Here is a 141295-nt window from a genome sequence, read left to right as displayed (position 1 = left end):
CTCATTTCTAAATCATCTGTTTGATTTCCTTTCAAATATCCCTGTTCTTTTTTCACACTGTCCTTTTCCCCAGTACTTCTAGTCTCTATTTTTGCCTTCATTTGAAAATAAATACTCCCCCCCCCCTTATAGTCTCTTCCAGATTGCCTTATTATGTCTAGTTCCTGGGAGTACTAATCCTCCTTTTGCCCATTCACTTTCATGATAGAATGTGTTTTGGAGTGGTTTGTAATTTTTTTTTTTTTTTTTTTTTTACTGTGAGGACTTTTTTTCCGTTCCTCTTGGTGTCCCTGTGAGCCCTGGGTTGTAGAAATAGAGTTGTGGCGCAGTTTGCATTTGCTTCTGCTCAGATCCCTAGAGATATAATTGCTTTGGCTGATCTATTTTTTACTTTAATGTCTTTGCTTAGGGAAATTGTTCAAACACTTAAAACCAACTTACTCAACATTTACTGTATGTATGTCCCCATATTCCCCTATTTGGTGGGGAGGAAGATACAAAACAATGCAAGGCAGCTACATTGTAGACAATGCAACACAATGTAGCTGCCTTTCAGGAGGCACAGACTCAAAGGACCAAACACACAAAAAGTTGGTGACCATGTAAGTGAGACAGAGTAAAAGGCCTAGCAGTGAACACCAGTCAAGTTCAGAAGGAAAAACAGGTGGAGAAAGATGGTGAGGAAAAGCCCCAAAAAGGAGGTTTGTGTTACAGTTTCAGAAGTAAGGTGAGAGGCGCTCCCCTCCCAGCCCACTCTCCCACTTCTTCCCATCTAGAGCCTGACTTCCAGGTGGAGGCTTAGTGTGCTGTTGTGATGTTACCCGAGGCTGTGAATGAGCCTGATTTTAAGGTTTCTGTTAAGAAAGCTAAATCCGAATCCAGGCAAAGGGAAGTCATTTAGAGTGTTCCTGAGAGCTAAAGGTAGTTTTGATGACGGTTGTGTTTGAAGAGGAAAACGTGTAACTTGAAAGGGCTACAAAGCTTTGTAGTGATTGAGACCACAAAGAGCCTGGGTAAGAGAGCCCAAGGAAGGGAGAGAAGAAGGGAGGGACGTAATGGGCAGGATTTGGATGTGGGCAATGTATAGAGTAATAATTGTCAGGAGTGGCAAGTGGGGGGGGGGGGAGATGGCTTTTAGGGGGAAAGATACGAAGAGAGTCAGAGCAGCCCGCAGGAAGCCTGGACCAAGGGGTCAGAAGGCATACCTCTATTCTAAAGAACCTTCCCACGAAGAACACAGAGTAAATACCAGATGCCCCCACTGCGCTGTGTCCTTGCAGACTCTGGGATACTCAATTTTTTCCATATAAACGTTTACTGAGAACCTCCTCTACCAGCAGTGTTGTTGGGGCTGAGAGTGGGCATGATTACAAACAGGGACAGGGTACTTGCTGTAATAAGTACCTTCCTTGCAGGGCTATCACGAGGATTTTTTTTTTTTTTAAGTAGTCTCCACACCCAGCATGGAACCCGTCGGGGCTGGAACTCACGACCCTGAGATCCAAACGTCAGCGGAGATCAAGAGTCAAGAGCTGGAGGCCTAACCGACTGAGGCACCCAAGGGACCCCTCCACGACCGTTCTTCAGTTAACGTGTTGCAAAGCACTTTAACATGCCTGGCATATAGCGAGTGTGAGTTGAAGGCCAGTTATCATTACCCATTTAAATATTAGACTTTCGTTGCCCAACTCCGTGCCTGTGTATCCTCCCATTTAAAGATGGATTAAAACACTCACCCCGTAGTGAGGGAGATACTCAAAGACTTTAGGACAAAATACTTTCCTAACCGTGGGCTCTAAGGAACGTTCTTCAGCTACAAAAGAGGGAGACCAGAGTAGCTAAAGGGCTCCTAAATTTAGCACAGCGGGGAGGATAAAGCGGCAAGACAAGACTGGAGAGCTAGGAGGAGCTCCGACTGGGGAAGGCGGCCTCCCAGGCGTCAGTGCCTGCGCTCCGGCCCGCAAAGGGGCGGGCCTAGAACTGCAGAGAAAACTCACCAAGCCGGGGAGGGGGCTTGGAAGCGCTTCAGACCGGACTGGGGGCGTCTGGCTGGCACAGCCGTCGAGCCCCGCCCCCGCCGCCTTCGGTGGGGTTCCCGGGGGAGCGCCTCGGCAGGCGGCTTGCTTCACACTTCCAGAACCCCCGGCCCGGCCCGCCCGCGACCCCTTGAGCCCCGGCTTGCAACCCAGCGTGGGGTCAGTCACCAACTGCGCCCGAAGGCCACATCCGGCGCGTACCACTCGCCGCGCCACACACCCGCGCTCCCCCGCAATCGTGAGTGGTGCGGCCCCGCCCCGCCCCTTGACGCCTGCTAGGGGCGGGACGCCCTTCCGTCACGTGACGGGGAGTGACCTCGCCGCCCCGCGCCATGGGGGCTTCGGACCCGGAAGTGGCGCCCTGGGCTCGCGGCGGTGCCGCGGGGATGGCGGGAGCCGGAGCAGGAGCTGGAGCTCGCGGTGGAGCGGCGGCGGGGGTCGAGGCTCGGGCTCGCGATCCGCCGCCTGCACACCGTGCACACCCCCGCCACCCTCGGCCTGCGGCACAGCCCTCCGCCCGCAGGATGGACGGCGCGTCCGGGGGCCTGGGCTCCGGGGACAACGCCCCGACCACCGAGGCTCTTTTCGTGGCGCTGGGAGCGGGCGTGACGGCGCTCAGCCACCCGCTGCTCTACGTGAAGCTGCTTATCCAGGTGCGCGGCCAGGGCGCCGCAGGGAGGTGGGGGCTGATGTGAAGGTGACAGGCCGGGATCTGGAAGAGGATGGGGGCAGGGAATCTATGGCGACGGATTTGGGGATGGGGCGATGTCGGCAGGTTTAGTGGGCTGAAGGAGTGAGGAAGAAAGGAAGCGTTGAGGGACTTGGGGGTGCAGGAAAGGGGGCGAAGGCGTAGAAAGGACAGATTTGGGAGAGGATGGAAGGAACAAGGACTTTGGTGTGTGCAGGGGAGGGATCGAAGGAATGGGGAGAGGGATTTGGAGGATGAAGGAACGGAGGCCATGAACTTAGAATAGGAGGGAAGGGGCAGCATTTTAGGGCGAGTAAAGAAGCAACAGAAATGGGGGGAGGGGCGGGAAGTTTTGGCGAATGGGCGGGGAGGAGGATTGGGGGCCAAGACAGAGTATTTAGATGAAGAGCACATACTTAAGGGGGAGGGTAGCAGGAGCTTGGGATTTGATAGAGATGGATTTAAAGCTGTTTGAGGGGACAAAGGACTGGAGGCCAGGGCCAAAAATTTAGGAGAGAAAAAAGGGCATCAGACTCGGGGAAGCGGGGGCGATGGGGAGGAGACGGTGGATTTAATGGTATGGGGATTTAGTGGGAAAGGGCGAAGGCAAAGGATTTAGCAGGGGAGAGCTATGCGTTTGCAGAAGGGGGCTCTGGATTTGATGGCGACGACAGATTTGGTGGGAGGAGGGGTCAGGGTGACGCGTTTTGAGGGAGGGGAACAGATAGGGCGACGCAATGGGGGAGGGGTGTGATGGCGATTTGTCTGGAGAGGAGACCGAGGAGGAGGAGGCTTTTAGGGGGAAAGAGGTGACGCATTTGGAAGAGAAAATGAAAGTCACACCTGCGGTCGGGAGATGGGACTTACAGTCCTTGTATGGGGGGGGAATGGGTTATGGAGTTTTGGAATTGGGCAGAAGGGGCCGGTGGGACATACTGTGGCAGGATAGGTAGAGGCTGGCAGAAACTGAGGCCAAGGAAGGACGACTCTGGAATGGAGCTATGTAGGGGCCCTTGGCCTATGGTGGTGGCGGGCAAGGCCTTGCAGATGAAGTGGGCTGCTTGAGAAAGGGAGAGATTGAGCTGGAAGGAAGCCGGGTGGAAGGAGTGCATTTGGCAGAATTAGGTGGACAAAACTGAGATGGGCACTGTTTAGATAGGGGTGGTTCCAGCCACGACTGATCACTGAAGATTTCACCTAGAATTTTCTAGTGAGGAAGGGAAGAAATCGGGGGGTAAAAATTGACATGGAGGCCAACCAAGATTTGAGGTTGGAGTTGAAGTGAATGGGCACCAGATTTACTGTCTTTGTGACAGGACTGAGAGAGTGGGAGATACAGTTGGCATGGGAGCAGTTGAAATCTGGGGTCCAAGGAGTGGAGCAGTAGATTTTTAGGTGTGACTGGGAACATGACAAGGAATGAGGAGATTCAGTCAGGGACACTAAGATGCCTGACTGGCATCTTAGGGTGACTGAGATTTGAAAATAGCTGGTGGGGGAAGATTGAGACTGGTATTTGGTTATGATCTGGGAGCTGATTTTCTTAAGGAATTAGGGCTGCATTTTCAGCAGTATAGATTACAGGCTTGGGAGAGAAAGTGGGGCTTTGGAACTGATGTTACCTGAGAAGCAAGGGTACCGGGAGCTGAGTTTTTCATCTGACAGAGCAAGATTGGGTGAGGGCTGGGTTTTTAGGGTGGCAGCTAGGAGGGTCTCTGGGATAGAGGATGCTGGAGTACATCAGGAATTGGTGGGAGCGGGGAGGGGGTTTCACAGGAACGGAGTGAGGAGGGGCTTCATGGTGGATTTGGTGTACAGTGAGAAGAGCATTGAAATACGAGTGATTTGAAGAGGGAATTGGGTATGAGGGAGACTAGAGGGTGAAAAGAACTGGATGGGTAGGTAAGGATGGTGCTCCCAGTTGGGGTGACAGAGGTCATCTTTGTGATCTGAATCCAGCTCGTGCTGAATGTAACGTGTTTCAGGGTGAAGTATACCTTGGGAATCAGGCATAGTTTGCAAAACAGCAGCTCTCAGTCTGGGGGCAGGCAAGTGGCAGGATTGGAGTGGCAGATTCAGGGGTTGGCTAGATCAAGTGGACAAGAACATGGAGTCTTGGATCAGGGTTCGTCCAAGTCAAGTTTCAGGAGTTGGAGGTTTGAGGGTAAGGAACTGGCTCTGCCAGTGTCAGGTGCAGAACCGCAGCTCTGGCTCGGGGAGGACTGGCTTAAAAGATCTGGGGATGAACTAGGCTGCATGTGACTTGGGCACAAAGAAGGGAAACTGGGATGAGGGAATGGGGCTGAGATGTGTGCCTTTGATAACCCCAGGTGGAAGCTAAATAGACTTGGCAGATTTGGGGGCTCTAGGGTGAAGGGACACAGCAGATTTAAAGGTGCAGGTGGAATTGCTAGGACCCCCAGATGGTGACTAGACTGAGACAGCAACAGAACAGTAGTAGCTCAGACTTGGAGTTGAGAGTGTAAAGAGAATAGCACCTATGGAAGGAACAAAATCAAAACTAAAGGTTTTCCAATGAGGAGGGGAGGTTCTGACACCTTCGACCATTTGTCCGAGATGGGGAAAGGTCTAGAGGGGGAGGGCTAACAGCTTGGGTCAGCTGGCTCATCCCTTTCCTTCAACTCCCCTGGGCTACAATTTCATTTTTTCGAAAAGAAGGTGGCTATCATGGAAGAGTTTCTTCATGTACAGTCAGTGATCTGTCATGTAGCTCAGAATGACGTCCCCAAGTGACAACCAGAACTTTCAAAACACTTGACTAAGGTAAAGAAGAGACGAAATGGGACCAGGAAAACACTAGAAGCATACCTAGTCCAGTTTTTAAGGCAGAGCTCTCCAGCCTTGCCATTTCTGTTCCCTGCTACATCCAAAAAGAGCTGCTCTGGTCCAGGTGCTTGACTGCCTTCCTGTGAGGGACAGGGCTGTGTTCTGGCCCCCTGCCCAGGAAGGGGACTTCTCGCACCACTCTTAGGTACTGGTCTAACTACCTTGCCTCCTGTCTGGCCATAGAGTCTCTCTCCTCAACAGTTGGCAGCATCATAAATGGCCTCACACCTCAGGAGAGACACCCCCACCCCTAAGGGGTGTGGGTGGCTGTGTCCTCTCCTCTCCCCCATGAGTTTAACGGGTGCTATAATTATAACCAGCGTCTATCCAGCAAGAATTACGATAGCCCTACAGAAATGAAGGGGTCATTGTGTCACAGGGATATGAAGTAATCAAGATTAGAACACAGATGAAGAATTGTTTGAGGAGCATCCGGGACTGGAGGTAACAGTTTGCTGTGCCTGGGAGCCAGAGGGACAGACTTGTCCGCCTCTCCAGTGGGGGCAGTCAGGAACTTGAGTGTGGGGTGCACCCTGGGGTGGCTTACTCGGAGGTGGGCCGTCTGAAGTTCGGGACCGAGATGGGGGTTTAATGTGTTTGGGTGTTGGTGCATTTGGGATTGAGATTGGACTGAAATGTTAGTCCAGAGATGGGAATTACCTGAGATTTATTCTGAGATGAGTGCAGGGTTCAAAGTACATAAAAGGGCCTGGGGGCTTTCTGCACTGGAAATGTCTGGAATCTGAAGGTGAGAATGCTGAGGGACAGGGCAACTTGGATTATGGTAAGGGTGTGGTCTGGGACTAGACGTTTCCATTGGTTGGGAGCTTGTGTGATGCTGATGGTTCTAGACTGCCGATGACATTTCTGGTACGTTTTGCCATGGAGAACACCCAACAGGAGCGCCATTGGAATGTGTGGGTGAAGAGGCAAAGGCCTGGGGGCATGAGCAACCATGAGCCGGATCAACAGTGGAATCTGACCTTCCTTTTTGTGTTTGTTGATTCTGAAGGTGGGTCATGAGCCAATGCCCCCCACCATTGGGACCAATGTGCTGGGGAGGAAGGTCCTCTATCTGCCGAGCTTCTTCACCTATGGTGAGTCTGCTTCCCAGGCTGGAAAGCCCACACAGACAAAACGTCAGCTGGGAGCAGGCCCAGCTGGCCCCAGGGCACACGCAGGGGAGCGTGACCCCGTGTCTGACGGGCAGGCGGCGGAAGGGGTTGAAGTGTGCCCAGTGACAGTGGGTCGCTAGGGTGGGAGCAGGTAAACAAGACAGCTTTGGGAGCAGGTAAACAGGATAGCTTTGGTCCAGCTCCACCGCCTGTAGCTTCTGGACACTGGCCCCTGTCATCCCTGCCACCCCAAGTTGTGCCTGAAAATGGGAGTCCAGGGAGGTTTCCCTTTGCTTTCGTAGCATTCTGGCCCTGTTACCAGTGTTTCTGCTTTGCTGCTACGCCAGCAGGAGGCCTTTTCCAGCAGCTTCCTGGGTTCTTTCCCTTCCTCCTCCTTCCCCTGCATTCCCCAGGTGGGGGGGCCTCCTCGAGCATCTTCCCACACTAGGCACAGAGCAGCCAGTGCCCAGGGCGTTGCGGTTCACCTCCGGCCTGCCCTGAGCGGCCGCTGGAGCTTGGCAGACTGCTTTGCTGGCCCCCGTGCTCCTGGTGTGCGAAGCCGTGGCATCTTCTTTATCCAGACCCTTTGTCAAGCATCCCATAGTTCCTGCTGTGGCTCTGCTGGCTAAGAGGTCTCTCCCCAGAGGCCCACCCCGGGAGAGCTCGGCCCGGGCTGCTGAGCCCACCTGGCTGCCTCTTACTGCTCATGCCCAGGCCTCCAGCCGCCATCTGGCTCAGGCTGTCCCAGCGCACCATCAGTGTCTTCCAGTGCCCACCCTCACTGGACTTCGCTAAGTGTGCCCTCGTTCTCATGTTCACAGTTGGGCTGATGACCTCCCCCCCTGCCCCAGGCTTCCTCCATTTCTGCTCTTCATACCTGTTTGGTCAGTCCAGAATGATCTCTGAAAACCTCTCTGCCAGATAACCTGGGGCTTTGCCTCCTGTCACCTTTCTCTTTTTTTTGAAGTTTTTTTTTTTTTTTTTACTTTGTATTTTTTACTTATTTGAAGGAGAATGAGAGCTGGAGAGAGAGCGTGAGCATGCACACAGGATGAAGGAGAAGCAGGCTCCCTGCTGACTAGAAAACCCTATGCAGGACCCTGGGAACATGACCTGAGCTGAAGACAGACGCCACCCAGGCGCCCCTTCCCCGCCCCCTGCCTTTTTCTTTTTAATTCCACACACTGTTGGCAGAATCTGATGTCATGGCTCTCTTCCATTTTGCCACCATGGTGTTGAGGAGCCCATGGCCAGGCCAGACATGTCATTTTGTGGGAAAGTGTGTTCATATTTGGTTTTATATAGAAACAGTCTGGGAAGGGGAGGGGGAGGTCACAGAAGTGGGCAGGCACGCTGACCGTTGCATGGAGAAGCTATAGGGTAGAGTGAACACGGGTTTTGTGGGAAGCTGGGGCAGCGAGCTGCCAGCCCCTCCTGGTGGCTTCTGTGCGTGCTCTGGCCGTACGAGGGACCAAGGGTCAGAACCCAGACTGCCTCTCCTCGTGTCACAGAGTGCTTCCCGAAAGCACTCAGGGTGAAGGGATCTTGACCCACATCTTGCATCTTGAAGAGATGAGCAGAGTTCTGTGCCCCCACTCACCCTGAGTAGAGAAATGTTGTTTCCATCCAGATGCTGTAAACATACAGCCATTGGGCAGTTGAAGATAACCGTGCCTGCTCTCATGTGAGAGCAAGGGGGCTCAGCTGTCTCCTATCTAGACAACATCTACTCCTCTCCAGGTTGCGATGGAAAGTGCCACAGCTGTCATGATGTTCTTTGGTGTAATAGCCTGGAGAGTTTTTTCCAGGGACTGCAGAGAGACTGTGGAATGACTGAGCCTTGGCTGGGCCGTAGGGATATTTTATACCTTTCTCTGCTCTTACTTATTCCTAAACCACCTCTGAGATGAGGGGGAAAGGGGTCCTTACTCCTTTTTTTTTCTTTAAGATTTTATTAATTTTTTTGACAGCGAGAGACAGAGCCAGAGAGCCCAAGAGAGGGGAACAGCAGAAGGAGCAGAAGCAGACTTCCCGCTGAGCAGGGAGCCCAATGCAAGGCTTGATCACAGGACCCTGGGGATCATGCCCTGAGCTGAAGGCAGATGCTTAACTGATTCAGTCACCCAGGCACCCCATCCTTTCTCCTTTTTTACTGGTGGCCAAATCGGATAGAAAGAGGCTAAGTGACTCACTCTTGATCACACTGAGGCTTTATCCTGCCTGCCTCTCTTGCTGCCTGGAGCTCCCCTCCTCCAAAACAAACCTTCCTCCTGCCTGTTCACTCTGTCAATCAGGGCACCCTGCCATGTCACCCAGTGTCCGGTCCCCTCCTATTCCTCTCTTTCCAGCCCCATGCTCATCTCAGAAAGCCACATATGCAGGGAACAGGTGCTCTCTGGCCCCACTGAAAGCCTATTCTAGCAGTGACATTGAATTTGTTGGGTTGGCAGACATGTTGCCGTGGAGAGAAAGGCGCTTTTGCTGGTTTCTGCCACTGCGTGGTGCTAAGGAGCTGAAGTTGGGTCTGGGAGGGCAGCATGGTATCTGGAAGAAAGTTCTGCTAGCTTCTCTTCTAGGTATGCAGGTTTATAAGAATACATCACTTTGGGGCACCTGGGTGGCTCAGTGGGTTAAAGCCTCTGCCTTCGGCTCAGGTCATGATCTCAGGGTCCTAGGAGCGAGCCCCACATCGGGCTCTCTGCTCAGCAGGGAGCCTGCTTCCTCCTCTCTCTGACTGCCTCTTTGCCTACTTGTGATCTCTTTCTGTCAAATAAATTTAAATAAAATCTTTAAAAAATAAAAAGAATACATCACCTTTTTGAACATAGTTTAAAAGTTTATATTAAAATAATAGAACTTTGGATAGAGCATGTGATTGGCTCAGTTGGTAGAGCACGTGACTCAATTTTGGGGTTAGAAGTTCGAGGCCCACATTGGGTGCAGAAGTTACTTAAAAAAAAATAAAATCTTTAGAGGCATCTGGGTGGCTCAGTTGGTTAAGCTTGGTTTTGGCTCAAGTCATGATCTCCGGTTCTAGGATCAACCTGACGTCGGGCTCTACACTCAGTGCAGAGTCTCCTTGTCCTTCCTCTGCTTGTTGCCCCCATCTGTTCCCCCGACCCCTCACATGCTCTCACTTTCTCTCTCAAATAAATCTTAAAAAGAAAGAAAAAAGCACTGACTCATTCAGGTAGGGTCCAAGTTCCCTGACTGCTTATGTTTTTTTCTATAGAACAGTTCACTGGTGCCTGTTTTGGTTACTTCTCCACTAGCTTTGTCCCATCCCCCCACCCCCACCTACTCTCCCCACCCCCTGCTGTGATTCATAAATGCTAATGTGTACCAGGTGGGAGCCTGGGTGCAACACAGTGACAGTGACAGGATGAGGACCGCCTTCTCCATGGTGTACTCAGGGGATTCTGTTTGTTCCTTTTTCCCTTTCTTCCTCCCTTAGGTTGCAAACTTCATCGTTGCCTGTGGGCACTCTCTGCCTTTTTCTTTTTTCTTGCCCCCAAGGAAAACATTTTTTTAAAAATTAATTTATTTTTCCAGTGTGGGGCTTGAACACATGAAGCCGAGATCAAGCGCTGAATGCTCCCCTGACCAAGCCAGCCAGGCGTCCCAAGAGAAACATTTTTTATGAGCAACAGAAGTGGTTTCTGGGTTGTAGCACTGAAGTTGCTGCGTTAAAATACCATATCCCAGCTAGCCAAATATTTCTTCAAAGTTAAAATATGTGACTTTGTTGGTTGAAAACACATTCTGAAGGTTTTACCCAGAGAAATGGGCTAGAGAAGACTTTGGAGTTGGGGCCCAATTGCTTCTGGAGTTTTGGATAGAAAGCTGTTCCTTCTGTGACCGAGGAATAGGACACATTTGGTCTGGGAGTGAGTGTGACGTGGAGTGAGTTCGTCTGGCCCCAAATCTGATGTGGCCATCTCTGCTTTCTTATAGCCAAGTACATCGTGCAGGTGGATGGGAAGATAGGGCTCTTCCGAGGCCTGAGCCCCCGACTGATGTCCAACGCCCTCTCCACGGTGACCAGGGGCAGTATGAAGAAGGTGAGCCTGAGGTGAAGCCAGGAGCAGTTGCCTGAGGTTCCCCCAAGTTCCCTGCCAACCCCAGAGGTGGCTGTGTGCACCGTAGCCAGGGCTCTACACCCTGGTGGCCCAGGACTGTGTCTCCTTGATTGGGAAGTATCCTGCCCCATAGTCCTCCTGCTTGCCCACAACCGTGACACCATGCTGGCAGGGGCTCTCCCCCAGCCCCTGGAGCTCCAGCCCTGGAGTTATTGGAGGTGGACCCAGCTGCAGGGAAAATTGCAGGAGCTGGTTCCTGCTATCCCTGTCTCTTAAGTATGACATTTAAAAGATATAGCTGTACTTTGCTTTTGGCCCTCCTTTGTTTTATTTTGTTTTGTTTTTAATTAAGTAAGCATGACGCCTATGTGGGGCTTGAGCTCAAACTCACAACCCTGAAATTGAGAGTTGCATGCTATCCGACGGAGCCAGCCACGTGCCCCACTCCTTTGTTTCTTGTATCTCAGGTTTTTCCTCCAGATGAAATCGAGCAGGTTTCCAACAAGGATGACATGAAGACTTCTCTGAAGAAAGTAGTGAAAGAGGTGGGTATCTGGAGCTGGGAGAGGGAGGGGCCCTGGGAGGGCAGTCTCATTATTTCTCATGGCAGAGTGGGCCGGGTCATTGAAGAGACACAGATTTGGCTCCTCGTGTGTGTGTGCGCGCATGCGCGTGCACGCTCACACACATGTGGCTAGGACATGTGGGTAGGACATGGAAGGAACCCTGTCCGCACACCATAAAGGATACCAGAAAGCCTCTTGGCTACCATGGGGTCTAGTGCAAGACCCAGTAGCACTCCTCGGTGGAGGGAAGGGGGGGTTGGCTGATAAGTGGGGTGATCCCAGGTTGGCTGACCCCACCGGGAGCTGTGGGATCCCAGTTTTTCCCTTGGAAGAGCTTGTGGTTCCCCGGGAGTGCCAGGTCCCAAGAGAGGGCAAACCGCGTCCCCACCCTCTGCTTTCTTCCAGACCTCCTACGAGATGATGATGCAGTGTGTGTCCCGCATGCTGGCCCACCCCCTGCATGGTGAGCCACCCCAGGGGAGACGGCTTCACTGTGGGGTAACCCCTCATGGGCCATAGCCAGGCAGGCGGTGGTGGATCACTGGGAAGTACAGTTGTGTGGGGGTCCTTTCCTGGAACCGCACTGAGGAGAGATTGGCAGGGAGTCCTGTCCAGAGGGAGCCAGGGCCCTCCTGGGCAGAAGAAACGGGATGCCATGGTCATGGGGTGTGATGGGAATCCCTGAGGCCCTCCTGCCCTCCTGCACTGACACAGGCCACGCATGGTGGCCACGGCAGTGGGCAACCCCCCCGCCACCACACACACACACTGGGTTGCCCTGGGCTTTGGCCACCATGTCACCCTTGTGTGTTTCTTTTTCCTCAGTCATCTCAATGCGCTGCATGGTCCAATTTGTGGGACGGGAGGCCAAGTACAGGTGGGTGATTCTAAAGAACTGGTAGGAGCGGCCACTCAGAGTCTGCTGGGACAGGCCGCGCTGGGGTCAGGTGCTGTCCCTCTTCTGTCCTCGGTCTCATGCTAGCTTCAGGGGAACATGGCAGGGGCTGCCATGGTCGATGTCCCAGGCCTTTGCTCCTCTCCATTGTGTGTCCAGGGCTGCCCTGGCTGATTCTGGCAGCCCTGCAGAGGGGGTCAGTGGGAGCAGAGCTGGCTCAGATTGTGCCCCTCGGGACTGAGCTAGGGTTCCCTCCTGGATCCTCATTTATGCCCTAAATCATTTAGCTCATTTCATTTTCTGCTAAGAGGCTTTCCCCCTGTGGGCGTGGGCCCAACCTCTCAGTGGTTCACCAGTACTCACCCAGCATCTGTTATGCCTGGCCCTGAGCTGGGAGCTGTGGGGATGTAGCTGTGGGGCCGCAGCCCTCCCCTGTGGCAGTTCTACCCAACCTGGCCCCCCTAAAGCTCAGTGCAGGACAGTGGGAGGAGGCTAGAGGCATATAGCAGGAGGACAGTCTCTGGGACCCTTCCTAAGACTCTCAGTTCCTGGTTTCTGTTGTTTCTACAGCCATCCTGTGGTTCCACTGCCATGGCCCCATTTTGGGTTGACTAGTGGGAAATTGGCCTATTGTCCCAAACTGAAATGTAATGGTGGTCGACAGGAATGGGAGGGGAGGATGCAGCTCAGAGCCCCGGTGGGCCAAGCTGCATTCAGGAAGAAGGGCTGTGGGGCCTGGCAAGGCAGGGGTCCGGGAGCAGCCTAGCACTAGGGCTTTGGCTCCCACCATCTCCAGCTTTCTTTTAGGTTTCCCCTGCTGCCTAGGCTTTGGAGGAGGTCCACATAGGACAGGCTGCTCAGCATCACTAGCCCCAGGTCCCAGAGGCAGCTCTTGAACCTCCTTTGCATTTCATACCTAAGGCAGCAGCCTGTCCTTTGATCTCTGAGCTGCTGGGGGTTGGGGGCGGGGGTGGTGCCTTTTCCCAGGCTGCATCTGGGCTATCTGGTTCCAGGGTCTCCTGCAGGGCCCCCTGTTCCTTCTCTGCCCCATGGGCAAGTGGGTCCCCAATTGCTACCCCTCCTGGTGTCCCGCTGTCGGGCATGCAGGCCTTCTCTGCCAGAATGCTGCTTCAGACAGAAAGGCTGTTGTCTGCAGTAGCCCAGACTGGAAGCCTAATGGCCAAATTCCACCAGATCCCCAGAAAGCAGCAGCAGGGAACCGCTAGGCTTCTCCTGGGGTGAAGGCTTTCCCATCTCTCTGAACTGTAAATACCCCTCTCCCCGAGATAAACACCGTCTGTTTTCGCTGCTTGGGTTCTGCCTGGTAACAGCCTTCCCCCAACCCACCCACGTCCCCATCCAGGCCAGGACTAGCCGGCTCAGTTCTAAGCAGTATGGTGGGCTCCCCACTTCACCAGGGGCTGAACTCCAAGGTGACTGGGGGACCTCATATCCCTGTCTTCCCTTCTTCACAGTGGTGTGCTGAGCTCCATCGGGAAGATTTTCAAAGAGGAGGGTCTGCTGGGATTCTTTGTGTACGTGAGTTTCTGTACCCCATAGCTGGCCTCGTGGCATGGCTCTACTAACAGATACCTTCTCAACCTCTCAGGCTATAGCCGCCAGACTCAGACTAACCACAGGGCTCTGCCCCTCCCGCGCAGCTGCATTCCGGCTCCGTAGAGCTCCGTGGCATGTGTGAGCCACGGATTACCGGGACCAAAGCTGCTCGGCCCTTTGCAGATCACGGCTCGCACAGACATGGTACTGTTTGTCCAGCACACGGGGTTGGGATGGGCGGGGGGCGGGGAGACAGACTGACTGGCCCTCTGCCAGACCCTGTCCCTTGGCACTGGGGATGGGAGCGGGCCGATCTTGCTGAGCTGGGCTACTGTGTTTAACATGGTGGGTGTTGCACGAAATGATCTGGTCTCCGGCTTCTGGAAGGTCAGGACACGTGACTCTGCTGGGCCTGTCTTTGTGCCAAGCAGCCATCAGCAGGGGCCCATCGCCTCCCAAGGCCCACAGACCCTCGCCCTCCTGGGTGTCTCACGCCCACCTCAGGTCACCTGTAAAACAGAAAGCTTATACTGAAAAGAGCATGTCCAGATGGAGCAAACGACAAGCAGATCCCAGAGCCACGCTGGACAGCTGTCTTTTGTTTTTGCCTTGTTAAGGTCTGGGCTGGGACCAACATGCTGTTATGTACATAACATACTGGATAATGGGGTTCCCTGTTCATTCACTGTGGTTTGTAGTTGGTCAGGTATTTCTATATAGGGTCTCACTTAACCAAGAAATGACCATGTAGGTGCACATGTGTGCATATGGTTCTCACCAGGAGGGGGTTTTGCCCCCAGGAGATGCTGGAAATGTCTGGAGATGGCTTTTGGTTTTCACAATTGGCAGTTGGTGGGTAGAGGCCCCAGATGCTGTTAGCCATCCTGCAGTGCAGAGGTCAGCCCCCCACAGCGAGGCACGATCTGGTCCTCCATGTCAGGAGTGCTGGGACCGCCAGGCCTTGATACACACACACACACACACACAGTTTTTTAGAATTTGATTTATTTATTTGACAGACAGAGATCACAAGTAGGCAGAGAGATAGGCGGAGAAAGAGAGGGAGAACCGGTCTCCCTGCTGAGCAGAGAGCTCGATGTGGGGCTCAATCCCTGGACCCTGGGGTCATGACCTAAACCAAAGGCAGAGGCTTTAACCCACTGCGCCACCCAGGCACCCCTACATTCACACTCTTATATTCATACACATATATGTACACATACATATGCATACATATAAGCCTATGTGAATAAGTATATGTGTGCCTAAAGGGTACATCAGAACATAAAATGACATGTCACCACCTCTGGTTGTTTTCACACTCACTGTATAGGGCCCTCTTCCCAGGTATGAAGGGATTCTGACTTGACACATGCCTGCTCATCGGGTTCTGTTGTGCTTCACGTGTGTGTGGTCCAGGTGACACCTGTACATGTTCCCACACTAAGAAGGCCTCAGAACGCCTGTGAGTGGTTAGTCTGAGCACAGGTGGAGGCATCAAGATTGGCCACTGCATTAGAGAAGTTTCAGTTTCTTCATATCCCTTATCACCTCGATGTGTGGCGCATATTCTTTTTTTATTAATTATTTTTATTAACATGTAATGTATTATTTGCCCCAGGGGTGCAGGTCTGTGACTCACCAGGTTTACACACTTCACAGCACTCACGTAGACCATACCTTACCCAGTGTCCATAACCCAACCACCCTCTCCCTACCCCCCACCCCCGGCCACCCTCAGTTTGTTTCCCGAGATTAAGAGTCTCTTATGGTTTGTCTCCCTGCCTGGTCCCATCTTGTTTCGTTTTTTCCTTCCCTACCCCCCAAATCCCCCACCCTGCCTCTCAAATTCCTCCTATCAGAGAGAGCATATCAGAGATAATTGTCTTTCTCTGACATATTTCACTCAGCATAATACCCTCTAGTTCCATCATGGCGCATATCCTTCTGAACTCTTCAAATATTTTGAAACAAGAGTTGCGCATATTCAGAACTCTCTGCCACACCTCCCAAGAGATAGCCATTCTTCTCCTGGAGAGTTTTCCAGGTCACTCTGTATCTAAACAAGCAAATAAACACATTGAAAGAAACAGCAGCAGCACGCAGGACTCATTGATCTCCGTCTGGCCTTTTGCCTGTATTTTCGGGGTCTTTTGTAGCAATTTGAAGGGCTGTTTCTTCTGAAGGCCATCTCTTCTAACAGTCAGCCCTCCTTGCAGAAGCTTGTATAGAATGTCTTCAGTGGAACATTCTAGGGGTGAAGACTACAGATGCATCAAGCCAAGTGCTTTGTGGGAGTGGATTAGGTGAAGAGTCCAGGAGAAAATATAAATGTGTAGACGCTATTTCCTAATCTGCATTTGAAAATCCCAGATTTAGCAACATTCATATCTCTGTGGTTAGAAAACCACGTGTGAGACTTTAAACTAATTTGTGGCCTCAGATGTGGCCTGTGACAACACCCCGCCCCCATGAAGAAAAGAACCCCTCCCTCCTGGTGTGGCTAGCCGCTGGCCCACATGGCCCCTGGAGGCTGTTTTCCTGAGGCTGTACTTTGGATATGCTGATGTTTTGAGCTTGGAACATCCTTGTCTCCTTCCTGGGCATGGAGCCCCCAAGAAATGGCCCCCTCCCTCCCCCAGCTTATCTTTGCTCACCTTGTTTTTTAGCGGCTTAATCCCTCACCTCCTGGGAGATGTGGTATTCTTGTGGGGCTGTAACCTGCTGGCCCACTTCATCAATGCCTACCTGGTGGATGACAGCGTGAGTGACACCCCAGGGGGGCTGGGAAACGACCAGAATCCAGGTTCCCAGGTTGGTTGGAACAAGGACTTGTCAATTTTCCATGTACTGCTGATACCCAGGGTCTGGGGCAGATTCAGGACCCTGCGATCCTTAGCACCAGGCCCTTAGGGCTAGAGAGGGTCTCTGGGGAGTGGTCCAAGAGGACCCCCTTTATTTTTTTTTAAAGACTTATTTATTTGAGAGAGAGAGAGAGAGAGCACGCACGCGCACGAGTTGGGGGAGGGTTAAAGGGGGAAGGAGTCCCAAGCAGATTCCCCACTGAGCTCGGAGCCTGACAGGGGGCTCGATTCCCAGGACACTTGAGATCGTGGCCTGAGCTGAAATAAGAATTGGACACTTAACTGACTGAGCCACCCAAGCGCCCCCTAAAAGGACCTCTTGTGCTGGGGTCAGCTTTGCTTCTGAGGAGAGTGGGCTCAAGAGAGAGGAGATTCAAGATCTGTAACCAGACCTGGAGGAGTTCATGGAGTGCCCCTCCTTGGGCAGCTTTAGAAATAAAACAGACTCCAGCTTTTCCAAGGTGATGACCCAGCAGTGAATCCAGAAATCAGGATACAGACTAGCCCATAACCCTTTAACTTTTGCTTGATGTTTTATGCTTATGTGAATATTACGACATTTGATACCAACAGCACCTCAGTTGTGAAGGGAACAGTACAGGTGTAATGTCCCATTTTACTGGTAAAAAGTTGAGATCCAGAGATTGAAAGGCTCTCCTGAAGCACTTGGCTAGGAATCAACAGGGTTGGGACTAGGTCTTTCCCGGCTTTCTAGGTCGCCTGGGAAGTGTCCCTGCAGATGTACCCCACGATTTCGGTAGCAGTGGTCTATCTATACAGCCTGGTCTGCACAGCAGACTGGGTCAGTCACAGGGAAGCGTTAGTTTTGAGATGCTAAAAGGTGCTTGTTTAAGAAAGGTATCTAGAGACCTGACGGATTGAGTGGCTTGGCCTGAACCAGGACGAGTTGGGAGCAGATGGGCAGGAGATTCCTGGGAGCTAGACATTCTAACAGCACGATTGCAAGCCCCAGGAGGATAAGCAAGCTGGGGACCTGTCTATCAGAGTCACCTCGTGGGGTGGGGTGGGGGCTCATGGTCTGTATGTGTCTGTGTCTGGGTATGTGTCTGTGTGGTGAGGAATGTCCCCACCCTAGCTGAGAGCCCTCTGCTCAGTGGGAAGTTGGGTCTAGTCATTTGACTTGGGTAGGTGAGTCCTGTTGGCCTTTCAGTGTTGGCAAATTCAGCTGGTTCCTTGGAGATCAGCTCCCACATACCCAGGGTCTGCCCCTTTCTCAGGGCCTCGTGGATGGGGGAGCTGCTGCCATCACATACACAGCAAGGCTGGGGCCCTGAGGGGTGTGGTGTCCCACAGCTGACTGGCTTTGTCCAGCTTTATGGAAAGAGGTTTTCAGGTGCTCTTCTGTGTGTGGCTTAAAGGCTCAGATGAGGCTGCCGTTCCCACAGAGGGCTAGACAAGGCTGCATCCGAGGTTGCAGGGTGTCCACCGGCTGGGATGGCCATGTGGCATGAGGCTGAGGCACAGGGAGGTCCCCCTTCCTAGAGAGGGGCTGTTTTCTAGGCAAAGTAGGATTCAGATGTTTAGGGTCCGAAGTGGGTGAGAGCTTGGTAAGGTAGGGGATGGCCACAAGTTGAGAGTTTCCCCTCGCCTTTTGCTGCAAGACCAGGATTCTGCATCTGGGGAGTTGGGTGGGTGTCTGTTTTCTCACTCAGTAAGCACTTAACTAAGCACCAAGTGTGTGCTGAGCCCTGGACACTGATCAAGGCAGACAGGCCAGACCCTTGGAACTCACAGCTTAGTGGGGTGCACAGGCCAGCAGCTGGTATGATTCTACTTAATGGGGTTTGCACCTCTGCTACTCGCCATCTCAGGTTGGGTCTCGGGAGTCCTATTATTCTGCTCCCCCCTGCCTGCTTCTGCCTTTCAGGCCTTCTCTTGGCTCTGGCTCTGGCTCCAAGGCCACCAAAGCCACTGGCAGGGCTCTTGAAGGGAACACCATATCTGCTGTGACCCCGAGCCCAGACAGGGTGTGAGGCCAGTGTATGGGGTCAGGTTGGGGGGCCCCAGACCAGGCAGCATGTGGCCAGAGTGCTTCTCTGAAGGGCCGCCCACAGTGCCCGTAACAAACTGGTCTTCCTTTCTGTCTCCAGTTCAGCCAGGCCCTGGCCATCCGGAGCTATACCAAATTTGTGATGGGGGTAAGTCAAGCCAGCGGCTCAGCCAGCTGCCCTTTCTCCTTCCCTGCGGGCCCGAGTGGGGCTTGGGAGGCTGTCTCTGGTGATGGCTAGAGGCAGGCCCGGGTGTAGGGTATTGGCACAGTATGCCCTTGCTCCCTGAGTCGGGAACGGTGGTTGTGGGGTCACTGCCACTCCGGTCTCCTTGGGTTTCAGATTGCAGTGAGCATGCTGACCTACCCCTTCCTGCTGGTCGGTGACCTCATGGCTGTGAACAACTGCGGGTAGGTGTGCGCCCCTCCTCCAGGCAGTCTGGCGGGGCTGTGGGGGGCAGGGCATCCAGTTCAGCCTGTCCCTGGTGCTCTGCTTTCTCCTGCCTGGTCTGTGCATAGGCTGGCCACCCCCACCACCCGCCGGCATCCTCTGGGATTCACTGCGCCCCCGCCCCAGGCTGCACCTGTGATTTGGGGATGTGGGTGGTGGCAGCTCCCAAGACGTACCTTGAGCTCTCCTCCTTGGCTGAGCCATCTCCCCCCATTCAGTGGGTCTGATGTGCTCTCCTTCCTGGGTAGGCTGCAGGCCGGGCTTCCCCCGTACTCCCCCGTGTTCAAGTCTTGGATCCACTGCTGGAAATACCTGAGCGTGCAGGTAAGCAAGTTCCCAACAGAAGTGTGTCTTCCCCCCCCACCACCCGCCATTCTTCCCCCACACCAGTCAGGTCAGATGGTTTTGAGGGCTTTGCATTGTGTGGAAAGATGAGAGATTGTCTCGGGGCCCAGTGTTGTCACAGGGTGCATTAAGAATACAGACTCCTGATTTAAGGCATTTTCGTTAAATTTTCACTTTATTTTAGAAAGGGTGGGAGGGCGCTAGATCTGAATTTACTTACAGATTTTGCAAAAGACAGTCTCCCTTTCTTCAACTCTTAAAAGATTCTGAGAAGGAGAACTCTGAGGGAGCCCACGGAGTAGGTGGTGAAGCCCAGTATTTTAGCCCTTGAGTAACTTGGCTGCCGTGTCTGAGGCCAACCCATCGCTTCTGCAAGACATCCCCACTGCCCGGGAGAACCTGAGGCTTGAGCTGGGTCACGTGGCATGGGTGCCAGTCTTGGGATTTTGTGTTCTCTGCCCAAGCACCCTCCTGCCGGCCTGGAGCCCTTGGTCCCAGAGGTCACGGATGCAGGCATCTGGCGCAGGGCAGACCCTTGCCTTGGCCTAGCCTTGGTTTGCCTTGAAGTCAAACCAGCACCCCAACAGGCCTCAGGGCTGAGAAGTGGATGGATGGGAGGGAAGCAGTGGGGGCAAGAGGCAGACCCCGTTCTTCACAGCAGCTTGAGTCAGGGCTCCTTCCTTCATGTCCTGTGGGCATTAGGGAGTCCCAGAAGTCTCTGAAGCCAGAAGGGCAACAAGTCTCCTCTTAGCCCCAGCGACACTGGTCACACTTCGATGGGAACTGAACTGACCCCTCGTACTTCAGTACAGGGCATATTCTGACCTTGCCCTCTAGGACTGCCAGCCTACGCCCCCACCCCCGATCCTGGGGTCTTTGAACCGCTGGTCCCCTGCTTTGGCTCCTGCTGGCCTTGCCCTGGGGCGGGACGAGAAGTGTGACCTCCCTGGTCACTGACTCACCCGTTCCTTCCAATCCAGGGCCAGCTTTTCCGCGGCTCCAGCTTGCTTTTCCGCCGGGTGTCCTCAGGATCGTGCTTTGCTCTGGAGTAACCTGAATCCCCTGAAAAAAACACAGTGTCTCAGCCTGGCCACCACAGGTGGGGTGTGGTCATCTCGGGCACCTGTTAGATGAGTCCGACCCAGCAACACCTCATTGTGCTCCAGCTAGCAGGGCTTTGGTTTCCACGTTTGCCGTGTATCTGTCCAGGAGAGGAGGTTGGGGGGAGACTGCCCCCAGGGGATGGGTTACCCGTTAGACCTGGGAAGGTGCGGGTGAGGCTGGAGAATTGAGGCAGAACCCCCTTCCTTCACAGATTTGCCGAGTCTGCCCTGTGCAAGGGGCCAGAGAGTGGCTCACGAAGGCCTAGCTAGAATGGGAAAAGGCTCACTGGGTCAGATCCCACTCCCCACCCCACTCATATCCACGACAGCCCCAGCCATCATCCTGCAGCTTAGCTGCGAGCACTGCTCTTCTGCTTTGTAAATAGGGCCTGGGCCCCTTGCACGAGGCCATCATCATGTCCAGGCCTGTGCTTGGAAGCTCCCGCTAGGTACTACCTTCATGTTTCTCAACACTACTCCTCTGACACGAAGGTGGCACCTTCTGAAAGGAAATCATGTGACTTCTCTGAATGTGTCTCCCTCCTCAAACGCTCCTCTGGTCAGTTCCATGGTAAGGACTTAGGTGTGGGATATGCTTCCCTGCGCACTTGTCAATGCCCAGAAGTTAGGCAGGCCGCTGTCTCTCATACTATTCGGTTTAAAAGTTCCCGATAAGATTTGACCTTGTCTCCCTCCCTCAAATAAAATGTATTGGTGGTGATTTGGAATTTGGTGGGGAGCGTGTTATTTTTATGACTGTAGCAGCTGTCCGTGGGGTCCTCCTCGGCCCCTGTGCTTGTGTGAGAAGGGGTCACAGGTGGCTTAGCCTGGGGATCAGAAGTGCTGGGCCTTGGCATAGATCAGCCGTGGGGGAGGCCATTGGAGGATCCCGTGAATCAGACAAGGTCAGGGTGCCAGGTTACAGAGCAACAGCAAGGGCATAGGCCTACGAGCAGGAAGGCAGTGCCTGTGATGCCCTCCCATGCATCAGAAACTTCCACCCACACCCCTCCTGGCGTCAGAAAGTTTTCCCCGCACCCCTGTTGGCTCAGCCCCGCTTGTCCATGACAGTCTCAGGTTGTGCCGAGAGTTGTTTGGCATCGTGGTCGTGGTGTTACAGCAGAAGGGGGAGAGTTGGCCCAGCCAAAGACAGCTCTGCCTTCTCTGGAAAAGGCACAGCTCCCTTAATTTGCATCTGCCCAACACCCAGGTTTATAAAACTGGCAGAACTTACAGATGGAACTCCTCTGGGGACCTCTGGTTTTCCATCTGATGGGGTCTGAGTACCAGTTGGGGTCCAGCTGGGTTCCCCGAGTGTTTCTCTGCCCTTGCTCTAAGGGAGTGGTTTTGGAGAGCTGGGGGTCTGGTGACTTTGGGGTGGGTCACCCCCAGGGAAGTCCCCCCACCCCCAGTGCTTTGGCTGAACCAGTTTTCCCCAGGGGCCCTAGTAGCCATTGACTTGAGGGCAGTTTCCTTTGTGTATCTTTGGTCCCTCGGGGTGCAGAAGCATGCCTGTGTGGGCGATTGAGGCCTCTGAGGTCCCATTCTCACTTCAGATGGCTGAATCGCCAAGGGAAGGAGGGAGCACAGGTGAGCTAGGTAAGCGGGCCGGGCCTGGCTGGCACCATTTCTTTAGAGAAGGAAGGCCTTTCAGAGGCATGTCTGTCTCCCAGCATGTGATCTTTCTCCAGCCCACTGTGGTTTCCCCGAGCATTGACCACTGGTGGGGGTGGGGGCAACTTTTCTTCCTGTTGTTCTGCCCTAGAATCCTATTTTTTCCATTGATTCCTTCCTGTGGTCCCCCCAGATGTAGGGCACTCTGGAATGTGAGCTGGGTTGGCGCTGAAGAGCCCCTCTGACAGCCATCCCCTCAGACATTTGGAGAGGCCACCTCTGGTCAAGAGTGGGCCATGGGTGGGCGTGGCAGGTCACCCTGAGGAGAACCAGCGCTGCCGCCAAGTAGTCCCTGGGGACTTGCGAGTCAGAACAGCAAGAACCAGAACCAGAAATGGCGAGAAAATCCCTTTGATGCTCTCAGTTTTTAGTTGAGCAAAGTACAGGTTTTACCCCTAATGTTTTTCAGGTCAATATACAGATGTGGTTATTGTGCATGTTAAATGCCCCCTTTGCCAGACTCTTCTGTGTTTGAGGGCTGAGGTCTCACCTACCGTTGGAGCACCTGGTATTTCACTGTCAAGTCCTGGAAACTAGAGTGGCAGGGTTTTTAGCTGAGAAAGGAGATCGAGTTGGACTGGGGTAGGAAGGGAGCTGAGCCATCAGCAAAAGGAGGGGTGACAGAAGTGGGAATGTCCTCGTGGGCAATTAGTCTCCATCCACTCCTCCTGGAAAAAGCAATTCTGATGGACAAAGCTGGGGAGTCCTCTGGTAGGCCTTTTGGGGCCCCCTGTGCTGAAGCCTGCGTTGGTAGTGGTGGCCTTTGCTGGGTCCTAGTGTAGCCCTTGTTGCTTTGTCAGTCCCCAGATACCTGAGAGCTGTGTGGCAGAGTGCTGGAGCAGAGTGCTCCCCACTGTGGCCCTTGAAGCCTCAAAGTGCCAGCCACCTTCCCCTCTGAACGTGCCCTCCTATTTACCATGGGCTTGTGCTGACACGTCCCCTCTCTGCCCATTTGTTACAGCCTTGCCTGACAACAAGACATGGGACACCATGTCTTGTTTCCCAAAAAATGAACTTCCAAAGAGGTCCCTGCTTCTGGTCTTAGGTGGGTCCTCTTCATGTGAGGGTGTCCTGAGGGCTGGCCACAGATGCTCTTGCTTTTCAGGAGGCAAGCAGAGCTCACCCCAAAACCAGAGAAGATGGGTTTGGCCTTACACAGGCCTCCTCTGCTCAGAGGCAGCCTCACCTGACTCCCTCACTGACCTAGGGCTAGCTTGAGAAAACAAGCCCAGGAAAGGAGGGACCCCTGTGCTCAGGATCGTAAGTTGGGTCATCCTCTAAAAACATAATACTCTCTATACTTAGAAGAAGAAGAAGCAAAAGCATATGACCATCTCAATAGACACAGAAAAAGTATTCAACAAAATTCAACACCCCTTCATGATAACAACATTCAAAAACCTAAGAATATAACTTCCTCACCCGGATAAATGGCATCTCCAAAAGACCCGTAATTAACATTAGACTGAATGATGAACACCCTGATTTTTTTCCTCTAAGATCAAGAGCAAGACAAGGATGTCTGCTCTTGCCATTGCTCAGCATTGTCCTGGAGGTTCCAGCCAGGGCAGTCAGGCAAGAAAATGAAATAAAATTTATCAGGGTTAGAAAGGAAGAAGTAAAACTATTTCTGCAGATGACATGATCTTGTAGATAGAAAATTCTGGGGCACCTGGATGGCTCAGTTAAGCTTCTGCCTTTGGCTCAGGTAATGCTCTCAGGGTCCTGGGATTGAACCCCATATGGGGCTCCCTGCTCAGCAGGGAGCCTGCTTCTCTCTCTCCCTCTGCCCCTCCTCCCTGCTCATTCTCTCTCAAATAAATAATGTTTTTTTAAAAATCCTAAAGAATCCACTAAAAATACTGTTGTAACTAATAAATGAACTCAGAAAGGGCACAGAATATAAAATTGATGCACAAAAATCAATCATACTTTACATTCACAGATGAACAAAGTAAAGAATAAAATTAATAAAACAATTTCATTTATAATAGCATCAAAAATAAAATATGAACAAGTATAACAAAAAGCCCACACAGTTTATACCTTGAAGACTACAGAATATTGTTAAACAAAAGTAAAGACCTCAATAAATGGAAAGATAACCCTTGTTCATGGACTGGAAGACCTAGGTGGCAGAATACATAGTTTCCTATCAAAATCTCAGCTGGCTTCTTTGCAGAAATTTGACAAGCTGGCACTAAAATTCAAATGGAAACTCAGGGGATCCAAAATAACCTAAACAATGTTGAAAAAGAAGAACAAAATTGGAGGACACACACTTAACAATTTCAAAATGTCCTACAAAGTTATGATAATCAAGATGGTGTGATACTGGCATAAGATAGACCTAGAGATCAATGGGACAGGATTGAGAGAAATCCAGAAATAAACTCTCACATTTAAGATCAATTGATTGTGGACAAAGGCAACAAGACAAGTGAATGGAGGAAGAATCACCTTCAACAAAAAGTTCTTGGACAACTGGATATTCACATGCATTAAGAATGAACTTGGGGGGGTGTGCCTGAGTGGTTCAGTGTGTTAAAGCCTCTGCCTTCGGCTCAGTTCATGGTCTCAGGGTCCTGGGATAGACCCCAGCATCGGGCTCTCTGCTCAGTGGGTAGCCTCCTTCCTCCTCTCTCTCTGCCTGCCTCTCTGCTTACTTGTGATCTCTCTCTCTGTGTCAGATAAATAAAATCTTTTAAAAAAAAGAATGAACTTGGGCAACCACCTAACACCGCATATGAAAATCAACTAAGAATGGATCAAAGGCATAAAGACAAGAAATGAAACTATTATAAAACTCTTAGAAAAAGCATAGGCTCAAATCTCTGTGACCTCAGATCAGGCAATGGTTTCTTAGATGTAACACCAAAAAGTACAGTAACAAAAGAACAAATAAATTGGATATCATCAAAATTGAAGACTGCATTCAGAAGATATCCTAAAGAAAAATCGAGAAGACAACTCACAGAATGAGAAAATGCTTTAAAATTACATATCTGATAAGGGACTTGTATTTAGACTACATAAAGAATTCCTGCAACTCATAATAAGACAAGTATCCCAGTTAAAAAATGGGCAAAAAGGGGCACCTGGGTGGCTCAGTGGGTTAAAGCTTCTGCCTTCAGCTCTGGTCATGATCTCAGGGTCCTGGGATTGAGCCTGCTTCCTCCTCTTTCTCTCTGCCTGCCTCTCTGCCTACTTGTGATCTCTGTCTGTCAAATAAAATCTTTAAAATAAAAAAATTAATAAATTTAATCTTTTTTTTAAATGGGCAAAAGACTTGAATAGACCTCTCTCCATAGTCAGAAGGCCAGTAAAAAAGCACGTGGAAAGATGTGCTTGGCATTATTAGCCATCAGGGAAATGAAAATAAAAAAGCACAATGATATAGTACTTCAACTAGGATGGCTATAATTTTAAGAAGACAGATAATGAGTGTTGGAGAAGATGTGAAGAAATGGAAACCTTCGTGCATTGCTGGTGCACATGTGCAATGGTGCAGCCACTTTGGAAAGAAGTGTGGCAGTTCTAAAAAAATGTTCACCACAGAGTGACCGTAGGATCCGCAGTTACCCTATGATACTGACAAACGGATAAATAAAATGTATTCTATACAAGGGACTAAGGAATAAAGTACTGTCATGTGCTACCTAATGGATAAATCTAGAAAAGATTATGGTAAGTGAAAGAAGCCAGACAGAAAAGGCTGCCCACTGTATGATCCCATTTATACAACATGTCAGAACAGACAACTCCGTAGAGACACTAGATTAGTGGTGGTTTTGGGCTTGGGGTGGAGGGGGGACAGAGAGGGGCTGCTAATGAGGATGGGGTTTCTTTTCAGGCTGTTGGAATGTTCTAAAACTGCTGGTGCTTGCACCATCCTAAAAACCATTGCATGGTACGCTTTAAATGGGTGAATTTTACATGAGTTATATCCTAATTTATATCATTAGGTTGTCTCTTAATACATTATGTGTCTCTGTCTCTGTCTCTGTCTGTCTCTCTCTCACACACACACACCCTGCATTGCAAGCTTCCTGTTTGCTCCCATTCCAGCTTTGACCTGGAGACTGTCACTCTGTCATCCCCACCAGCCCCACCTCGGTCCCAAGCTGCCTGCCCTCAGTCACCTACTGCTGCTAGCCCTACATGCATATACATAGACACACACACACACACACACGTGCTTTCCCACCCTGCAGCACCCTGCACAGTCCTGTGCTCCTCTAGGGGAGTGTGTCTGGGACTCCAGAACCCTTCCTCGGGACACCTCCAAGCACCCAGGGCTGGCAAAGTCTCTGGCTTGGTGTACCAGCTGGGCCTGGGCAGCAGCACCTTGTAAAAAGGCTGTGTGCCTCTCCTTGATTTGGGGTCTAAAACCCAACGAAGCCTCCACTGGTGACCCCTGGAGATGGGGGAGTCAGCCCTTGGCCCTCCCTCTTTCCTGCTCGCTGCCTAAAGATTTGAGTCGGGGAGGGGAGCAGTTTAAAGGAAGGAAAAGGTGCCCCAAAGAACTAGGTGGAGGGTGTAGGGAGAGGAGGTGGGTAGAAGACAGAGCAGGTGCTAGGTGCTGGAAGGGAACCTCTTCAGGACATCCCCAAGAGCCACCCCTTCACCCACCAGTCTTCATAAGCACAGACACTCGGTACTCTTCCAGAGGCTTTATTCGGGAGTCAGGGACTGCTTCCCTTTCCTGGTCCTTGCCTGCCCTCCCCCCCGCCACCATGTAGAACCCCATTCAGTTGGAGCTTGTCCTTCTGCCCCTCATAATCCCCCTCCCCAGCTACACCAGCGAGTAGGGGGAGAGGGCACTCAGGGAGAACCAGCTACCTGCAGAGGCAGAGTCCCAAGCCTGGTAGGCAGGGATCTCCCCTGAATCCCCACCCATCCAGGGAATGAGATGGGAGGGGCATGAGGGGTCTGGGCCAGGTGGCCGGCCTTGTGCCCCCACGGTGTGTCTGCAGATGAGGCACAGGCCCTGCAGCCTTGTCCATCCAGAGGGCCTTCAGCCAAGAAGCATCTTCAGTGGAGAGGCAGGGTGGTGGGGAGTCGACGACAGGAGGACAGCTGACCTCTTCAGCCTGGGAAGGCAGGAGGTACTCCTGGGAATAGCCCCAAACTCCAATGGCTTAAGGAAGAAGCCAGGGGACGAGGAGGGGTCAAGGGGTTTCAGGGAAGCACTGAGATCTTCTGTCCCTGGAAGAGCAGAACCACAGCCACAGGACAACTGGAGATTGAGCACAAGTGGCCACAGGAACACTGCCCAGAGTAATCCGCAGCTAGCTGAGGCCTGGACCTCCACAGAGGCAGAGGCACTCCTGGGGCAGTGCCAGGAGTGGACATTACAGAGGCCTCCTGAGGGGACAAGATCACTGGCCTGGAGTCTGGTCAGAAGCTGGGGTTAAAGGGGGGACTTCTGGGCCACAGAGCAGGACCTGCCCAGGAAACTGTGGCCTCTTCCTTGGAGAAGAGATGATCCAGAGTGGGCATGAGGCCAGGGTCTCCCCACCAGCCCTTGCCTTTGAGTGGTGACTCCTTCAGAAGATTCCAGCCAGGACCAGGGAAGGCAGCAGCAGCAGTCCCAGAAGGGGGCCCCCGATGTGACCAGGGCCCGAGTTCAGCCCTGAATTGACACTAGGCTCTGCACCTGTGGGGAGAGAGAGGCTTTGTCTCAGCATGGACACAGTTCTGCCTGACCTCCCGCCTTCCCTGCCAGGCGTGCAAGTGGGGGCCCAGCAGCCAGGGAGGAAGCTCTTATTCAGTGGGTACAGCCCACAACACTGATGCTGGAGGCAAGATGATGACCTTCTGGCAACAAGGAGGGAAGGTGGGACAACACTACATGCCTTACCAGGCAAAGATGACTGCAGAGCCAGGGTGCGCCCGCCCACAACATTAGCAGTGGCAGAGGCATTGGGGGACTTGAAGGAAGTGTGTCCCATGTGGTCCAGTGTGGCCGGCAGCTCTCTTGTCTTGTTCTGGCCTGGAAAAACTGAGGCCAAGACCTCACTGGAAGGAGGCAACTCGGCCTCAGCCTTGCCCACCTTCTGGGAGTGGGGCAGAGGCTCCCGTGTCCCTGTCAAGAACATCTTGGGGTGCAGAGAACTGTCTGGGCTCTTGGGGGGCACTATTGTCCTGCTGGCCTCTTTGTCTGCCAATTTGAAGATGGGATCATGGGTCGACTTGGGGAAGGTAGCTGGCCCCTCATCCAGGGAGAACAGACTGTGAGTTGCCAAGAAGGAAGGGACCTCAGTCGTTAAGGAAGGTGGAGCCTCTGTTGCCATGGAGAGGGAATCTTCCGTTGCTAAGGAAGATGGGGCCTCGGTTTCTGCAGCAGGTAGAGCCTTGGTTGCCAGGGGGCCTGAGACCTCTGTTACCAAGGAGGATGGAGTTTCCGTTGCCAGGAAAGAAGGGACACTGCTTTTCCTAGAGCCTGAAGCTTGGGTTGCCTGGGAAGCTGGGGCCTCGGTTACCGGGTGAGGCAAATCCTGAGCCTCTTCTGGGTCTGTGATGGGTTCTGACAAGAAACAAGGCCCTGCCTTAGTGCTACAGCGGACTCCACCTCCCTCACCCCACCACAGTCAAGGTGAGGCGACCAAATGTCCTACGATGACAAGCAAACACACATCCCCTCCAGCGACTATATCCTTCATTGGTAATATTATTTTATTACAACGTTATTTTATTGTAGCACTAAAACAATGTCTCCTTTATCCACCTCTTTGTCCAAATCTTGCTCTCAGCACTCACACAACTACTTTTTCAGGGGAATCTCCAGCTAGATGCTTGTGCCTATCAAGTCCACCGCTTCCCTTGCTTGTCCCCTTCAAGGACACTTGGCCACGCCCACTACCAGCCCCCACCCCACCCCGGGGGGGGGCCCTATCCTCCGGCCACGCCCACCTCGCCCGCAGCTTGAGGGCCTCCGTCCTCTACCCTCAGCTCCAAGGATTGAAATCCGACCACTTTAAATGACTGGGCGCCAAAGTGACTGCGCAAGGAAGGCGAAGTGGGCTTGGGAACTCGGAGAGAGTGGGCCCGCAAAGGGTCCCCGAGGGACAAGTCTCACCAGCCCTCTCCTTACCCCCCTTCTCCCTTTCCCGCCCCAGCCGGTGCACCTTCCTTGGAGGCTCTAATTCCCTCGCAGCCCCTTCCTACTCCTCCCCACCCTACCCCCAACTCACCACAGAGGGAGTTCTCGCAGCGGTAGCCGGAGGGACATAGAGAGCACGGAGTCCCTTCCTGGTAGGGTCTCTTTCCCTTCACGTTCCCCCTGCGGGAAGCAAGGACGATGCTGGGAGGGGGGCAGTTCCTACAGACCCCTGTCCCGATCCCTCAAACACATACCTAGGTCGGAAGTACCCCTGGGTCTTGCTCCCAACTAGCTTGCCAGGCCGATGAGAGCAGACTCCCATGGGTTCCCTCACAGCCCCCCCAAGAATATGGGGTTCAGGCCCCAGATTAGCCCCCTCCCATATTGTTAGACTGCCCAGCTCAACCCTCTCCTTGGCTCTGCCCATCCTCTACCCGCAGGGCTCCCTGGGCACTCACGGGGGCTCATAGTTGCAAACCAGCAATTGGATATTGATCTCCTCAACACCCTGGAGCTTCTCACAGAAGTGGGAGCCACAGCCAATCCTCTCCGTCTTGGCCCAGACCAGCTGAAGAAGAGCAAACCCGACAGTTTAGCCTGGGTGGGACACCAGTCTTGTATGGGTGGGGAGGGGAGGATCCCTACAACCTGTCAAATCCAAGTCTCTGAGGACACACAGCTCCAGGCACAACTGTAAACAGGCAGTTTGGGAAGAATTTGTCCTGAACCATACACACTATTTCACCAGGCTTTTCTCTGAAAAAAATTCCCTTAGTATATACCCTCATGAATTCCTCCTGCGAATTTTTTTTTTTTTACAACTTCCTGTGCATTTTAAACAAGGGGTATATCCAAAGGAATGAATCTCAAACATGAGAATCTTAGATATCAGCAACAAACAAAATCCAAGGAAGAGAACAGAAGGAACCATTTTGAACATAGAACTTCCTCCCGCTTCACAAGTGAGCAGTGGTCTGCTCTGCTGTTTCTAAGTCTGGGTCTCCTACCTGCTAGAATGAATTCTGTCTTAAGTATAAAATTTAAAAATCAAAACAGCTTTTGTGCACCACCATGGACTGATACCAGCAGACTCTCCTTGCTATTTCTAGCCGGGTCTGTTCAGGAGTCACTAAAACAGAGGCAAGTTTTTGTTGTGAGATCTGGCTCCAGCTACTAATTCTGCATACATCCCCCAGACTGTTTTTTGTTTTTTTTGTTTTTTTTGTTTTTTTTTTTTTTCCTGCTTAAGTTAGCTGAGGATACACCACTGTTGAGCATGCCAGGCGCTGACAGCAGTCTTTGCAGGAGGGTGTCTGTGTGTGTGTGTGTGTGTGTGTTTTGGAGGTGGCGGGGGTGTGAGAGGTGGGAGGGTATGGAGGGGAGGGGAGAGGGAGGGGCTGCTGGGCCCTCACAACTTCTTCATCTGGATGGATGATGTCAAGATTTCCTTCCCCAAAGATTAGCACTAAAAATACCACTCAAAAGAAGCACTGGAAAGTGGAATTGGTGGATATGGGTGGGAAGAAGGTCGATCTTCCTTTTTCTTTTTTTAAAAAATTGTTCTGTTATTGTTTGAACAATAAGCTTTGGGTGGAGAAGAACAAGAATTCAATAACACTACTGTTAATTCCCCTACACGTATACACACCCCTACAGCACCCGCACCCAGCATCTCTTATCTGGAAACTCCAACTTTCAAAGTGCAGTGAGAACCCTGACATAAGCAAGAAGTGACTTCGAGGGGCAGAGAATGATCTCGAAGCCTCCCTGAAACCTTCACTGGGTGACGATTTGCTCTTATTTTACACATGGCTTTTAAAAGCAGAAGAAAATTTAAACACACAATTGTTTATTTGCTTTATCGGACCCTGGCAGGTTAGAAACAGACACCATGAGAAATGACGGAAGAGGGACAGTGAGAGAAGCCAGAAGTCGAGGGCAATTACCGCGGGGCAAACAGCCCTACTTGAGGCCGGAGGACAGGACCGCTTAGAGGTCAGTCAGTATTCCTAGCACAATAATCATCCACGACACTGGCTCTGCGACACCTAACTCAGGTTCCTTCAGTAAGAGGAGGCCGAGAGGGGCCATCTAGATTTTCAAGCGATTGTGCTTCTTCAAGAGTCAGCGTCGTCAGAGACCTGGACAACACAGGAGCTCCTGTCGAAACTTCTACGAAGGATCTCGGGGCCTTAGAGCGGGGACTGCCTGATCTTGGAGCTGGGAAAGGGAGAGGCAGCCCCTGCCCCACCCGCCCACCCCGCCCACCCCGCCCACGGCTAGTGCGGCCCCACCCACGGCTCGTGATGCCCCGCCCACTCGTCGTGTAGCCCCGCCCACCCTGCGGGCACGCACCTGCGTGTAGTGGCCGCACATCTGGCCCTGGTCGCAGGTGGCCGCGCTGAGGTTGTAGTGCTCGCGCTCGTGATGCCACTCCTCCATGGCCAGGGGCACGTCCATGCCCTCTTCCGTGATGGCGAACAGGTTCTCCCCGCGCCGCCCGCGCTCCTTGTTGTGGCCCCACACGCACTGTTGCGCGTAGGCCTTGGCGAAGGCGGCCAGCTCCTCGTCCCACCTCTGCGGGACAGGACGGAGAGGTGAGCAACAGGTGAGCGCTGGCCTCGCGCTCCGTGGAGACGGTGGAGGTGGGTGGGAGAGGGAGGTGGGGATGCCCCCGACTCTGGGGATTAAAGAAGCTTGAAGGTGTCCTGGGGGCCTTTGGAGGCCCTCCCTTCCTGCTGGGTAACTCTTGGCCATGATCAGGAACAGGCCTATGCTCCTGGTGGGCTTCTGCGGGGAAGCTGGGAGGGTTCCACCCTAGGCCACGGAGTTGGCTAAACTTGGGACCATTTACCGGCTGTGTGATTTTAGACAGATTGCCTACCCTTTCTGAATTCTCATGGGGCTTTGTGAAGAATAAATCAGATGATGTTTGTGATAGTGTTATCATTAATTAATATTAATATCCCTCTATATGAAAGGAGGGCAGCTGTGCCCTGCCTACCTCCCAGAGCCACCTGACTGCTCTGAAGACCACAGAATTTCCAATGAGATGTTCAAGGGCTGCATTATTTATCCTGCTATCCTCCACCCCCTTACCCACACACACCATAAATATGACTTGGGGGTGGCCAGCATTCCCCACTCAGGTCCCACTCTTCCTTTGGGGTCACCCAGCCTCCACGGCTTTACCATTTCCAGGCTTCCCTCCCAGGTGGTCTCAACTTTTGTCAGCTGAAAAACCCTTTCCCCAAAAAGATTGTGTCTCTGCATGACCCACCGAGAGGCCTATTTTCAGAGCCGTGGTGTCTCAAGGAGCTGTCAGTTCCCAAAGGCAGTGTTCTCCAGGGGGGACCTCAGGTGAGGCAGCAGGAGGGAGCATGTTAGGTTAAGGGACCTCTGAGGTTCTGTGTGTCCCTGGCTGGGAGGACAGCCCCAGTGTGGGTGGGAAGAAGGATTAACAAAGGTTTGACGAGAAAGGCCTGGATCCCATTAAGCTCTGTCCTTGGCCTCTCCAAGAGAAATGGATGGCCTGGCAACAGCTCTTGCTCCACCCTCTGGCGGCCCAGCCAGCTGTGGGAGCCAGACAGCCTCCAGAGCGCCAGGAGCTTGGGTGACCGTGAGAGGAGGGGATAGTGTGGCTCCTCACCCACACACGGTTCTCGGGAACAGCTGCCTGGGAGTGCGGATGGGAACATAGAGCTGGGACCACCCCACTTTGTGACAGCAGTGAATCTCTTTCCCTCCCTGGGTGTTTTGTCGCTGTTCCCTGAAGTTCTCTTAGACTCTGGTAGTAAGCGGGTTTGGGGAGTGGGAATGTAGCAGGCTGTGGGGGACTAGGATCGGGGAATCCGGGATGACCTGCAGCGCTCCAGACTGAACCGTGAGCTCCTTTGGGGTAAGACGGTGATGTGGTCCCAGTGTCTGGCATAGTGCTGGCACATAGCAGGTGCTCAGTAGACATTAGTCTGCTATTGATGACTGAGACAGACTCTGCTTTAAGCAGTCTCCCTACAGAGCCTGGCTGGGATTCCTATTCCGACTGGATGCATGGAGTCCCATTAGTAGAGTCATTCCTGTGGGTCTCAAGGCTTCTCAGTCTTCCAGAAACCACAGGGATTTTTGAGAGTCACGGCACCCACCCACACTGGCCACATGGTCACTGTCTGAAAACAAGTCCATTCATTCACTCACTCATTCAGCAGTCCGGGGCAATATGCTAGCCTGGAACTAAGAGAAAGGACCGAGATGCCCAAGTTTACATTGCCATAAACTGCTGATTGGGTCATGATGTGGTCAATGACAGATTTGCAATGGGTGGTGTAGAGGCACCGAGGAGGCCATTTAGCCCAACCTGAGGGCGGAGAAGGAGGCACTAAGCTAATGTAATGGCGGCATTAGTCAGGTGGAGGGAACAGAAGGCACAGCATGAGCAAAGGGAGGACAGAAGGGGGAGACAATGTTTTGACTGGGGAAGGACAAGCTGTTGAGGTTATGGAGGGAGAAACTGAGCAGGAGAGGAAGCTGGAGGCGTCAGCAGGGGCCAAACACATAGAGAGAGTCTTCTTAGAAGCTGGAGCTTTATCCTGAGGCTGTCAGGAGCCAGTGGGAGCCACTGAAGGGTGTTGAGCAAGGTCAAGCCTGGGTATTGGATTGTTCATTTTGGGCAGCGGAGGCCAGAGGCTGAGGAAGCAGGTAGAGGCTCTTCTAAGAGTCCTTGGGAGAAGTAATAAAAGTTTTATCTAAGGTCAAGGATGGGGGAGTAGGATTCAAGGAAAATGGAACCTTCTGGAAGGTAAAGGTGGTGATGATTAGATGTGATAGCTAAGGGAGAGAAAAGAGTTCATGATAACTGCCACCAGCCTTACCCTGGATCCATTCCCTCTTTCGGTAATCAAATACTGTGTAATACTTACTGGATGCCACACTCTGTTCTAAATGTTTTCTACATATTCACTCATTTAACCCTCACAACCATCCTACAAGGGACTTACTATGTTGTCATCATCTTCAATTTACAGATGAGGAAGCTGAGGCACAGAGAGGTTAAGTAATTTAACAAAGGTCATGCAGCTAGTAAATGGTAGAATCAAGATTTGAACGAAGCCACCTGGCCCCACAGTTTCTGTATTTACCACTGCTGAGGTTGAGGCTGAGGCTTGTTCCAGTCTGTCCCCTCCTCCCATCACTTCCCACTGGACTGCAGCATAACCCCTGAGTATCCAAACTGCTTCCCAGAATGTCACCTCACCACCAGGGTCTAGCTCTGTCCCCAAAGCAGCTCCTGGGTGGGTAACCCCCAGCCTCAGCCAACAAGACTGAAGGGCATCGGAGACCTACAAATGGGGAAACTGAGGCTCAGTACTGTGTTCCAGGCCTCACTCAGGGAGCTGTTGGCAGAGCTGGTACCAGCATCCAGTGCTCCAGGTCTGTTGTCCTCAGTTCCTGGTTGCCAGGCAACAGGGCTTGAATGGTGGTGCTGAGTGCATTTCTAGAGGCGTTCCTTGACTCTCAGCCTAGGGAATGCCAGTCACAAGTGCTAGATCAGGAAATGGAAGCCTTCGAAGGTAAAAGGAGCCACCCGGAGTCACTTGGCCAGATTGAGCAGAGCTGCTCAATCTGGACCCTCAGGTGCGCTGCTATATTCCCCTAGGTGTGACCTTGCTCTGGGACACTAGCTATGGGGTGCCTGGACCTTGTTCCTGAGCCTCCCAGGGCACCCAAGGGTCACCAGAGAAGATGGGCTAGCTCAGCCTCCGGGAGAGCAGGAAGGAGGTGAATTTCTGATTCTCTCTCTTTTTTTCAAAGATTCCTTTTTTTTTTTTCTTAAGATTTTATTTATTTATTTGACAGAGATCACAAGTAGACAGAGAGGCAGGCAGAGGGGGATGGAGAAGCAGGCTTCCCGCTGAGCAGAGAGCTTGACGCGGGACTCGATCCCAGGACTCTAGGATCATGACCTGAGCCGAAGGCGGAAGCTCAATGACTGAGCCACCCAGGCACCCCTCAAAGAGTCTATTTATTTGAGAGAGCAAGAGAGACTGGGAGAGAGACAGAGGGAGCGAGAGCGTATGAGCAGCGTGAGGGGCCGAGGGAGAGGGAGAAGTAGGCTCCCCGCTGAGCAGGGAGCCTGATGTGGGGCTGGATCCTAGGACCCTGGGATTACGACCTGAGCCAAAGGCAGTCACTTAACCAACTGAGCTATCCAGGCACCCTTTCTCTCTTTTCATCTTGAGCCTAAACATCCCATCCTAACCCTACTGTCAAATAACCCTCCCTCTGAACAGAGGTAACCGCCACCCCAAATCTGGCTTCCATCACCTGTAAGCATGGCTCTGTATTTTTACTACATTTGCATGTGTCCTCACAAGTGTGCAGTAGTAGTTTTTACCCGTTTTTAAACCTTATATAAATGTACCCTCCTATACATATATTTCTTGAGATTTCATCCCCAGACCCCATCAGTGTTCTATCTGGGAGATTCAATCCTTGTTGCCATATAGTCCATGTAGCTCTAATGGTGGCCCATTTTACAGATGCAGAATTGACAGTCCTTACTAGGTTAAGGGACCCACCCCAAATTGCAGGTCTTGTCCTATGACCGAGACAGAATGGCAGCTGTGGGATGCTGAGCCCTCTCTGCTTCTGATTCCTGTTCTCTCCCACCTCCTTATATATCCCTCCTACCCTATGCCAGGACCCCTCCTACTCCTTCCCCTTGTTTCCTCTCCTCAATGCCTTGGAAGGCCTCTGAAAGACCATCTTTACCAAGGTGTTAGGAATTTCCTATGTCCCCCCTATGAGGTGCATCGGCATTTTAGGAGTGCTGGGGAAGGGGCCATTGAGTGGGAAGCTGGGGACTCCCAGGCCTGGCTCTACCAGCTGTGTGACTTGGAGGGAGCAGTAAGTCCCTCTGAGCCTCAGTTTCCTGATCTGTAGAATGGGGCTACTTCTGGGAACCTGTGAATTACATAATGTCTCTGACACTGATCAGAGAGGTGAGTCTTAGCGATAGCTTCAGCTTGAGGGTGGGAGGAATTGGGGGACCCAGCCCAGCACCCCATCAGTTCCGGCAGGTGAGTGGCCCCTGGCCACCACACTCACCATATGCAGCATGTCCGCAGCAGGTGGGGACACCTGGGCCCGGTAGAGGTTGTGCAGCTCCACCAATGCCCGTTTCTCATCATCACTGAGGGCGCCGTTGGGACTCACAGTGGCGGCCAGCAGCAGCAGCAGCAGTGGACTGCAGGAGATGTGCATGGTGGCCAGTCCTCCCAGCCTCTCCCGGCCAGGGGTCTGGCAGCTGGATTTAAAGTCCTTCCCACACAAGCACCACCCTGGCTGGAGACGGCGGGGAGGGGCCGTCTGCAGGCCTGGCCCGGCTCACACAGCGTCTCCAGGAGGGCTGGGTGCTTGGGTCCTGACCAGAGCTGAGTCCACTCCCAGCATTTATCTCCCCTCAGAGTCCTTGGCAAAAGCCTCCTTTCTCTTGGTAACAGGGGCTCAGGCCCAGTGCTGTGTGCGTTCCCCTGTCCCTCCTGAGTTGTGGACAGGTCCTCAAGGGCAAAATAGAGTAACCCAGGTCGCACCCACTAGATGCTGTGGACAAGTATGAGGACAAAAACCACGTGGACCCTACCCCTGAGGACTGAGCAGGTTGAAGGAGCTGGAGTTGGCTTATGGAAGGATGGGGGAAGACAGGATGTATTTGCTAAAAAAGGCCAACCAAAACCTGAATCCTGGTTCTGCTCCTTTGCTGACTGGACTTTTGCCAGTTTTCTTAATCAGATCAGTGGAGTAATAGTACCTGCCTCACGGGGTGGAAGGAGGATTAAGTGAGGTCAAATGCATGTAAGGTGCCCAGGACGGTACTTGCCACTCAGAAACAGTAGACAACAACTACCCACAGGGCATGGCCTTGGCCAGCAGCCAGTCCCAGGGGAGGAAGGACTCCTGCCCACAGGAGAAGAGACCACAGTGTTTCCCACTCTAGCTGTATCCTGGAATAGGGCTTTTCGCAATGGATAAAATGTTAGCTTCTGCATACCCTTTGTGAATGCATTGGCTTGAGGTGCTCTTTTGGAAATGGGACACTGGGATCTTTCCTGCTCTGAATATCTAGGAAATAGAATGTATGTGTTATAGAAATCAAGAGAGAACAGAAAAGCAGAGGGATGAGTGAGCTGATGCGGCAGGAGTTCTGAGGCGAGTGTATTAGAAGGGAAGTAGGCCCAGGGGCAAATTATCAAATTATATATCTGATAAAGGATTAATATATACAAAGGACTCCTACAATTCAAGAATAAAACAACCCAAACAATCTGATTTAAAAATGGACAAAGGAGGGGGGGGCGCCACGGTGGCTCAGTGGGTTGAGCCTCTGCCTTAGGCTCAGGTCACGATCTCAGGGTCCTGGGATCGAGCCCCGCATGGGGGGGGTTCTCTGCTCAGTGGGGAGCCTGCTTTCCCCTCTCTCTCTGTCTGCCTCTCTGCCTACTTGTGATCTCTGTCAAATAAATAAATAAAATATTTTTTAAAAAATGGACAAAGGACTTGGAACGACATTTCTCCAAAGAAGATATACAAGTGAGCAAAAAGGATGTGAAAAGTCACCAGTCATTAGGGAAATGCAAATCAAACCCACAATAAGATATCACTTCCTACCCATTAGGATGGCTATTATAACAACAGCGCTCCCCCCCAAAATAGCAAGTGTTGGCAAATATACAGTGAAATTGACACACTTGTGCATTGCTGCTGAAAATGTAAAATGGTGCAACCACTCTGGAAGATAGTAAGGTGGTTACTGAGAAAAACTAAACAGAGTGACATTACGATCCAACAAGTCCACTTCTGGATATATATCCAAAAGAAGTTAAAGCAGAGATTCGAACAGAGAGTGACACACCAATGTTTATAGCAGCACTATTTGCAATATCTAAAAGGCGGAAAGGACCCAAATGGCCATCAATGAATATTGCATAAACAAAATGTGATCCTTGTATACAATGAAATATTATTCAGCCTTAAGAAAGGAAGGGAATCCTGTCACAGGCTACAACATGGATGAACTCTGAAGACATTCTGCTAAGTGAAATAAGCCAGACACAAAAAAAGACCAATATTGTATTATTCCACTTATATGAGGGACACAGAGGAGTCAGATTCATAGAGACAGAAAGTAGAATGGTAGTTTCCAGGGGCTAGAGGAGAGGGAGATGAAGAGTCATTTTTTAATGGGTACAGTTTCAGTTTGGGAAGATGAAAAAGTTCTGGAACCAGATGTGGTGATGCTTCACAACAATGCACTGAAATCTATGCATAAAAAATGGGTAAGATAGTAAATTTTATGGTGTGCATTTTTTCCCACAGACAAACCTTGGGAATTCTTTTTTTTTTTAAGATTGTATTTATTTGAGAGAGAATGCTCGTAGGCAGGGGTGGGGGCAGAGGGAGAGGGTGAAACAGGCTCCCCATTGATCAGGAAGCTTGATGCAGGGCTCGATCCCAAGACCCCGGGATCATGACCTGAGCCAAAGGCAGATGCTTAACGGACTGAGCCATCTAGGCTCCCCAAAACTTGGGAATTCTTAAATTGGTCTGGAGTGGGATGGATATTGAGTAGTGGTGGTAGTGATGGTGGGAGTAGTCTTGGGAGAAATAAGGTAAAATGATGTCTGGAGGGAGCTTTCATCACCCAGGCCACACAGCCCCCAGCTTAAGTGCATAATCAGAAATTATAAAACACGTGAGGGGCTGAATTGCTGTGAGCAGCAGCTTACAACACAAGTGGGAGGATTTGTGTCTCCCAGCTTTGAGAAAATAGAACAATCTGGAAGACTTTCAAATAATTATATTAATGATAATGAAGGAAATAAATAGGCAGCTGGAAAAGGAAGCAGGGAGATTTAGGAGGTAGAGTGGAGCTTGGTAGGGAGAGAATTTGAAGAGTTCAGGAAAATGGGTTAGTCTGCGGCAAAGAGCGAGACCCTTCGGGGTAAAGTCCGAGCAGAGGAGAGAAGGGTAGGAGCGACCAGATCCCAGCACGGCCCAGCCTGCAGGGGCTGCTTTCCCAGCATGATTAGCTGATGAGCTGCGAGGTAGATATATTTCTCTAGGGACAGGAGAACGTGGCAAGTGCCAGACAGCAGCTTGGGCTTGAGAGAGAAAGAAGGAAAACTTAGAAGAAAATTTCCCAGGGAGTGAAGTGCTGAGACCCAGCCTGGAAGGGGCAGGACAGAGGTGGGAAGGACAAGGTTCTCAGTTGCCTTCCAGGCAGCAGCAGGCAGGCTGCCCTGTGTGGCCACCCCCGAGACCTCTGCCTGGCCCCTCGATGGCAGGGATGAACAGCTCTGTAGGCTCATAACACTGGGCAGCCTTCACTTGCTCCTCATTCATTCGATCAGCAAAGATTCCCAGAGCTGCTGGGCAGTGCCAGGCACTGAGCTGGGTAAGGTAGAGCAGGTCCCCACTGCCATGAAGGAGGAGGCTTGCCACGAAACATGGGTACCTGTGGTGCTCTCTAGCTAGTTGGCCTTGGGCAAACTATTTCCCTGCTTGCTGGCCTCAGTTTCTTAATCTGTAAATTGGGCTTAGAACAGAACCCACCCCATAGGGTTGGTTGGGAGCATTAAATGAATTAATACACAGGTAGGTCTTGGAATAGTATCTGGCACCTTCTAAGTGCTCACTGAGTTAGCCAGTATGAATGTATTCATTACTACTACTACTACTACTACTACAAGTGGGAGAATTAACAGGGCCTCTAGTTGTAGCAGAGGGAAAAAAAATCAACAACTACAGCAGCTTTGCTTGCCTTTTCCCCTGGGCAGCTGGAAGAGCAGGACACACGTAACCCTGAGGGGCTGGGTGAATTGGGGGTGGGGGTGGGGGCGGGGGGGCGGAGAAGGAGGAAGGAGGAGCCTGGTTTCCCTGAGAGGGAAGGGTGAGTTGGGAACAAACACTTGGGAGGTTGACCACAGCTAGTGGTTGACCACGGAGGTGCCTGGGGGACAAGGGCGTGCTGCCAGAAAGGCCCACGCTGCACGTGCACATTCCCGAGAGGTTTTCAGAGCCCTTGCCACGTGGGTGATCTCATTGACTCCTCATGTGACAGCTCTGAGGTGGGTCTCATCATCACCACACACTAGGGAACGTGCTCAGAGAGGTTCTGTCCCTGGTGTTGGGGGCGGGTGGGGCAAGAGCCCAGGACCTGCCACTAGGGGGAGCAGGAGAGCGGGAGAGCCGGACGTGGAGGGCCTACAGCCCAGGGAGAGAGAAGGGGTGGGGGGTGGGGTGGGAGGTAAAGTTAGGGGAAGGGGAGAGGGAAGGAGGGGGAGGGACAGGTGACAGAACCAGGCACACTGAGGGCTGGATGTGGTTTACATCAACTGTGTTTTTAATCTATAAACCAGCATTGGAAAAAAAATAAATAAACCAGCATCGGGAGGAAATAAATATTTTATTTTTAAAATTTAATAATATAAAGTTATAATTTTGAAACAGAAATTTATATAAATATATATTTATTGTTATTATTATTGTTGTTGTTATTATTATTATGGAGTTATTATCAATACATATTTTAAATCAAGTTTCATTTCAAACAGCAGTATATCTCCACCACAAAATAATTAAGCCAAAGAAGGGAAAACATTCCACCTCTAGTATCTTCTTATCTCTGAGCAGGTGCTCCTCCAAGTGTGGTCTGTGGCCCGGTGCCATTGTGCCAGATGTTCATTACTGCCAGATGTTTGTTACTGCCCCTCGGCACAGCAGGTGCAGAAAACCTTGAGAAACTCCTGCAGGAACCCAGCGTAGTTGTTCTGCATCTGTGGAATCTGTGATTTACAAATCTGTGCTTATCTTTTGCAAATCAGCTTTTCATTTCATTTTCCCAATACTTAACTTTTTAACTTTTTATTTTGAAATAATCATAGACTCCCAGAAAGCTACAAAAATAACACAGCATTCCACGACTCTTTTGCCGAGTTTTCCCTTACGGTGACATCTTCTGTAACCGTGGCCCGATATCAAAATCTGGAAACTGATGTTGGTTCCGTACTTGTACTATTAACTGGATGACGGACTAGCCATGTATGTGTGGGTGCGTGCAGGTGTCTGTGTGTGTCCTGTGCAATTTGTTCTCAGATCCTGTAGGCCTCTCAATAACCAAGACATAGAACTTAAAACAGCTCTCTTCTGCTACCCCTAAAAGTTTTGTACGCCACCCCTAACGCTGTCCCTGGCAACCATGACTTTGTTCTCCATAGCTAAAGTTTTATCATTTTAAGAAGTCACGTAAATGGGGGCATCTGTTTGTTAAGTTTGTTAAGCATCTGCCCTCACCTCAGGTCATGGTCTCAGAGTCCACAGATTGAGCCCTGCATTGGGCTCCCTGCTTGGTGGGGAGCCTGCTTCTCCCTCTTCATCCCTCCCCCTGCTCATGCTGTCTCTCTCTCACTCTCAAATAAATAAAAGAAAAATCTTTAAAAGGGGGAGGGAATTCATGTAAATGGAGTCACATAGCATGTAGTCTTTTTAGACTGGCTTTTTCACTGAGCCTAAGTGTCCTGGAGATCCAGCCACGTTGTGACAGGTGTCAGCATCTCCTTCCTTCCTGTGGCCAAGCACTAGTCCCTGGTAGAGATACACCCCGTTTGTTTAACCCTTTCACTGGCCGAGAGACCTTCGAGTGGCTTCCGTGTCTCATTCACTAGGAATGAAGCTGCTACGAGCATCTCGTGCAGATTTTTGTGTGCACCTGAATTTCCGTTTCTCTGAGAGAAACACGCAAGACCGTGATCGCTGAGATGTATGGTAAGTACGTATCTAGTTTTATAAGAACATTCAGACTCTTCTCCAGCTGCAGTGCATGAAGGATCTAGTTCTTCACGTCCTTGTTAGCATTTGTGGTTGACTCTATTTTGTATTCCAGCCACTGTTGTGGGTTGAATTGTGCGTGGCCCCCTCAAAGGTATATTCAACTCCTAACCTCCGGTACCTGTGAGTGTGAGCTTGGGTGGGAATAAGGTCTTCGAGGACGCAGTCAAATTAAGGAGAAGTCATCTGGGATTAGGGTGTGCCCCAAATCTAGTGACTGGTGTGCTTCCAAGAAGGCCGTGGGAAGGCACAGACACACAGGGAAGAAGGCCATGTGACAACAGGCAGGGAGACACAGCCTCAAGCCAAGGAACGGGAGGATTGCTAGCAGCCACAGGAGGCTGGAAAAGCCAGGAAGAATTCTTCCCTCGCCTTCACAGGGAGTTGGGCCCTGCCAGCACTTTGATCTCAGTCCTCTAGCTTCCAGAACTGTGAGAGAATAAATTTCTGTTGTTTGAAGCCACCCAGTTTGTGGTAATTTGCTCTGCAGCCCCAGGAACTTGCTGCAGCACCCCTCTCTTTCTTAAAAGATGTTATTTATTTATTTGAGCCAGAGAGAGAAAGAAAGCACAAAGCAGGGGGAGAGGCGGGGGAGAGGGAGAAGCGGGATCCCTGCTGAGCAGGGACCCTGATGCAGGGCTCGAACTCAGGGTCCTGGGATCGTGACCTGAGCCAAAGACAGATGCCTAACTGACTGAACCACCCAGCGCCCCTTGCTGCAGCCCTTCTGATAGGTGCGTAGTGAGGCCTCATGAGGTTTTCATTTGCATTTTCCAGTAGAGAAGGGGAGTGAACCTGATTTTATGTGCTTACGTGCCATCCTCTTTGGTGAAGGGTTTGTTCATGTCTAATGCCCATTTCTCGTTGGATTGTTTCGGTGTTTTTCCACTGTTGAATTTTGAGTTTTTATTAGTTTATTTTTCAAGGTTAATTTATTTATTTGAGAGAGAGATCAAGAGACAGTCCTAAGCAGAATCTGCACTGACAAGGAGCTCAATCCCATGATCCTGAAATCACCACCAGAGCTGAAACCAAGAGTCGGACACTCAACCCACACTCCCCTTGAGAGTTTTTATTTTTATTTATTTTTTAAAAGATTTTATTTATTTAAGAGGAAGAGAATAAGAGAGGGAGAGAGAGAGAGCATGAGGGGGAAGGACAGAGGGAGAAGCAGACTCCCCGCCAAGCAGGGAGCCCGAATCGGGACTCGATCCCGGGACTCCAGGATCATGACCTGAGCCAAAGGCAGTTGCCCAACTGACTGAGCCACTCAGGTACCACCTCCCCCCACCCGCCTTGAGAGTTTTTAAAAAGACCAGTCCTTTGATTGATGTGTGTTTGTCACTTATTTTTACTGTATTTTACCAAACTGTTGTTTTGTGATGGATGGAAATGTTATAAAAACAAACCAGTCCTTTGCCTCTGATAGTTTCAGAAGTACAGTACTAGTATGTTTCTCTCCTTTTTTTTTTTTTTTATATTTTAGTTTTTTATTTGAGAGAGAGCACAGGTAGGTTTGGTCAGAGGGAGAAGCAGACTTCGTGCTGAGTGGACACGATCCTGGGACCCAATGCTGGGACCCTGGGATCATGACCTGAGCTGAAGGCAGTCACTTAACCAACTGAGCCACCCAGGCGCCTCTCGCTCTTCTTTCCTTAATGCAACAGTAGCACCCGTACCTTGTTGGCTCTTGACATTTGTCCCCCAGATAGTTTGTTGCAAATAATTTCTCCAATTTGCTTCATATCTTTCTAACCACCACTCATAGCAGAAGTGGGGGGTTCAGAGGCAGAAGCAGTTGGACCCATCCAGGTGCTAAACCTGTCATTCACCAGGTGTGGCAGAGTCATTGACCCCCAGACTTCACATGTGTAAAATGAGATCCTAATACCTGACTCCAGTATTGCTGGGGTGATTCCATAAAAACGAAGACCAAACACTTAATGCTTGGCAAATGGTAACTGTTTTAACAGGCGGAAAGAGGCAAGATGTTCCAGGTGCCTCCGCAGGGGCTGAATGGGATCTACTAATCTGGTCAGGGGTCTCATGGCTCTAAGACGTATTATCCCAAAGAGGAGGGTCTGGCTGCCTAGCTGACGCCAAATATTAACCAGGTCCCAGCTCTTCGCAGCCACACAGAAGCGTCCTCTCTCCCAACAGACCAAATTCAGCCAATGACCAAAGCATGCGGCCTGGAGCCCGTGGCCTCCCGGGGCTGGGCGCCTGGCCCGGACCTCCCCTGGGCTGCTGGCTTCCCGGCGCAGACAAATTCCTGCCGGGGGCACAGCTGTCCCAGGCCTCACTGGGACTCTAATGGTACATTAGTGGCCCTTTTTGATGAGGCTGACATGCTGTCCCTGCGTCTTCAATCACCTACGACCTGTCAATTCAGGATGACTCTGTCCCAGTTCTCTGCTGAAATTTCACAAGCCCCTTCACGACTATGCATGCACGTTTGGCTTCAAACTTCCCCGGTTCTGGAAAGACACAGCTTTGGGAAACATTCCCCGTGTTCTGAGGAAAACTCCCCTTTTCCCACTCTTTGGCTTGGCTGTATCTCTGAGCTTCACACCCACCAAGAAGGGAACCCAATTTGGGGTAACGAATTTTGATAACCCAGATAGGTCCTAACCCTCTGTGGGTCCTCTAGCTCTCAACAGCTGACAAGGTGGGCAGCTTACCCAGGTAATGCTGTCTCTGTTGCCGGGGAAGCTGCGGAAAAGGGCACAGAAGGATCCCTCTCAGCCCCTGATTGGTTGGGTCCTTGTACCTCGACACCATGAATGGACTCAGCGGCGGCTCTGATCATCTTAATCAGAGTCCCTTCAGAGAGGTGAATGGCAGTTACACCACAAACCAGCTCTAGGGCTCTGCTCCCATCTCAAGGGGGGGCAAAGGAAGGACTCAGAGTCTGCGCAGTTCATCTGGTCTGGTGAGATTGGCTCAGAGAGTCTGAAGGATTTGTCAGGGAGCAGGAATTACTGTCCCCTATCCAGGGGCCTTGTAGGTGGATGAGGAATCAAGTTGATGGGGCGCCTGGGTGGCTCAGTGGGTTGATGTCTCTGTCTTCCGCTCAGGTCATGATCCCAGGGTCCTGGGATCGAGCCCCACATCAGGCTCTCTGCTCAGCAGGGAGCCTGCTTCCTCCTATCTCTCTGCCTGCTTCTCTGCCTACTTGTGATCTCTATCTGTCAAATAAATAAGTAAAATCTTTAAAAAAAAAAAAAAGAATCAAGTTGACATGAGACAGATTCACAGGGGGGAAAAATCAAATTTAATAGGGTACATACGGGGAATCCACACAGACACAGAAAATTCCAAGACAGCAAAGCAAAATAAGGTCAATTTGTCATCCTGAACTAAGGAGAAAGGGGTAGGGGTCTGGGACTTCAAAGGAAAGGAATGTCATTCACAGGGCAACAAGGAGAGAAGTTTGGTAAGTTAGATGTTTGCCCTGGGATACAGATGGGTCACTCAGAGAAAATTTATCTCTGGTAATAACACTTATTCTGGGAAAGACCCCCAATATAGATTCTTCTATGTAATTAAAGGAGGGCATGGGTTTCTTTTGAGCCCGTAGAATCTCAGTTGCCTTCAGCTCAAAATAATCTTCATGCCAGAGTGGCCCATCTTGGGGCAACCTGCCCTCAACCCCTAGAGATTGTAAACTTCCCCGTCTTCCTGTGTCCTGGAGGCTGATTTGGGAGGCCTGATCATCGAAGGCCTCAGTGAGATAGATCACAGGTTCTGGGAAGTATTTGTAGAGAGGCACCAGTGTGGTAAACCTGAACAACCTGAGAATATACTTTTACATGATCTATTGGAGGGATGCCTGGGTGGCTCAGTTGGTTAAGTGTCTCACTTCAGCTCAAGTCCTGATCTCAGGGTCCTGGGATTGAGCCCCGCTTCAGGCTCCTTGCTCAGCAGGGAGCCTGATTCTCCCTCTGCCTGCCACTCCCCCTGCTTGTGCTCTCTTTCTCTCTTCTGACAAATAAAATCTTTAAAAAAAGAAAGGGGGGGTTGTGGTTTTTTTTTGGTTTTTGTTTTGCTTTTTAATTATCCACTGGAGGTTCAGTCAATTGAGCGTCTGCCTTCGGCTCAGGTCATGATCCCAGCATCCTGGGATGGAGCCCCGTGTTGGGCTCCCTGCTCAGAGGGGAGCCGTCTTCTCCCTCTCCCTCTACCCATCCCTGGCTTGTGCTCTCTCATTCACTATCTCTCTCAAATAAGTAAATAAAATGTTAAAAAAATAAATTATCAATTGGAAGAGCTTACTTACCAGCTTTCTGGAGAAGGAAATTTTCAGTGGGCTCAGAGCAGCCGAATCTGTGTCTCCACTAACCCTTATTATAGATCTCTTGGCAGTTGGAGACAAATCCTTTACAGAGATCCAAGGATAAGGGGACCCAAACATCGATCCTGCCAGACAGCCTGTTAGGGGGCCTCCTGAGTCATTGCAAGCTTTTTGGGTATACCCCAATGACAAAACTGGTTTTCTTTTGTAATCCAGCCTGGCCTCTGTAAGAGGCCAGGAGAAGTGGCCAGAAAACAGCTTGTTAAATTATAATAGCATATTTTAATTAGACCAATTTTGTAAGAAGGAAGAGAAGTGGGATGACATCCCTGTGAACAATTCTTTATGGCCTTCCACCAGAATAAGCCATTGCAGAAGATGTGGATTTAAGTCTATCCAACTATCTAACTCAAAGGTAAGACCATGCTCTTTTGGAGGGACCCCTGAAGACCTCTTAGACTTCCCTTTGCCCTAAAGATCCCAAACAGCTCCCCAGTCCTCAGCCCCATCTGCAACTCTGTCCCTTCCAGATCCCGAGTCTTTGCCTGATCTGCCCTATTTCTTCTCCTCCCCCATCTAAACTGCCTCCACCTTACTCAGACCAGGGAGAGTAATGGCAGACCGTCTGAGCTCAGCCCTGCCACCATCAGGAGTGGTGGCTCTTATCAGAAAGAGAACTCTTGCCCTCTGACACACGTCCCAGATGGGGAAGGCAATTTGAGCACTGTGCAAGTCCTTCTCCCTCTCAGACCTGTACACCCGGAGACTGGATACTCAAGGACTCAGGGCAGGCCCAGAGGGGTCTGTGCATCTGATGAGCGCTGTTTTTATGAACCATAACCCCGCCTGGGGTGACATTCAAAGCATTTAACCGCCCTGCTTTCAAGGGGGAGAGAAGGCAGCTGTCTTGCTCAGAGCTGGGGAGGAAGCAGACAAGCAGCAGGCTACCCAGCCAGACAGTGTGATTTGGAGCCCCACTGAGGAGTCTAGGCCAGCTGCAGACCCTCACTGGGACCCAAATGCCTGAAGGGATAGGGAAAGCCCAGAACATGATAGGAACCTACCCCTGAAAGGCATGAGGGCTGCCAGCTCAGCCAGTGAATTGGGGCAAGGTAGACGACATACAACAAAGAAAGGATGAAAATCCCTCTGCCTTTTTGGAGAGGATTGCAGACTGTCTTAGGTAACACACCCTCCTGGACCCTGAGGATCCAGGAAGGACAGTGGTAAAAACATCTATTTCACATTTCAGAGCACTCAGGATACGCACCACAGACTTCAAAAGACTGCCATAGGACTCAACCCCACCACCTCCCAAGGGGTTGCGGTAGCCTGTAGGGTCTTCAGTAACCGGGATGTGACAGAAGAAGAAAAGGAAGCATGGAGAAACAGCGTGGCAGGTCACTCCAGATGATCCAGAAGAAAATGGGAAAGACCCTGCAGAAGACACTGAGGGTGAGTGCTCCCTGCCCCCAGCACGGACTGCAGGGCCCAGCAAAGCTGGAACTAACCAGTGTGCTTGTTGCAGAAAGGTGGGACCTCGGAAAAGGGGATACCCTGACCCTTCCCAGAGGGAGGGCCCGAGCTAAAGTCTCCTCCTTCCAGCTCCCCGGAACTGAGGACTAAGATTGACAGGTCCGGGGGCTCCCCAAAGCACCACCCCAATCTCCCCCACGGAGCCCTGGGTTCCCTCAGATATAGAAGGAGAGGCAACTGAATCTTTGCTGGCTACAAGAGCCACATTTTTAGTGTCGAGGGCCTGAAAGGGTCCCCTCTCCAAGAGAGAATGTAACATCAAAATGGTTTCAGGAAAGGGAAATATAAGAAAAATTTTGGAGCCCCTGACCTGTGAAGTAGGTTCGAAACATTTAAAGCATTCCTTCTTGTGTGTTTCAGAAGGCCCCATCCCTCTGGCAGGGAGAGATCTGGGGGTCAAATTGGGAGCCACTGTACCTTTAAACAAAGATCAAGTTGGGATCAATGGCTCAGAGCACAGGGGGGCTACACTTCTGGGGCTCCTCAGTGAAGAGCCCCCTGTGCCAGCACCTGTTCCCACCCCCATCCTTGATCAGAGGAGGCCAGAGGTTTGGGCAGAAGAGAAAGTGGGCTGAGCTGTGAAAGCCCAGCCTGTGAAGGTTTTCTGGAACTCAGTGGATCTCTGGCTGAGAGTCAAGCAATGCTCCCTCCGACCAGAGGCAGAGAAAAAGTTAGACCCAGTAATAAATTGCTAGATCAAGGCTTAGTAAGACCCTGTCAATCTCCCTGCAACTCCCCGATTTTACCTGTAAAGAATCTAAGCCAGGATCTAAGGGCAGTAAATGAGGCTACATGGGATAGGCACCCTGTGGTCCCAACCTTGTGCTCACCTCCCAAGCGATAGGTTTTAAACCATCCTGAACTATGAGATGCTTTTTTCTGTACAATACATCCCTAATGGGGGCTCACAAGAGCTGTTTGCTTTTGAGTGGGAAGATCTCCACTTGGGGGAAAAAAAAAAAGGCAGTAGTATTGCCTGTTAAACACCTCCGTGACTTTTGAGGTCTTCTTTTTAATTTTTAAATTTTTTCTTTCAAAGATTTTATCTATTTATTTGAGAGAGAAAGAGTGAGAGACAGTGTGCAGGGGAGAGGGGTAGAGGGAGAGGGAGAAACAGACTCCCCACTGAGCAGGAAGCCCAGGACCCTGGGGCTGTGATCTGGGCTGAAGGCAGACACTTAACCAACTGAGTCACCCAGGTGCCCCCTTTTCTTCTTTCAAAGAGTTTATTTTATTTAAAGTAATCTTCACACCCAGTGTGGGGCTTGAACCTACAACCTCAAGATCGAGAGTTGCACGCTCCACCAACCGAGCCAACCAGGCACTCCTCTGGGGAGATCCTGGGTCAGCATGTGAGAGGACTGCACCTGGAAAAGGGGATGGTCCTCCAATCTGTTAATGACATTCTTATATCCATCCCATCAAAGGAGAACTCGGATCAAAATATGATAAAGGTTCTGAATTGTCTAGGAGAGAGGGGGTATAAAGTGTCAAAGACAAAGGCCCAGATATCTAAGACAGAGGTCAGGTTTTTTGTTTTGTTTTGTTTTGTTGTTGTTGTTTTTAAGAGGGAATACAAGCAGGGGGGTTGGGAGAGAAGCAGGCTTCCCATTGAGAAGGGAGCCTGATGCAGGGCTTGATCCCAAGACCCTGGGATTGTGAACTGAGCAGAAGGCAGACACTTAATGACTGAGCTACCACTCAGGTGCCCCAAGGTCAGGTGGTAAGGACACTTAATCTCTGAAGGAGAGGAGACTCGTGAGCCAGTGTGCTTACCACCAGAAAGACAATGTCAATACTAGGCCTTCTGCCCCACCTCTCAAGAGGGCTGTGCAGCGTTGGGGAGCCCAACAGAGGGAGGGTGGGCAAGAAGATTTTGCTGGGATGCCTCCTGCATCAGGTGGCTTTAAATGTCTCCTGATCCTGGCTGACACTTTTACTGGCTTGGCTTGAAGCTTTCTCTTGCAGAAGAGGAAAAACTGGGGAAATAGTTAAAGCCCTCCTACAGAATAGTATTGCTAGGCTGGGGCCACCTGGAACAATTCTAAGTGACAGTGGGGCCAGCCTTTACCGGGTGCTGGTGGGAGTTTCTCACTCCTTTGGTATAAAATGGAAACTGCAGGACCCCTGGGTGACTCAGTTGGTTAAGCATCTGCCTTAGGCTCAGATTGTGATCTCAGGGCTCTGGGATTGAGTCCCACATCAGCCTCCCTGCTCAGTGGGGAGTTTGCCTTTCCCTCTGCCTCTCCCTCAGCTCATGCTCTCTCTCATTCTCTGTCTCTCAAATAAATAAATGAAATCTTAAAAAAAAAAAAAAAAAAAAAGGAAACCACATGTTGCCTGGAAGGCTGCAAGTCTTCAGGCAAAACCGAGCAGGCTAATCAGACCTTGAAAAAGACATTGGCGAAACTGCCAAGAATCCCATGAACCATGGCTAAACCCAATAAATACCCCATAGCTTCAACCCAAAGAAAGAAAAGACTCAGTCCCTTTGAAATGATGAATGGGAGACCATTCCCAGGGATGAACAGGGCCTGGCCTGAAGTAGATGTGGAAACAGAAAATGCTGACAAGCAAATAGTACAGTGAGGGCAAGTTGTGACCAGACCAGGTCGCCATGCCAACCCTAAGCTTCCAGTCTCCAGTTCATCCTTATGAACTAGGACACGGGGTAAATGTAAAGACGTGGAAAATAGGAACAGCTTTAGCTCAACTAAGCCCATTTGGAATGGGTCTAATCTGGCACCGCTGGCCACTCACTCTTCCCTTCAGTTGCATCCACCATCCCAGAATCAAAAGAGCAGCTGAGACTCCATGAGGCAGCAGAGAAGGGGACCAGGCAAGCTACAGCTGTGAACCAGTATTGGTTCTCAAACCCCTCTTCAGAAAAATCTCAAGCCCCTCTTCAAAGGGATTTCAGTTCCTAAGAGAAAACTATAGGTAAGTTTATTGCCTAAGTCTTCATGGGAAATGGCTCCTTTCCTCCTATTTTGTTAATGGGACAACATCTTGGAACCTACAGAGGCCCTCTCTCGCCAGTCCTAGAAAGCTTAGCAAAAAAAGATAACCTTTCCTCTTGTTGGTTGCGTACTCAACAGAATCACACTGGGGATGAGCCAAATATTGAGATATCCCTCCTGCTAGAGATCTTCGTAAGTGTTCAGGTTAAGCCAATAGATATAATTATATAACTTCCTCAGTAAGGGGGAGGCCACCTCTGGGATCCCTTCCCTAGACAGGAGAATCAGATGCAACTTAGCACGAACTAGTGGGAATGGTGCACACCTTCCCTTTCGGTGCTGCCATATGCATGTACAGTCTATGTAAATGGGAACCATTGCTTGGACCTTGCCAGCTTCCCTTTGCAGTTATGTGGTAAAATCCCACTGACCACTCTCTAGTTCCAGTAAATACAAACACTGAGTATAAGGCCACTGCAAGCCTTGCTTCGGGTAATAAAAAATACAACTCCTCTGGAAAATGGGAAGCAGAGTTCATCAGAACTAATCCAAATGGGAGTGAATCTAGAGTCTGGTAACACTTGGCAGCTTGTAAGTGGTTCCCTGAAAATGACCTGACCAATTCCACCCATTCGTGTCCAATCCCTTAGCTCATGCTCTACCCTAATCTGCCCCTGAGCCCGTACCTGTCTTCCCAGTCCTTTGTGCAGATGACTCTATGCCTGGAACAAAAACAGAGGGTATAGATCTCTGGAAGCCCAGGGACCCCGCTGTAAACACTGATACTTGATCTGCAGAAAATAACCATACTTGGATCTGGGCCCAAGGGGACCCCATAGCAAACATCCTAAAGGGTACTGGTTACCTCTTCCTCTGTGGAATAAATCTCTTGCTTACCCTCCCACGAAAATAGGGAGGTCCTGTATGGTGGTCTTTATTCTGCTGGAGGTTTATAACATGACTTCCCTAGGATCAACAGCCCCTATCCCTAACTTGGGATCATGCCTAGACCCCACGCTAAATGTGTCAGGAGTGTGGTCGGGGGATCTGGGCTAAAAGGGACTTGTATGGTATTTTAAGCACAAACAACCCCATAATAGACCAGAACGGTCTTGGTCATACTACCTGTATGGCCCTTTCTTGGTTCACTGAGACCCCAGAATTAGAAAAGTCCATCAGAAATATATATCCATTCTTATTCAACAATCTTGGAAAGCAATAGTAGTGACAACAGAACCCCAGAAAACTGCCCTGGGTTCTCTGGCTTAGATAGTATCACAAAACAGAAGGGCCCTCAATGTCATCCCAGCCCAGGCAGGAGGTTCCTGTGCTCTCCAGGGAGAAGAAGGTTGTTTCTACATCAATACCTCTCACCAAGTTGAAGAAAGCCTAGAGGGCATAAAAGGAAATACAGAAATAGGGGCGCCTGGGTGGCTCCTTCCGTTGCTCATCTGCCTCTTGGTTTCAGCTCAGGTCGTGATCCTACGGGTTGTGGGATTGAGCCCTGCATCCTGCATCGGGCTTCTCACTCAGTGGGGAGTCTGCTTGAAAATTCTCTCCCTCTGCCCCTCCTCCACCTGCTCTCTTTTTCTCTCTCTCAGAAATAAATAAATTTTTAAAAAAGAAAGAAAATACAGAAATATTAGGAAAAAACTGAGCCGTGGCCCTGGGACTCAATTTTTGTCTATTTGGGGGATCGTTTTCATGGTTATGACCTTTGATGGGCCCCTGTTAACATTTAACACTACTGTCCTACTTCCGTCATTTGGCCCGTGCATCTTCAGACTCCCAGGAGACCTTGTCACAAATGCAACTTCAGCTTGTTCTGCTTAAAACTTGTCCAGCTTTAGTGAGAGTCTCACTCTTCCAGCTGGGGAGACCACACAACCTTTCTCAGCAGGAAGCAGCTACAGAAAAATGATCTTTGGCCTGATGCCCCTCAAAAAGGAAGAGTGATATACCTCAAGGAGGTACTTCGTAGGCAGATAGGGCTAGGGGTCCCTGGAAGACGAGACACGGCAGGAGAAGTCATTTTAGGCCCACGGCCATTTTGTGATCTAAGTGCTACCAGCACTACTGGCCTAAGCATGTTTCTTGCAGAACTTCCTGGGATATGTAGAAATTACAGAAGAACAGACCTCAGTGGCTAAGGCTTGTAAGAGAACAAAGGAACATAAGAACAAATAGCCCCTACTAGGATAGGAGATAGCCTCACCATAGTAGAGCAAGAAATCAGGGGTAAAACTCTCAGCGCTGTTTTTTTGTTTTTGTTTTTGTTTTTTTAAAGTAGGCAGAGAGGCAGGCAGAGAGAGAGCCAGGGAAGCAGGCTCCCTGCTGAGCAGAGAGCCCAATGTGTGGCTTGATCCCAGGACCCTGGGATCGTGACCTGAGCCGAAGGCAGAGGCTTTAACCCACTGAGCCACCCAGGCACCCCTCAGCACTGTTTTGGACAGGAAGATGGACCTGCTGTAATCCTTCAGAAAGGATCTGAACCCCTTTGAGCACTCAGAAACCAGTGCTGACCCTTGTTGATCCTCATGACTTTAATCAACTGAAACCTGTTGACTTAGGATGACTTTTACCCCAGTTCTATGCTGAATTCCCCTTTGTGCAAGCCCCTTCATGCATATGGATGCACCCTTAGCTTAACACTTCCCCAGTGTTGTGTTCTGTGCAATGGAATTAATCAATAAATTCTGCCTCTGAAACTAATAATACACTGTATGTTCATTCATTGAATTTAAATGAAAAAAAAAATTAAATGAAAAAAAAAAATGTCCCCCAGTGTTGTTTGCAGAGATACTGCTTTGGAAAGATCCTCGATGTCCTCCTGACTTGTCAGAAATAAAAGCCTTCCTTTTCCCGCTCTTTGGTGTTGTTGTGTCTTTGGGCTCAACACCCACCTAGAGGTGAATCCAGGGTCAGGTAACATCCTTAGGAGTATGGGTCCTGGTTTGGTTTTGGAGCTGGGGTTGGGGAGCCTGTGGGAAGGGGTATGTGGTCAGAGTGGTGGGGGTTGTGGCTGGGCAAGCGGAAGGGACACCCTATAGGTGTCTGTGACCAGGGGGAGGCCAGCCTGTACAGGCGTTTGTGCCTGACCCCATCATAGCTGGCAGGATGCTAGGTAACCGCAGCCAAGAGCACCTGAGCAGAGTGTCCATGAGGCCAGGCCCCCGGTGATGACAAGAGAATAGCTGAATGGCCCACATGGGATGGCATGGATATAGGCTGAAGAAGGTCAGATGTCCCCACAGCCAGCCCCATCGCCCAGTCTCCCGGGCAAGAAATCCTAGCCATTTTGGTCTCCTCTCTGTCCTATGCTCAGTCTCCATCTCAGTGTGCCAATGTCCAGCCCGGCTCCTTTAGAAATGTTTTACTATGGGGTGCCTGGGCGGCTCAGTCGGTTGAGCATTGACTGGTTTCTGCTCAGGTCATGATGTCAGGGTGGTGAAATCGAGCCCTGTGACGGGCTCCGTGCTCAGTAGGGAGTCCGCTTGACATTCTATCCCTCTGCCCCGCCTTGCTGCTCTCTCTCTAAAATAAATAAATAAATACATCTTAAAAATTTTTTTTACTATGACACGGTCATAGTAAAAGTATAAATAATAAAGCATAGATAAAAGTATAGATAATAAAAAAGATAATAAAGGTAAAAGGAAGAAAGGAAAAGAGGGAGGGAGGGAGGAGGGAAGGAAGAAAGGAAGGGAAAGGGAAAGGAAAGAAGGGAGGGAAGGGAATGAGGAAGGGAAGGAAGAAAGAGAAAAAACAAATGTTAGCAGGATCTGACCCAGGCTATCCAATACAACAGCCATTACCCACATCTGGGTAATAGAAAAGATAATAAAATAAATACAGATAATAATATCTGGCTCCAGAGATAAAACACGGAAGCCCCCAGCGTCCCTTTTCTGGATGCAAGCACTCTCACCCTACTAGACATAACCTTGGTCTGAATGTGTTGTTTGCTATTTGCACGATTTCCACTGAACTTTTACTAAACACTCCGTATCTACACACATGAATAGAGCTTGTATGTTTTAACACTAGCACTGTCCGAAGGACTCTGTGGATGTGTTCTTCATCCGCGCTGTTCAAAACAGTGGCCACTAACAGCATGTGGTTATCAAGCACTTGAAATGGGCCTGGTGTGATTAAAGAACTGCACGTTTTATATTAATTAATTGAAGTTTAAATAGCCAAATGTAAATCAAAGTAAAAATCAAATCCAAAAGAAAATCAAAGGCTGATGATTCTCAAACACCACTTTCCCATCTGTCTTTCCTTCTTAGGAACCCAATGGCTCCTACCACCTGTCCCATCAGAGCTCAACTCCTCTGCTTGGACCCAGGCCCCCATGACCCGGCCTACCCTATAACACTCTGTGTTTGCCAACCTCCTTCTGATCCTCTGCACACATCCTGCTGTTCCTACCTCTGTGCCTTCATTTTCCATGTCAGACTCCCATCTTATGCTGGAATGTCTATCTTCTTGCCCCTACTTCACATACAGAATTCCATTCATACCTGTGAGAGCCTTGCTTGGGGCCTCACCTTCTCCAGGAGAATTTTTCACTTTGCAGCATCCATCAGGAAACGCTCGTGAAGAGCCTGCCCTCAGGGAGCTCACAGCCTGGTTTTTGCCGGCAACTGCAGTCCACTCAGTTCCCAGCTGTCCGCACCCCCCTTGCAGCTTAGTGTGGACGCAGCTGTGGAATGGAGACATGTGTGGGTAAGGCTGGCATTCACCAGGAGTGAGGGGCAGGACTGGCTGGCTTCCTGGAGTCCTGAAAAGGAAACTGGAGGTGAGAGGACGAACCACCACAGCGCTGGCCTAGCCCTCAGCTCCCAGCGTCACTGCCGTGGAGGCTTCCCCAGGCTCTGCCAAAAGGCCAACACCTATAACCAGGAATGCCTGTTTATAGGCTCATACTTCTCTTCTGGAGACACATCATGTGGGAACCCAAGTATGCTTGCTGTATTTTTTTATATTTACTAGATTTTTGTTAGCATCGTTTTTCAATACTTTCTCTTGGGGAGTGGGTAGAAAATAAGATTCTTATTAAAAATTTTTTGTTTATTTATTTGAGACACAGAGAGTGAGCATCCATGGTAGAGAAGTGTGAGGGTGGGAAGAGCAGACCCCCTGCTGAGCAGGGAGCCCAACTGAGGGCTGCATCCCAGGACTCTGGGATCAGGACCTGAGCCGAAGGCAGATACTTAATGAACTAAGCCACTCAGGGCCCCAAGATTTTTTTTTTCCTCTTTAAACAAGAAAAAATGGAATATGGTATGTAGTTAAGAAAATATAAGTTCTGATTAGGACAGAGTAAAGAAACTTGAGGTGAGGAAGGGAAGGATAGAGAGTCTCAGCTCTAGCTGGTGAGAAGAGTCCTCAGTGATGAAAAGAGTAAAAATGGGGCTTTTGTAGCAAGTACTAAATAGTTGTGTAGATCAATACTTGGTTAATATATGATAAAATTTTTAAAAAAGATTTTATTTATTTATTTGACAGAGAGAGATCACAAGTAGGCAGAGAGGCAGGCAGAGAGAGAGGGGGAAGCAGGCTCCCCGCTGAGCAGAGAGCCTGATGCGGGGCTCGATCCCAGGACCCTGAGATCATTACCTGAGCTGAAGGCAGAGGCTTAAACCACTGTGCCACCCAGGTGCTCCAATATATGATAAAATGTTAACATTTGTTAATTTTAGCAGTGGGCACAGATGCTGTTGGAATTGAGAATATACCCAGAGTACAAAGAAAAGATTTCCTGGCCAGAGCAGCCACTTTAAGCACAAGACATTGAAAAAAAAAAAAAAAAAAGGGTATGGTAGCTACACAAATACATGGGGAAAAAAATGAAAGACAGGAACACGCATATATAACTGATGAAAACCAAGTCTAGAAGAAAATATCATCTAAAGAACAGAAAAAAGGGGGCACCTGGGTGGCTCAGTGAGTTAAAGCCTCTGTCTTCAGCTCAGGTCATGATCCCAGGGTCTTAGGATGGAACCCCACATCGGGCTCTCTGCTCAGCAGGGAACCTGCTTCCCTTCCTCTCTCTGACTGCCTCTCTGCCTACTTTTGATCTGTCAAATAAATAAATAAAATCTTAAAAAAAAAAGAACAGAAAAAGTCCGTAGAGCATGTTGAGCTATAGAAAAATTAAATAACAACATGATTTCAAGAAAGTAAGCAAAGAGGAAATGACAGAATAAGATAAGAGAACAAACTGAGTGCACTTTCATAAAACTAATGCATCAGAAATAATAAGAAAGTGGATATGGCTGAAAAAAAATTGATCTAGAGGGAAGGCTTGAGAGAATTAATGGCAAATTAAAAAAAATATTAAACAGAGAGAACGCCATAGTTGTAAAAGATCAAGACCATGAAACAAAGGAATAAATATAGAATTTGAAACAGAAAACCACAAAAATGGAAAAGAAAAAGTATTCATAAAGAACACATACAAGTTGTGAAGAGACTAGGCCTGAAGAGTTCTCATCACAAGGAGAATTTTTTTTTCTTGTATCTACAAGAGATAGATGGATGTGAACTAAATTTACTGTAGTAATCATTTCACAATACCTGTAAATCAAACCATCATGCTGGACACCTTAAATCTATACATGATGCAGTTCAATTATTTCTCAATAAAACTGGAAGAAAAAAAAAATCCGAGGCATCTTCCTCCCAAAGAATGGAAATGCAATTCAAAAGAGCACACTATTTCAGGAAAAACTAACAAAGAACGAGAAAGCTAGACTTCTTCAGGCAGACAAATTAAAAAGGAGGAAGAACATCACCTTCATTTTAAGGGGGACTCTGACACTGGCCCGTCTTGTCCCTACCAACAGTCAATGCTGCTACATGCCCGTGGCAAGATGTCCCCAAAGTTCCAAGCAAAAGAAAGTGTGTTGCAAGAATGTTTTACTCAGCCAAGTTGCATTCAAGTATAAAAACCACAGAAACATTCTCAAACACAGAAAATACAGCCTTCGTGAGCCATCCTTGAGGAACTTTATGATGAAATGTAGCCAATTAAGAGTTTGAAAACAATTCAAAGATGAAAAAATGACAGCGAACGTACTACTAGTGAGTCACAAATCAGCTTCAGTATAAGATGAGTGCTACATAACTGTGAATTCGTTTCAGAGCAGAGGGCAATGTGTAAACTTTGAGAATATCAATATACGCACAGATTAACACAAATTAGGAGAAGCAGAGGAACAGAGAAGGTGAGAAAAGGCAAGCGTGAGGCAAGCGATTTGCTCATCTTCAGAGCCTTGAACCATGCCATTGAAAAAGAAAACTTTTTTTAAAAAAAGATTTTATTTCTTTATCTTTAGAGAGAGAGATGTGAGCAGGGGGAAGGTCAGAATCCTCAGACTCCCCACTGAGCATGGAGCCCAATTAGAAAATCTTAGTAAAAATCATTCCAGTTTCTTGGGATGCCTGGGTGGCTCAGTCGGTTGGGCGTCTGCCTTCAGCTTGTGTTGTGGTCCCAGGGTCCTGGGATCGAGTCCTACATGAGGATCCCTGCTCAGTGGGGCGCCTGCTTCTCCCTCTGCCTGATGCTCCCTCAGCTTGTACTCTCTCTCTCCATCTCTGAGAAATAAATAAAAAAATCTTTTAAAAAATCATTGAAGTTTTTTTTTTTTTTTTAAGATTCAAACTTTTTTTCTGAAGATTTTATTTGACAGAGATAGAGAGCACAAGTAGGCAGAATGGCAGTCAGAAGGAGAGGGAGAAGCAGGCTCTCCATGGAGCAGGGAGGCCAATGCAGGACTTGGTCCCAGGACCCTGGGATCATGACCGGAGCTGAAGACAGCTGCTTAACCAACTGAGCCTCCCAGGCATCCAACACATCCTTATGGTTTCTTGATGTTTCTCATAATCTTAACTTCAGAGAGACCTTTTAGGAACTAACATTTTTTTGTGGAGAAGAAATGCCTACTTCAGCTTCTTTTTTCTTCTGTTAGATTCACATAAAATTTTTATTCTTTAAATAGCATGGCTAGTTCCATTTTAATAAAAGCATTTCTATCTCACCTAGCTAGAAGCATCCTAGGGATGCCTTGAATACTGTTTATCTAATGTTACTAATTATCTCTGGGTGGATATTTGCATATGATCATGTGAATTATCTTCAATTCTGTGTAAGAAGAATGTATCACTTTGACAAAAATAATAAAGTCATTATTCTGGAAAAAATGAGTGATAAAATATGTCTTCAACACGGTGTCTGGAGGCTTGTCAGTTGGTGTTATTAAGAAAGCCTAAAGGACATGTGTCATGTTGGAGGAATGTGCACTACTAAGCTGGAATTCAAACTGAGCAATAGAAAGGACATACCGAAGTTCACAAATATTATCATGGGATAGGAATTATAACTTCAAACTAACAGCAACCCAGATGCAACTTGATCTACAGATTCCACATGACCCCAACCAAAATGTCAGCGTTATTTTGTGGACACTGGCAAATTGATTCCAAAGTTTTGTTAAGATTTTTTTTTTTTTTAAAGTAACCTATGCATCCAATGTGGGGCTTGAACCTGCTACCCCAAAACCAAGAGTCACATGCTTTACTGACTGAGCCAGCCAGGTGTCCCTGATTCGAAAATTTATATGGAGAGGCAAAGGGTCCAGACTCGCCAACACAGTATTGAAAAAGCACAAAGTCAGAAAACTGACACCACCTGACTTCAAGACTCAGTAGAAAGCTGCAGTGATCAAAACAGTGTGGTATTGGCAAAAGAATAAGAGAAACGACTAACAGAATCAACAGAGAGGCCAGAATAGACTCATATGAATATAGGCAGCTGGTCTCCAACACAGGGGCAAAGACAATACAATAAAGTGAGAATTTTCTCAAAAAATGGTGTTGAAATAACCAGACATCCACATGCAAAAAAAGGAATCTAAACAGACCTTACACCCTTCAGAAAAACAGGTCCTACACCTAAATGTATAACACACAATTATACAACTCCTAGAAGGTAACATATGAGAGAATTTAGATGACCCGGGGTACAGTGAGGACTCTGTGTACACCAGAGGCATGATCCATGAGAGACACAATTGAGAAGCTAGACTTTATTAAAATGTAAAATTTCTGTAGTACAGAAAGCAAGGTCAAGAGAATGCAGAAAAACCACTGAGTGGGAGAAAGTTTCTAAAAGATACATCTGGGGGTGCCTGGGTTGCTTGGTCGGTTAAACATCTGACTCTTGGTATCAGCTTGGGTCTTGATCTCAGGGTCATGAGTTCAAGCCCTGCATTGGGCTCTACTCTGCCTAGAGCATACATGAAGGCATGAATGAATGAATCAATCAATCAATGGACTGTTATCCAAAATATACAAAGAACTCTTAATAACCAACAGTAAGAAAACAAACAACCTGATTACAAAGTGGGCCAAAGACCTGAATGGACACCTCAGCGAAGAAGCTAGAGATGGGAAGCAAGCATATGAAATGATGTTCAACATCATCTGTCACAGGAAATTGTAAATTAAGACAACAAGGAGATTTCACTACATAACTCTTAGAATGGCCCAGATCTGGAACACTGACAACACCAAAGGCCGGTGAGGGTGTGGTATAACAGGAACACTCATTCATTACTGGTGGGAATGCAAAATGGTACAGCCATTTTGGGAATGTTTGGCAGTTTCCTATAAAACTAAACATTTCTCTTACCATATGATCCATTCTTCATGCTTCTTTAGGTATTTATCTGACAGAATTGAAAACTATGTCCATGCGAAGAGATGCACACAGATGTTTACAGCAGCTTTATTTACAATTGCCAAATCTTCAAAGCAACTAAGATGTCCTTCAGTAGGTGAATGGATAAATGAACCCTAGTACATCCAGACAATGGATAATCATTCAGCACTAAAAAAAAGTGATCTATTGAACCATGAAGACATGGAGGAAACTAAAATGCATTTTACTAAGTAAAAGGAACTAATTTGGAAAGCCTATATACTGTGTAAATCGAACTATCTGATATCCTGGAAAAGGCAAAACTTTGGAGACAGCAAAAAGATCAGTGGTTGCTGGGGGTTAGCAGGGGGGAGGGATGAATAGGAAGAGCCTAGAGGATTTTTAAATCCTCCGACAATGAAACTATTGTTTGATTCTATAGTGGTGAATACATGTAATTATACATTTGTCCAAACCCATAAAATGTATAACACCAAGAGAACCCTAATGTAAACTGTGGACTTTGGGTGATAAAGATGTGTCAACATAGGTTCATCAATTCTAACAAATGTACCACTCTCACCAGTAGTGAGGGAGGCTGTATTGGCAGGGTTGGGGTGGGCGGAGGGGGGCAGACAGAAGGTTTATAGGAACTCTTTCTGCTCAAATTTGCTGTGAACCTTAAAGTGCTCTAAAAAATTAAGTTTTGTGAGTAAAAAAAAAAAAAAGAAAGAAAAACCAGCCTAGATGTTTCCAGGAATCAGAGATGGTTGAGTAGAGGTGAGGCACCGTGAAGGAGCAGTGGAATGAGACTAGAGGGGATGGCCGGGACGTACGTATCATGTGGGTAATGGAGTCATGGAGGAATGCTGAGTGAGGAAGGGGCACGTGCTTTAGCAAGGGCACTGTGGCAGCTCTGTGGATGGTGAATGGAGAGGGTGGGATGTGCATGGGAAACAAGCAACTACCGGCAGAGTCTAGGTAGGAGTAGAACAGCAAGGCTCTAAACCAAGACCGTGGCAGTGCAGCTGGATAGGCAACAGGAGGCAGAACTCTCCAGACCTTGGTCCTGATCAGAAGCAGAGGCTGAGAGAAAAGACAGGAGCCCTCCGAGGCTGCTACAGTCGTTCTGGACACAGGGAAGTAGGGGCGCTTCAGGAATGGAATGAGCTTGTGACACTCAGGTGTACAAATTAGGACTCAGGCAGGAAGTGTGGGCTGCACACGTAGGTTGGAGAGGACTTGGCCCTGGGTGAAGAGGACAACATGGAGTCTAGATCTTGCAGAGAGAGTATCTCTCCCAGGGAGTGTGAAGAGAGGAGAGTTCAAGGCAGGACCAGTAAGGGAGCCCAGCATTTTGGAGACTGGCAGAAGAAAATGCTACAAAGGAGACAGAAGTGGAAAACAGAAGGTTCGAGAAGGGAGTCTCAAAGAAGCCAAGGGAAGGAGATGTTTTCTCTGAGTCAGTGTCAAGTGCTAAAGAGAGAAGGGGACTGAAAACTAGTGACTTGGTCACCTATCCACATCCAATTAAGGCCTCCCCACTTTTTTCTTGAAGTCGAGCTTTCAAGTAGGTAAATGAATAGCACTGTGGAATGTGACAATTTTTGAAAAAATTTTAAAAGATTTGTCAGAGAGAGCGAGCAAGAGAGAGCACAAGCAGGGAGAGCCATATGCAGAGGGAGAAGCAGGTTCCCCACTGAGCAAGGAGCCTAATGTGGGACTCAATCCCTGGACTTTGGGATCATGACCTGAGTCGAAGGCAGATGCTTAACTGCCTGAGCCACTCAGCCACCCCGGAGTTTTGAATTTTTGAAGAACATATATTAGCTGGAGCAAAGAAGGATGAATATACATTTTGTAAAAGAACAAGTTTTTTTCTTTTTTTAAAAGATTTTATTTATTTATTTATAAATAAATAAAGACAGAGACACACAGTGAGAGACACAGTGAGAGAGGGAACACAAGCTGGGGGAGTGGGAGAGGGAGAAGTAAACTTCCCGCTGAGCAGGGAGCCCGATGTAGGACTCGATCCCAGGACTCTAGGATCATGACCCGAGCTGAAGGCAGACGCTTAAAGACTGAGCCACCCAGGTGCCCCCTAAAAACAAAGTGTTTTTTAAAACTAACTCCAAACTTCTTGACTTATAATTCAAATAATCATTGAGCAGGATGTAACTTAGCCTCAATAAGAGAACTGTGGAATAAATGATGGCATATCCACATCACTAAAAAGAAAGGATTAGAGCTGTGCCAGCTGACTAAAGAGAACTCTGGGAGGTACTGAGTAAGCAAAGCAAGAAATGGAGTGTCTGTAATATGATTGGATTTTTGATAAAGCAATGATAAAAATCTTGATTTTGATGATAATTAGAGAGCATGGAAGAAACTGTGAAAAGACACACAGGAAGGGGGCGAGCAATGTGGGGGAGAGGGCGAAGTCCACAACAAGCAGTGCAGGAAAGTAAGGACATTAAGCAGCATGTAATGTAAGAATTTTTTTTTTTTTAGATTTAGAGGAAAAGAGAGAGCACATGAGTGGGAGGAGCAGAGGGCGAATGACAGAGGATGTCAAGCAGACTCTGCGCTGAGCATGGAGCCTGATGTGGGGCTTGATCCCACGACCCAGAGATCAGACCTGAGCTGAAGCCAAAAGTTGGACACTCAACTGACTGCGTCACCCAGGAGCCCCATGAAATAGTCCTAGTCATGCATTTATATAAAGCTTGTATGTGGTTAAAAAAGAAATCACACAAAAAATGTGAACACAACAAAATGACTTAACTTAAACCTGCACTATAAGGTTAACTGAATGCCAAGAGTGGTCCTGATCAGTGGCAGCTGGCTCCCGTGGGCTAGCAGGGGCCTGGCTGATCTCCCTCGAGAACCAAGGACATCCAGAGGGGAGGTGACACTGTGATGGCATCTGGATCATATGCAGCTGGCTGGGGAGACAGAAAAAGGCACCCAGGGTCTCATTTGATTTCTGGGCAAAGTGCAGGGATAGGAAGAAAAGAGAAATCTGGGAAAGTTGGGAGAGAATGTTAGAGAGGACCGGGGTCATCAGGGACAGGTGACGGGGAGGCTCCCAAAGGCACCTCAGGGCTGCCTAATGAGTACGATGTGGCTAGATGTCTCCTGAGTTATGGGGGAAGAGAAATCTGGAAATTTAAGAATGACACCAAGTATAGGAAAGTTCTTATCAACCAACATACACAATTTTAATTGCAAAAGTAAGAGCTTTCATTACGTAAAACTTTAATTTACATACATTCTTTACATGGCAGAAGTCTTTACAAGTTTGTAGTACATTAAGTAACCATCAACATTCTGCACCGAACACATATTAGAACAGCACACATGCGCGGTTGGGACAGGTATCCGTCTCCCTCTGCCTGTCAGGACCTTCCCTGGTTCCCTGAAGATGCACAGCAGCTATCCCAAGGCCTATCCCTGGGCAGGGAAGAGGCTGAGCAGGAGTTGCTGGCTTAGCTCTACCCTCCAGTCTGCTCCCCCAGCCTAGGCACCTGTTACTGACCTTTCTGCAGGAGAAAGGGAAGAGATCACAGCTGGCATGTTTCTGAGGGGGGACACTATGAGAAATAATTTGGGGGCAAAGTTGCCGGTCATGATGAGACTAGGGGCTTGGGAATGCCTTGTGTCTGTCTGAGCCTGTCATGAATTCTTGTGGGCAAGAGCTTGATCCTGAAAGGGCCAAAAGTGTCCTGAGGGGCTAGAGTTTGGAGGCTGGGACACAGCTGATCTTTGAGTAAAGGTGGCTTCACAGGGTGACCTCCCCTATCCCACAGAGCTGTTGTGAGGAAATGTAAATAAAGTTTGGCACACCCTGATGGCCTGACTCCCCAGTTTCTGTCTGACTCTAGTCTGGTTTCCCTTCTCTGCTCAGGTGTCTGCAGCTGGAGCTCACGCTTGGATCCACGCCGACTAAAAGACACACAAAGTGGAGGGGGAGTGGTATCCAGCTCAGCCCCAGTCCCACCATGTCTGGACGGTTCCAGGCCTACTCTAGGAGTTACATAATATTTATTCTCTCCACTCTTCTGAAAAGCTCTGGACATTTCCCAGTCTCTGGAGAGAGGAAAATGACAGATGTACTTAGCTCTAATGCTTAAATTATGCAGGGCAGGGAAACCAGACACTAAGGGACCTGGACGAGAGACAAGCTGGCTGGATAGTTTCTCACCAAGGCCAGCGCATAAAACCATACTGTGTCCAAGGGTGGGCCGACTTGGGTGTGGTGCACAACAGGGGAGCACCTGTCCATCTTCTTGGAGATGCTTTTGTGGAAGCTGCTTCTTTGGGAAGATATCGGGAGACTGGGGGTGGGGAGGCTGGGGAGACGCATGCTGATGGTGACACAGCATTATATCCAGAGCCTCCCATTTTTCATTCGCTACAGGGTCATCCCCATAAGCACTGGCCCCTTCCTGGCCTCCTGGTCCCAACACCTGTCGGCGCTGTGTACAACATGCGTAGCTCCAAACACAGAAAGAATCCCAATCTAAAATGCCACTTAAACCAATACTGCACTGTATGTTAACCCAAATTTAAAATTTTAAAAAAGGGGGGAAATGCCATCTAAAGCACATTCTGCATTGCTTTCCTTTGACAAGTTTTAGTCAGGGATGGGTTACCACTTAAAGCTATTGAGTGTGAACTTGTGAACTCAGGAGAGTTTCTCCTCCATCACTAGGAGAGCTCAAAAGCCTAAAAGACCCTTCTGATTAAGAACTGATTCTCAAAAAGTCATGATCACTTCTCTTCATGCAACCAGAGAGCTCTGGCTCTTACCCCTACAACTTGGTCGCTTCCTGCAGGCAAGGATTAGGTGAAAAATGAACATTTGCTTTGGGCTTTTGAATAATGTTCATTATGGAAGCCACTGGTTAAGGAACAAACTCTCATCCCAGACTATATTAAAATGAGTGAGGCCATCAGTGGCAGCGAAGGAGACTGACAGTTTTTTGTTTTTTGGTTTTTTTTTAAAAGATTTTATTTATTTATTTGACAGACAGAGATCACAAGTAGGCAGAGAGGCAGGCAGAGAGAGAGAGAGAGAGGGAAGCAGGCTTCCTGCGGAGCAGAGAGCCCGATGCGCGGCTCAATCCCAGGACCCTGAGATCATGACCCGAGCTGAAGGCAGCAGCCCAAACCACTGAGCCACCCAGGCGCCCCAAGACTGACAGTTTTTTAAAAAACGAACTGCTCCTACACAGAGGCCTATGCTGGGTTTGGGAAGAAGGGATGAGAAAACGGAGAGCTGAAAAACAAGTGAGGTAAACTCTAAAGGGAGCCACAACTAGAACTGGGCAAAGTCCCTCTTCTGGTCACACATCTGGAAACATGTGTGATGGGAAAATGGCTGGACACAGTTGTGTTCCAGCCACGCTCACTCTAAAGAGTTTTCAAATGGGGAGGGAGAAAGTGAAAGGATTTTTATAAAAGTCATCTGGTTAGATCCTCTTTTGTTCCCTTTCTAAAACAATTTTGAAAACAAACCCTGAAGAGTTCCTGACTTGCTGACCCTACCCCGAGGTTCTCTTGACCCAGTGGGGACACACCCCAGGCAATTAAACCCACAAATTGGTTCTTGGGCACCAGGCTGTGCTGAGGCAGCGAAACTGAGTTGCAAAACCAACTACCTACTGACCAGCAGGTAACTGTTCTAAGCCCAGATTTTCCGAAAAATGAAGCTTTAACATTTACTTGACAGGACTAAGTAATGATTAAAGGAGACCACGGAGACTGAGGCCCTCTTAGAATGGACTGGACAAACATTACTATTCTTATCCTTAGAAAATGAGCCCAAACCTGCCCACTTTTTTTTTTTTAAGATTTTATTTATTTATTTGATATATATAGAGAGAGATCACAAGTAGCAGAGAGGGAGGGGGAAGCAGGCTCCCTGCTGAACAGAGAGCTCAATGCGGGGATCGATCCCAGGACTCCGAGACTATGACCTGAGCAGAAGGCAGAGGCTCAACCCACTAAGCCACCCAGGCGCCCCCATAACCTGCCCATTTCTTAAAACTGTTTTGTTTCTCACCAAATACGAAGATTCTGTTTGTTAATTTTTAGGATTTTATTGTTAAGTAATCTCTTCACCCAACATGGGTCTCGAACTTATAACCTGAGATCAAGAGTGGCATGCTTCCCCGACTGAGCTAGCCAGGTGCCCCTAGAGTCTATGCTCAAAACCATATTATTTTACTCCCTCCCTTCCCTAAAAAAATTGAGAGTGGGGAGAGGGTAAGTTCTGCCTCTTTTTATAAGCCTGAACAGGTATAATGTGTTACCAATATCGGACAAGTATACTTGCCCCCCACCCTTCCACCTCATCTTGATGACTCTTCTGCACACGGGGTGACATGGAGGGACTTCCGCCACTTCCCCAAAAAGCCGAGAGCTAGGTGAGCAGCACCCTCACACAAGGCCTCGGACTGCCAATTAGGCCATTCCTGAGGGAAGCCATTCCTGTATTCTGCTTGTCAGAACTGCCTTGAGAAGAAGGCAAATTACTTCTACGTATCCAGTAATTAAGAGGGGAAAACTCTCTTCAGAAAATTCCCCCCTTAACAGAAATTGACCTTCAACTCTGAACAGGATAGACTTTAAGTTTAGAGTAGGAAATGCATGAAAATCCCTGCTTCTTTGTTGCCACACCATTTTTTTGGTTGAACTGTAGACAGCTCAGGGGCTTAGGGGACTTTCCAGGAGAGACCTCAGAACAGCAACACATACAAGGGTTTCTCAGTTTTCAAAGTTTTGAGCTGAAGCGGATATTTTATGAACACTGAAGGTATGAAGGGCAGGAGTGAAATGGAGAAGGAACACAGGGTAATTCATAAAGACAAAACAGAAATCTCAGTCACCAAAAGTTTCTTTTTCTTCTAGGAAACCCTCTTGTTTGTTAACCCAAAGGGCCCAAACAAAGAAAATTCTGAAGAACTTGTTTACATATAATTCTTCTCCATGCGCAGCAGGGGTAAGGACACTGCAAAGGCCCTAAAAGCTTGCGCAAAGCTGGCCTCAAGATGATCCCTCTGAAATAAAACCTCTTAAATCATAACTGCTTAGCAGCATGACTTTTATATCTACAAAAAATTTTGTTTTGCCTGTATTAACCCACACAAGGCACAGACTTGTTTAAGGAAAAATTCCCTCAGGTACCATTTATCCTAATTTCACTCAAGTCCATAGAGGCCAATTAGTTCCACCCTGAGCTCTGTGAACCATTCTTGTCCTTTACAGGCCTACAAACAAGACTTTCAGTGCCTTGTTGATCCCCAACGCCACTCAGGAGATGTGCTAACAGAGAGCCCAGGGATAAGGTCCAAGGCCACCTCCAAGGATGCAGAGTAAGAACCCTGCAAGGAGTCACACCCCCTTCTCTCGCCACTGTCTGCCTCTGATCCACTCTGCCATGAAGCCTGTACTCATCTGATTCCTGCGATTCAGAACGAAGGGCCATAGTCAGGCTTTTTTCTTCAGCTTGGCGACAGCATGACTAGAGGCCAGGTATCAAAATAGCAGCATCAATAAAGGAATAAAGGGGGGAAAAAAGAGGAAGAAAAGTATGCCCTTATTTACACCATTTGATTAATACATATTAAAAGCACTTGGGAGAAAACAGTGATCATAGGGAATCACCCAACTGAAAGAACATAGCTTTATATTTTTACAAACGATAAAAATACCTCACCTTGTTTCCCAGGAGAAAGAAATGATTTCAAGACAGAGGATCCCAGAGTCGCACACCCAGCTGGCAAACACGTTGGGTCTGGAGTTCCTTCCCCAACCATATTACAACATCAGCTTGACACATCTGTAAAACATCTTCCCTGCAGAAAGCTGGACCCTAAAAGATCAAACCCGGGGAGGCACCCTCTCCCCAGGCCAGGACTCTAACTCATCCCCTCCGAAGACACTTGGTAAACCAACCCAGCTGACAGAAGCTGTGCCGCCTCAACAGTCCAGGGCTCTGGACCTGCCAGCGAGGGAGGACGGGGAGTCCAGCTTCTGCGAGCCAAGTGAGAAGGGGTGGGGGTGGGGGTAGGCCTAAGAACTTGATCAAATGGAGGCAAGTATTACCTTAGGAATTACCATTTCAATTATAATCACTGAAACTCCAAGAGTCAAGGACACTGGGAAAGCGGTGCTTTTCTTGAGTGCAATGAGATTACTTAATCCTGTTTCACGGATTCTAGATTCTGTGCTGCTGGGGAAACTGCAATGACTTCTTTAATCAGCCATGGCTTTCAACAGAAGTACAGGGTGGTGTGGCCAGGAAGAAAGGACAAGCAGGACCACCTGGTGAGGGACGGCTCTGAAGTCTGGACCTGCGGGCTGCCCTCTCTGTGGCCAGGGAGCCAGCAGAAGGGATCATGCCATGCAAGTAAGGGAAGGCACCAATCCTGTTTCCTGCTTGAGGGGCAGCCTCGAGGCTGCGGTTCCAAAAGGTGTGGAAGATAGAAGAGCCCAATCCCTCACAGGTAGGTACTGGCAAAGTCTTGGCCAAGCAACTAGGCTGGAAGAGTCGGGAGGGCCAGACTCTGGCCATGGCCTCCAGCATATGGTTGGCTCATACACGCATGCACAGGGCAGGTAACTAAGTGACCTTGGAAAGTGGTTTCATCATTTTTATTTCTCCCCTTTCAATCTGATCTTCAGCTCTCGAAGTTGTTCCTCTGTCCAGTTCTTGTTTCCTATAGTTCTGAGAGGGTGGTTCCATCACAGATGACCAAAGGCTGGACCCCTCTGGCTATCACGTAGACCTTCCAGTGTGTGGCACCGGCATAACCTTATAGAGAAAGAGCAATAGGACAGCAGGTAAATGTCAGGGACCAGGCACACCTGTGGGCAGGAGCAAGGCAGGTCTGCCTCGAGTAACACCCCTAGTGCTCGGGCCTCTGTGCAAACTGACATCCGGCAGGAGTCACTGTGAACCAAAGTGCCTCCTTGCCACCACCTGCTGGGGGAACGAGGACTCAGTTCAACAGGTTTAAAAGGACAGGATGTACCAAATGAGGTTGGAGCTGGGCATCAATTCTCAGGCCCATGTCATCTTTATCAGCAAGAAGACAGGATGAATTCCGAGGGGGAGCAGGACCCCCCCAGTTCAATTTTCCTCCTGTGATCTCTAACACTGTCTCATGATAGAACTTCCAGATTAGCTCAAACCAGCATGTCCTAAATCATGTTCTGCAAACAGCATCGGCCTGAAAGATAATCCAAGGGAAATGGGTTCCATGGTCAAGTCAGTCTGAGAAACCTAGGTTCCATCAAGGCTTCTGGAGCCTTTGGTACACTAACGTGTACTATGTAATGACAAGACAGACGGTTCCCAAAATTAAAGGACCCAAGAGCCCTATTTGCCAAGAGCCTTTCTAAGGGGCTCGTGCTCCCACCCCCAGGTCATGAGTGATCTGAAGAACTCTTCAGGAAACAGTGACCTGCTATAAACTTAAAAGCTTTAAAAACTTGAATACTTCAATAATCTCTAGAGTATGATGTACCTTACCTATCTTTAAACTGAGAGCACTGAACAGAATTCAACTTCTACTTGGTGACTCAAGAAAGGTCACCATGGGCAGTGACTCCTCAATCACAGCGGGCTCACCAATGTCAGCCTCTGAGGCCTGACCCCTATTTCATTCTTGAAAATGCTTCTCAGCACAGGTTTTCTGGTGACATGTGTCCCTGTCCCCTTCCCCTCAGCCTTCAGAGGACAACGCTTATTTTGTCGAAAACCAGAAAACCAGTGTGATTCTTAAGGGTCCCAAAGGTGCTGGAGATGCCCCCATCCTACAAGCAGCACTGAATTATTCCCCTTTGATGTCAGGTTCTGCTTTCCTGTCCTTGTCTTTATTTATGTATTTTTATAAAGACTTTACTTATTGAGAGAGAGAGACCACACACAAGCAGGGGGAGGGGCAAAGGGAGAGGGAGAAGCAGACTCTCTGCTAAGCAGGGAGCCTGATGTAGGACTCAACCCCAGGACCCTGGGATCATGACCTAGGCGAAGGCAGACGCTTAACCGACTGAGCCACCCAGGAGGCCCTCTTGTCCTTAACTGTGGCAGCTGCAGCCATGGCTTCTGTTTCTTCCACTGCTCAGAAGCCTGCTGACCTCCTTAACCCCCACCACCCCGTTCTTTTCCCAGACCTGCCCTCTTCCTTTGGTTCTAGTCAAGCCCCCATCCCTTTCCCACGTTGCTGTCCCGTGGCTGGCCTTTCATGGACACTACTACCCATAGGCCTCCTTTCCTTCCGGTCAGCAAATCAGCCAGTCAGAGCACAGCAGCTGATCACGCTCTGGATCTGAGGCTTTTCTGCACTACTCCCACCAGCCTTTGATGCTCAAAGCTTCTTTGGTCAATACCTGTTCCCCATTTATTCCTCTTAATTCTATAATTGGCATTCTAGATGTCTGTGGGCTCCAGAAACCTAAACTTTGGATAACTGAGATATTTCTGTAGTTGTCTGAACTGTCAGACTTCTGTAGAACAGAAGACAGAAGCTTTTTCAAACATCACTACACACTCAACCCCAAATGCCACACAGACTTGTGCAATAGTCCTGCCTCACGGAAGGGTCACCTCCACTACAGGAAAATAGCTTTAGAACAATTTCTACACAAAAATACTCTTTTTTGCAGTAATTCCCAAAGGCCAGGCCAGCTGTGCTCCATTATCAGTTAATGCTTAATTTGCACGTTCTTTTCATTTCTAAACTAAAACAAGTTATGTAACGTGGATTAAAGCTTGCCATAGTTTGTAGTCTAAACCCTACTTCCAAATGAGGGGAAGCAGGGACCAGGGTCTTCTGTGGAGGTAAAATGAAAAGGAATCAGTTGGGAAAACTAGCCTGGGCTCTGTCATGGGTGCTAAGCTTCCCCTAAGCTTCGTGAGACAGGAGGAACAGAGAGGGCAATTTTGACACTTGGTATTTGCTTCTGCCAAGAAAACTCTACCATCAAACTGATTGCTACGGACAGCAGTTGATTCAGACCTGTTTTCTTGGAACAGATTTTTAGAAAATAATGCACAGAACAGGTCACAGTTGGGAAATCATGGAGCCAAGGGTGAGTCATGACTGTGAAGGGGGGCCCTGGCTGTGGAAGCCACAGGGAAGGTAATACACCCCCACGGGGCTGTTGCCCTTGCACACTGCTTGTGTTGTTTTATGAGCAAAACAGGCACAGAAAGGGTTTCTTCGAATTTAGAATTGTACCTCCCCCTGGCCTGACTCTGTTGCAGAAGACACATAAAGCTCAATGCTTTGCTTAGCTGATGGGAACCTGGGATGGTCACCTCTCCTTTCTGGGGTCTCAAGCTCCTCATCTGAAAAATAAAGGATTGCTCTCAGTATTTTCTATAATGCATTCTAACTGGAAACTTCTAAGACCGACAGACACATCATGCATTCTAAATGTATATACAAGAAGGCATTTCTCTGTGCTACATTTCTTCTTTAGCCTAGTGTTCCACCTAAAGCATAAATATTGACTCTGTCCATAAAAGAAGGCTATTTTTGACTCTACCTAATTGAAACTTTGTGTCAATTCTCAAGATAGTTCTTGAGTTAAGAACTACAAAGATCCTGTGACTGACCTTGTCCCACCCGGGGCGGAGGCACCTACCAATATCCCCTGGCTCTAGGGGCATTGCTACCGACTGGCAGTGTCTTCGGCACTGGGCAGGAGGAATGAGCTGCAACATGGCCTCACCGCTGCCAACGATGAACAGGTCATGCATCCTATACATCTGGAAAGAAGGAAAAAAAACAAACAACAACAACAACAAAAAAAAAAACATGGGAGAAGGAAAAGGAAACAAAATAAAAACCAGTGGCACAGGAGATTAACATACAAATATTATATATATATATATTATATATATATATGTATCATATATATATATTATATATATATATATATTTTTTTATATATATGGCTCTGACTTTTCTAGCAGCCTGAGCAAAAAGCAAAAGAGAACCAATGACACCATTCACAATTATGTCCGAAGGATTAAAACAAACTAGTTTCTCCTAAACCTGGCTTCTCCTGGTATTGAGACCACGGACTCAGCGTCCCTATCTCCTGGTACTGAGATCTCTTCTGCGGGTTCTGCTAAAGAGACATCCTTAGCACCAGCCGCAATGCAGATCTAGCATGAGCTTCATAATTCACGGCTATTTCTCGCCACAGCTCCAAAGCAGGTAGAAGGCAAATCATCTATGTATGATTTAATAAGTCTAGGTGAGGCCAACACATACTGGTCAAAGTACACGACCTTCTGAGGGTCTGGTTGGATCCAGACTTTTCAGAGAAAGGGATGGCCTGCCTTTCCTTTGTGCAATGTTCCATGGAATATTACTTCTTACGGCCAGGGTCTGGAGGAGAACTGAGCAGCAAGAAGTTCAAGTTTACATTCTTGGGCAAGACCTGGGTGAGCAGGTATATCACACTACTGATGAAAAACTAATGGCAGTAAGAATGGCCTTAGATTTCAGACCCTCAGAAGGCAGCCAGGCTCCACGCCCCCACAGGAACGTTTCACTTGGGAGGGCAGAACTACTGCCACCAACAGGATGTGGGCCAGGTCTGGCTGTGAACCCTGGTGTTGATGTGGGCAAGGAGAAGAGACAAAGGGAGAGGTCAGGCTGGTCTTGCTCAGGCTTTTCTTCCTACCTAGATGGTGAGAGAAAACCCCTAGGGCCTCCTTTCCCTGTCCCCTCCAGGAAAAGGCTTTCTGTGCCCACAGAAAACAAGGATCTGAAGTCTGACTCTCTGGGCCACATCCCGGTTTTCTCTTCAGCACCGGGGCCCTCCAGAGCTTTGGATTGGGCCCTATCTTCTCCTGTCCCCAGCCCTGGTCTCTCTGTTGCGCCCACAGGCCCTGGCCAGAATGTTGTTTCCATGGCAACACCAGAGCCATTCAATTGCCAGAGTCGTGACAGGAGGAGGACTAAGGAGGACAAGTGGCTTATGACTGACTGGCAGAGGCCCAGACACCTGCAGTCTTGAAGAAATCCCAGGACACCAAACCCAGTGGATGTAGCTCTTTTTCATACAGGCCTGAGAGGGGGCAGGAACATGTGCCTCTACCCTCAGGATGGGAAGAAACAGACAACGGGATGGAGTGGGCCAGGCCCCAGGTGACACTGTAGACTGGGTGAAGTGGGCCTGGAAGCCAGGCTCTCATCTCTTTCCTCCAGTGCCTCTTACAATCGGATCTCCACTGCCCAATTTCTATTCCAAGACTGCCTCCACAGACATATGACTTTACCGGGCTGCAGGGCCCAGGGATGTGGACAACAGGGTGGAGTAACGAGGCTGTAGAGAAAGGAAAGCCTGGGCCAGGGCGGGGAGCAGATGCTCTAAGAAACCAGACTCTCAGGATTTCTGCCTCTTTGGACCACTCCCCTTCCCAAAACATGCTTGGGAACCACAGGATGACTCTGATAGGCATCTGAGTAACTTAGTATTTACCTTCTAGCTGGATCCTCTGTGTTCTTGTTAAGCAGACTGGTGAAATTAACTTCAGATTCAAGTGGGAAAACCAAGATAAAGATAAAAGCTCTCGCCCGGAATTATATCATAACTATGAAGATGAAATCATACTAGGGCCCTGAGTTCTAGCCGGGGACAGCAGAATAATCTTCTTTAAAATCTGAGGCAAGAGCCCAGCACCTCCACCCTAATGCTGGCAGACAGAAGTTCTTACTTCTAGACAAAATGATTGTTTTTATAGGCTTTGAAATTCCTTTACCACGATTCAGCAAATTTGGAGCCAAACAATAGTACTGGGAGGTTGAAAACATAAGCCAGAGTTGATAGGGGTCACAGTTTGGGAAATTTCATCCTATTAATTCTTCCAAACCAATCTAAACTCAAAAACCTTCCTCAGGAATGAGATTCAGCAAAAGAGCAATTCAGAGAAAAGTAAACAGACACAACACAAAACAGATGGCCCCAGAGAGGTAATGTGGGCTCTGGGTACTTGGCCGTGGACTAAGTAAGAAGTGTTGCTACCTAAACTGGTCTGCCTGCCTTGGGCACATCTGGCAACCCTTTCATCCCTAAACTTCTTAAGCTTTTTGCTTTTCAGGTTCTCTACCTGAAGATTCTCATTTGTTTATTTCTGGGGAACGCTAACCTGGGAATAGGGGGTGGGTGGGTAGAGCCCTCCTATTAACTTGCTGTGTCCTTGGGCAAATCACTGTCTCTGGGGCTCAGTGGCCCCATCCACAAAATGAGTAAGTTGAGCTGCTTACAGCTTTGTTGCTGTCTACTTTGAGGTAGGGAAGTCAAACTAACTGCATGCTTGGGTCCCTTTAAATTTCAGGATTTTATCTCCTAATGTAGAAAAGTAGATTGACCTCAGGTGTCAAGGGCAGGAAACAGATTTGCAAGGTAAGAAGACTTTCTGTAAGCACGTCTTCGTGGAAGGGTGGGCCACTGCAGGTCTCCTTGCTAGCAACAGATGGAGAGAACTTTAGATTATGTGGGTGTCCCTTCAATTCACCTTCTGAGTTGACATGCAGGGAAGCAAGGGATTATGACATCAGCCCAGGTGCCAAAAGAGGAAAACTCTAGACCCAAGTCTTCTCAAAGTGTCCTACCTTACTACCCACAATAGGTTCCGGTTGAAGAAGGAAGCACTTTTTTAAGGAGGCATCTTTTGGAAATGGCAGGTAGGTGAAAACAGGAAAAAACTCACGTAAAATGCGTGCTCTATTTAGAGGTCTTCTCCTGTAAAAGTTTGAAAGAGACAAAAGTAATTCAGCTGCGCAAGCCAGCCTCTATCTCCATGACTAACAGAGAGCTAAGCAAGGGTGGGAAAACTGTGGGCGGTGGGTTAACAGGGAAAAGTATCAGGACAATATCTTAAGTATTAGGTTCATGAAGAGGAGTCATGCCAAATCAATTAATTGTGACACGCACTGGTACACACGTAACTCCACGGCCGCAATTTGTACACGTGGGTGGGGTGTTTATGAAGTCCAGCTAAAACAACATATAGAGGAAGAAAATAAACAGTCCATTCATTCTATCTTGGAAAAGAGACTGAAGTAACTAACAGCAGGCCAGGCGGGAGAACAGAAGGGAGGAGGAGGAGGCAAAAATCACGAACTTTCTTCTAAGGTGGTATGGCATGCAGTGGGAAGCTGACTGGTTAAACCAGAGTATTCAACAGGCAAATGCAAATTTTTTAAAAAGACCAAAGCACTGAGAAATTATCTAACAAAAAGACCCCCCCCCCAAAAAAAAAGGCATTTTAATTCTCTTCTGGAATGGTTCTAGATGGAAACGGGCTTTCCTTTTTTTTTTTTTTTTTTTCTAGAGAGCAACCCTCACCCCAAGAAATGGACCATGTTTTCTTTTTTTTTAGATTTTACTTTTTATTTTTTTAGGAAGCGTGAGTGTGAGCAGGGAGAGGGGAAGAGGGAGAGAAGAAGACACCCTGATGAGCACGGAGCCGGATGGGAGGCTCAGTCTCAAGACCCAGAGATCATGACCTGAGCCGGTATCAAGAGCTGGACACTTAACTGACGCACCATCCAGGTGCCCCGACCGTGTCTTCTATAGGAAGGACAAAGGCAGGAAGAGGGAGACAGATCTGGGTTTTGAGCCTGGCTGGGTGACCTTAAGCAAGGTTCTTAACCTGATTCCCACTTCTGATCTGAAAAATGACCATGATAGTGCCTACTTCCAGAGCTATTATGAGCATCACCAATGAGCACCAGACGCTAAGCACTAAGGCACACAGCCTGGCACAAACGAGTGCCAGGAAATGAAGTTGGTCTTCTGTTTTTCATGCTTTCTCTCTAGCCCTCAACACTCAGGAAGCAGTCTGCATAAACACAAACACTAAACATGACTTCAGAAATAAATCAGGATGCTTTCATCTAACTTGAAGAGTGCTTACCCAGTGCGAGGCTAGGGAGGGTCTGGGTAGCCAGTACTGCTTGGACATCTGCTCAGCCCCCTTCCTACCGCATGCAGGCTAAGTGCCCTTTCCCACACTCACCACGGATAAGGAAATGGGAACCACCGGTCGGGAAAGCAGCGCCACCACTTGGTGAAAAACCCTTCGCTGAAACCTTCCGTGACCTCAGGGTACTGGCACAGAAGATGCTGAAGCTCCTTGGACAACAAGAGCTGTCCGGTCTTGGCAAGGCAGAAAACAAAAGAGGGACAAAAAAACAAAACAAAACATTCCTTCTCAGGTATGTCACAGAGCTTGATGCTTGTTAGCCATTAAATAAATAGCCTAGCAGTGGGAGAATGAGGCTTCTTGCTCACCTTGATCATCAGAGGATGGAGTCTCTCAAATTTCTTTGGGGTATCTTCCAAGAGCATTACCTTGAGGGGTAATTTCTGGGCACAGCCAGTGCAGTTGGCAGGGACAGGGTCCGACTCATTCTGCTCACAGCTGTTTGTCCACCAAGGGTCAAAATCTGAGCAAGGAAGGGATATGGAGAAGGCAGATACAGAAAGAACACAGCAGGTAAATCCTCAGCCTCAGCAACAAAAGGAAAAAGCAAAGATGTAATGATTTAAAAGCTAGGAGTGACCTCTGAAAAGGTACATATGGAATAAGTAGCCTCTGGTGAGGGAATAGAGGGCACGGGATAGGGGTGGGCAGGAGAGGAATGTTCCTCTCTATATTCTTCTACACTTCATGGAAAATATTTTTTAATATGTACATGTATCTCCTAAGTCAAATCAACAACATCAACCATTTGGAGAAGATATTCAGTGATGTGGGGCTGGAGATAGAGCTTTCCCATTTTCTAACCAGTGACCCAAACGTCTGAAAGTCTATAGCACTTGGGGAGGCAGGAAGGGTGGTCCCACCATCAGTGATGAGCCCCACTGCATGTCTTCTCCAAGTGGAGGTCAGGATGACCCTGGGAAAGAAGAGTAAGAAAAGAAGGCAGAGAGAAGTGATGGAGAGGAAATAGGACTTCTCATGAGCCCATCTCTGGTACAAAGTAAATTGTATGTGCCCATTAAAACAGTTCTCTGTGGGGCACCTGGATACACAGCTGGTTAAGCGTGGGACTCTTGGTTTCAGCTCAGATCATGATCTGGGGGTTGTGGGATCAGGCCGAGACAGGCTCTGTGCTCAGCGGGGAGTCTGTCTCTCTCACTCTGCTCCTGCTCCCAGCACCCCTCCTCAGGTTCTTTCTCAAATAAATCTTAAAAAAAAAAAGACACACTCTGTCCCAGCTCAGACCCCTTTCTCTGGCTGGTCCTCTGCTGAAAGGTTGGCTCCCTCTCTCTATGCAGCGCTTCTCAGTTTCCTTCTGTTCCTTCCCTCTGACACTATTCTGTTTCTAATGTTATTGCATTATTTCTTGTTTGCTTTCTGTTCCACTCTGGGTTTCATCTGTGTTCTCTGAGATATGTGCTTATGATAAACTCTAATTTGGATCCAAAATTTTCACAGATGGTTTCAGATTCAAACCTAATGGAAACCAAATCAGGAGAATGTCTAGAACAAAAGACAAACAGCCAAATGTGGCTGAAATGAAGTTAATTCTCTGAACCAAAACATTTGCTGCAGTCGACAGCAAGTGCTTTTTCCCTATTTTCTGAAGGCAACAGTAGTGGGGTGGAGGAAATCCCCACCAGGGAAGGACTGCATTTGTTCTCAGCTTGTTTCCCGGGTGCCCTCCAAACCCCCTCCATCTCTTGCAGAGAGAATCTGTGTTTCCTTGAGGTGGTTGGTATCTCCCCTCCTCATGTGCCTCAGTCGTGGACACACTGCCAGCTAGGGGACTCTCTGCTGCATCCTTATCCTGCCAGAAGCCTCCAGGCACAGCCAGGAACCTTCCTATGGCACCTGTTTCAGGGGGCACACTGAGGCTACAAAGTTAGACTTGTTTTTTTTAAAGATTTTATTTATTTATTTGACAGACAGAGATCACAGGTAGGCAGAGAGGCAGGCAGAGAGAAAGGAAGGGAAGCAGGTTCCCTGCTGAGCAGAGAGCCCAGGACACTGGGATCATGACCCGAGCTGAGGGCAGAGGCTTTAACCCACTGAGCCACCCAGGTGCCCCTAGACTTTTTGTCTTCTGGGATATTTTCTTTCTTTCTTTTTTTATTTTGATAGAGAGAGAGAGAGAGAGAGAGATCATGAGTGGGGGACACGGGCAGAGAGAGAGGGAGAGAAGGCTCCATTCCCAGCACAGATTCCAATATGGGGCTTGATCCCATGACCCTGAGACCATGGCCTGAGCCGAAATTGAGAGTCGGACACCTAGCCAACTGAGCCACCCAGGTGCGCCTCTTCTGGAATATTTTCAAATGTTCCTAATTATAGGTCAAATACGATGAATTCTTGCCCAAATACAAGCACTCTGGGTAACAGACATACAACGAGCCATAAGTAATCATAACATGTTATATAGCATTTCACTTTCCAAAGTCCTTGTGAGGGAGTTCTAAGAAAGGAATAGAAAGGACATCGACGTGTTAAATGCTAGGCCCCATGCTGGTCATGTTCACATGCTCTATCGTTTACTTTTTACCATAAAATTATTGAGGAAGTGCTGCTCTTCTCCCTTTACAGATGAGCAAGCAGAGAGTGAAGGGCGACAGCAGTGACCAAGGCACCAGAGTGTGGGGGGAAGACCAAAGACCGGGAGGCAGCAGAAAGGAAAAGTAGCATGGCTATGATGAGGGCCTCCAGGGAGTGAAGTACTTCTGACTCTGACCAAAACAAGGAACCAGCAAAGGCCTCTGGGTAAGGGTTTCCAATGCTTTAGGAAGGTTATTCTGGGCTGTAACTAGAGGGTCTGAGAAGAGAGAGGCTGGAAAGAGGAACATTGGATTGTACTTTGTTTTTGTCCCTTTTTGGGGGGGGGCGGAGGTTGTACTGTGACGAGAGGTGACATATAATGAGAGGTAAACTGAGGCAGTGACAGCACAATCTACAGATCTAAAGAATGCTGTGCACTGAGATTGCCCGAGCATGCCTTGCCTAAGGGGGCCCGGGTGCAGGAGACACTGGAGACCTGCAGATTCACCATGACATTTTCTTACAGGCATGAATCCTATTCCAACTGAATCAGTTAATTATGGCAATTTCTCCAGTAGATAAGAATCAAGTGCCCAGAGAAAGGGGCATCTTCTCTTAATGCATACAAACATGCTTTAAGGGCTAGGGGCTAGCAGTGAGCAGTTCTGAACCTAAGGGCACAGAGAGATCATTTTAGCTGTGACTCACTGAATTTCAGTTTTATTTGGAGCTTTAGACACTCCTGGGATTTCCGGGTAGAGGTGCCCTGAAAAAGAGGTAGAGGAAGAAAACCCCGGAAAGGAAAAATTGGGAAAGAAAAAGAGAGACTAGAGTACTACAAAGAGGACTGAATAAAGTGGCAGGATGTAAGGTAAACACACCTAGACACAAGAACATCAATTACCTCTTCCTCTCACTGCAAAACTGAAATGGAAGAAGGCCTCATTCATAACTAGCAGTAAGTTTCACAAAAAAGATAAACTGTAGTATTTGACTGGAGGACATAAAATAAGACCTGAATAAATAAACATATCATACCATGATCCAGGATAGAAGACTAAATATTAAAAAGAGGCCAAGTCTACCCAAAGATCAGAACTTGGATAGTCTCCCATCAGAGTTCTTACTGGTGAAAGTGGGGTGGGGTGAGGTGAGATGGGGTGGGGTGGTGTGAGGCTGTGACAATCCCATTCTGAAGTTCATCTAGAAGAGTAAATGTGTGAGAACAACAACAGGCAGTAATCCATCCCCTCCCCAGATTAACTCTGGAAAGAATTTCAGGGCCAGAGGCGTCCTTGGTAATACAAATAACTTACAAAGTTTGGTCGCTGCTTCAGATCTACGGAGGATGGCCCCCTCAGGCCCAGATACCATTACAGAGTACAGTAAGAGCCTATGTGATGGACCCTGGGCAGATGGTAGACCTGACGACCCTCACCCCTGACCGCTCATGAGTCACCAGACAGTTCAAGCAAGCCTCTCTCCATGTGGGGCATGAAGAGGGGCAGGACTGGAGGGAAGTGGCATTATTTTGCTTTCTTTTTGTAGATAAAACACTAACAAAAAATCAGCTTTACTGAGATATAATTACTAGACCATAAAATTCATTCATTTAAAGTGTACAGTTCAGGGACACCTGGGTGGCTCAGTCAAGGTTAAGACGCCGACTCTTGATTTCGGCTCAGGTAATGATCTCAGGGTCCTGGGACTGAGTCTGGAGATGGGCTCCACGCTCAGCAGGGGGTGTGCTTGAGAGTCTCCCTCCTCCTCTGCCCCTCCTTCCCGCTCCCACTCTCTCTCAAATCAATAGATCTTTTTAAAAAACTTTATAATTCAGTAGCTTTTGTATATTCACAGAGTTGTAATAACTATCGCCATTATCTAATTTTAAAACATTTTCATCACCCTAACAAGAAACCCTATACCTATTAGCAGACACTTTTCCCATTCTAACCCCTCTCCTGCCAGCCCTAAGGAACCACTATTCTTTTAGTCTCCCTGGATTTGCCTGTTCTGGTATTTCAAATAAATGGAATTGTGCAATATATGGTCATTTGTGTCTGGCTTCTTTAATTTAGCCTAATGTTTTCAAGGTTCATTCATGCTACAGTCTGTGTCAGTTGTCCTTTCCCTTCTATTGCCAAGTAATATTACATGGATATACTACATTTTGTTTATTCATTCATATGTTGCTGGACAGTTCTACTTTGGGACTGTTACGGAAAACACTCCTATGAATACTTGCGTACAAGTTTTTGTGTGGACATGTGTTTTCAATTCTTTTGTGTACATACGTAGGAGCGGAATGACTAGGTCATTTGGTAACTCTGTGTTTAATTTTCTGAGAAACAGCTAAACTGTTTTCCAAAGCAGCTGCACTACTTTATGTTCCTGTCATCTGCATATCTTTCTTAGAGAAATGTCTATTCAGATTTTTTGCCCATTTTTTAAAGGCTTTATTTATTTATTTGAGCAAGAGAGAGAGAGAGTTGGGGGGGGCAGGGGAGCCGGGTTGGGCAGAGGGAGGGAGAAATAGACTCCCTGCTGAGCAGGGAGACTAAAACAGGGCTCGACCCCCCCAGGACCCTGAGATCATGACCTGAGCTGAAGGCAGATACTCAACCAACTGAGCCCCCCAGGTGCCCCTCTTTTGTCTATTATTGAACTTAAAGAACATAATTTTTTTTTAACATAAATTCTTGAAAAAAAAAATAAGGATCTTGCTCATCTAGATATAAGAACTTAGTAGCATTCTATAAAGTGACTGTAATTAAAAGAGTACAGTCAATCCTATTTACAGATTCTGATCTGTGAATCTGCCTACTCCCTGAAATTTATTTGTAACCCCAATCAATTCTTATGGTGCTTTTGCAGTCATCCTCAGCCATGCAGAGTGGCAAATCCTAGCTGAAGTAGAAGAAGTTGACACTTGGCCGTTTTGTTTCACCTCTCATGCTATAAATGAGTGTTCTTTTTGCTATTTGGTGCTACATTTTTTTGCACTTTTATTGACGATTTTGCTGTTTAGAATGGCTCCCAAGGAGTTTATGCATTGTGGGGACAGTGGTATATGGGAACTCTCTGTACTTTCTGCTTAATTTTGCTGTGAACACAAACCCAAAACTGCTCGACAAGTAGTTAATTAAAAAAAAAAGGCTTCCAAGCATAGTGCTAAAGTTCTAGCCTTCTTAAGTGCAAGCACACTGTGATGTGCCTTACAGAGAAAATATATGTTAGATAAGCTTTGTTTAGGCATGAGTTATCGCATTGTTGAATGTGAATTCAATGTTAATGAATCAACAACATATGTATTAAATGAGGTATCTTTAAACAAAAACATAGATAAAACAAAGTCAAGTATTCATCAATTGATGAAAATGTGGCCAGAGACTCTGAGGAGCACAACTATGATTTCCCTTAAGGGCAATGGATCAATATTCACTAATTCACTATTTATAGGGACTTTACAGAACATAACCGTAGCAAATAATGAGAACTGTATTCTTATAAACAGACAAAAAAATGTAATAAAACCAAGTAAGAATGTAGCAACAAATCCAGTATATACACCCACATACACACAATGAGAATATTTAATTTATGATAAAGGTCAGTTTTAATTCAGTGAAGAAAGGATGGATATACAGTAAATGATGTTGGGACAAGTAGCAACCTATTTGGAAGAAAATAAAGTTTGATCTCTACCTTTCACTATACACGGAAATAAATTCTAGATAAGGACCTAAGTGGATAGAACAAAACTTTAAAAATAATTAGAGGAAAATATGATTTTTATAATTTGGGGGGAAAATAAAGGCTTCCTAAGCAAGACACAGACCAAGATGCCATGAAGAAAACATGGACAGATTCAACCAATACTTGCATATGAGGCAAAGAATATCTCTATAGGGACTTCCAAGCATAGTGGACTTCACCTCTAATATATAATGAACTGTTATTTATTAGAAAATGTTAAACAGGCAAAGACTAAACAAGTAATTCACAGAAAAAAATAAATAAAACGGCCTATAAAGCATATAGAAAGGCATCCAATTCCATAATAATCAAAGAAATGCAATTTAAAATAAGACATCATTCTTCGGTTTTTCTAACTGGCAAAACAATGACAGTATCACTGCACATATGCTGCTAATGAAAGTATACACTGATATAAGTTTATGAAGAAAATCTGGGTAGTATTTATTAAAATTCAAAATGTGCATGCCCTTTTGACCCAGCTATTTGACTTTTTTTTTTTAATATTTTATTTATTTATTTGACAGAGAGAAATCACAAGTAGGCAGAAAGGCAGACAGAGAGAGAGGGGGAAGCAGGCTCCCCGCCAAGCAGAGAGCCCGATGTGAGGCTTGATCCCAGCAGCCTGCCATCATGACCCGAGCCGAAGGCAGAGGCCTTAACCCACTGAGCTGTTTGACTTCTAAGAATCTCTTACAGAAATAATAGTACATGTATATAAAGATATGTATATATTAAAGTCCCAGGTGCATTTTTTAAATAATAGTAAAAAAAAAAAAAATAATAAAAAAAACTCTGTAGAAACTTAAATGATGGAATATTCACAGAATGGAGTAATATAAAATCTGGAAAGGTATATATACTCAGTTGAATAGGAACGCCCCCCCCATTTAAGTCCTTCTGGAAAGTCAGAATGTGACCACAATTGGAAATAGGGTCTTTGCAGATGTAACTGATTAAGATGAAGTCATACTGTAGTAAGGCGGGCCTTAAATCTACTCCAAATATTATCCCTAATAAGAAGAGGAGAGGACCACACAAAGACACACAGAGGAAAAATGGCCAAGTAAAGGTGGGCGCAGAGATGGGGAAATGTTATCACAGCTAGGGAGCACTACGGATCGCTGGCAACCATCAAAAGCTGGAAGAGGCAAACAAGAACCTTCCTTGGAGGGAGGAGAGCCTTACGAACATCTTGATTTTGGACTTCACCTACAAACTGGAACAGGATGAATTTCTATTGTATTAAGGCACCCAACCTATCGTACTAGCTCAAAGTATGTACATAAGTCAGTCTCCTGGGTATGTACCAAAATATATTTATATATGTTAAGTGTACCTATCTGTATAGCCATGGAAAAATTCACAAGTATGTATATCAAATTATTACCAGTAGTTGGGTGGGAGGAGGAGTTAGAAGGACTGAGAGAAGTCTCTATTAAAACTATATTTTTTTAAATAAATATTTTTATTTATTTATTTGACAGACAGAGATCACAAGTAGGCAGAGAGGCAGGCAGAGAGAGAGAGGAGGAAGCAGGCTCCCCGCTGAGCAGAGAGCTAGACGATGGGCTCGATCCCAGGACCCTGGGATCATGACCTGAGCCGAAGGCAGAGGCTTTAACCCACTGAGCCACCCAGGCGCCCCTAAAACTGTATTTCTAAAAATAAAAATCTTATACCCCTTTATTGTCTTTGTATGTGTCTTATATATTTTCCAAATAAATAAAAATGCTGCTGGGGACTATGAAAACTTAAGCTGAGAGTATCAGCTACAAAATGTAGAGTTCGGTTATCTTAGAAGGCAGGCCTCTGGAGTAGTACCTGACAGGAACAGAGACACTGGTCAGGCTGGTGGCCAGCAAAGAAAGAAGGGAAATGATGAGGAAAAATGGATCATTGGAATGGAGTAGCTTATGCCATCCATCTGAATTAGGGGAGCCAAGCTTCAAGAGGGAGAGCTACTTTTGATCTCTCTACAGCCTTGAGATCACCAAAGGTGGATAAAGAATGTGCTTATATTTTGGTGGGAAGTGACTGATGAATGGCCAGGTAGTGAATTGTCTGGGTGTATGAGGGGGTGCACGGCTGGGGCTCCTTCCTCCCCTTCCTATAAAATCCCCAACAACAAAAGGAGAAGTACCCAGACTCCCCACTTGGCCTCCATCTACCTGAAAAGGCTTCATCTGATGTGTTCTCTATACAACTGGCTTGAACCATCATACCACGAAGTGAGCAAAATCGTACCCTGGAAAATAGCCAACAGCACAGAGCAGACCACCCTAGGCCATTCCAGTACACAGCTCTTCTTCAGCCCCCTTGCATGCTACATCTCACCTCTCCCCAGTCCTCTCTTCTATCCCCTCCCTGCAGCACCAGATAAAGCCCTGTGGAATTTGGATAGTCACTTCCTAAGTTTTTTAATGTCTAAGGTTTCCTTACTCCAAATAACCTCCCTATCCTAGCTAATTGTTTAAAGATTTTATTTTTTATTTGAGAGACAGAGAATGTGAGAGAGAGATCTCAAACAGGGGGTGTGGTAGAGGGAGAAGGTGACTCCCTGCTCAGCAGGACTCAATCCCGGGACCGTGGGATTGTGACTTCAGCTGAAGGCAGATACTTAACTAACTGAGCCACCCAGGTGCTGTATACTAGCTATTTTGTATTTTAAAAAGGTATGACAGAAGTACTACACACACACAAACACACACAAATACACACACAGAGGAATATCACTCAGTCATAAAAAAAGATAGAGATCTTGCCATTTGTAACAACGCAGATAGAGGGTACATTGTACCAGGTGAAGTAAGTCAGGCAAAGATGAATACTATAAGATTTCACTTACATGTGGAATCGAAAAAATAAAAGGCAGCAACAGACCCATAAATGCAAACAAACTGATGGTTGCTGTGAGAAAAGGGGGTGAGGGAGGATAGGTAAAATAGGTGAAGGGGACTGGGAGACACAGGCTTCCAGTTATGGAATGAATGAGTCACCGGGAGGAAAAGCACAGCTTGGCTCCCCTAATTCACAGCTACTATGTAGTCAATAGTACTGTAACAGTGCTGTATGGTGCGAGATGGTAGCTACCCTTGTGGTGAGTACAGCATGACATAGGGACTTGTCTCCTTGTTGTGCTGCACACCTGAAACTAATGTAATATTGTGTGTCAACTAGACTTCAGTTTAAAAACATGGTCTCTAACTGTGAGACTTTTAGAACAGTCAATCCCGGGCATACCAGTCTCCTCATCTTTGAAGTGGACATAAAGGGGCGCCTGGGTGGCTCAGCGGGTTAAGCCTCTGCCTTTGGCTCAGGTAACGATCTTAGGGTCCTGGGATCAAGCCCCACATCAGGCTCTCTTCTCAGCAGGGAGCCTGCTTCCCCCCCAACCCCCGCCTGTTGCTCTGTCTACTTGTGATCTCTGTGTCAAATAAATAAATAAAACCTTAAAAAAAAGAAATGGACATAGAAACGGTAACCACTCTGTGATTGCTGTGATGACTGAGAAAATACATGGCCCAGAGCTTGATACAGAAAGTGCATCACACAGTTACTATTATCACCTCAAATTTTCTTTGCAAATAAGAGGATGGGACATTACCTGAGGTCTGAGAATTTCATCTTTGGGCACTGGCTTAGACTCTGATTAGGTCCTTAGTTCTAAGTCCATGAATGATCTACTATTCTCAAAACTCCTTGATGTTGGATCTACTTCAACCTTTCCTTGAAAGTTCATGAAGACATGAAGTTCCAATTATGCAGTACAGATCCACAGAGACACTTTCTCATTGTATATGGGAACTATCACAGGCCTCCTCAGTAAAAATGGATGTCATAATTAAAAATTATAGACGCCTATGCCTAGGGGCACCTGGCTGGCTCAACTCAGGAAAGCGTGCGACTCTTGATTTCAGGGTTGTGGGTTTGAACCCCATGTTGGATGTAGAGATTACTTAAAAATAAAATCTTAAAAAAAATTATAGATGTCCCAAGTAAACAAAGTAATTGGACCTAACATGCAGGAGCCTGGCTTGGCTGAGGGCAGAGACAGTGGGCCATAAGTGCGGTGTGATGGAAAGAATGCTACATTAGAGTTAAGAAACAAAGGTTCAAGTGCCAGTTTGGTATTTTTAGCTGGGTAAGCAAGTTACTTCACCTCTCTTGTCCTTCATTTCCTCTTTAAAAAAATGGGGCTATACAATAGATCAACACTAAAGTTCCTTTTTAGCTCTAAGACTCTGTGACTCCATGGAAGGGTGAAAGCCAAGAGGATGGCTGGTAAGATCAAAGTGGATATGAAGATAAGAGGCTGGAGAGAAAATAAGAACTAAGACTGAGATTGTGAAAGAAAACTATGGGTTGGTAAGATAAAGGATTCAGTCAAACAATAAGTGAAGTATTACCCATAAGGGTACAGACCAGGAAGATGAGTGGGGCTGAATACCTAGGAAAAGACTAGATTAGAAAAATTCTAAAGCACCAAGAGCTTGGCTTATCTTTGGATCTGCAGTATCACATGCAAAACCTTGTTCTGGGCACTCAGGAGCTGAGAGGAAGCATCTGGTGAGCTAAGAGAGAGTACAGAACTCCAAAATCAAACTTTTCTTTTTCCCCCCAAATCAAACTTAAAGCTAGATTCTTCAGGTACACTGTGTAGCTACACACAACTCCCAGTACAAGGTAAGAGCTTAGACTCTGAGAATAGGATGCCTGGGTTCGAATCATGGTTCGGTGACTTATTAGTCATGGGACCTTGAGCAAGTGACCTAATGTCACTGTACCTCAGTGTCTCCATCTTTAAAACGTGCATAAAACCAGGACTTCCCTCACAAGAAAATTGTAAAGATTAAATGAGGCAATATATGGAAAACCCTTTGAACAGGGCCTGGCATCAGATAAGTACTAAGGAAGTGTCAGCTTATTTATTTTCTGCTGCAGAGTGGGAGGTTGATGTGAGTCACTGGAGAGTCACTTTGCTCCTTCCCATCAAGAGGATTCAGGAGCAGGGTTTCCGATCCAAGGCTGGAACCTAAAAAAACAATCTCACTTCTGTTGCCTTTTGTTCCCTGGGTGGAGTCAAGAGGAAAAAATACCAGAGGTCAAGAGGAAACCTAGCACCACTGGTAGTGCTGCCTGGGGCATATCAGCACTGCTCCCACCATTGCCCTTGGTCATTCCCAAGATGCCACTGCAAGGAGTGTCAGAGGACTGGGTGGGGGGGACAGATGACAAGTTAGACAGACAGGGCAGCCCCAATATGCCAGCAGGCTTTCCTTCAGGGAGCCGAATCTGCCTGGCCAGACTCTCTACATTCACTTCAAAGGTATCACTAAGTAATCCTGAATAAAAGACAGTTGTTTTTTGGTACCATGACATTAGGAATGATATCTTGTATATCTTTTCTAGCCCTCTTACAGGCCCAGCACTTCCTATTTCTTGTGCCTAATTCTCCCTAATATGTTTCTATTTACCTTTTACAATATTATGCATTCTTAAGTTTCCTTCCAAATGCTATGCAAAATGCTGTTCATTCTACATGGCCACCGCTTCCCAGAATGATCACACACAGGAAAATATGGTGCATCAATGTCCACATTTACAAGTAAAAGCAGCACTTTAATAGAGTCAACAACATTAGAGAGCTAAAACCCCACCCTGCCAATGCTCTCTTTACAACTGAGCTCCAAGGACTCATTTTATTTCCATCTGCAAGGCAAATATTCATTTGGAGTGGACCCAATAGTTAGGCTTGTGGATGAGACACTAAGGTTTTTTGAATTACTAGACTCTGACTTAGAGAATTGAAAGCAATGGTCCAACGACTCTCACTTCTTTTTTTTTTTTTTTAATTTTTTATTTTTTATAAACATATATTTTTATCCCCAGGGGTACAGGTCTGTGAATCACCAGGTTTACACACTTCACAGCACTCACCAAAGCACATACCCTCCCCAATGTCCATAATCCCACCCCCTTCTTCCAACCCCCCTCCCCCCAGCAACCCTCAGTTTGTTTTGTGAGATTAAGAGTCACTTATGGTTTGTCTCAACAACTCTCACTTCTTAATTAAATAGCCTGCGGAAATCTCTTACAGGAAAGGGAGAAAGAAAGAAACTGCCATCAATTTGGGACTAAACACTGCTGACTTCATCTCTGTGTGCCAAACAGCAGAAGATGCCTTGAGGGAGGCAGTGAGAGGAAGACTGGAAAGGAGGCTGATGCATGTGAGGATGCAGCACAGGCTGGCCTGATTAACAAGTTTCTCTGGATCTTTCCCCCATGTGCTCTGGACCTTCCGTGATAGGGTATTGGAAATGGTGCTTTTTTTTTTTTTTTTTTTTAAAGCTTTGATGTTGACATTTCAAAAACAACCCTTCCAATAAATACAAGGACGTTAAATCTGGAATTAAAAACTTTCTATACATGAGCTAACAACAACAACAAAAAAAACCCAACTCACAAGGCTTTTTGTTTTGTAATGTTCCCTTCCTCTGATTTTAGTATAATTTTGGAAATCTTTCCATAATTTCCTCCCTCAAGTGTACAAAAATAGCTTTCAAAGGAGACTCAATCCAAGTGATTTTTTATGACTGATTAGGTCTTGGCTTATATAGGGGCATTATAAAGTGTAGTTTCCACTAGGAAATTTTTGCTGAAAGCAAAATGAAGAGAGAACATACTTCCTAAACAGTTATGCTGGAACCTAAAGGTTTCAGAACACGGTTAAACAAAAAGTTCTGAACTCCATCTGTGAAATTAATTTACATATTCCTTCATACAGGCAAATAAGATTAACACCACCAAAATAACAAAATCCCCTTCGTTGTTTCTCAAAGAGTAAATTTCAAGTCTTGTCATGTTATGTTGTTCTCAGAAGGAAAGTGCTCAAACGATGCGTCAGACCAGAAATTCCTGTGGCATCAATGATGCACCGTTACTAAGTTAAGTGCTTTTTAAATTCAATTTATTGGCAGAACTCGCTTAGGAGCATGAAATAAGCATACTGCGAGACAGAAAAGACTAAACTAAAAGACCATGACAAACTGGGACAAAAACCTAGTCCAACAGGCAAGGACTATTAGAGGATATGGCTAAAAGCAAGCCTTGATTTCAGTAAATCAAGAGCTATTTATTAAAATGCCTATTATGAACAGGGAGCACAAGAGAGAAGAGGGTAGAATACAACATTCAGATCATTTCTATAAACAGAAACACTCATCTCCACTTGTGTGCTTTGGTATTGGAGGGGGTTGAAATTTGGCTCCCCCAGAAGTGTTTTTCTGTTCAGTTTCTTAATCTCTCTGAGCCTCAGTTTCTCAATCTGAAAAACAGGGACAATAAAACCCATCAGTCCCCACTGAATTAAATGAGACAAAATAGGGAAAGTGTCTCTCATTAGATGTCAATACACGTTATTTCCTTTCCCATTGTATACTGTCAATAAAGCTGTCTCTCAGAAGTAGTAAAATGCAGCATTCTACCTGGAAAGGGTCTGTCTTCATCACCCCCATGCAGAGGAATTCCCTTGTTTTCTGGCATATACTTCCTGGTAATGGGCAAGGACATCAGCCGGATGTGATGGATGAGTGAGCGCCAGGTGTGAGCTCCAGAAAGCACTGGTTCAGGTGGTAATGGGCTGAAAGGTTGAATCACAAAGTAGGCAGTGAGCAAGATTAATCCCAGGGTTACAAGGACCTATAAGGAAAGACAGGGAAAGGATTAATAATTGTCCCAGCAAAAAAATATTTTAATGCCAAGAAAAACCCCCACCTCTTATATTATTTCCAATGTGCCTTAGAACTAATCCATTTTCATAAACAAGTCATTTACATCCACTTCTGAAAGCATTTAAAGTTTGATTTTGAGGGGCACCTGGGTGGCTCAGTGGGTTAAAGCCTTTGCCTTCTGCTCAGGTCATGATCCCAGGGTCCTGGGATCGAGCCCTGCATTGGGCTCTCTGCTCAGCAGGAAGCGTGCTTCCCCCTTCTCTCTCTGCCTGCCTCTGCCTACTTGTGATCTCTGTCTGTCAAATAAATAAACAAAATCTTAAAAAAAAATAATAAAGTTTGATTTTGAGAACTATGAGGACTGCAAAGCTTATCAAGCTTCTATCATATGAAAAATTATACCAAAAAAAAGTTTAAAATACACACAAATACAGTTTAACTATAAACATATAGCTTCCGTCTAGGATATTTAACAAAACAATCAAATTCCTAGTAACACATGGTAATGATAGCAAAGGCCAATTTATTCACAGAAAAACTAAGGTTCAGTGGTAGAATCAGAGGACAGTAGTTTTTGGAGAGAAAGTTGAAGAATTTGTGTTCTATAAGATATCTCCACATCAGAACACATTTTTACCTTATACATAGCTATCAGGAGAGGATACTGGGGTGGCCCCCTCTGAGGTTCATTCTTTTCCAGGAGCTGTCGGATAAATTTTTCAATTGCCTTCTCGGACATGCCACACTGATGGCCTGTTTGTCTCACCAAATCAACAGTCTCTGAAAGTTTGTCATAAATGCTGAGCTCACTGGCAGCGAGATCCATGTCTTCCAATACAAAATCCCTAGGAAAAAGAAAATAAATGTAAAAACAAAGATGGTTTCTTTCAAGTACTTGCTCCTCAAAGCTCCTTCCTTTAGAACAGCGCTTCCTGACCATCTGTGGGGGCAGGACTAGCTTTGTGTTTTTCCTAATCCACTGCAGACCAAAGTTTTTGTAAAACAAAATCGATGTCTAGACAATGTCAAGTTAGTGGCATACAGCTTTTAGGTGTTTCTTAATTGTGGGGTAGTAACAAATGGTTTACAGACCAGTACTGGTTCCCAAACACTTTGAGGAATGCTAGTCTAAGAGCACAATAAATAAATGAAATGGGACTCTGAAACACTAGTACCAAAATGATTTCTGAAACCAATCACAAGAGGTCTGTTACCAGTAATTTACTTAAATAAAAAGAAACACAACATGGAGTCTTGTTGATCTTATTTCTTTGCATTTACATCCGATACGCCTTTTAGCAACACAGGAGGAGGAACTAATCACTGAAAGCAAGATTTACTGTGCGGAACATGCTGATACTCTTTGTTATTGTTAGAGCAAGAATTTCAGGCAACACGGAAACTACAGCACTGGGTCTTCAGACTTTGTACGTTGCAGTCCTCATGCTTTTCCACAAACACGACTTTAGAAAATAAAGAGCCTTTTATTTGTGTTTTATATACTTAAAAGACCTGAGATCTTTAATTTCAAAATTCAATCTGTTCTCATAGTTACTTCAAAGCCAAAGTGTTTCACAGTAGCCAGAGAATAAAAGGTAAAAACTAAAGTGTCGAAGTATAATACTCTCTTGTAACTAACATTTGTAAAATGCAGTCAAACAGTTCTTTTAAAAACTGCTTGTGTTTAAAAAAAGAAAAAAAAGTATTTCCTTTATTTATAGAAGGAAAAAGAGAGGGGCGCCTGGATGGCTCAGTTGTTAAGCATCTGCCTTAGGCTCAGGTCATGATCCCAGAGTCCTGGGATAGAGCCCAGCATCGGGCTCCCTGCTTAGCGGGAAACTTGCTTCTTTCTCTTCCACTCCCTCCATTTGTGTTCCCTCTCTCGCTGTGTCTCTCTCTGTCAAATAAATGAATAAATAAATAAAATCTTTTTTTTTAAATTTTTTCTTATTTATTTGACACAGAGAGAGAGAGATCACAAGTAGGCAGAGAGGCAGGCAGAGAGAGAGGGGGAAGCAAGCTCCCTGCTGAGCAGATAGCCTGATGCGGGACTCTATCCCAGGACACCCGATCAGGATCTGAGCTAAAGGCAGAAGCTTAACCCACTGAGCCACCCAGGCGCCCCTGAATAAATAAATAAAATCTTAAAAAAAAAAAAAAAGAAAAAAAGAAGGAAAAATAGGGCTTGGGATTTATGTTCTCTTCTATTGGTCTTTTTCCCCCTTAAATGTAGAGGTCCTCTTATCTCACATACCTCATCCCCAAAGTGCTTATAACCCCAAAAAGCACTGACAGGATATAATTCAATTTTTTTTATTAAGGAGATGCTGCCTTCTGTAGAGCAGAGGACAACAGTCCTGGAGGTCAGCGGAGAAAAGCAGGCCCACAGTGCCACCAGCCAGCGAGCACCTCAGCCTATCTCCCCTTCCAGCAGAGCCTCTGGGGGACTGATTGACTGGTGCTCTTTATGACTCTTAGCCCTTTAGTTCACTAGTTATGAAGTGGGCCTACACATTAGAATCACCTGGACAGTTTGTTTTTTTTTTTCCCCTAAGATTTTATTTATTTATTTGACAGACAGAGATTACAAGTAGATAGAGAGGCAGGCAGAGAGAGGAAGGGAAGCAGACTCCCTGCTGAGCAGAGAGCCTGATTTGGGGCTTGATCCCAGGACCCTGGGATCATGACCTGAGCAGAAGGCAGAGGCTTTAACCCACTGAGCCACCCAGGTGCCCACTCCGCCCTAGACAGTTATTAATGAACGCTCATACCAGGACCTCAACCCTAACCAACTGAATCAGAAACAGACTTCTAATGGTGAATTAACAGGCAGGGAATCTAGTCTTTGAGGAACTGGCTGGGGGAGGGGAGAAACCCCCCACACCTAATGAGGCTAAATCCTTTCCCCAAAGTCTTTGCTCTTGCTCAGTGTTTTTATTAGGCCATACGGGCTTTCATTTCGAGGTTCAGATAAAAGGATGGGTAAACTCTATTTATAAATGTGTATTTTCGGGGTGCCTGGGTGGCTCAGTGAGTTAAGCCTCTGCCTTTGGCTCAGGTCATGATCTCAGGGTCCTGGGATCAAGCCCCGCATCAGGCTCTCTGCTCAGCAAGGAGACTGCTTCCCCCTATCTTTGCCTGCTTCTCTGCTTACTTGTGATCTCTCTCTCTGTCAAATAAATGAATAAAATCTTTTAAAAAATATATATTTTCAACCAATGGTTCTGGGACAACGAGATATCCACATGCAAAAGAATGAAATAGGACCCTTCCTTCTACCATACACAAAAATGAACTCAAAATGGATCAAAGACATAAACTTAAGAACTAAAATTACAAACCCTTAGAAGAAAACGTGGGGGAAAATCTTCATGACACTGTATTAGGCAATGGTTTCTTAGATAAGGCAGGAAAAGCATAAGCAGCAAAAGAAAAACTAAATTGGACTACATTAAAATAAAACATTTTTGTACTGCCAATGATACCTTTTAGGAAAGTGAAATGACAACACAGAATGGCAGAACGCATATGCAAACCATATATCTGATAAGAGACTGGTATTCAGAGTAAAGAATTAGGACAATTCAATAATAAAAAGATGACCCAATTTTAAAATGGACAAAGAACGTGAATAGACATTTCTCCAAAGAAGATACACAAATGGCCAATAAATTCATGAAAAGATGTTCAACGTCATTAGTCATCAGGGAAATACAAATCAAAACCACAATGAGACACTACTTCACAACCACGGGGATGGCTATAATAAAGAAATCATATAAGCTGGCAAGATGTTCAGCACCTGGAACCCTGCTAGTGGGAATATGGTACAGCTGCTTTGGAAAAGTTTGAGTTTCTCAAAAATTTAAACAGAGTTATCGTATGATCCAGTAATTCCACTTTTTTTTTTTTTTAAAGATTTTATTTATTTGACAGAGAGAGATCACAAGTGGGCAGAGAGGCAGGCAGAGAGAGAGAGAGGAGGAAGCAGGCTCCCTGCAGAGCAGTGAGCCCGATGTGGGACTTGATCCCAGGACCCTGAGATCATGACCTGAGCTGAAGGCAGAGGCTTAACCCACTGAGCCACCCAGGCGCCCCCCAGTAATTCCACTTTTAAGTATGAACCCAAGAGAATTTAAAACATTTCCAAACACAAACTTGCATACAAATATCCAAGCAGCACTATTCATAACAGCTCAAAAATAGAAGCAATCCAAATGCCCATGAACTACTGAATGGATGAATAAAATGTGGTATACCCACACAATGAAATATTGGACAATAAAAAGGAATAAAGTATTGATACATGCTACAACACAGGTGAGACTTGAAAATATTATGCTAAATGGAAGAAGACAGTCACAAAAGATAACATAAGACTTCATTAATAAAATGCAAACAGTCAAGAATAGAGGCAATCTATAGAGACAGGAAGTAGATTCATTAGTAGTTATCCAAGGGAGGGAGGGGAGAATGGGAAGTGACTGTTAGTATATACAGTGTTTCTTTCTAGAGTGACAAAAAACGTTCTAAACTTAAATTGTGGTGATAGTTGCACAACTCTGTGAATATACTAAAAATGTACACTAAATCGTACATTCCAAATGGGTGAATTTCGTAGCATATAAATTAAAGCTCCAAAAAGACATTTTTAAAATCTGTATTTATAGAATTTCAACATATGCCTGTTGTGGCATTTATTACACTACACTGCTATGATCTGGCTAAGTCACTTGGTCTATTTCATCCAAAAAATAAAAGGACTGTGAAGTAGGAGGTTTTCAAAGTCCCCTCTAGCTCTAAAATTTTAAGAGTACGGCGCCTGGGTGACTCAGAGGGTTAAGCCTCTGCCTTCGGCTCAGGTCATGATCCCAGGGTCCTGGGCTCTCTGCTCAGCAGGAAGCCTGCTTCCTCCCTCTCTCTGCCTTCCTCTCTGCCTACTTGTGATCTCTGGCTGTCAAATAAATAAATAAAACCTTAAAAAATAAATAAATAAAATAAAATTTTAAGAGTAGATGAAGACTTCAGGAATTAGAAAAAATTCAATTCATTAGAAACTAAGGACTTATGCCAAATTGCATTGCTATCCCACTTCCTGTTATGCCATTCTATATGCTAGGCATCATGCTAAGCACTCTAGAAACATTATCTTTGTAAATCATCACAGCAATCCCAGAAGGTAGGTGTGACTTCTTTTTATTAAGTTTTTAATTTTAATTCCAATATAGTTAACATACAGTTCTATCAGTTTCAGGTGTACAATATAATGATTCAACAACTGTATATGTGACTCAGTGCTCATCACAGGTAAGTGTACTCTTAATCTCCTTCACCTATTTCCGCCATTCCCTCACCAACCTCCCCTCTGGCAACTGTTAGTTTGTTCTATAGTTAAGAGTCTGTTCCTTGGTTTGTCTCTCTTTGCTTTCAGTTTTGCCAAAAGGTAAGTGTGATTAATCCCATTTCTCAAATATTGAAACTAAGCTCAGAAAGGTTCCATAACTTGCTGGGATGTGAAGTCAAGTGTGCCTGACATCAGGGTTGATGCTTTTAACCTTTATGCATGCTGCCTCCCTTACCAAGTATTTTCCTGCTCCAAGCTGGCAGTACAGAAACCACAATACCGTGTCCCTCAATTATCAGAACTGAGTGGTTGAGAACTGGAAAAGTGAGAAACTACAATGATTCCTGGAAAAATAAAGCAGTAACTTATAATAATATTTTTTACATCGTGATTTTGTGACTAGTGATTCCAGAGAGAATTTTTCTGTTGAAATTAACAGACATTCTAAGCAAGCAAGGATAATGTCCAAACAAACCATAATTAATTACCCAACAATATCCAGTCAAAATCCATTAAAATTTAGTAAAGGGCCAGAAAAGAGAGCAGTGAGAATACGAGAAAAAATCTGAAAGTGTTGGAAGGTGGAGCACATACAGGTAGCCCTCAGGCAGCAGAGAACATCACATTATTGTGCCTTTAGGAGAACTCTGAAAGGAACAAAAGCGCAAGTGAGGAGAACTAACTACCATAATTTCTGACGACAATTTCACAACCTTCTGTAAACCTCTGCTTACTTTTAATACACATAAACATCTCACCAAACCCAGAGTTTGTATTGTAAAAACAACAGGGTTTCCTTTGTAATTCAAGTATACAATGATATTACAATACTGAATATATTTTTTCCAACTGTACATCCTTCTTCCTTGAGATTCTGACACACTTCCCAAGTTATGGATGGATTATTACTAATAACTTCATAAAGTTTCTAAGAGCATATGGGGATCTTCATAATAAGCCCTTTTTTGGCTTTGGTTAGACCAGTCATCCTCACCTGGGGGTGATTCAGGACAGGGGACATTTGGAAAGTCTGGAGACATTTTTTATGGTCACACTGGAGGGGTACTGGCATCTAGCAAATATGTTAATTAAACATACACAAAAAATTCCCCTTTGGGTTGGGATTTCATACTAACAAAGCAGCTCCTTGCTGTGATCTGAAATTCCTCAACACAAGGACTTGTATTAAAAAATACTAATAAAAAATCTTGTCCTCTAAAAAAAAAAAAATCAAACACAGACTCATGGCTATGTATCAAGCATGAGGGGACTGACTGAAATCAGCTGAGCCTTGATGGCAATTCCTTTACCTCCAGAAGGAAAGAGAGATCCAACTCTGGCAGGAATGAGCTTTGCCACAGAGGGAAGTTCCAGAGTGAGCTTGACTCCTAACAGTGGCTTAGACCTGCAAGGGCACAGGCAGGGTCACCAGCAGAATTATGAAAATCAAGGTATCATGCACCACCCTGGACAGAAGGAACTGCTAGAACATCTTCCCTGTTGATTAAAGGCACACCCCCAATTAGGAGACACTGCTTTCGCCAGCAGTTCTCCACTGGGGAAGAGTTTGTTCCCCAGGGGACATGTGGCAATGTCTGGAGATATTTTATTTTATTTTACTTTTTAAAGATTTTGTTTATTTATTTGACAGACAGAGATCACAAGTAGGCAGAGAAGCAGGCAGAGAGAGAGGAGGAAGCAGGCTCCCCGCTGAGCAGAGAGCCCCGCGTGGGGCTCAATCCCAGGACCCTGGGATCAAGACCTGAGCCGAAGGCAGAGGCTTTAACCCACTGAGCCACCCAGGTGCCCCTGGAGACATTTTAGATTGTCAAAACTGGAAAGGCACCATTAGCATCTAGTGGGTAAAGACTAAACATCCTACAAGACAGCCCCCTATAACAAAGAACTATCCCACTTAAACTGTTAAGAGTGCTGAGGTTAAGAAAGTCTCCTTTCAAGGGAGGCCGGGGTGGAAGTGAGGGGAGAAGTAAGCCAGGAGGCTGTTTGCTTCTGAAGGAGCATCTCAGGAAGAGAAGGAAGCCACTGACAACTCTGATGAGATGTTCTCCACAATTCCTTCTGGGTCTCAGTCTAGGAAAAAGACAGAGGCACAGCTGACAGAATGACCCTGACAGAACTTATCAACAAAAATATTTAAAGTAGAAAACAGGTTAAGAGGTCAGAGTAAGGGGCGCCTGGGTGGCTCAGTCAGTTAAGCGTACACCTTTGATCCCAGGACCCTGGGATCAAGCCCCACATAGGGGTCCCAGCAGGAAGCCTGCTTCTTCCTCTCCCTCTACATCTCCTCCCCACCACCCCCTGCTTGTGCTCTCTCTCACTCTCTCAAATAAAGAAAATCTTTCAAAAAAAGAAAAAAAAAAAAAAGAGGTCAGACCTAATGTCAACTTCTGCTTTGTCCTGTCTAATACAGAATTCCTTTAGAGTTATAAATATGTCCCAAACACTGATTTGACATCACCCTGGAGGGTCTCGGTTTACCAAACTAAACAGCTGTGCCAGTTAGGCAACTCTGAGATGCATCTAGCATCTCTGTGCATCTAGCTAAAACATGAAAGGGAAAATACTATATTTCAAAAAGAAAGTTTCAAAAGCCCATCTAAATATGTCCCAGGGGCGCCTGGGTGGCTCAGTCGTTAAGTGTCTGCCTTCAGCTCAGATCATGATCCCAGGATCCCAGGATTAAGCCCTGCATCAGGCTCCCTGCTCAGCGGAAAGCCTGCTTCTCCTTCTCCCATTCACTCCCCTTGCTGTGTTCCCTCTCTCACTGTATCTCTCTCTGTCAAATAAACAAATAAGTAAATAAATATGTCATAATCTTCAATAGTGGGAACAATATCCCGAGCGATACTAAATTTTCTTTTTTCAGTACCAGGTTCTTTAGTGCTAGCTATGCAGTATGCTAAAACCATTCCTTAGCGTTATGAACAAATTCCATTCTATTTTATCCAGGGATTCCCATTAACTGAAGAAGTTCTACTAAAATGAAAAAAATGCGGCCTTCGGTATAATAAAAACCACTAAAAAAACTCCATCATATTTATTTATTTTTTAAATGTATTTTTTTAAAAGAGTTTATTTATTTATTTGGCAGACAGAGATCACAAGTAGGCAGAGAAGCAGGCTGAGAGTGAGAGGGAAGAGGCTCCCCGCTAAGCAGAGAGCCCCTTGTAGGGCTCGATCCCAGGACCCCGAGATCATGACCTGAGCCGAAGGCAGAGGTTTAACCCACTGAGCCACCCAGGCACCCACAAATACAATATTTAAAGAAAAAATAGTTGATGAATATTAAAACAATGGGATTTAAAAGAGCAGGAATTAAAAATGTAAAAAGTGCTCAAAATGTACAACTGACGGAATAGTTTTTTGCAGTTGTTTTTTTTTTCTTAAGATTTTATTTATTTAAGAAAGAGAGACACAGCGAGAGAGGAAACACAAGCAGTGGGAGTGGGAGAGGGAGAAGCAGGCTTCCTACTAAGCAGGGAGCCCAATACCAGGCTCTAAACGGGATTTCTTTCCAGGACCCTGGGATCACGACCTGAGCTGAAGGCAGCTGCTGAACAACTGAGCCACCCAAGCACACCTACTTTTTTGCAGTTTTATCATCACTTGACTAAGTCCTCTTTCTGGACACCTCTGTCCAGTGAAACTTGATGAGTCTGACACTTTCTTTGCTCACTGAAAATATGTCTCTTCCACTTTTTCCAGCTGCTTATTTTTGAAAAATTGTAAGCCTCCAGAAAAACGGAAATACTACAATAAACACTTGTATATCCTTCCCTTAGACTGACTGTTAACATTTGGCCAAATCTGCTTTATCTGTCTCCTCTCTGCTTTTGCCAGAATCATTTAAAAGTTAGTTGCAACACATCATGAAATCACTTCTAAATGTTTCAGCATGCGTCTCCTCAGAACGAGGACACTGCTCTACTTAATAATAAGCAAAATTATCATACCTACTAAAATAACTCTCTAAGATTAATATCCACACCATAATCAAATTTCTGTAAAAAAAAAAAAAAGGCTATATAGTTTTTTAGAAACCCAAGATCCAATCAACAGTCACAAATCACAACTAGCTGTCGTGACTCTTTGGTCTATTTAATCTAGAACAGATCTTGGCCCCCCTTTTTTTTTTTTTTGTCCTTTATGATAGGAATATATTTGAAGCAGTAACCCCCATCCCATTTTAAAACTTATTTTTACCTGGTCCTATCCTCACCTTCTCTAGTTTCTATTAAAACAACAAACCCTTCCTCTCTAGAATTCCAGTGCTCATGTTCTCCCTCCCTTCTGAGCCAAGTTCCTTTAAAAAAAAATGGGGGGAGGGCATCACTTCACCTTTTTTCTCAGATCTCCATTTGTTTACTAACCTCTTGAAATTATACTGCCCTGCTCACACCAATAATGCTCTCACTCAGGCCACCAAGGGCTCTCTACATGCCAAGTCCAAAGGTTTTGGATGTTTTCTCAACTATCACTTTACCTGACCTCTCTGCAGAACCTGCTGCTATCTATTTTCTCTCTCAAGTGCTCTCAAACCTTGGCATACTTCTCTTTTCTCAGAGACTATGCCCCTGAATGTGGCATTTATCACAGCTGTCCTTGACCTTCTCATACCCGTCTATGGCTTTAACTGCCATCTATTAGTGATTCCAAATCTCTTCTCCAGTCTACAACTTTCCAGAACTCCAGACCCATCCATCTACCTACCTACCAGACACCATGACCGAAATTTCCTACTGTCTCTTATATGTAATGTGTCCAAAACTATTTTCCTCCCTGCAACCCATTTCTCCTACTATATTAGTTTGTAATTAACAGAAACACCAGTTCTCCAGATTTAAAACCTCTTCCGCCTTCCTCATCACCACCAGTGAACCAATCCCTAAATCCTCAATTCCACCCCCTGTATAGTTGCCTTCATCATCTTCCCTTTAGCTCTACATTAATGGCAGTTAAGGCCCTCAATATCTCTCCCATGGACCATCACAAAGATATACTTTATTGCTACACTTCCAGTCCTCTTTCTCCTCTCCAATCCGTCTTCTACTCTCTCCACAAATTATTTTTCTGAAACACAAATTAGTTCATGTTACTCATCTATTTAAAGCAGCTTCCTTGGGGCACCTAGGTGGCTCAGTAGGTTTAAAGCCTCTGCCTTCTGCTCAGGTCATGATCCCAGGGTCCTGGGATCGAGCCCCACACCAGGCTCTCTGCTGGGCAGGGAGCCTGCTTCCCCGCCTCTCTCTCTCTGCCTGCCTCTCTGCCTACTTGTGATCTCTGTCTGTCAAATAAACAAATAAAATCTTTAAAATAAGTAAACAAATAAAGCAACTTCTTTGAGGGGGTTCCTGGGTGGCACAGTTGGTTAAGTGTCTGACTGTTGATTTTGGCTTAGGTCATTTCCTCAGGGTTGTGAGATCAAGATCAAAACCCAAGGCCTAGCATGGAGCCTGCTTAAGATTCTCTCTACCCCTCTCAAATAAACAAACAAACAAAATAAAGCAACTTTCTTGAATCCCCATGACCTGCTATGCAACAGTGTAGACAGTGGGTTAAGAAGGCAAATGGAGTTGGGAAAAGATAATTACTTGATCTTCCATCTACTGTGTAGCCATAGCATTTTATAAAATAAATCTTAATCTATGTATTTATATAGATATATATTTATAAAATAAATCTTAATCTAAGCCTCAGAGTTTTCATTATTTTATAAAATGTTGTTTAGGGACCATAAGATGAATGTAAAACATGTGTCCCAATACCCAAATTTAATACTTAGTAATTGTCATAAGATGAAGCCCAAATTACTTATCATTGGCCCTTTATGACCTGGTCAACTGCTTACCTGTTCAGTCTCATTTCTCATTCCTTCTTCACATGCTTCACTGCCATACCATTTCACATCTTTTTGCTTTTGCACAAGTAATTTCCTCTGCTACAAAGTCTAGCTCCCATAAATTCCCAATGAGTGAACTCCTTATTCCTGCCTTGATTTTTGTCCTTTGAACCTTAAACACACTCAATCACTCTATATTATACCTATTTCCATGTCTCCTCACACTACATTGTTTTTGTTGAAAAGAAAATCTCAGGGGCACCTGGGTAGCTAAGCTGGTTAAGTGTCTGCCTTCAGCTCAGGTCAAGAACTCAGGATCCAAGGATCAAGTCCCACATTGGTAGGGGGTGCCATGCTCAGCAGGGTGTCTGCTTCTCCCTCTCCTTCTGCTCCTCCCCTTGCTCATGCTTTTTCTTTCCCAAATAAGGGAGGATGAAAATCACAGGCCCAAAATGGTGTCCCTTAGGCAAAGTCAGTAAACCAAAACTTAACACCTAATCTAACTGCAGTTTCAAACCCCCCAGAACTTTAACCAGCCAACATGGAATTTCTGGTCAGGGCTAGAAAATTTACTGATAAAACTCTTCCCATTTCCCATAGGTGAATGACCTTGCCAAAAAAACACAAAAATCAAAAAACCCCACAAAGTCTTTATTCTACTCTACCTTTATTTTTTTAAAGATTATTTATTTATATTTCAGATCTTTTTATTTTTACGTATTTATTTCTTTTTAAAGATTTTATTTATTTATTTGACACACAAAGATCACAAGTAGGCAGAGAGGCAGACAGAGAAAGAGGAGGAAGTAGGCTTCCCACTGAGCAGAGAGCCCAATGTGGGGCTAGATCCCAGGACCCTGGGATCATGACCTGAGCTGAAGGCAGAGGCTTTAAGCCACTGAGCCAACCAGGCATCCCTAGATTTTATTTTTTATTTAACAGAGCACGAACACAAGCACGGGGAATCTGGAGAGGGAGAAGCAGGCTCCCCGATAAGCAGGAAGCCCGGAGATTTCGGAGCTTGATCCCAGGACCCTAGGATCATGACCTAAGCAGAAGGCAGACGCTTAACAGACTGAGCCATCAGGCCCGCCCGCTATTTATTTTGAGAGAGAGAGAGAGAGGGAGGGAGGGAGGGAGGGAGAGAGGGAGCGTGCATGCGTGCGTTGTCGGGGGAGGGGGAGGAGTGGGAGAATCTCAAGCAGACTCCCTGCTGAGTGCGGAACCCAACACAGGGATAGATCTCACAACTCTGAGATCATGACCAGAACCAAAATCAAGAGCTGAATGCTTAACCAGCTGAGGCCCCCAGGTGCTCCCTCAATGTTTGAAAACCTTTCCTAGGGGCGCCTGGGTGGTTCAGTGGGTTAAAACCTCTGCCTTTGGCTGGGGTCATGATCCCAGGGTCCTGGGAACGAGCCCCACATCGGGCTCTCTGCTCAGCAGGATCCTGCTTCCCCTCCTTCTCACTGCCTGCTTCTCTGCCTACTTGTGATCCCTGTCTGTCAAATAAATAAATAATCTTTTAAAAAATAAATAAAAACCTTTCCTTTTCTGTACCCCTTAGGAGCTCCCCTCTACTTGCTAGATAGGATGTTGCCTGATTAATGAATTAATAAAGCCAATTATACCTTTAAATTTGCTCATTTGAATTTTTGTTATTTAACACCTGAAAGAAAGAATAATGGAGAAACAGAAGAAACTAAAAACACACATGAAATTCACCTCAGGGACATGAAAACTGATCAATGTCTACTAAGCAAATTTATAGAAAGGACCTAAAGTGATCATTCTTTTCCCAAACTAATTGATCTAATACTTGATTCATTTTACCTTTTATTCTTCTTATTCTTAAAAATACATCAACCTAAGAAGGATTTAGATGAGATTAGGAACCTCCCATTTAGACAATCTGTGGTGTTGTGGGGCAGCTGTAGAGGACTAAGGATTCAAAGTGGGTCTTGAAAGTTGTTTTGGTCCAAAGCAGAAAGACCTAAGAGGGCAAACAGGGTTACTCTTTGGTATGCAAGTTGGACTATGTGAACTTCAGTCAAAACTTCAATGTAGCAAAAGTTGTATTTCCGTTGTTCTTTAGAAAAAAAAGTGTGATAAACTCAAATACACACGTTTATTAAGGGAGAAGATTCCACCATGGGAACAACCAAATGAGCACCCTGAAGAAGTCAGAATAGTAAGTATTCGGGAGTAGGTTCTATTATAAAGTGTACACTTTATATGTACAGATGTGTATATGTACATATGTATACATATATGTATACCTGCATGTATATGTATATGTACAGTGTAAACTGTACACTTTCAATGTACTCACGAATACCAAGGCTGTGCAGGCTCTTAAACATGAAAAGGTGCGCCAACAGGGCTAACGGTCTTAAAACACTACGGAACACGATTTTTGTACTAAAAGGTGATTACAAACAGCTCATCGGGTCAATAAACCAAATCATACAACTTTCTGAAACCCTAGATGCTACTGTTATCACATACCAAGTCCACATTTAAAGAAAATTCCTTAACAACTATTAGAAAAAAATGTTCGGTGGGGGCGGGGGAGGACTACTCCCAATATACACAAAAAAAATCACAAGTCCATCAAAAGGGCAGTGAAATCTAGACTTCAAGGCGCCAATCGTGTTTTGGACACCAACGTGACGCCTGCCAAACAGACCTCACTTTGCTCAGTCTCTCGGAGCCAAAGAAAGAAAAGGTCTTAAAGGAGTCAACCTCGACTTGGGGGGAGGGGGCGGGGGTATGAGGGGAAAGTTGCCGGGGGTGCAGGCAGTCTGCGAAACACCTGAGGCTCAAGAAATGGGTTTGCGCAGGGGCAAGGGGCTGCGCGAGGATGTCACAGACGGGCCCGGCGGCGAGGCTGTCACTGCGCGGCCTCCCCCCTCCCGGCCTCGGGCCCAGTCACTCACATGCGGGGCCCGCGCCCTCTCGGGCTCCTCCTGCCTCGGGGACAGCAGCCGCCCGGCGAGGAGGGTAAGCCGACAACTTCCTGCTTCCGGGCACGCAACCCGGAAGCAACTCCCGCGCCACCGGCGACGCTGCGGACCCTAGGGTAGCTCCTTCTTCACGCCCGGCGCTTCGGTCAGAAACAGAACCCGTGACGTTGCCGAGCGCGCGCGCGAACTCCCGCGATATCTGGAGGGCACTGGCCCCTGCTCCCCCTGGCGTAAGGTTCTTGCCGTGCGGGTTCTTTTTATTGCATGCCAGGGTCTGTCCTCTGGCTGCGCTGATCCCGTTCAACAAGCTTTTATTAAGGCCCCTACTACGTGCCGAGCAGCGTGTTAGGCATTAAGGGGCGGGAGTGGGAGGGTTAGGTAATTAGGAGAGGCAAGTCCTTAAAGCCTCCCGGTGCTCTTCGTCTAAAACAAAGACAAACCCTGTGGCTTCCAACTTTACCGGGCTAGCAGACCAAATGTCATTGTGATGCGTTTGTGTTGCAGTTTCACACGCTGCCTAACTCCCGGGGGCGGGGCGGGGCAGGCGGCCCTGATAGTTCCGGTGGAAAACTTTTAGAGGCAAAATTTCTCCCTCCGCACGGGTAGGAGGAGTCTCTAAAGAGTCGGACGCAACCTCCATTAAAGACGACCTCCTCCACAGCTCTACGCCACAGGATGGAAGTCGTCAAATCACCCTCTCCTCCATCTTGATAGTGTACTATTCTTTAATAAAATGCTTTGTGCTTGGTACATTCCTAGTGTCCTTATTCGAGAGCGGATCCTCATATAGATCTTTGGAGGGGAATCCAAGAACCGAGACTTCCATTGACACAAGACCAGCTTCCATCGGTAACTCCAGCACAAGGTAAGAGTCCTCACTCCGATGGGGCTAGAGGACCCATGTCTGATTTACTTTCTCGGATGTCAGTTCTCACTCACTTTGCAATTTGCTTACTACTGTCTGCATTTCTTCCTTTCCTGCACCTCTTCTGCCATCACTCACTGTGTGACCCTCAGAACCCGAGGACATGCTGTCCCACCTGCTAGTTTCGTCCATCCTCATACTCATTCAGCCTCCTGGACGATCCATCTAACCAGGAGTTCTTTTTCTGTTGCCTCATATCAGACCTCCTCATGGGCCCCCCCACCCCCTTTCTGGAAAGATGGTTTCAATCAATCAACCTCTAAAACTTAAATCCCAGGTGGGTGCATGATTATCACGGTATCGTGTGGGAGTTTATTTCCAATAAGGCAAGGGCAGATCTTTGTACCTACTCAAACTCAAGTTAATACCCTGGGATGAAATCCGTAAATGGAACTACATAGATGTTGAGGGCCAGGGCACATATCCTGGCACTCGGGGAGAGGAGCCATAAAATATACCAATGCCCTCCCTCATGGGCACATCAAATGCGAGGAGGCAGGTAAAGAAACGAGAGGCTATAGTAATATTAATTAAGTAAGTGGGCCTCTCCTAGGGGGACACCCTCGGGGTTGCTCTTCAAAGCAGTGAGGAAAGGGGCACCTGGGTGGCTCAGTGGGTTAAAGCCAGGGTCCTGGGATCGAGCCCCGCATCGGGCTCTCTGCTTAGTGGGGAGCCTGCTTCCCCCTCGCTCTCTCTGCCTACTTGTGATCTCTCTTTCTGTCAAATAAATAAATAAAATCTTTAAAAAAAAAAAAAAAAGGCACGGAAGAAGGCCATCTCCCTTCCAGATACACAACATTCCAATGGGGACATTCTTGGAATATTGTGTCCACTTCTTCTTCTTTGCTATCCCCTTACAGATGGGAAACTGGGAAACTGGTTGTCAAATGTACCCGGAATGCTTCCTTGCTAACTGGAATTCTGACCCCCAAACTTTAAAGAGGAAACCGTTCATCTTTTCTGCATACAGCATGGCCCCAATATAAACGAAGAGATGGGGCAACGGGGCCCCCCAATAGGACAATGGATTATAACACCATCTTACTAGGTGGCTCAATCAGTAAGCATCTGCCTTCGGCTCAGGTCATGATTCCAGGGTCCTGGGATGGAGCTCCACATCAGGCTCCCTGCTCAGCGGGGAGTCTGCTTCTCCTTTTCCCTCTGGCCTTCTCCCCTGCTAATGCTCTCTCTCTTGCTCTCTTAAGAAAAAATCTTTTAACACCATCTTATAGCTAGACCTCTCTTGTAGAGACTAAGGACAGAGGTCTCAGATCCTTTAGATCTAAGACTTCATGTTCCTTAAACAAACCCTAGGCTTTTCAAAACCTGCAATATTGAGCTGTCCTCTTTAGTTCTCCTCACAGACCCAAGCTGTAAGCCCCCTCCCCACCGTCAGAGGAGGTTTCCCAAGCCCCACTGCCCCACCAAACCCTACCATAGCCCAAAAACAATGATCCAGTATCCCCATATCTGGGACCACCAACCCCCTCAGGTCCTAATAAGCCCCTTCCAATTCTGTGTCCCTTCCAGGAAATGGCTGGTCCAACTGGAACCACCATGTGGGTACAAATTCCATTCTCTATGAGTGTTCTCCACCAAATCCAAAAGGACTTGGGAGATTTTTCTGTGGACCCTGACACTTACATATCAGTTTGGCACTAATTTTTGATCTGTCCTGAAGGACACAGTGGTCATTCTCAATCAGACTCTCTCCAAGGCAGACTGAGATGGAACTGGGGAGCCTGCCACCCAATTTGGGGATAAACTTCACAGTTCTGCCAGATACCATGGCAGTGCCAGTCACAGATCCTCGCCGGAACTATGAGACTCTACAAGGACAATGGTCCCGAGACCATCTTACAATCTATCTAACAAATGGAATGAAAAGATGCCAATCAAAGCCAATTAATTATAATCTGGCTCTCATAAACCAGGGAAAGGAAGAAAACACTGCAGCCTTTACGGAAAGACTAAGAGAGACTAACTAAACAAACCAACCTTGATCCCAGTTCTTACAGTTCTTAATGGCCGACTCCTCACTCAGACCATCCCCAATGTAAGGAGGAAACTCCAAAAGTTATCCCTAAGGCGAGACACCCCAAGCTCTGAACTCCTTAAGGTGATCAATTTGGTGTTCTATAGCTGGGACCAGGAGGGAAAAAAAGGGAAAAGAAAAACATAAGGATCAGAGACAGGCTCAATTCCTGGTGGCCTTGCAACAGCAGTCATCACCTTAGGGTCACCCCCCTCAAAAGGGAGACACCAAAAGGAGCCTGCTACCATTGCAAAAAGGGACACTGGAGAGATGAATGTCCCTAAGTCTATAACATGGCCTGTTCTTAATGTCCTCAAATGGGACATTAGAGGAGAGACTGCCACTCAAGTGGGAGAACCAGAGGTTCAGAATCCCTTCTGTCACCACCATCCCCACTAGCTGTCACTCTGAGGAGCCCTAGGGCACCAATAGCCTCCCCAACTCACTGTTTCCATCACTGCAATGGGACTCAGGGGACCCTTGATGTGGCAAGTAGGACAATTAATTTTCTTTTGGACACGGGAGCCACCTACTCTATCTTAACCTCTTTTATGTATAAGCTTTCCTTCAGCTCCTGTCTGGTTATGGGAGTGAATAGCCAACTCACCAAGCTAAAATTCATCTGTTCTTGGGACAGAGCTCTATTCAGTTAGTGCCTTCGAGAGGCTCTATGGGAAAAACAGATCCTACCAAAGCCACACCACTGAAACCCAACCTCCCCACTCCAACCAGAAGATGAAGTCCTAATTAAATCCTGGAAAGATGGATCTCCTGGATCCCAACTAAGTCCTTTATGGAAGGGACCCTCTACTATTCTTTTATTCAGCCCTACCCTATATCAGTCATCAAGGTCCCAGAAACTGCCAGTTGGATCCATCTCTCCCAGTCAAGCCTGCTTTGACCTCTAACGAAGAGGATGACCCTGATGCCTCTGAACATACTCTTCAAAAAGGGGCCATCTCAGATAAGTCCTAAAATCCTCTATTCTGTTATATCCAATACCTTAGTGTGGTCAAAGTTCCTCCAGGGGACTTCTAAGACTATACCCTTAAAGAAATCCATGGGTACCTCTTTGACCACATTCACTTCTTCTGCCTGATAATTCTCACACTGCCCTGGACCACACAAGAATGCAACTTTCTAACCCCTTAGACCCATCACTTACACTATTCAGTGCTATCTCAACACCACCAATTCCTCTTGCTGGATATGTGTGGGACCCCACTTAGCCACTATAATTCCTGTACCTGCTTCATTGTGGGCCACCAACAAGAGCACCACTAGTTCTACTTATACCTGTCTTTGGACACAAACATGGACCTTGTTGCCCCCTGTAAGTGCAAGAAACCTCCAAAGAAAGGTCACAGAACATAGCAGAAAAATCCTAAATGCTCAGAGGCCCCTCCCAATACCTGCTATTGTGGGACTGCTGCATACTCAACTCAAACTTTTTAATATGACCTTCCCAATCTATGTTGGTGCTAGCTCATCATCTGGGACTCCAGTAGGTTCTATTCCCTTTTCTCAGTGCCTTGCATTTCAACCTAACTTCAGCAGGGAAAGTGGGAAAGTGTTTCTGATCACTACTTTAACACTGTTAAAATACCCCACTTTTAACCTTCCCCCAAAATTCACCATCAAGCCCCCCATTGGGTCCACCATGTCTCAATAATGTCAGGGCCATCTATCAGCCCAAGTAATCTCCTTCTTCAACACAACCTACCAACAGCCCTATCTCCCACTGGAAAAACTCCTAGAACATATTCTGGAATCCTCACTGCCAAACCTCTTTTCTGAGGTTTGGCAACCGCCCATCACAACTGTACATCTAGTCATTACCCCTTGCCTGCCTTCATATTGGCTTCAGTCCCCTTTAGGGCCACTGCTGGACATTGGAGAACTCCCTCCGAGGAAGTCCCTTTATTTTCTTTCTTCCCCCTCCCCTCTGAAAGACTTATTTATTTGAGTTGAGGAAGGGAAGAGGAACAGAGGGAGAGAGAATCCCAGGCACCCTATTTCCTATCCTAACCAAGGCTTACCTGCATCCTCAGAAGGGACTCTGTGTAACTCAGACATACATAGCCCTTCCAAATGGATGTAAGGGCATTTGTTCTTTTACCTGGTTGGCTCCAGATGTAACCCTCATAGGAAGTACTCAAAGAGTTTCCCACTCTTTTGTAACTGAAACATCCATATCCAAAGCAGGAAGTCCTTACACTCCTCTTACTAGGGACCCTCCTGGAAACAGCCACAGGATCAGCCACAGGGATCACTAGGACTGTCCTTTCTTCCCAATTCTCTCAAGAATTAGGCAAATCCGGGGCGCCTGGGTGGCTCAATGGGTTAAAGCCTCTGCCTTCGGCTCAGGTCATGATCCCAGGGTCCTGGGATAGAGTCCCGCATCAGACTCTCTCTGCTCAGCAGGGAGCCTGCTTCCCTTCCTCTCTCTCTCTGCCCACCTCTCTGCCTTCTTGTGATCTCTGTCAAATAAATAAATAAATAAATAAATAAAATCTTAAAAAAAAAAAAAAAGAATTAGGCAAATCCATTAAAAAAAGTATGCAAGTCTTGGCAACCTTAGACCACCAACTCAGGGGTAGTCCTCCAAAATCAAAGGGTATTAAATATCCTTGCTTCTGCCCAAGGGGGTATATGTGCATTAGCTTAAGAATAATGTTTTTATGTCAAACAATGGGTTTGTTCAAGAAGTATTAAAAGACTTCCCCATCTCCTATCAGGTACATCCACCGCCTCCTTTCTTTTGGTCTTAGGTCATGGATATTTCCCTTCTTCACAGGACCTCTCCTTTGCATGATCCTTCTTTTGTTTTTTGGACTGTGTCTTCACCTTTTAACGCAGCTCATCTCCTTTCATGTTAGACAGGTCCAACTTCAGCTCTTACTGCAACAAGGGTATCAGCCCCTATCAAGTGAACATCAAAACTACCATAGCCCCTGGACCAGAGTAGTCAAGCCTTCTAAGACCAAGACACAAGCCCCCGCTCCGCCTTAATCTCATACCACTGCCTGATGCCCCAGAGAGCAAAGATTAGGACTCTAATGAAAACATTGCCGTGTTCTGAAGGAAGCAGCTACAGAAGATTGAGTTCGGCCCCCAACTTAAAAGATTTCAGGACCTCGTCTTTGAAGGGGGAATGGCAGAGTAGGCTATTACATACGAGCTGGAGGCAAGGGCAGCAATAAATGGGTTACATTTAGAGACCTGAGGGCAAACATCTTGGTTTTGTGGTTTCCAACTTTCCAGGACTACAAGACCAAGAGCAGCAGGTGCAGAGCTTGTGCTCCGCTGTTCAACTTCTGCCCCAGGGTAACCCCAGAATTTATTATATTACGTTTACATTCAGAATTGCCCCCCCCCCCACCCCGCGTAAGGGAAGACAGCGAAGACGGGTCCAGCAGGAACCTTGTAGGGCAAAAGTTCTCCCTCCCCACCGGTAGGAGGAGTCTCCATTAAAGACTACCTTGTCCTTATGACCCCGCTTACTTAAAAAGGAAAAAAAACTGGTAGCCTCGGGGCAGTTGCCAACCCCAGACTTGCCCACTCCATTCTGAGTGTACTGTCCTTTAATAAACCGCTTTGTGCTTACTACCTTTCTTCTCATTGTCTTTATTCCACACTGCGGATCCTCATGTATTAAATCTCTTGTGGGGAATCCAAGAAGAGGGCCTTCCATTGACACAGGGCAAGCTTCCACCGGTAACAATTACAAAAAGATGTTTCGAAGAGGGGCGAGGAATCTACTCCCAATATACAAGAAAAATCACAAGTCCGTCAAAAGGGCAGTGAAATCTAGACTTCGAGGCGCCAATCGTGTTTTGGACACCAACGTGACGCCTGCCAAACAGGTTCAAGCAGAGTCGACCTCACTTTGCTCAGTCTCCCGGAGCCAAAGAAAGAAAAGGTCTTAAAGGAGTCCACTTCGGCTTGGGGAGGGGGCGGGTGGTATGAGGGGAAAGTTGCCGGGGGGTGCAGGCAGTCTGCGAAACACCTGAGGCTCAAGAAATGGGTTTGCGCAGGGGCAAGGGGCTGCGCGAGGATGTCACAGACGGGCCCGGCGGCGAGGCTGTCACAGCGCGGCCTCCCCACTCCCGGCCTCGGGCCCCACTCACTCACATGCAGGGCCCGCGCCCTCTCGGGCTCCCCCCGCCTCGGGGACAGCGGCCGCCCGGCGAGGAGGATAAGCGGACAATTCCTGCTTCCGGGCACGCAACCCGGAAGCAACTCCCGCGCCACCACGAGGCCGCGCGCCCTAGGGAAGCTCCTTCTTCACGCCCCGCGCTTCCGTCAGAAACAGAACCCGTGACGATGCCGAGCGCGCGCGCGAACTCCCGCGATATCTGAAGGGGACTGGCCCCTGCTCCCCCTGGCGTAAGGTTCTTGCCGTGCGGGTTCTTTACATTGCATGCCAGGGTCTGTCCTCTGGCTGCGCTCAACCAGGGCTTCGCAGCTGCGCTGATCCGGTTCAACAAGCTTTTATTAAGGCCCCTACTACGTGCCGAGCAGCGAGTTAGGCATTAAGGGGCGGGAGTGGGAGGGTTAGGTAATTGGGGGGGCAAGTCTCCGGGAGCTCTTCGTTTAAAACAAAGACAAACAATCACTCAAATTAACACACATTCAGTCCACTCCTGAATATTTATTGATGTTTACTCTGCCAGACATTGCCAAGCGCTTTGTATTCGTGAAATCAATTCAACTACTCTATCATATAAATAGTTTCTGTACGGGCCAAGGTCAGGCCACCCCAGGATGGGGGAATTTAGCATTATGATTATTTTGAACCAAAAGCAATTAGAATCCAGCACTTTTAGGAAAAGCTCTCCACTTTCCCCATCAACTGCCTGCCTGTAGCAAGAAGATAGCTATTAACGCAGATTCCTCTTTACCTGAGAAATTTACAGGATGACTTTTGTTTTTCAAACAACTCCTCTCACCTTCCTGCTAATAGAAGGGGGCCTTTCTCTTCTTTGTAGCCCCAGATCCTTGCCCCTCTCCTTAGGTCAGGTTGTCTCCTATAAGCTTTATGTTGGCTGTCTTTGGAGTATGTGTGTGTGTGTGTGTGTGTGTGTGTGTGTGTGTTCGCGCGCGCGCGTCGTGCATATATGAAACTAAATTTGATTTTCCTCTGTTAATTATATTGCAGGTCAATTTGATTCTTTGTCCAGCTGGAAGAACCTTGAAGTGCAAAGTAAATTCTTCCTTCTTGATGCCCAACAACATTTATCTCATACCAACCAAGCTGTGGTTTATGGAAAGGTTAATTTGCTCAAGATTACACAAAGGGTGTAAGGGTGTTGTGGTCACAATTTGAACCCAGGTTCCTTATTTTGCCCTGTCTTTAGTGCCAAGATCCTAAATGCTTTCTTTTAGAGAGCTGCAATCAAAATGCTACTGAGTCCAGACTGTAAGGACCTATTTAACCAGAGACTTCCATTGAGGTTAAACAACCACCTTGTTTAACCCTTAAACTGTCCCTGCTCCCCTTCCCCCAGGGGACTGACTTAAAAACAAGTCCCAGAAACCAGCTCCAGGTAACAAAGCCCGAATACAAGGGTGAGTCAGGCCAGGTGGAGACTACCGATCAGTGGGGAGATGCATACTCTCTCCCTAGTTACCAAGGAGTATGGGCCCCACCCTTTGGGCACCTTTTGGGCGCCAATTCTGACCAAGGTGATAGGCTGATTCAAATGTCTACTAGGGTAAATTGTAATTCAGTTGGTCACCTAGCATCTCTGTGGGGTTTCCTGTGTGTGTTACAATCTCATTGGCCACCTGTGTGTGGCCAGGCCCGACCGCATGGCCTTTGCCCTTTAAAAGCTAGTCTGTGAAACAGAGAAGGGTCGCCCCTCTCTGTAAGAGGCGCAGCCCTGGCCGGTCAGTATGATTCTTGATGCTTGGTGAGAAATAAATCTTTGCTTAACCTTTGCTTTACATCAGTCTCGCTCCTTTAATCAAGGACCCATTTTGGGGGACATAACAAGATTAATAAAGCTAACTATAAAGGCAGTGTGATACTGATGCAGGGATAGGGAAACTAATTAAGCAGAACAGAGAGACCAAAATGAGAACCACGCATCTATAGACACATGCTTTATGACAGAGAGGTACAACAGAGGAATGAGGAAATGATAATGCTTTCAATAAATAGTTCTGATAAATAAATAAATAGCTTTTGGTCAGTTGTATATCCATATAGGAAAAAATGAAACGTGACTCCAATCTCACACCACACACCAACATAAGTTCTATGAGCATTATCTCTTTACATGAGAAAAGCAAAACAAGAAAACTTTTGAGCAGCTCTATCCAATACCATGGCCATACAAGTGACTACTGAGTACTTAAATGTGGCTAGTCAGAATTGAGATGTTCTGTAAGAGATAAAACACAGTGGACCACATTAAATTTACAAAACCCACCTCTGATCACTAAAAGACACAATTGAGAGAACGAAAAAGATAACCTATAGAATGAAAGAAACCAACAAAGAGCTTGTGTCCAGGATACATAAAGAACTACCAATAAGAAAAAAGACAACTGGACAGCCAAATAGAAGAATGAGCAGAAGATCTGAACACAGAAAGATAATACCACAAAAGAGGACACCTAAATGGCAAATACACGTGTAAAAAAAAAAGTGTTCAACTTCACTAATCATTAGTTGTTAGGGAAATGACTATAAGATCTTATATACGCTCCAAAATTGCTTCAATGGAAATTACTAGCAACAGTGGGTGTTGATGAGGAAGTGGAGCAAAGCAAATCACATGCTGCTGGTAGGGATGTAAATTGCTATAGCCATTTAGGAAAACAGTCTGGTTAACTGTTAATTACAATATACATATAACTTATGGCCCAGCAATTCTACTACGAATATGCTCCAAAAAATTCTCATACAGTGCACCAAGATACATACAAAAATATTCATAGCAGCACCATTTGTCATAGACACAATCTGGAAATATTCCAAATGCCCATTAAGAATAGAATGTATAGGGTGCCTGGGTGGCTCAGTGGGTTAAGCCTCTGCCTTCGGCTCAGGTCATGATCCCAGGGTCCTGCATCGGGCTCTCTGCTCAGCAGGGAGCCTGCTTCCTCCTCCCTCTCTTTGCCTGCCTCTCTGCCTACTTGTGATCTCTGTCTGTCAAATAAAAAAAAAAAAAAAAGAACAGAATGTATAGGGGCGCCTAAGTAGCTCAGTCAGTTGAGTATCTGATTCTTGATCTCAGCTCAGGTCTTGATCTCAGGATCATGAGTTCAAGCCCTGCACTGGGCTCCATGCCGGGCATGGAGCCTACTTAAACAAAATAATAATAATAAAATAAAAGGAATGAAATGTGTAAGGCATGTAGTATATTCGTTCAGCAGAATACTACACAGCCACTGCATACAACATGGTAATAGCTTGCAAAAATGATAAGCAAAAGAAGACAGACACACAAAAAATACTTCATGACTTCATTTATACAAATTTCAAAAACAGAGAAAAATAATCTATGGATTTAGAAAGTGGTTACCTTCATCGGGGAAGGGGTACTGATTGGGAGGGGGAGCTTCTCTGGAGTTGGAAACATTTCTTGATTTAGTGGTGGGTTTACTTCATAATAATTAATTGAACTGTTACACACAGGATCTGTCCATTTTTCTGAATGTATTCAGAATTTAAATTTTTACTTAAAATACTCTGGGGTGTCTCAAATAACAGGTGCTTAAGCATCTGTCCTCACAGCTCAGGTCATGATCTCAGGGTCCTACGATGGAGCCCCACATCAGGCTCCTTGCTCAGCAGAGTCTGTTGCTCCCTCTGCTCCTTCCCACCGCTCAAGCTCTCTCTTTCTCTGAAATAAATAAAATCTTTCTTTAAAGAAAGATTTTATTTATATATTTGACAGAGAGAGACACAGCGAGAGAGGGAACACAAGTAGGAGAGTGGTAGAGGGAGAAGAAGTCTCCCTGCAGAGTGGTGAGCCCGACGTGGGGCTCAATCCCAGACCCTAGGATCATGACCTGAGCCAAAAGAAGACGTTTAATGACTGAGCCACCCAGGCACCCCATCAAATAAATGAAATCTTAAAAATACTCTGGGGAGGGGCGCCTGGGTGGCTCAGTGGATTAAAGCCTCTGCCTTCGGCTCAGGTCATGATCCCAGGGTCCTGCATCGGGCTCTCTGCTCAGCAGAGAGCCTACTTCCCCTTCTCTCTCTGCCTGCCTCTCTGCCTACTTGTGACCTCTATCTGTCAAATAAATAAATACAATCTTAAAAAAAAAATACTCTGGGGAGCCCACAGGCTCAAGAAAGCCCATTTTTTGCTGGCCCCTCCTGCCAGTCTCCATACCACAGCCTGAGCGACAACTTTCAATGTACAAAATCTGATTTTGCCACTTCACATGTCCCTATTGCCTCAGAATCAAGTTCTAAGATCCTCTATGATTCCCTCACACTCAGCTCCAGGATGGCCCAAGAAAAACTCTCTGACTTCCCAAGCTCTTTATAAAGTTTCAGATGTACAAAGAGAACTCTCCTGGCTTCTGGCCAACTCTACCATTTTCCAGATCTCAGCTCAGTTTATCACTCTCAGAAAAATCTCTGACTATGCAAAGCCAGCTCTGGAACAACCAGAGGTCAGGAAGTACCATGTGCTTCTTTATTATAACTCTCATTCCACTCCCTTGTAGCTGTATTTGTCTCTCGTAGGATGTGAGTTCCTTTGGGGCTGCACAATGTCTGTGACTCGTCTTTATTTTCCTCAGTGCATAGTGGCTGGTAGGTGCTCCAGGAAAATATTTAGGGAGAAAAGTGATCTTGGAAGTGGCTGTAAGGATTCAGACATTGGAGGCTGAGAATGGAAATTTCAGGCATTAAGATATGGGAGTAAGAAGATTCAGAGGAGGGAAGATAAGAGAACATCTGGAGAACCTGGAATGTTAATCTGAGTGAGGCCAAGGCTACTTATAGAAGAAGAAACAATGTTTAAAGACCAGCTTGGCATAGCCAGAAAGAACTTGATGCTGACTTTTGATCTGTGGGTGGTGGGGAGCCACTGAAGATTTTTGAGCAGGGTTGTGACATGATCAGAGTTCTATTATGGCCATATAAATCTGAAAGGTGGCACAGGATTAAAAACCAAGATGGGAGAAAGTCTACTTAGAGACAGGAAGGGGAGAGAGGTTTCCAGAAGGACTTGGGACAAAGGCACGGGTGAGGTTTGGGAAGCTTTGCAAGGAAAGGAATGGCCTGAGCAAAGGCCTTGAAATGGGAATGCCCCTGGCACATTTAAGACATGGATGAAATAAGGAACGCCTGAGTGGTATAGTTGGTTAAGACATGGATGAAATGGTAGGAAATCAGGCTGGGGAAGCCATTGAGGGGCCAGTGACCAAGGGCTTTCAAACCCAGGCCAAGTGATTTGGGACTTTATTTTAATAGGCATAGGGAAGCCATTTAACATTTTGTGGCAAAGAAGTGACATACTATAACTTGGGAGGACAGCTTTGGCTGCTGCTGTGTGTGCTTAGGATGGGTTATGGGGGAAAAGCCAAAAGGCAGGGAACCCTACAAGGGGGCTTCTAAAATAATCCTGATGTTAAAGGTCTGAAACATCAGTGGGAGTAGGAAGGAAGGAATATACTTTGAGTTATCTTGGGAAAAAAAAATTGACAGGTCTTGATGATGTATCCTTTATAGGGAGGAGAAAGAGGATGATCTTCAGTTCTCTAGCCCAAAAAGTAATGTTTCTGTAGAAGTTTATAATTTTGTTTTTAATAAAGCACATTTCTTCAGAAGACACACTAAGATTAACAGACTAGATGAAGTACATATAAGCTACTCTGAGTAATTTCATGTGGACTATTGGTTATAACTCAGAAAAGAAATCTTTGTCAGTTCTTCTGTGTAGTCATCCAATGTTCTCTTGGGGACAAAAAGGCCAACAAATACTGAGTCTCTTGAGGAAGGGCTTTGGAATGAGACAGCAAGACACTGACCTATTCTTGTGTATAATCCTAGTGCATTCTCACTGTGTCCTAAGCCTTACAAAATATATAGTAAGGAACTACACAAGGCCCAGAGAAAGGGAACTCAAATAACAGAGGACAGAAGAGACGAATGATGATCACTTTTCTGTCCAGCTCAAGGATCACAAAGTGGACATGAACACAAGACTGCAGAGGGTGTAAAATTTATTACACCATACATTACCCAGCACTTGTCAGTTTAAAATGTCACTTTCTGTTCATTATTCATTTGACAAACCTGAACACCTTATTCTTAGTACTCTGCGAGAAGGGAACAGAGATGGAGGGGGCCCGGCTTGCTCACTGTCCAATTTGATCTTTACGACATTGAATATGCCCTTATTCCTACCTGACAACTACGGGAGCTAAGGTTGAACTGTGGTTAAACACGGGGGCTCACAGCTGTAGTACTTTGAGCAAGTTACTTAAGCTTTGTAAGATTCGGTTTCCTTAAAGGAAAAAGAGAATAGTAATAGCTATCTCATAAGGTTTTGAAGTGTTGTCAAAAGTTCAGAAATAGCGGAAGAAAAACCACTGCACCACTGAAATAGTAATTAGGAAAAGTTCATCATGCACAAAAAATAGTTTGCAAACTGGAACCACTCAAACTGAATATGGGATGAGAGGTTCAGAGGTATATTATCATGAAGAACTTCATAAAAAGCAGTGGCTTTTTACTCTTCAAATCTGTTACAATATCAGAGTTTCCCTAGTGATGGGGATGAGTTACAAGAAGTTATTTCACATCCATTTTGAGAACATTTTTAAGTTTCCTTTTTGATTTCCAGAGGCGTTAACAAGAAGTGGTCCAAGATAAGTTTTGCTTATTATACAGAACAAGCTAAATTAAGATTTGCTTATATGACTAAACTAGTTTGCCTGCTCAGGAGATTTTCAAGTCTGGTCGCCATTTGTGTTTGATTTTAACCATGTGAAAGTACACACGAGTGCTTAACTCGATGCCTGACATAAAGTAAGAATTCATTGGCTAACATCATTATTACCTAGTGTGCAAAGCATCTAAAACATGTGATTACTTACCCCGTTTCCTTCTCGTCCTACCTCCAAACCTCGCAGGACCTCTACTTTGCCTCTCTTTAGTCCTGAACAAACCCTCCCAACAATCTTCTACCCCATCTATCCCAGCCAGTCACTCTGAGCCCTGCGTTAGCCCTCATCCCTTTGATCTTCGTTCTCCTGTCTCTTTTTCCTCCTCATTTTCTTCCTGGCCCTTCCCCTTCCACTCTCCCTGACTCTTTGGAAGCTGGAGGCTCGGGTTCGCTGTAAGGCTATGGACACATGAGCAAGTCATCTCACCGCTGGGTCTCAGTTTCCACAACTGAACAATGGGAACAATATTATCTTCTTTACAGGACTGCTTTGTGGAGTAGAGAAGAGTAAAGTGTACTGTTACGCAAATTGTACAGCGCCTTACAAATGTCAGAGACTAGCAACTCATTCCCATCCCCTTTCAGGACCTTGCCCTTTTGTGGAACTAGAAAATCGTGCCAATTGAATGTTAGGATATTAGCTCCAATCGGAGTGCAGATTTGCTGGTTGTTCCCGCCTTCCACGCCTGAACGAACCAATCAGAGCGTCCGGAGAGTGTCGCGGTCTCTTCAACCTAGAGACCACCTCTACGATGGAGCTTGCACTTTTTTCCGTCCTTGCCATCAGCTTTTTCTCATCTCGCATCCCAGCTTCCCGGAAGGGGGATCCTTCTTCATCCTTGTCTCAGTCCCCCAAATCTTGGCATCGCAAAGGTTGAACGACGGAGACCGGAAGTGCGCGCAGTAGCGCAGGGTCCCCGGGAACCAACACCGGAAGTAGCTTTGCTGCAAGATTCCGTCGGCTGCGCTATGGCGGCGATACCCCCGGACTCCTGGCAGCCGCCCAACGTATACTTGGAGACCAGGTGAGAGGGGTGGGACCTCCGGGGCTCGGCTGGCTGAGGCAATGCGGAGCCCGGGCTTTGCCGCGGGGCTGGGTTCCCCGTGCACTCCCCCGGGAGCACGGCCTCCTCGTGGGGAAGCGTGCAGGGACGGCCGTGGGGGCCGCCTGGGAGCTGAATGGGGACCGCCACCGCCCGCGTCCTAGCTCCGCACCGGCTCGCTCTGAAACCTCAGCGACAGCTTCCTGCTTGCCCTCCTTCCACCCACTGGTTCATTCATTCCTTCGTTCGACGAGCGTGTGTTGAGTCTACAAGCAGGCGACGTCGGGACTGGAATCAGGATATAGCTGCAGGAGACACGCCGCCTTGCATTTAGGATCTTACAATGTTGTGAAAGGGGCAGATCTGTAACTACTAACGTTGTAAATAGTTCAGCTGGATAACCAAATTACTAGGAAGGCATAGGAAGAAGCACATTTCCCCACTGTCAAAGAGCGGTATCATTGAGCACCAGCCCTCTTGTCCCCGTCCCCTGACGTACAGCATCTCACTGATTTTTTTTTTAAAGAATTTATTTATTTATTTGACAGAGAGAAATCACAAGTAGGCAGAGAGGCAGGCAGAGAGAGGAGGGAAGCAGGCTCCCCACTGAGCAGAGAGCCCGATGTGGGGCTCGATCCCTGGACCCTGAGATCATGACCTGAGCCGAAGGCAGAGGCTTTATTCCATTGAGCCACTCAGGCGCCCCCATCTCACTGATTTTAATCCACTTAGCAACTCAAATCGTGCAGGTGTTATTCCACCTTCTCTCCCATTTTAGCAGGGGAAACGACAAAATTCACGGATTAAATGATTTGACCAAACCCGTATATCTAGTAAGTAGGGGAACCTCATTTGGAGCCTGGTCTGTCTGCCTCACTTGCTCGGTTCTTTAGCCCCATTGATTCCATTGCCTCTTTGGAGATAGTCCTATCTTTTGGAAGTAGGACAAATAACCTTAAGTAATTCTTACTGCTACAGCAATATCAGCTTAGTTGTAGTCTGACATTCAGGGTGTTTGTTTGTTTGTTTGTTTGTTTGTTTTTCTCATCTGGTCTTTACCTAGCTCTCTAGCTACATCTTCTGCTATCCCCACACCAGTAGTCTAGGTCCAGGCCCTAGTTCTCTGTCAACTTTCTGCTTTTGGCCATGCTGTTTTCCCGCAGAACACGGTTCTCAGGTGCTGCTTTTGCTCTCTGGTCATCTTCCCCACCGTGTATGGCAAAATTCTACTTCATCAGGCCTCAACTTGTAAGTAATTTCTGAATTCACCTGTTAACATTTTTAAGTTACAAGATAAATTGAAATTTAAATCCAAGCAGTGTAGAAGTGTGTAGAATAAATGAAATCCACCTCTTCCTGTAGAAATAGTTAATAGTTCTTTGGATGACCTACATCTTTCTCTGTGAATGTATAAACATTTTTTTTTAATGTTCTGTTTCTTAAAAACAGGATTGTGATCATACTGTATATATATTTTTTCCTATAATTTGCTTTCCTTTCACTTGTTAATATGGCTTCCCACATCATTGCTATTTTGTATTTTAGTCATTTCCTCTTTAAGGGACTCTTAAATTGCCTCTTGTTTTGTTACGATAAATACTAGAATAAAGACCATTGCACATACTGGATCCTTAGGCACATCTGTAAATTTTGCTATAGAATACTTTGAAGTTGAAATTGCTGCCAATAGGTATGCAGATTTCAGAGTTGTCTAGGTATTTCCTGATTGCCATTCCAAAAAGTTACTCCCTGTATTTAAAAAAATTTGCACCAGAATATAAGCTCTATGAGGGCAAAAGCACCTAGAATTTGTACAGAGTAGGTGTTAATCCCTGTTGAATTTTAGTAGTGTGAAGGATGAATTGCTGGTAGAAAGGGTTTTAGAAAGCTATATTCTAGCACATTTTATATATATGTATACACACACACACACACACATTTACAGAGTGCTTACAATGTGCTTGGCACTGGGTATACAGGCTATCCAGAGTTGCCTCAATTTTCACATTCTTAAAATCTAGGTGAGTGATGGAGTGGAGGGGAAGGCACCTGTCTAAAGTCTTTTGCTTTTTTCTTTTCCTTTGCTGTACTTAAGGGGGAAAAGTGCTCATCCCATTTGGTAGGTTAGAGATTTGAAATAATCATGTTTTTCGTTTGTTGCACCCCCTCCTAAGTACACACACAAACTGTACTTTTTTTTTCCACATTAAAATTTTTACAAATAGGTAATATATTTACATGTTTCAAAAATACAAAAGTTTAAAAGAAGGTACTCATTGAAAGCCTTCCTGTTTGCCATTATCCAGTTTCTACCTCCACCCAGAAACTCATACATGTATAAATAAGTATAAATTCCTGATATGTTAATGTCCTTCTTAAAAAAAATTACAAATTAAGTGTAATTTCCCCCCTAATTTAAGAGTTGGTTATATTGGTTTCCCACGATCAAAGATTTTTTTAATATATAAAGCTAGTTTGAATTTTTTTTAGTTGTCCACAGTTATTTTGTTTAAAATAAGTACCATAATCTCCCGTGTGCTTTACTCAAAGAAGAAACCTGTGTTTAAGTTATTTACATTGTGATTGTGATGTTTTCCTTTGCCCAGCGTGAAATCCGATATGTATTACAATTTCATGACTTAATATAAACTTGAAAATAGAGAGTCCTGGATCAGTCCCATAACATTACTGTTGCGTGACCTTGTTCCTGACTGGAGCTCTACTTTCCTCTTCCCCTGCAGCATGGGGATCATTGTGCTGGAGTTGTACTGGAAGCATGCTCCGAAGACCTGTAAGAATTTTGCTGAGTTGGCACGTCGAGGTTACTACAATGGCACAAAGTTCCACAGGATCATCAAAGACTTCATGATCCAGGGAGGTGACCCAACAGGAACAGGTATAATTAAGCCGACCTTGGCTGAATTCAGCAAAATAAGGAAGGCTGAGAGAGGAGTACGTGCAGAGGGGAAAAATCAAGAATTTGGTTTTAGTTTTGGATACATTACATTTGAAATACTTGTCAGATCTTGAGGTAGAGATGTTGAATAAGTAAGGGGATACGAGTGTGGAGTTCATGGAGAGGTCTGAGATGGAGGTCCAAATCTGGGAGTTACTGTCATTTAGATGGAATTTATTAGTGAAATCAGTGGATGGTAACGTTAGTTTTAAGGCCCCCTTGCTTCTCAGTCTGCACCTTCTCTCCACTGATTCCTGCTCCTGCTTTTTTGCCTTTAGATAAATTTGATACTCTCTGTGGCAGTCTTTCTTCTTCTTCTTCTTCTTCTTTGTCATTGTCAGTTGTTCTCTGTCTATCCTTTATGACCAGAGGCATTCAGTTTCTTTAATATATATGGACATGTGTAAAAATGTACAGTGTAGGGGCACCTGGGTGGCTCAGTTGGTAGACTTTTTTTTTTTTTTTAAGATTTTATTTATTTGAAACAGTTAACAAAATCAAAAGACAACTGACAGAATGGGAGAAGATATTTGCAAACGACATATCAGATAAAGGACTAGTGTCCAGAATCTATAAAGAACTTAGCAAAATCAACACCCAAAGAACAAATAATCCAATCAAGAAATGGGCAGAGGACATGAACAGACATTTCTGCAAAGAAGACATCCAGATGGCCAACAGACACATGAAAAAGTGCTCCATATCACTCGGCATCAGGGAAATACAAATCAAAACCACAATAAGATATCACCTCACACCAGTCAGAATGGCTAAAATCAACAAGTCAGGAAATGACAGATGCTGGCGAGGATGCGGAGAAAGGGGAACCCTCCTCCACTGTTGGTGGGAATGCAAGCTGGTGCAGCCACTCTGGAAAACAGCATGGAGGTTCCTCAAAATGTTGAAAATAGAACTGCCCTATGACCCAGCAATTGCACTATTGGGTATTTACCCTAAAGATACAAACGTAGTGATCCAAAGGGGCACGTGCACCCGAATGTTTATAGCAGCAATGTCCACAATAGCCAAACTATGGAAAGAACCTAGATGTCCATCAACAGATGAATGGATCAAGAAGATGTATATATACACAATGGAATACTATGCAGCCATCAAAAGAAATGAAATCTTGCCATTTGCAACAACATGGATGGAACTAGAGCGTATCATGCTTAGCAAAATAAGTCAAGCAGAGAAAGACAACTATCATATGATCTCCCTGAGATGAGGAAGTGGTGATGCAACATGGGGGCTTAAGTGGGTAGGAGAAGAATAAATGAAACAAGATGGGATTGGGAGGGAGACAAACCATAAGTGACTCTTAATCTCACAAAACAAACTGAGGGTTGCTGGGGGGAGGGGGTTTGGGAGAAGGGGGTGGGATTATGGACATTGGGGAGGGTATGTGCTTTGGTGAGTGCTGTGAAGTGTGTAAACCTGGTGATTCACAGACCTGTACCCCTGGGGATAAAATATATGTTTATATTAAAAAAAAGATTTTATTTATTTATTTGATAGAGAGAGATCACAAGTAGGCAAAGAGGCATGCAGAGAGAGGGGGAAGCAGGCTCCCCACTGAGCAGAGTCCAATACGGGACTGGATCCCATACCCCGAGATCATGACCTGAGCTGAAGGCAGAGGTTTAACCCACTGAGCCACCAGGCGCCCCTCAGTAGACTCTTGATTTCAGCTCAGGTCATGATCTCCAGGTGGTAAGATTGAGCCCCATGCAAGCTGTATATTCCGAGTGGAATCTGCTTGAGATTCTCTGTCCCTCTGCCCCTCTCCCTGGTTGATCACTCTCTCTCAATGTAAATAAGTAAAATCTTTTTTGAAAATACAGTATATATAGAAAACTACAAAAAAGAACACTCATAAATATACTTCCTAAAGATTTCTAACCACTATTAGTGATTAATTATTCTGCAACAGTCCTACTTCTTTTTTTTTTTCTTTTTTTAACATTTTATTTATTTTTTTGAGAGAGAGCAAGCAAGAGAAAGTACGAGCAGGGGGAGGGGCAGAGGAAGAGGGAGAAGCATACATCCCGCTGAGCAGAGAGCTGGATGGAGGCCTCCATGTGGGCCTCTATCCCAGGACCCTGGGGTCATGACCTGAGCTGAAGGCAGACACTTAACCAACTGAGACACCCAAGCGCCCCAACATTCCCACTTCTTAGAAACAATTAGTGTTAACTCTTGGTGGCCATTATTCTAGACATTTTTCTTTTCAGATACCTAGTCAAAAGGATGGATGGATAACTAGCTAAACAGAAATAATTTCAAGGGAATAGGCTATGTCATGCATGCTATTTATATATATAATCAAATAGTTGGGTTCCTGCTATGAAGGATGGGGCAATTAGTACTTAAATTTCTACTCATTCTTGTTGTTTAGGAAAAACTGCGTTTTGTCTGCCTTCTGTGTTGGGAGAAACCTAGTTCTTCCCTTTTGTGTTTTTCTCTTACATGTCTCCTTTACTACTCACACAGATCACTTCACTTCTGACACTTCTGGTCACCAAATGCATGGAGGTTTGCCCTCCAACAAGCAGTTCTGTGATACCAAGTGAGTCTTATTATTTAGCTCAGTTCCTACACCATCTAACCAGAGATAGCATCAGATCCCACAGGTTAAGGCCCAGTTCCAAAAGACTGCCCCCTGCTCCCTACCCCACTTCAGTCTCAAGCCTAGGTTATCAGATGTTCCAATAACCAGCCCCCTCCTTGGGTTCAATTAATTGCCAGAGCAGCTCACAAAACTTGTGGAAACATGTTTACCAGTTTATTAAAGGATATGGTAAAGGATACAGATGAACAACCAGATGAAGAGATGAATAAGGTGAGATTTGGGAGGGTCCTGTGGGCAGGAGCTTTTGTCCCTATAGAATTTGGGTGTGTCATCTTCCTGGAAGGACTGTGTTTGCCCACCTGGAAGCTCTCTGAACCTGGTACTCTTGGATTTTTGTGGAGGCAGCTTCTTGTAGCTGTGATCGATCATTACCTCCACTTCCAGCTCCTCTCCTCTCTCTGGAGAAGCAGAGGGTAGTGGGGATTGAAAATTCCAAGCTTCTAATCGTGGCTTGGTCTTTCTGGTGACCAGTCCTCACCCAGGGGCCATTCGGGAGTCTACCTGCCTCATTAGAACAAAAAATGCTTTTTGTGCCCTTATCCCTCAGGAATTCAAAAGGGTTTTAGAAGCCCTGTTTCAGGGACAGGTCAAAGACTAAATGTGAGAACCACAGATATTCCTAGTGTTCTTATCACTTAGGAAATGACAAGTTTTAGGAGCTCCTTGCTGTGAATCAGGGACAGGCATATAGATCCATGTAGATATATCTGTATATCTTTTATTACCTCACACTCTCCCTTGCTCTCGGTTTTTGTCATCACTCTTTTTCCTTGTCAGAGTACATTTTCCACCCTGTGTTTGATTCCCTCGGTTGCAGTATGGGTCCCGCATTTCCGAGGTTTCGGTGCCCACCATTAGGCTATTCCGTTCCCAGGTGCTGGAGGGCAGAATTTCCTGTTGAGTAGTTTGTATTGCAAGGGCTGCGGGATGTTATATTTGGTAACTCAGGCCGGTTTGAGAATTTGAAAAAGACCATGACTGGATCTGCCGTTCTTGGGCCTCACTCATCCCCTCAGATTGTTTTCAGCAGTTCTGCTCTGTTGCCTTCTGGTTTTAAGCGTGGCTTTGGAGAATACTGAGGCCAGAGTAACTCCTTTCTTCAGCTCAGGGAAAATGTTTTGATTTGTGTTTTTGAGTATTTTCTCTGTTACTGGCTCTGATTTTGTATTTCAGGAAACCAGTTATTCTCTGTTTCATGACCTCTGCCTTCCCTGTCTTACATTTTTTCTGAGGGTGTGAGATGATGTTTTTCTATTTTTTCCCCCCGCATCCACTTAATTAGTGTCAGACCTTTACTCTGTGCCGTATTTAACTTTTAGTCACGTCTGTTCTGTTCTTTACCACTCCTGTGTGATTGATTAGCTCCGTGTTGCTATCATTGGGCTCTCACTGTTTCCTTAGCTCTGCAATCTTTTCACCTTGATCTGTTGATTTATTATCTTGTCTTTGAGCTCTTGTTTTATTGGATTTGTCTTTCGTTTGATAAGATTTTACTTATTTGAGAGAGAGAGAGACAGAGCACAAGAAAGAAGAGTGGGGTGGGGGTGGGCAGAGCGAGAAGGGCAGAAGCAGAGGGAGAAGCAGGCTCCCCACTGAGCAGGGAGCCCAATGCAGCGTTTGATCCCAGGACCCTGAGATCTGGACCTGAGCTGAAGGCAGACATTTAATCCACTAAGCCACTCAGGCACCGCTGGATTCTTATTTCTGTTGAAGCATCTCTAGTCTTGAAACAACTGCAGAGAAGCCCTTTGTGGACTCTCTTTTCTCCCAGACTGAGTTCCTGAGGTGTGTGTTTTGTTTTGTTTTGTTTTGTTTTTTACTTACACGCTTTCTTTTTCTCCTTCCATTTGTTGTAATATGTCTGCAGAGTTTCTGTGCCATCTCTTTCCATCTTATCCGTGCGTTATGTCGGCACTGATGCTGTCCGTACTTTTTATCTACTCAGATACAGTATAAGTGGAAGACAGTTGTCTTCCCCGTTCCAGATGCTAGGTTGCTTTCTTTCCATTTTATTCCAGCCTGATGAGGTGGGGAGGAGAGCTAAGGCCGAATGCACCTTATGGGAGGGCTAGCTTCTGGTTTTCCCAGCCTCCATTAAAGTCCTGTCCCTGGGTCTCCTCCACCAACCAGTGGTATCCCTCTTCCCCAACCTGGGACACTGGGTGGTCCCCTGAGAATAGCTGTGGTGGAGGAGAAAGATCCTACTACCCTTTTTCATTCATAGCTGGGTCTCTGTTACCAGACAGATTAAAGAGAGAAAAGCATACAAATCTGTTTGCTCTTAAGTTTTTTTTTTCTTTTTAAAGATTTTGTTTATTTGCAAGAGAGAGCAAGAGGGAGAGAGCACACAGGTGTGCACAGGCATTGTGCACAAGCAGTGGGGAGGGGCAGAAGGGGAGGGAGAAGCAGATTCCCCGCTGAGCAAGGAGCCTGAGGCAGGGCTCCATCCCAGGACATTAGGACTTGAGCCAAAGACAGATGCTGAACCGACTGAGCCACCCAGGTGCCCCTGTTTGCTGTAAATTTGATGACACTGCGGCCTTGATAAAGAAATGAAGACCCAAAGAAGTGGCTGTACCTGAGTGTTTTTGTGCTAGGTTAGACGAAGAGTGGAAATTTGTGGGAAAATGTGGGAGGATGAAGGGAGTCTAAAAAAAATAAACTGAGGGAAGCAGCAAGGCCTGTTCTTTCGATTCCTCCAGGAGCCCTTCTGTCTTAGAGATGAGATGTTCTTTTCCCCCCGGTATAGGGACAGCACCTCTCACAGGAGGGTCTTAGGGCCTACTTCTGGGGAAGGTCGGAATGACCTTCTTGTACCTGATATTTCTCAGATTCCTTCAACTTGACAGTCAGTATGCCAAAGCACCATATTTGGGGGTAGTTTGACCTGAACCCCATCACGGCCCAGGGCTCCCCCACGCCCCACAAATTGCCTGGTGCTGGTAGCCTGCCGTGTTGCTCCCGAGCCCTAGTAGGATGCACAGGCTTCTGCCCTCTGGCACTGCTCTAACTTTTCTAGCCTCACCAACCCATCCACCCTCCTACTGCCTTCTCAGCATCGGAGAGTATTTGTAAGAATCCTCTGGGTTACTCTCCTTCTTTCCTGATTACCACTTTTAGGGAGTGCAGGCAGAAGAAACTTTCATTTCTTTCCTTGGTGACTCTTTTCAGGAATTTTGTAACAAGCTTGTTTCCTTTTTATTTGGTTGATGCGGGTGAATTTGGGGCTTGGAAACAAATAGAATTTTGTGTGTTTGTGTCATCAGGGTATTAGGGGAGGCAGGGGCTAAGCCTGCCTCACTGCACCCTTTTTTTTTTCTTTTTTAAGATTTCTTATTTTAGAGAGGGAGAGAGAGCGCACAGGTAATGGGAGGGAGAGGGGCAGAGAGAGAGAGGGAGGGAAGCAGACCCCACACTGAGCGCAGAGCCCAGGGGGCTGGATCCCAGGACCCTGAGATCATGATCTGAACAGATTCTTAACTGACTAAACCTCCAAGGTGGCCCTTCACTCCACTTCTTTATCTGAAAGTGTCCTGTAAATACTTTGATGTATTTCTTTCCTGTCTTCTTCTTCAGTCTTGTCATGAGATAAAATTTATAATTCATAACACCGGTAAGCTGAGAGAGTCCATGATGAGGGTACAAGAATTGGAAGTGACTTGCGATGTGAGTTGCTCATGGCAGAGCTCCCCTTTGTTCCTATAATCGGTTTGTAATCCTTCATAATGTCACATTTCCATGAGGCAATTTTTTTTTTTTAAGATTTTGTTTATTCATTTGACAGAGACATGGCGAGAGGGAACACGAGCAGGGGGAGTAGCAGAGGGAGAGGGAGAAGCAGGTTCCCCATGGAATAGGGAGTCTGATTCAGGGTTCAATCCCAGGACCCTGGGATCACGACCCAAGCCGAAGGCAGATGCTTCACGACTGAGTCACCCAGGCGCCCCACCATGATGCAGATTTAATGAGATTGAATCAATCAGTCAAAAGATTTCCAAGTAATTGCATCCAGCCTCAAGTATAATGAATGATGGAGCTGGCGGGTCTGCTGTAGAAGGCAAACAAGAGTTAGGCCCTCCTGGGTCACTGATGTGAACCACTCACTGATTAGGTGACACGTTTTTTGCTAAACATCTCAGATGAGCAGCATGAGGCATCCTGGGCTCATTAGCAAGCCAGTGTACTATTTCTGTCCCTACCTGTTCCTCCGTCTGGCTACTCTGCAGCCGTTCTTTCCACAGTTTTTTCATTTATGCCTTTGCCAGGGGTTTTCTCAATTCGAATACCTTTGACTGCCTGCTGGATTTTATTTTATTTATTTATTTATTTTAAATATTTTATTTATTTATTTGATAGACAGAGAGATCACAAGTAGGCAGAGAGAGAGGGAGGAAGCAGGCTCCCTGCTGAGCAGAGAGCCAGATGCAGGGCTCGATCCCAGGACCCTGAGACCATGACCTGAGCCGAAGGCAGAGGCTTTAACCCACTGAGCTACCAAGGCACTCCTGCCCGCTGGATTTTAAACCATTTTCCCACTTTCAAATTTCTCTTCTTATAATAATTGTACACTGGCTTTTTCCTTAGCTGTCCGAGTATCTTTTTATGTGCTTCTACTGACTTCTCCGCTTTCTCTCCTCCCTGTAAGATGTGGCAGCCTGTCAAGCCCTTCCTTTGGCTCTTCATGCTCTGCGCTTTGGCTCTCAGTGCTCCCCAGCTGGCGTGATTGCGGTGATTAATCACGTGCTGATTATGTCGTGCATTGCCCTCCCTCTGATTTCACGTTTCCTCTTGGTAGTCCCAGGAACACCTGAGATTGAACGTGGTGAACAGCAAGTTCATTGTTAATTTTATTCATTTGAATAAATGAACTTAATTTTATTCATTTGTTTGACAAGAGTCCACTGGGTATCCTGTGCTATTCTAGGTCCCATGAAGAAACTTAAGCGTTAGAAGCCAAGGCACTCTCTTTTCCTGGTAGTGCTCCCTTCTCTGCCAGGAAGACAAGATAGTTCTTACAAGAAACAACTCGAAAGTAATAATATGCTATGCAAATTTATGGCGGCACGCTCTGGGTCATGCATATAACAGAGGTTGGACTAGTTCATCAAAAGAGAAAAAGTATAGGGAGTAGGATTAGCATGGAATGGAGGCATATTTTGAGGTGAGCCTTGAAGGAAATGTGGAATTTTTCTTTTTCAAAAAAATTTTAATAGATTTTATTTATTTCAGAGAGAAAGAGAGTGAGTGAGAGAACTTGAGAGGGGAGACTGTCAGAGGGAGAAGCAGATTCCCCACTGAGCAGAGGGAGCCTGATGTGGGACTGGATCCCAGGACTCCAGGATCATGACCTGAGCTGAAGGCAGTCACCCAACCAACTGAGGCACCCAGGAAATGTAGAATTTTAACTATTAGGAGGACAGGGAAAGGGCATTTTAGATTTAGGAAGAAAGAATGCAGAGCAGAGGCACAAGTGATGGGGAGACCTGTTGAGGGTGAAGGAGAGCCCAGGACTCCATATGTTGTGTCTCACGTGCTAGACTGGCTCTGTGACATCATCTGGCCACCTCTTTATGTCCAGGACAAATGTGTATGATGCAATTTCTAAGGTTCCTGAACTGCATGTTTAGGAAACAGTTAAGGTGCAACTAGGAACAAAGTGCAGAGAGTAATTAGCCCGGTGCCTAAGCTCAGACCAATTCATGGAGACACCCAGACAAGAGTTCAGATTTGATCTAACATCATTCTGGAACTGCTTTGGGTTCCAGAGTTTCTTGAGTCTGGGATAAGAAAAGTATCCCAGACTCAAGAATGTAGGGGAATGTGGGGAAATGTAACTCAGCAGTAGTGTATGGCAAGGTCCAATAGCATGAGGTGAACAGCCTGGGTTGCAGAGCCTGGTGAGTTTGGGGTTGACTCTGAACTTCACAGGAACACTTATTAAATGTAGACATAACGTAAATCACTGAGCCTTCTGAGCTATAAATGCAGAGTGCGGTTTGGTTGTGTGCACCTCATGAAGATGTGAGCGGTAAATGAGCTGGTGTTTGTAAAATGGCCGCTACAGGCTTGACACAAAATAGGAGCTTAAAAAGATGTCATTTATTATTTATTTTGGTTGTTAACTTATTTCATAAATGTCTTTTGGACTCCTGCCATATTCCAGGCATTGTTCTAAGAACTGGGGAGAGAAAACAGTAAATAAGACAGCCCCTGTGAAGCTCACGTTCTGGTGGGAGAGACAGTGAACAACTAAGTACATGATATTACTATCAGGTCATGACACGTGATATGGAAGAAATACTGTGTAAGCAGGGATTCTCAGCCTTGGCACTATTGACGTTTGGGGCTGGATAATTCTCAGCTGTAGAGGGCTGTCTGTGCATTGTAGGATGTTTAGCTGTATCCCTGACCTTACCATGCTGGATACCAGTAGAACCCCTCTGTGTGACAACTAAAAATGTCTCCGCACATGTTCGTAGGGACAAAGTCACCCTGAGTTGAGAATCCCTGGGATAGAGAGCGAGAGAGGTGCTATTTTGGATAGTGCGATTAGGGAAGACCTCTGATAAGATGGCATTTGAGCAGAGCTCTGAATAAAGTGAAGTAGTGAGCCTGAGAGTGTCAGGGGCAAGGACAGTCCAGGGGGAACAGCAGTCAGAGGCCTTAGAGCAGAGTGTGCTTGGCAAGAAGCAGCAACAGACCAGGGGCGCCTGGGTGGCTCCGTTGTTAAGTGTCTGCCTTTGGCTTGGGTCATGATCCCAGGGTCCTGGAATCGAGCCCCACATTGGGTGCTCTGCTCAGTGAGAGGCCTGCTTCTCCCTCTCCACTGCTCACTGCTTGTGTTCCCTCTCTCTCTCTCTCTCTCTGTCAAATAAATAAATAAAATCTTTTAAAAAAGAAAGAAAGACCATAGATCAGTATGTCTAGAGCAGGTGAATGAGGGGGAGAGTGGTAAGAGACGCCTATGGAGAGTAGCAGAGCACCAGGTCTTAGAGTCTCATACATTGTCATGAAGAGTTTGGATATTGTACTAATTGTGATGAAATGTCACTGTAAGATTTTGAGCAGAGGACTGCTCTGATGAGACCTGTTCTAAAAGAATCCTCCTGGCTTCCACGTGGAGAATCAACTGGTGTGGAAAGGAGGAGATAAGCCTGGAAGCAAGGAGATCAATTGAGAGCTTTTGTTGTCAAAGCCACAGCTTTTTGTATTTGGACTAGGGTGATAGTGTTTTCTGTTGGTTCTGGTCCTCTGGGAAGCAGATGCGAAGACAGAGCTAGACATTCAGGACATTGGTTGGGGTAACACGGTGAAAGTTAAAGGGGCAAGGGAGCAGGTTTGGAAGGGGAGGTCTTCAGACATCAATGCAGGTCTCATTTATGCAAGGAGAGGGGGCAGAAGAGAAGGAGCCAGTAGAGAATAGGGGGAGCCACCAGTAAGGCGGGATCTCCAGAGGGGTGACATCAGCTGTCAGATGCTGCTCGTGGAGCAGGCAAGGTGGGACCTGAGGATTGACCATTGAATTTAATGACATGGCATTCACTGATGGCTTTGACAAGAGCCAGGTCGTGGAGCGCTGAAGGCAAAAGTCTGAACGGAGAGCGAATGTTGAGAGGCCGGAGAGGAAGCCAAGACACCAAGGGCTGACAGCTATTTTTGAGTTTTTCTGTGAAGGGATGTGGAGACATAGGGGGATGGATACTTGGAGATGGAGCTTTATGTTTAATTTTTAAGACAGGAAATATTAATACCACTTTTTTTTATGCTGATAGGAATGATCCACTAGAAAGAAAACTTGATACAGGACTGGGAGGAATTATAGTTGCAAAGTTCCTTAAAGGTGAATGGGATTGATGTGAGACATGGTGATGGATTGGCTGGATGAACAGCAAACTCATACAATGTATCCATAAGGGAGGAAGGTTGGTAAATGGTTGGTGGGGTAGGAAGGGAAGTGGATTTGGTGGTGAGAGGCCTCTGCTTTTGTGTCAGTAAGATAAGTGGAGTTATACTCACAGAGTCTGTCAGTGAAACAAGCAGAATTACACTCACAGAGCCAGGAGAGCGAGGGAGTGGTGGAGGTTTGCCGATAGGGGAACTGCAGCAAACCCAGGCAGGCCAGCCTCCAGGGTGAACTGTTCCTCTCTGTCTGCAGTTCCCTCTCCCAGAAGATGCCTAGGTTATTGAGTGCACAGAAATCCCCATAGTGTAAAACATGTAGCAAACAAAGTAATATCAGTGATGATGAGCTCCCTTTAACTGTCTCCTAACAAGCCTGTGAGACAGAGGCACTACCGCTATTCCCATTTTTCAGATAAGGAAACTGAGGCTAGGAGAGGGTCGGTATCTTGCTTAAGGTTCCACAGCCAGTAAGTAATGGAGTTGGAGAGAAATCTGGATCTCTTTGGCCCCACGGGCAAGTGAGGAAGAGAGTACTCCTAAGAACTACAAAGCCTCTTGGTAACATCATTTCCTGTGGTAGATCTGGTATCTGGCATTTGACCTGGTAAACCCAACAGCAGTTCCACCAATTAGTTTCCCGTTCTGAAGACTCTGTATCAGTTTGAGATGCTTTTGGCTACAAGTAACACAACTCCACAGCAAGGGCTTAAAGGAAGAGAGCTTTTGTTTTTTCCTCACATAACAAATGTCTGAAGGTAAGTAGTTTCAGGCGTTGGTTCAGCTGCCCAGCAGAGTTGTCAGGGACCCAGGTTTGCTATGTCTTTCCATTCCACCATTGTGAATGTGTTGCCTTTTATCTCAATTTTGTCTTGTGGTTGCAAGAAGGCTGCTGCTGCTCCTGACATCACCTCTGCTTTCAAAGAAGGAAGATGGGGAAAGAGCTACAGGTGAAAGACAACAGGAGTGTGTTTGTCCCTTTTTACCAGGAAAGCTGTAGCTTTCCCAGAAACTACTGAGCAGGCTTCTCTTTGTTTCAGTAGGTCAGAGCTGGGTAATCTGACCACTCTGAGTTGCAAAAGGAACTGGTTAGTACCTGCGTCCCTTGTCTCTGAAGTTGAGGCAGGCCATGGAGAAGGTGTTAGAAATCCTCAGAGGACAGCTAATCTGCAGTTAGATGCTCTCTTGCCAGAAAAGAGATTTTTGATTGGTTTGGTTAATGGCCTTCTGGTGTCGGGTGCCTCAGGCAGAGCTTTCACCTAGGCCTCCAAATGGGTCATTGGCCCACCCTTGACCACTTTAGGGCTAGATATTAATCCGTGGTCCATCAGCTGTGGCAGCGGACGGGTGGGGATAAGTAGCACCAAGTGTGGTAATCTTTGTGTGAGAGACCACCATGCATGGCTTTGGGGCCACTCCAGTTCATTGTGAGAGGTTTCCACAGGTAGTGAGCAGGAAGAGGAGACCTCAGAGGAGTCCGGGGGATAAGAGAAAATTTTTTTTAGAGCAGAAGCACAGATCATAAGAAGATAAATGAATTTCAACTGCAAAAATTCTGTGCATCAGAAGACCCCAAAAAGAGTGAAAAAAAATCTACTGGGAAGAAAGTATTTGCAAAAGCATTCACTGACTAAGGATTAGTATCCAGAATACGAATCCTAATAATATACCAATTTTGTGTTTGTGTGTGTGTGTGTGTGTGTGTATAAATATCAAATCACTCGGTAGATAAGTGGCTGTTCCCAGAGGTTGAAAGGTAAATAGTCCGTAAACATGAAATTCTGCACACCTTCAAGGACATGCAGGTTAAAACACAAGCAGTCTGACACCTCTAAGGCTGACGAATGTTAGAAAGTGTGGCTGGAGGACCTAGGGCAGTAAGAGTGAGCAGTGTGGATAGGCCACTTCTGGTAAGATATTTGAGGACGTGTCATAATGGGGAACTGTTTAAGCTGTGACCCCACCTGTCCTCCATGAGTCCTAGCCCCTGAGTGCCTGCATGTGCGTCTGGGAGATAGTACGAGTGTGGTTACTGCAGCATGGTTCATAACAGCAAAAGCACCCTGAAAGGATCCTGAATATCCATCGGCGTAGAGAAGACTGGTGTTAACAGTCGTGCAGTGGAATGAATACTAGAGAGAGCTGCTTGGAGCCAAATGCGTAAACATCGCTTAGAGTGGTGAACACAGAAAAGCTCATTGCAGAAGAGCACATCGAGTCTAATAGCATTTGTATAACCCTAAAAACATGCAGAGCAACAATACATTTGTTTAGGGACGCATACATAGGTGGAAGAAGGGAGAATGCATGGAGGTGATAGACTCTTAGTCACCGCAATAGTTGCCCGAGGCCAAGATGTGATTCTTTGAGGCCGTTGTTAGCTGCAGGGATGGGGGGAGCACAGAGTTCAGGGGCTACGGACATGGGCTCTGGGACTGGATTTGCTACACTCTTCCCTGGAGGGAAGGTGCTGTTTGTCATGTTCTTTGTCTCCTTCGTAGGTCTGAAACACTAAGTACAGAGACTAAGTGTCGAAAACAAGGGACAGAAGAATAAAAGAACTTCCACGGTACAGAGTTCAGAAACCCAATCAGTGCCTATTTCCTGTCATACCCACACCATACAAGGCACATGGTGAAATTTTGATGGCGAAGCCTCCAGATGGTCAGCTTTGTATGTGTTCATTGGCATCTGCACAGCCCTCTCCACATGGTCAAACTCTTAGATTGCTGCGGCCCCGCTCCCATCTCTTTCCTGTTCCACACACCCAGAGGAGTGTTTTGATTAGAAGTGTTTGTCTTTCTGACATTCTAGTGCAGAACCTACTGACTTGAATTAGGTTATGAAACCATAACATATTATGTAGAAATGGTGCTGTAGAGACCCCTGAACTGGTTGCAGCTGGTCTGACTCTTTCTAGTGAGTACAGAGGGACTTCTGGGCCCTTCCTCCCATCTCCTGTTGACTGCAAATCCCCGGCTTCGTCTGTGACTCCTGACTGCCCATCCCTTAGCCCTCTTGTTCACAGGGCCGTTTATGTGATGGCTTTGAGTACCTAGAGGGCAGGGACCCCGCGCTTTCATCCCGGTGGCCCCCAGCTTACAGGGATCACATTTCCAAGGCTCAGACCCCGATGGACAGCCCACTCCTGAACTTCACCCTCTACTTACTCAAGCCCCAGGCTTAGGGCTTGAGCACAGTTGGCCCCCTCAGCCTTCTCTTTTATCTTCAGCCCTAGCACTCTCACTCACCACCCCTTCTACCCTCAGTCTCGGGCTGGAACTCCGTAGTCAGAGAGCATGTGCTGGTCACCTAATTGCTGTTTAGAAGTACGCTAGCAGGTTGGGATTTGGGGAATGAATTTTTACAAAGTTCAGTAGTTGGGTACTTTTCCAGAAGTGTAGGTAGCTAGGCTAAGCGGGAGATTTCACCCCTGATTCCTCTTCGCATGAGAAGTGTTTTCTTCCAACTGAGCCATCCAGGCACCTCTTAGAAGTGTTTTCTTCCAGGGGTGCCTGGGTGGCTCAGTCAACCAGTCAAGCGTCTGCCTTTTGCTCAGGTTGTGATCCCAGGGTCAATCTTTTAAAAAAAAAAAAAAAGACAAAGTGTTTTCTTCCAGAATCAGGGGTTATGACATGATGTCTTTGGTGGAACATCCTAAAAGGTAATGCAAGGATTTTCACTGGGAGGGCCTGGGAGAGAAGGGGGACATGGTGCTTTTCACACCCTACTTTCACAGAAGGCTGTAGAAGGAGGAGCTCCCTGTGGCCGGGCTGTTTGCAAGCGGAGAACGCTGATAAACGTAGTGTTCATTTTGTTCCAGGCTGTTTTGTCATCTTGGAGAAACCAAAGTAGCTCAACCAGTCATATTTATTTTACTAAATAATTGACTAAGAGTTGTCTCCTGTTAGGGCATTTTTTTCCACTGGGAAAACCATATTTGTTATATCATCTTGCGCTGAGAACAGAACCTGGGCGCACAGCACCACACTCTTGTGGACATAATATAAATAGCATGTGGTGGCGATGTTGCCAGTGAATCATTCCTAATGCCATGTTTCCTCACGGTATCCTTGTGCTGTACCACCTCTCCTCTCAATAGACTCCATCTACTGTAATAGGATTCCTCTTTGCCACTTGCCACTGGCCACCATCTCTCTTCTCCTTAAGCTGGATATCGTTGACCAAAATGAATGTTATTTTCCTTCACTGACATCAAGGACAGCAAATAGGTTTTAATTTTTGTGCCATCTCTAATCCATTAAAAATGGCTGCCTGGAGTTCGGAGTTGGTGGGATACAGATGGAAGCTCAGCGGTGAGGAATGCTGATTGATGAACAGTGTCTGTGATGGGCACATAGTTAAGTCCTGGGGGCACTCCTGTCTAAAATACTCCTAAAAAAGGGGCGCCTGGGCAGCTCAGAGTTAAGCGTCTGCCTTTAACTCAGGTAGGTTGTGATCCCAGGGTCCTGGGATCGAGCCCCACATTAGGTTCCTTGCTCAGCAGGAAGCCTGCTTCTCCCTCTCCCATTCCCCCTGCTTGTGTTCCCTCTCACTGTGTCTGTCTCTGTCAAATAAATAAATAAAATCTTTTAAAATTAATTAATTAATTAAATACTCCTAAAAAATTAAAAATTTAGAAATCTATCAATACATCCACTTAAAAATGGTAGTTGTCTATAGATGGTTAGATTCTATGGAACTTTAATGTTCTTCTGATAATGTTCTATGCTTTCTGCATGTTTGACAGTGAATATGTATTACTCTAATACCCAAGAGAAAACACTCTTGGTGTTATTTTGAAAGGAAACCTCTTACCTGAACGAAACCAGGGTTTCGAATATGGCGTGCCAGTGCTGGACTCTGCCGCTAGGCTCTGTAGTTGCAACACATGCTTCGCAGGGGGACTAGGCATGCTCACTGCTTCTTGCTGAGAGGGAGTCCATGGGACTGACGGATGGTCTCTCATCTTCTAATCTGGCAGGTCGAGGTGGTGCATCTATCTATGGCAAGCAGTTTGAGGATGAACTTCACCCAGACTTGAAATTCACGGGTCAGTATGTAATCTGGCTGTGCTGGGTTGTGGGGAGGGAGAGTGAATTTGAAAAGCTCACTGTTGGCTGTGATTCTGGGGTCATGCCTGACACCGTGGCAGGGTGCCACGGAGCTGCCTAGCTGCGGCGCCACAAAGAGCCCTGGTGGGTTTGAGAGAGTGACACCTCTCTCTCCTGCGTAATTCACACTGCTGGTCCGAATGTTCTAGACTCTGTCGAATGTTGTTGCTCTTACAAACTATAGGATAAACAAAAGCTTCCTCAAAGCAGCCGGAGACCTTGCTGGGTTTTTGCAGGGCACTGGGGACATGGTCCAGCAGTTTGTGGGGATCATCATGGATAGAGAAGCTGGGGAGTAGGCCAAGACTAGGAAGGTGCAGTTGTTGTGGTAGGGCGGTGACAGGCCATTGTGTAACGGCAGGGCCTGCCCTCGGGGGAAGAGTGTTCGGGTCCTGTGGTTAATGGTGGAGGCCAGAATAAAGTCTCGGATGGTGGGACATGTGCCCAGCTAGAGCTCTGGGGGTTATTCTTACTTTCTTTCTTTACCCACCAGGGGCTGGAATCCTCGCCATGGCCAATGCAGGGCCAGACACCAACGGCAGCCAGTTTTTCGTGACGCTTGCCCCTACCCAGTGGCTTGATGGCAAGCACACCATTTTTGGCCGCGTCTGCCAAGGTATAGGAATGGTGAATCGAGTAGGAATGGTGGAAACGAACTCCCAGGACCGCCCTGTGGACGACGTGAAGATCGTTAAGGCGTACCCTTCTGGGTAGGCTTGCTGCTCTCGAGGGCACGCCTGGATCTTCCAGGATGGCCTCAGTGAACCAGCTTCTGGATGACCTAGAGTGACATGTACTTAAACTTCATTTTGGCCTTGCAAATCACAAAGCTAAGGAGACCTGGGGTCTTGGGTGAGTTAGAGCTGGAAGTATATTTTGAGAGGATGCTGCTTTTCTCTTTCCCCAGTGCCTAGGTTTGACAGAGGGTTTGCAGAAATGCTCATAAGTGATCACTTACAGTGAACCGCTCATTGCAAATGAGCATATACTGCTCCTCCTTGGGCGTGTCTGTGCTGATGCACTTGGAACAAGAGGAAACCGACTCTGTCATTCCATAGTGCCGAACCAAACTTCTTCCTGCAGGGATTTCTATTCTGGCCTACACCGCAGGCTTTGGTGGCTGACAGCCACAGAATTCAAAACCAAGTAGTGTCTATCAGCCTTCTTAACTCTGTGCACACCCTATTTCAGTCTCCTACATTTGTTCTTCCGGGAATGTATGCATCTCTATATATATTTTCCCTCTCAAAACCAGAACGTCAACACTGCTGTTTCTGACACTGAGACATCCCACGCAAAGCCACATTGAATTTTTGCCAAATGAAAAATGCATCCAACAATCAAGTTTCTAAGAAGGTGTCAAGTGGGGAATGATAATGTGTAATAATCAAGAAAGGAATTTATTAAAAGGCAGCAGAAACATTGACCATTTTTTCCCCAGGAAGGAGTAGAAGTCTGTAGCGAGCTTAAGGACAGACTATGAATTCTCCTTAAAAAGCAGTATTGTCATGAAGGGGAGGCCCCACTGAAGTTTTTTTAACCTAAGACTAGAGAAACTAGATAAGGATTTTTTATGTTAAGTTTTTTAAGTCTTTCTGATTTTTTTTTTTTACGAGTGGGAAGAGTGGTAAGAGAAAGGAAGTGAATGTCTATGGAATACATAGAAACTTCCCAAATAAAATGCCACTGATGGTTGACATTGCTGTTGTGGTCTGATTTTAAATACTGTATGAAGCTTTAACAGTCATTTTAACCTGTAAACCACCTAAACCATCTGAAGTAGTGTTGCAGGGCTCGGCTTCAATATTCCAATTTCGGGCTTGTGCATCTCCAGTGGACTTGTATTCAAGAGCAGGTCTGACTTTAAAAAAGCAGTGCTAGGGGCATCTGGGTGGCCCAATGGGTTAGGCTCCTGCCTTCAGCTCAAGTCATGATCACAGGGTCCTGGGATCAAGCCCCATGTTGGGTTCCTCGTTCAGCAGGGACCCTCTGCCCCTCCCCCTGCTCGTGTGTGCTCTTGCTCTTCTCTTTCTCTTTCCCTCACAGATACATAATTTTTTTTTTTTAATTTAAAAAATAAAAAGGCAACACCAAAGACAGAATCTAAGTGATGGCGGTTGGCGGTTCTTATTAAAAGGCAGCAGATGGGCTAAGAGACCTAAAGCATCCTTTGAACTTGCAGGAAATCTACCTTCCTGTGGTTGTAGAACCAGAGGCAGTATGTACTGTGCCTTCCTTAAATTGATATCTCCTTGACTGAAGAGAGGATTGTAGCTTTAATGTTCTTATTTATCAGTCCATAAATCTGGGAAATGATGATTGACTGTATGGAATGGCCAAAAAGTTCTATTCCCCAAGCCTTTCCCAGGTTCAGCCTCTCTTTCCATCCTTCTCTTTTCTTTCAACAACAAAAAAACCCCAACAACAAACTATGTAAATGACTTTTGTAACTTTTCAGTGGTGGTGTTGGGCTCAGTACTGTTCTAGACTCTGGGGAAATAGAAACTTCCTTTGGCCTGGACTAGGTAGACAAAATTGGATCCACCTCTAGAAAAGAATGAGATACCCATCTACTTATCTCCCAGAGTCATAATCCTAAAAATGCCCATTTTCATCCAGGTCATGGGGGTGGTGGAAATGTACTGTTACTACTCTGAGAAGGAAAAGAAGGACCTGAGTACATTACTCTTGGTGTACTTGACCTCACACAGGAATCGCTGGGGGAGCCTGCTAGGAAGTAGATCGGATTCAGCATCTGGCCAAAGATTCTGTGTTTCTGTCCAACCCCCAAGAGATGGTGGCTCCTGATCCAGACACCACACTTTGAGTAGTGAGATCCCAGAGGT

The 141295-nt window shown here is 46.7% G+C and overlaps 4 protein-coding genes and 3 long non-coding RNA genes across 20 annotated transcripts; 4 read left to right on the top strand and 3 right to left on the bottom strand.

Moving 5' to 3' along the window:
• Positions 1–1985: 1985 nt before the first annotated feature.
• Positions 1986–21282, top strand: MTCH1 (mitochondrial carrier 1). 2 transcript variants are annotated; one of them, XM_082732249.1, is made up of 12 exons: positions 1986–2689; positions 6584–6668; positions 10641–10747; positions 11233–11310; positions 11737–11794; positions 12157–12208; positions 13702–13761; positions 16453–16546; positions 18759–18806; positions 18999–19066; positions 19355–19430; positions 20432–21282. In XM_082732249.1, the coding sequence occupies exons 1-12, from the start codon at positions 2369–2371 to the stop codon at positions 20501–20503; spliced, it is 1119 nt and encodes a 372-aa protein (XP_082588375.1). In that variant the 5' UTR covers positions 1986–2368; the 3' UTR covers positions 20504–21282. The 2 variants fall into 2 exon arrangements, with proteins under 2 accessions (XP_082588375.1, XP_082588374.1); XM_082732248.1 differs by having other exon boundaries at positions 16453–16597.
• A 5604-nt stretch (positions 21283–26886) lies between these two features.
• On the bottom strand, positions 26887–36791 carry PI16 (peptidase inhibitor 16). Of its 7 annotated transcripts, none has more exons than XM_082732242.1 (7): positions 36438–36791; positions 31689–31910; positions 29792–29901; positions 29425–29513; positions 28092–28757; positions 27760–27887; positions 26887–27436 (listed from the first exon to the last, which is right to left on the bottom strand). In XM_082732242.1, the coding sequence occupies exons 1-6, from the start codon at positions 36591–36593 to the stop codon at positions 27778–27780; spliced, it is 1353 nt and encodes a 450-aa protein (XP_082588368.1). In that variant the 5' UTR covers positions 36594–36791; the 3' UTR covers positions 26887–27436; positions 27760–27777. The 7 variants fall into 7 exon arrangements, with proteins under 7 accessions (XP_082588368.1, XP_082588370.1, XP_082588369.1 ...); XM_082732244.1 differs by having other exon boundaries at positions 26887–27342; XM_082732243.1 differs by having other exon boundaries at positions 26887–27321.
• A 27119-nt stretch (positions 36792–63910) lies between these two features.
• On the bottom strand, positions 63911–112200 carry LOC309865655 (bombesin receptor-activated protein C6orf89 homolog). Of its 6 annotated transcripts, XM_082732238.1 has the most exons (9): positions 112018–112099; positions 111494–111781; positions 91391–91598; positions 90508–90721; positions 77041–77195; positions 76766–76905; positions 75357–75486; positions 72373–72496; positions 63911–69532 (listed from the first exon to the last, which is right to left on the bottom strand). In XM_082732238.1, the coding sequence occupies exons 3-9, from the start codon at positions 91577–91579 to the stop codon at positions 69438–69440; spliced, it is 1047 nt and encodes a 348-aa protein (XP_082588364.1). In that variant the 5' UTR covers positions 91580–91598; positions 111494–111781; positions 112018–112099; the 3' UTR covers positions 63911–69437. The 6 variants fall into 6 exon arrangements, with proteins under 6 accessions (XP_082588364.1, XP_082588362.1, XP_082588365.1 ...); XM_082732236.1 differs by lacking the exon at positions 111494–111781 and having other exon boundaries at positions 112018–112200; XM_082732239.1 differs by lacking the exon at positions 111494–111781 and having other exon boundaries at positions 90508–90662; positions 112018–112176.
• LOC309865658 lies at positions 78672–81309 on the top strand. The gene is made up of 2 exons (XR_014312222.1): positions 78672–79489; positions 80602–81309. It is a non-coding gene; the product is annotated as an uncharacterized lncRNA (long non-coding RNA).
• LOC309865657 lies at positions 82857–86315 on the bottom strand. Its single transcript, XR_014312221.1, has 2 exons — positions 83200–86315; positions 82857–83165 (listed from the first exon to the last, which is right to left on the bottom strand). It is a non-coding gene; the product is annotated as an uncharacterized lncRNA (long non-coding RNA).
• Positions 105025–111492, top strand: LOC309865656. The gene is made up of 3 exons (XR_014312220.1): positions 105025–105153; positions 105683–105788; positions 110763–111492. It is a non-coding gene; the product is annotated as an uncharacterized lncRNA (long non-coding RNA).
• Positions 112201–119515: 7315 nt separating the features above from the next.
• Positions 119516–140146, top strand: PPIL1 (peptidylprolyl isomerase like 1). 2 transcript variants are annotated; one of them, XM_082731792.1, is made up of 5 exons: positions 119730–119830; positions 121012–121096; positions 122590–122744; positions 138320–138388; positions 138943–140146. In XM_082731792.1, the coding sequence occupies exons 3-5, from the start codon at positions 122591–122593 to the stop codon at positions 139161–139163; spliced, it is 444 nt and encodes a 147-aa protein (XP_082587918.1). In that variant the 5' UTR covers positions 119730–119830; positions 121012–121096; position 122590; the 3' UTR covers positions 139164–140146. The 2 variants fall into 2 exon arrangements, with proteins under 2 accessions (XP_082587917.1, XP_082587918.1); XM_082731791.1 differs by lacking the exon at positions 121012–121096 and having other exon boundaries at positions 119516–119830.
• The last annotated feature ends 1149 nt before the right edge of the window (positions 140147–141295 follow it).

This window comes from Mustela nivalis, assembly GCF_964662115.1.
Source record: "Mustela nivalis genome assembly, chromosome: 5".
Classification (NCBI taxonomy): domain Eukaryota; kingdom Metazoa; phylum Chordata; class Mammalia; order Carnivora; family Mustelidae; genus Mustela; species Mustela nivalis.
This window is presented reverse-complemented; position numbering and strand designations above follow the sequence as displayed.

Bases quoted from the DNA above. Each gene is read 5' to 3' on its own strand.
- LOC309865655 (XM_082732236.1), bottom strand. The intron at 77,196-90,507 runs GTAGAATGCTGC...TTCCTTGCTCAG, and splicing joins TGAAGACAGACCCTTTCCAG to ATTTTGACCCTTGGTGGACA. The intron at 69,533-72,372 runs GTAGGTGCCTCC...TTTCTCTATAAG, and splicing joins CCTAGAGCCAGGGGATATTG to GTTATGCCGGTGCCACACAC.
- MTCH1 (XM_082732248.1), top strand. From the start codon at position 2,369: ATGGGGGCTTCGGACCCGGAAGTGGCGCCCTGGGCTCGCGGCGGTGCC. The intron at 12,209-13,701 runs GTGGGTGATTCT...CCTTCTTCACAG, and splicing joins GGACGGGAGGCCAAGTACAG to TGGTGTGCTGAGCTCCATCG. The intron at 19,067-19,354 runs GTAGGTGTGCGC...CTTCCTGGGTAG, and splicing joins ATGGCTGTGAACAACTGCGG to GCTGCAGGCCGGGCTTCCCC.
- PPIL1 (XM_082731791.1), top strand. From the start codon at position 119,775: ATGGCGGCGATACCCCCGGACTCCTGGCAGCCGCCCAACGTATACTTG. The intron at 119,831-122,589 runs GTGAGAGGGGTG...CTTCCCCTGCAG, and splicing joins AACGTATACTTGGAGACCAG to CATGGGGATCATTGTGCTGG. The intron at 138,389-138,942 runs GTCAGTATGTAA...TTTACCCACCAG, and splicing joins CCCAGACTTGAAATTCACGG to GGGCTGGAATCCTCGCCATG.
- PI16 (XM_082732241.1), bottom strand. From the start codon at position 36,593: ATGCACATCTCCTGCAGTCCACTGCTGCTGCTGCTGCTGGCCGCCACT. The intron at 29,902-31,688 runs GTGCGTGCCCGC...GCTCTTCTTCAG, and splicing joins TGTGCGGCCACTACACGCAG to CTGGTCTGGGCCAAGACGGA. The intron at 28,758-29,424 runs GTGAGTTGGGGG...GTTTCTTGTCAG, and splicing joins CTGCGAGAACTCCCTCTGTG to AACCCATCACAGACCCAGAA.